The sequence below is a fragment of the Heterocephalus glaber genome, unplaced genomic scaffold (assembly GCF_053883595.1).
Source record: "Heterocephalus glaber isolate CG9 unplaced genomic scaffold, H.glaber_assembly_v1.0 deba00000122, whole genome shotgun sequence".
Classification (NCBI taxonomy): Eukaryota; Metazoa; Chordata; class Mammalia; order Rodentia; family Bathyergidae; genus Heterocephalus; species Heterocephalus glaber.
The window spans coordinates 85,891,643-86,035,821 of record NW_028258138.1 but is presented as its reverse complement, the minus strand read 5'-3'; the positions used below and the strand labels follow the sequence as shown (position 1 = coordinate 86,035,821).

General features: G+C 41.0%; 2 protein-coding genes and 1 non-coding gene across 3 annotated transcripts; 2 read left to right on the top strand and 1 right to left on the bottom strand.

Annotated features, from left to right (window-relative positions):
- The first annotated feature begins 85,075 nt into the window (after positions 1–85,075).
- Slc24a5 (solute carrier family 24 member 5) lies at positions 85,076–105,702 on the top strand. The gene is made up of 9 exons (XM_004835449.4): positions 85,076–85,297; positions 85,993–86,172; positions 97,314–97,397; positions 97,490–97,593; positions 97,921–98,021; positions 100,275–100,555; positions 102,501–102,707; positions 104,661–104,762; positions 105,223–105,702. The coding sequence occupies exons 1-9, from the start codon at positions 85,177–85,179 to the stop codon at positions 105,543–105,545; spliced, it is 1,503 nt and encodes a 500-aa protein (XP_004835506.2). The 5' UTR covers positions 85,076–85,176; the 3' UTR covers positions 105,546–105,702.
- Myef2 (myelin expression factor 2) lies at positions 103,749–141,069 on the bottom strand. The gene is made up of 16 exons (XM_013074493.3): positions 140,851–141,069; positions 130,874–131,082; positions 129,601–129,653; positions 128,398–128,405; positions 128,204–128,297; positions 125,178–125,369; positions 123,946–124,099; positions 123,363–123,412; positions 123,196–123,259; positions 118,772–118,873; positions 117,265–117,315; positions 116,901–116,969; positions 116,504–116,602; positions 114,194–114,402; positions 114,061–114,112; positions 103,749–106,280 (listed from the first exon to the last, which is right to left on the bottom strand). Exons 1-16 carry the CDS (start codon positions 140,970–140,972, stop codon positions 106,117–106,119), a joined length of 1,692 nt encoding a protein of 563 aa, XP_012929947.1. The 5' UTR covers positions 140,973–141,069; the 3' UTR covers positions 103,749–106,116.
- On the top strand, positions 135,138–135,287 carry LOC147830558 (U12 minor spliceosomal RNA). The gene has a single exon (XR_015439424.1). It is a non-coding gene; the product is annotated as a U12 minor spliceosomal RNA (small nuclear RNA).
- Positions 141,070–144,179: the final 3,110 nt, after the last annotated feature.

The following is a 144,179-nucleotide window of genomic DNA, read 5'->3' as shown; positions in this document are numbered from 1 at the left end:
GTTCCAATGTGCTTAGTTCAACATTAGAGGAATATTCAGAGAAGGGTAATTGTGGGGGGAAAAAAATTGTACAGAAGCAATAAGAAAAGTAAGGCTGCCCAGAGGAAAGGGCACCTATGAAAAACCTAGAAGGAACTGTAGACACTTTGGGGGGGTTTTGGTGGTGGTGGTACTGGAGATTGAACCTGGAGCCTTTGCACTGAGCTAGATCCCCAGCCTTTTTTTTTTTTTTTTTTAACTTTGGGACAGGGTCTTGCTAAGTTGCTAAATTGCCCAGGCTGGACTTAAATTGATGATCCTCCTGCTTCAGGCTCCCGAGTGCTAGGATTACAGGCATGAGCCACTATGCCCATGTCTTTACTGGCATTTTGAAAAGATGAACTAACTTATTCTTAGTCATATCTTGTATTGCAAAAGTAAATGTGCTCATGTAAACCCACCAACTGCTACAAGATATTGTTCATAGCAACTCATTCTTCTATTCCAAATTAGCTTGCTTTGGGTTAAGTTCATGCTTCAGTGTCTTTTCTTGCTAAGGTGCCTAATCTCAGGCCTAGTCTCCACCCTACCCTCTCCTATGCAGCGCCATGGCGATACTGCCAGCAGTGTTGCTCTTGTTATAAATTGGTGGCGACTACTGAGCACTGGTACAGTTCTATATATTATCTCACTAATCCTCTTAACATCATCGAAGCAATCATAACCATCCCATTGCAAAGCTGAAGAAACAACATCTCCAGGATATTAATTAATGGGCCCAAGATGCTGTGCTAAGTAAAAGGAGCAGTCGGGGTCACGCCCAGGTTCTCACTCTTGGTCACTGGGCTGCACTGCAGTCAGGTGGAAATGCCTGCCTTGGGCCCTGTCCTAGATGGAGGAGAACCTCACCAGCTAAAACCTCAAAGCACCAGGTAGTTCTGCTTTTCCCTGGGGTTTCCAAAGCTCACCTGCTTAGAAATGCACAGAACATTCAAGCAAAGAGGCAAAATGTTCCAGAGTCTTCTGCCTTTCATTACAGAGCAATTTTTACTTTTAAAAAAATAGCAAGGATGCTTCATCTAAAACTTCTTGCCATAGATCTCTCTCTCTCTCTCTCTCTCTCTCTCTCTCTCTCTCTCTCTCTCGTGTGTGTGTGTGTGTGCATGCATGCTTGCAGTAAAGTCCTACCCCAACATTTTATCTGCAAAGAGCTGTCTTCAGGGCAAGCTGACAGGAGAGGAGGAAAGGAGACACAATCCGTGACAATCTATGCATTTTTTTAACCAGCCGAATGAGAACATCAGCCGGGTTGAGATTAATCCTGACATCCAGAACATACACAGGGACGTTGCTTTCCTCCAGTGACACCTTAATTAAGGCCCTTTGGGGTGTTAGATGGAAACCTCCCTGGAACATCATGAAACCATCGCAGTGTAGAGCCTCGACTTGATCAAACGTAGCCCCCCCCCAACTCCCTGTCCCCACTGGGAGAGCTGCCATTTGTCTTCTGATGTTCTTTCCCTTTCAATTTGTTCTGCTGTCCCAAGGATGGCTCCCCCGCACTACTACCCTCCAGCACCATCTGACTGAACTCCACCCGGGGACTCCTGGTGGACCTGTTCTCCAAGCCCTCTTTTGCTGTTCCACGCCATCCATCTCTCTGGGCAACTGAAATTGTGCTGTGAGATGTAGCACCACTTCCTGGGACCTCATTAACACCAGCTCGGAGGGGAATGGCTGCAACAGAGGTGGCATTAAGCATCTAAATGGCACCGGGAAACAGCACAGACTTCAAGAGTGGGCCAGACCAGTGACAGAAATCTGGTAACTGAAATAAAAGCCCAGGAAGTACACAGAGGGCTGAGGAAAGCTTTTCAATTTATATTTCATGTTGCTATCACGTTTCTTCCCGCACAGCAAGGGTGAGTCCTGAAATAGAGAGATGGCAGAGGGTTTGTGTGCCTTCTGGATTTCCCAGATTCATCTGAACTGAAGCCATAAATAATATCATAAAACTAGTTTAGCCATCACTCCAACAGGGCTCCTCACTCATGAGACAGACTGGATAACTGCATGTTTCCTACAGAGGCTGACATCCGGCTAGTTTTAGCAGCAGCACTTCTAAATATGCATGGCTCGGCCACAGCTACCCATCTACCCAGGTTTTTCTTCAAGTGAAAGACATCACTTCAAGCAAAAGTTAATTACAAAGATGGAAAATCCAAGCCATTTTGTGGGAACAATTTAAATTAGTTGATGGAACCCCCAAATCAAGTGATCCGGGTGCTGAGAGACACAAGCTGACCAAGTGACAGGTGCCTACGTCCGGGTTCTGCCTTGGGCAGTTGCTTACCTTGGACCCCCATTCGTGATGAGAAGGTTGGACTAATGGTCGGTCATGTGTGCTAACCAGTGCTCTGTGACCTACTGCCCTGTCCTGTCATATGGTTTGGTTTCTCTGTGGTCTGTATTAAGGCATCAAGATTTCCCCACTCTCTCACACTGTTTGTCCCTTGGCTCCTTATGGAGAGATATCTAATTTTCTTAACTTCTTACAAACTAAATTTTCATTCACACATCTACTCACACATACCACAAATAATTAACAGCAAAGCCAAAACTCTCATTTAGCAGAACATCTGACGTAGTCAAGGTAAGGGTCAGGCAAAAACTTGGTGATGACAAAACTTTTCCTCCCCAATGAGAGATGCGTGTGGAGAAGAATTTGCCCCACGCTCCACAAAAAGCAAAAGTGTGTTACACAGGACCGCAGAGAAAAACAGCCAACAGGATAATCAGCACTTTTCCTGTCTAATGACCTAAGTAGAAAGAGATGCATGGTGAAATATGGTTCTAAATTATGGGGAACTGATAAATAAGTTATATTTCCTAACAGCTAATGTGCTAAGCACTGTTCTGAGAACTTGGTCCTTTAATTTATTATAGCACGTTGGTGGAGACGACTTTTATAGATGAGAAAACTGAGCATGAAAAGAGTTAAACTAGTAAACAGCTAGCAAATGGAAGAGATGGGATTTGAACCCAGACATAAAAGTACTTGCCTCTACACTACTTGTGAGGACTTATGATTATCCCCTTATGAAATATTGACAAAAGTCATAACAATGTGAAAAGTTGCTCATGGGTGCATACAGCAGATCTCCATCCAGTGGGTATGCTAATGTTGAAGTTTCTCAATATTAATGACTACAGAAGCTAATTAGGGACTGAATTGCAACACACCTACAATGCCTTATCCATTTTGTGCTCCTATAAAAGAATACCTGACACTTGGTAATTTATAATGAACAAAAATTTATTTTGCACGTGGTTCTGGAGGCAGGGAAATCCCTGATCAAAGAGCCTTCTTGCTGTGTCAAAACATGGCAGAATGAGAGAGGATGAGAAAGAGCAAGAGTGGGATGAATTTATGTCTTAGTTATTTATTCATTGCTGGCACAAAATCCCCAACACCCACAAGTTAGAGGAGAGATTTATTTTGGCTCACAGTTTGTAGAGTTTTTAATGCACAGTCAGCTGGCTCCAAGGCAAGATGGCATGGCAGAGGGGTGTGGTAGAGGAGAAATAGCTTATGGCAGGCAGAAAGTAGAAAGGGATCAGGGAGGAGGAGGGAGATAGACCTTCCCGGGCCACATCCACAGTGACCACCTCTTCTCACCCTGCTTCACCTCTGAACATAGCACCCAGCTATAAACTCATCAGTGGATTAGTCCACACACCTATGATCCTGTCACCTTCCAAAACCCCACCTATGAGCACATGAGGCTTTGGGGGAACATGTAGATATTAACCCTAACAACTTGCTTTTATACCAAACTCATTCTCAAAATAATGAACCCATTCCTACCATAACAGCATTCATTAATCCTTCACAAAGTCAGAGCCTTCATACGCCAGTTACCCCTTAGACATCCCAGTTCTCAACATTGATAGTTGTGGAGTAAGTTTCTTATTTGGGAGCTGTAGGGGCTACATTCATGGCACACAGCAAGGAGAGGTAGAACAGCCTGGTCCCAGATGCAGGAGAGGAGAAGGCCTGTGAGAATAAGCATCTAGGACATTAGAGCCAGCCAAGGATGGTAGAGATCAAATGGGTCTGTGCTCAAAACCCAGACCAGCCACTGACCAGTTGCACAAGTTGATGTTTTCATTATATTGCTCCATGACAAAACTTAGTTCCTGAGTAGTAAGGAACAAGACTAGTTCCTAGTTTCTTAATACAATTGCATTTATTTTGCCCATGGGTTTGCATCTGGGCAGGACTTAGCATTTTCACCTCATCTCTGCTCTGCTAGGCTTGAGACCAGGAGCTGGGATTATCTGAAGACTTGGCAGCTGCTTCCAATTGCCAGCTGGGATCTTACTGGGATCTTCACTGGGGCTGTCACCAAGAACATGTGTATGTGGTCTCATCTATGTATGGCATGAGCTTCCTTTCAACATGGTAGCTGAGTTTCAATGGTCAGAATTCCTAGAGAGAGAAGAAAGAGATAACAGAAAATATCACCTGTCATTGACATAACTCAAGTCAGGCACCATCACTTCCACAACATTCTATTGGTGGGGGGGTGGGGGGGAGGTCCTAAAGATCTATCAAGTGTCAAGGGAGAAAAAATAGACTTCATTTATGGATGGGAGTGTGACACAATTCCAGGTGAACCTATGCAGCTAGAAATACTGTTGTGGCCATATTTTGAAACTTCCACCTGCCATATTTGGCTGAATAACTTGAAGTTTTGAGCCTCAATTTCTCTACCTGAAGAAGTGGGATAATGGAGTTAATATAAAGCAAGTTAAAGTCCAGCCTGGGAAATTCAATGAGACCCTGTCTCAAAATAAAATAAAATAACAAAATAAAATAAAGCTTATGTGGTTGCACATAGTAGGTGTCAGTAGAAACTGTCAACTCAGATTTGGGATCAGATTTAGGGAAACAAATGATCAATTGTTGTTGAATTTCTCAAGGACATACCTGAACCTGGATAAGCAATAAAACTTGTTAAAACTAGAATCAGACTAAAGTCTGCAGTTCCATCCTTCAGGCACCTCCTAATTACCCTAGGATGTTCTCACAAGGACACTATTTTAGGAAGGCATCAGCTCAGTTCTGGAGTTAAGACAGCTAATTTCTCCCACATTATTGTATCTGTGTTAGGCCTTTTAGGCTGATGTAAACAAGTAACTAAAAATGATGAATTAACACGAGGAGTTAGAAGGAATTTCAATCTCATTCTCACATGTTTACTTATGCGAGGAGGGAAAGCTCTTTACAAATCCCTGACAGAAGGAGAGGCTGCTGGTTACTCCCAGAATTCAACACGCTCTCTAAGTTACATCAGAGCTTGAGATTTCCATAGTGATTTCCAGCTAATCAAATTAAAACACTTGAAACACCAAGATTGGACACAAAAACCGTAAACTCTGATTCACTCATTTCAGATGAGAAAACCCAGGCATGGGTCCATGATCGTTTGGGGTAACCTAATGAGTTATTGGTAAGACACAAAAGAAAATGAGCAGAGGAGGCCTCTTGAGCAATGTAGTGGGTGTGGTAAACCCTGAAAGTCACCTTTTTCTGTGCCCAAGATAGCAATGGGAATTCCTGGGAGGCTCTTCTAACAAGCAGGAGTTTGCTCATAGATCTCAACTCTCCATTTCCTCCGTAAGTGGGAAATGCAAATGAAAAGCAAAAAAAATGGGTAAAAATGCAGTCTGTCTCAAGACTGAGTTCATGAGGAGCCCCTACAAAGAATGTCTTCAAAAGGGAGAGATGAAAGGAGGTCCGGCCCGTGGCTGGCATTTGAGCTGGCATTTGGAGCATTACCGTATGACTTCGAGCAGGGCATAAGAAGCTCTTTGATCGCCAGAGAACAGTTGTACCTCTGTCACAGAGGCCCCCACGACTCATGTGGCATAGCAGCAAAGCAAGGGACAAGAGCAGATGTGAAGGGAAAGATCACAGCCGCACAAGAAGGGAGCTTGAATACCAACAAGAAACTAAAAAGGAGCACAGAGAATGGGGAGTTTGAGGAGGACTGAAGAAAAGAAAAGGAAGACTTATTTGGTAGTCGGCTCTCTGACAGGACACCTGTTGGCTTTGGGGACAACAGCGCATCCAAGAGGAAATGAATTGTTCCTTCTTGATCATGAAACTGAAAGGTACACGTGTGAAAGAATGTCTCAAAGGCAGCAAACACCTTTCTTCTCTGTTGTATTCATCCAACAAAGGTGTAGGAAACTTATTTACATATTATAATTTTAAAAATTAACACTTCAAAAGCACTTCCTAGGTGGCAGGTACTCTGCTAAACTCTTTACAGAAATGGATTCGTGGAATCCCCTTGGCAATCAAAGAGGAGATAGAGAAGCAGGTCCTCCTCTCCGTCCATCGCCACCAGATTGGTAACTAATGTTTTTTAGCCCTTACAATATATCAGGTGCTTTTGACATCATTTTTTTTTTTTTTTTGGTACCAGGGATTGAACTCAGGACCCTGCGCTTGTGCGGCAGGTGGCAGAACCACTGAGCTAAATCCTCAGCCCCTGACATATCTTACATACCTCCTTCTTTTAGTCCTTTCAACAACCCTGTGTTGTGGGAACACTTTTTAGTTCCATTTTTTCCAATGAAATGTAAATAGGGCCATTTTACAATAAGGCTGGGAAATGTTATCCTTTGGTGAAAATCATGAGTGGAAAGTTAGAGAAAAGAATGCTGCTCAGTTTGTCCTCCGAGCTGGTGCCTGGCTCTGTCATGAACCCGAAAAGCAATAAGCAACTCCCCGGCCCTTCTCTGCACTTGGCAGTGTGAGAAACACTGGTCCTGAGGAACCTCCACCAAAGCACACAGGTCTTTGGTCTTTCTACTCCCTGGTGGGCATCACTGTAGATCCAGGCTGGCCTCACTGATGAATGGAGCTTCCCCTCTCCACAAGAAGGCAGAGGTCCACAGCCCTTCACATAGTCAGAGTGAGGATTTGGACCTGTGGCTTCAGTATACCATGTTTTTTCAAGAAATACCTGGCCCAGAGAAGGTGGTCAATATTCATCAAGTCAATTCTTGCTGGATGTTGCCATCTTCAGTAAAAGACAAAACCCTAGACACGGGACTGAAACATGAATTTTAGCCCCACTTGCATTGCAAAAGGAGCAGGGCCATTCTCGGTGCTGCCTACTAGGCAGCCTGGAAAAATAATGACAGTCTATCCTCTGCAGATGAACTTCACCAGATGAAATGACTTCTGTAAACTCCAGGATGTCCTTCATTTCATTAAAATTAGCTCAATTATCAGAAAAGTCTACATGAAAATGTTAATCAATTATTTTGTTTCCAGATAACAGATAATCACAAGGCAAATCCAAGATGTATGCTGAGATTTTTTTTTCACCAGTACTCCTAAATTTGGCCGTGATCCATTGACGAATCCCTTTGAAAATATATTCATTTGTTGTAAATAACCAACAACATTCATTTGTACTTTTTACCTCCTAGACAGGGAGGAACACAGAGAACAAGATAGGTGCCACTCACTGGCCCTTCTCTGCACTTGGCAGTGTGAGAAACACAGGTTCTAAGAACCTCCATCCAATCACACAGGTCCCCAAATCAGAGAGGACACACAGTCTACAAAGGAAATTCAACAGTGCACCTGTATAGCAAGTTAATCAAAGACTTTTAGACACAGAAACCCTAAGAAGAAGGATATGAACAAAGACAGAGTTCAAAGACCTCTTTCTAATTCCATCAGCTGGGTAATAATCAAATGACCATCTACCAAAATGCTTTCAAATTGCAGAATCCCCTGATCTGCCTTCAGAATTAATGATCAAGATAATAAATGCCCAGTGGCCTCAGACATTTAATTACGGGAAAGACTTTCTTTCCAGAAGAGGCTAGACAAACTCAGGAAGAGACATGGAATCTTAATGAGCTGGATCTTGAGAGATCATGTAATTCAGACTCCATCTTCAGGGGAGACTCTCCTTTTCAAAGACCGTGGGGAGAGAAGCTTGACAACTCTCTTTGTTGACAGTTTTGATGACCTTCAGTTGGGACTGTAGTGGCAGCTCTTAACGTATGTCTGCCATGGCCACCAGGGTCCCTTGAATCCTGGCAAAAGAATAGTGTCACCCTGCAATTGGGGCTGAAGTCTTGGTCCCCTTGGGTCTGACTGCAACTGAGGGAATGAAGATTATGAGGTGCAAAGCTAGACCTAAGGGCCATCATATTTGGGGAGGTGGTGGCATGGAGCTTGGTCCTGAGAGCATATGGCAGTAGCTGAATCTTACATTCCATAACGACTAACCTCTGGATAACACTTAGCCATTTACCATGTTCACTGACACATATCATCATGTGGCTTCCAAAGCAAGGTTGGGAAGCTAACCCTGTAATACAGATTACTGTCCCTCTTTATCACATCAAAACTGAGACTCAGAGGTTTATTTTAGTAAGTGGTAGCCTCAGTATTACTATTATTGCTGTCTCTTCCTTCTAAAACCAAGACTCATGATAATAATAAACATGTAAATGTTCTGGTCACTTTTCATGGAATATTTCCCCTCATCTCTTTTTTTCTTTGAGACAGGGTCTCTGTATGTATTCCAGGTGGACCTTGAACTCCTTATGTCACCAAGGTTGGCCTTAAACTCATGATGATCCCCCTGCCTCTGCCTCCCGAATGCTGGGATAACACATATGCACCACCACACCCACCTCCCTAATTTTTTAACAGCCCAGCAAGGTAGGACCTTTCTAAGCCCCCACTTTCCAGAAGGTAAAACTGGAAGTTAAGAAAGGTTAAGTGACTGCTATGGTGCCATGGCTAACTTAGTGAAGCTGAATTCCAGCCTAGGCGATTTAACACCTAAACCCATGTTCTTGTTATACTTATTAGCTTTTTAGAAAATAACCACAACTTCTACCAGAAGAGAGATTCAAAATCCAAACAAAACTCTGCACAAGTATTTCTGACATTGCTCCAATCCTCTCGGACAGTGGCAGAGGAGGTGAACCTTTTGGGCCGCCATTCCACTGCCCCCAGCACCCAGGAGGCATACATACCCACCCTCCCCCACCCCATTGAAATGAGAAGACAGGTAAACAAGTCTCACAACGAGACTTCCTGATCACGTACAGCAACCCCAAAGGGAAACGAGATGGAATAATCTGATATTCAACCAATCCTCTTGGACAGTGATGAAAAGCCATGGATCCAAGAGTCTGAGACTTTGTCAACCCCACCTCCTGTGTCCCTTGGAGAGTTCCAGCATGGCCACACATCCCTGGTATTAACAACTAACAGTGTCCCTCTCCACCAGCAGGCCAAAGAAATGACAGAGGAGCGACCTGAAGTGCTCTCACCTTGAGCAGCAGGGACGCCCTCCAAGAATTTTCTTTCCAAAACACTTTCCTATCAGTCATTCCTTAAACACTGAGTTCATAAAGTATGAGATGAGACATGGAAAAACTAAATACATGCCTAAGTCACAAGGAAGTTAAAGGTAGGGCAGAGTTAAAACTCACTCTGCTCTCACTAGGCAGAAAGCCCACTGGAGCTGGGCACAGTGGGCCACACCTGCAATTCCAACACTCAGGATCCCACCAAGGCAGGAGGGTTGCTGTTGAGATCAAGGGCAGCCCTGGCTACATGGTGAGACCTTGTCTCAAAAGAAAAAAGTAATGGAAGTCAAGGCCTTCATGGAAAGGCTCTGTGATGTGGGCATTGTATTCCATTCCCTAAGCCTCACGAGGAGATTTGTTTACTTATTCAAGAATTCCCTCCTACGTGCCCCACCTTGAGTGCCAGCACTGCTACCAACATAAAGTAAAGCTGCTTTCATGAAGCCTATGGCCCCGGTCAGGACTTTGGCTTTACACCCGGCAGCCTGAATTGCAAAGGGAGGGTTTGGACCAGGGGAGAGACATGGCCCGGGTTTCATTCTAAGCCACAGCTATATGGAATGACAGCTGCCAGCAGACTCCTCCAGGGTCCCCACTTCCCGGAGCATGGGCTGACCCAATGCTTAATCAAGTCCAGGCCAAAGGACACAGCCCAAAAGGAGGAGTTTCCACTTCTGGCACCAACAGCCCTGACTTTCAGCTACACAAACCAAATCTGCAACAATATTCTAACCATGGTGTTGCTGCACTTTATCATTCTAGAAACATCCAACAACCCGCTTTCCTTTGATACACAGGCTAGTGACACTCTCAAGCCTTGTTTGTCCCTTATCTATCATTAGCTCTTTTTGTGTAGTCATGACGGACTGACCCACCTCCTATTTACCACCCATTGCTGTTAAATTTTATTGTTCTTTTATAGCCACCGAGATAACTAGCCAAGGTCCAGGTCTAAGCCGACAGATTTCTAGAACCAGCTCTGATCCCCCAGGCCAGAAGAACTCTGAGAGGTCAGCAAGTATGGGGACCTTATAAATCAGCACAAAAGCTTGCATGGATTTTGTTTTTAATTCTGTGGGTTAATGTGAAAACACAAATGTTTTCCTGTTCTCCACTAGAGGTGGGTCTATTTCTCCTCCGCGTGGATCTGGGTTGGTCCCACGCCTGGCTTTCATGTACTAGAAAGTGTAGAAGGCTCAGAAGGGAGGTTCTGAGCCCAAGCCATGAGAGAGTTCCTGCACCACATAGCTGAACACAGCCACCTGAGTGACCTCAAGCACACCGCATGGAGCAGAAGGACCACTTGCCAATCAGAATGGTGAAAAACAACAAATCCCCATTGCAGTAAATCATTAAGTTTCGAGCAACTGGCTACATGCACAGCAACAGAAAAGTAAGACTCCATCCATTACATGGGGCTCACAGGAGAAAGGGGAGGGAAAGGAAAGAAGTGGCCTACATGGCACCTCAGATGGGTTCTTGAGCATCATTATTTCCTTTCATGCCCCTCAAAGCATCACCAATGGTGAATTATATGGAATATGTGATTTAAATACAGATTTCTGAGCCCTCCTTCCTTTGGCAATTTGGACATAATAGGTCTGAGATGGGGCCCAGAAATCTGTACTCTGACAAATCTCCAAGTAATTCTGATGAGCATCCACAGTTGAGGATATTAGTTTTTAACTATGAGTTTCTTGAGGGGTGAAGTAGGTTTATCCATCTATCCTTTTGGGCTGGTCCAGTGTGTGGCACACATGGGAATGATATTCATGCTTGAGGATTGGATAAATAAGTGAATGAAAGAACATGTGAACTGGAAAAACACAAGGACATTTGCAGGTATCTCAGCATCTCGGAGCCCATTTCTGCACCCCATGTCCGTGGCAACTCTACCACCTGCACCTCAGTCTTCCCTCCTCCAGGCAGCCCAGGTAGGACTCCCTCGGAGGCAGGAAGGGTGCGGGGCAGTATAAGGGAGGGCAACCGGTATGCAAAAACAAAGGAAACAGCAGCGTGCAACAAACTGAAACTTGGCATAGCCATGGAGGTGTCTGCCTCACTAAATTAGCCCCTGGAAAATAGAAAATAAACTCACATTTTCTCTCCTTTCTTCCCTAGCTGACTCTGCTTTCTTTGAGAAGGTGTTCAAATCCAAGGGCACTGGCAGTGTAGAGTGTGGAGGAAGAAAGGAGCAGAAGATGCCAGGGGGCAGAGGAGGAGGGCAGAGAGGGACCCTTGGAGAGGGAAGAGACCGAAGGGACAATAGCCCAGCCAGGGTTGCCTGCTTGCTGTTTGCACCAAATTCTGCTCCAGTCCTGCAGAGGAAACAGTCTAGGGCCTTCGAGACTTGCATTTTAAAAGCCTGGAAACCTGGAAGTTTTCCTCTCCCACTTGAGCTCTCAATCTTCCCTGAATACAAAAAGCTGGGGGGAAAAGGAAAGATCTTAAAAAACAGTCCCAAACCATTTCCTGAAGCCTAATTCATTCTGATCCACACCTACTCCAGTTACATTAGTGGCTTTGTTCTCTGGCTGCTTTACTTATCAAATGACACAGCCGCAAGTTTGCTAGGTGCAGGGAGCAAACACACACAGAGGAGTAGTGCAGAAAAAGAACTGGGTTGAAACGGAGAAAATGAGCCAAGTTGAAACACATTTCACAGAAATGTGAAGTGCTGAGCTCGGGATGGGGCAATGGATGCCTGTTTCCAAAAAGGCCCCAGAATTAAGAAAATCTACTCAAAGCTGCATCAAAAGTATCAAAATAGGCATTTCATTATTTGACGTACATATTCATGGTAGAAAGGTCAGAATATAAGAGTTAGTAAAAAAGAGAAAAATCTTCCATAAACCCACCATCTAAAAGGTAACTATCACTAACATTTTAGCATATATCCGTCCAGGTTATTATATCTATAACTGTATCTGCAAAAACCTCACGCTGTACATCTCTTTCTTCACTCAGTAAAAATCTGACAACTTTCTAGGTTAATTTAGACTTATGTTATCATCCATAATGAAAGTATAGTAATTGAAATATATTCCTTTTTAAGTAAAATTTTGTTAAAGTTCCAGAAGAAACCATACACACACATTTTCTTTAAATTTTTATCAGTAGCATTACTGGGTCAAAGCTTTTCATGAATATTGCTAAATAATTCTGGAAAATTCGTACTCATCCACACTCTCCCTAACTGTGTGTGAGGGGCCGTTCCCCACATTCTTGCCATCCCAGTACACACTTTCCTTTTTTAATCTTTCCTTAAGGGTCAAAGAAAAAATGTTTTCTCATTATTTGAACTCTTTTTTCCCCTCCCTGCTGAGATTATGAAGTTGAAGCATGTCTCACATTTTTCTTGGTCATTGTTCCCCTTCATTACCTGACTTTTCTATTGGGGTATTCATATATTCAAAACTGATGTATAATAAACCTTTAAAATGCAGGGCTAGTAACCTTTTGCCATTGATAGTGTTATAAAATGGGGCAGTGGCTCCATCAAAGGTCTAAAACTGGCCTATCTGAATTCCTTCTCCTGACTGCTACAAAGAGTACAAAGAAGGCTTATAAAAATGGAAAAATCATTTTATTCATAATTTGGCCAAATTGGGAGGACAGTTATTCTACCCCCCTCCTCAAGTATTCTACCCTGTTGTAGGAGGGGTAGAATAAAAGCCAGGCAATATGCATGTGTAGATACAGCCAGGCTTTGGGCCATCAAAGGGCCCAGGAAATGTTAAATCTTCCTTGGGACCAGGGCTGAATTGGTGGTGTCTGCTTTTAGCCTGAGGAAGCTGGAGAAATTGCTCATCTTATTAAAATCTTAATTTAAAGATATATTTAAACCTCAACTACAGTTAAAGCCCCCTCCTGATGCCCCACTCCTTATAACAACACTACCCCTATCCCCATAACAATAGTACCCCTGCCTCCTGTAACAGTAGTATGGGTACTTTTCCTGGGTTGGCACTGTCTTCTACTTTGGTGATAGCACAGCAGATCTGAAAAGGCTGGGTTTAAATTTTGGCTTTTCTGTGTTGTTGCTTCGTGAATTTAGATAAATTATTTGCCGTTTCTAGTTCTTAGTTTCTTCATGTACATAGTGATCCTAGTAGTACGTTGATCTTGGAGTTAGATATTGTCTTATTTACTTTTCCTTCACTGGAAACAATACCTGATGCCCACAATGTAAAAGAGGAGAGGTATATGTTTGCTCATAGTTTTTGAAGGATTCAGTCCATGGCCAGCTGGCTCCAAGGCATTAAGAAAATGGTGGAAGGGTCTGGTGGAAGGGTCTGGTGGAAGAAAGCTGCTCGTGTCATGGTGGCCAGGAAGTAGGCAGGGAAAGGAGGATACAGGGAGGAAGATGCACCCTTCTAGGTCTCACTCCCAGAAACCTGCCTCTTCTGACCTCTTAACACCACATTTCACTTTGAACTCTTCAGTGGATTAATCCACTAATGAACATAGCACCTTGTGATCCAGTCACTTTCCAAAGGCTCCACCACCCTACACGGGAGACCTTTGGGAGATATTCTAAATCTAAATGAAAGCAGATAACAAGTCATATCAAACCAAGAGCAGCAGTGTCTGGGACCTACTAAGCTCTCATTCAACACTAGTTTTAGAAATTTATGATGAGTTTGTCACTATTCTGAAATGCTAGCCTCATTTGGAGTTACTTTATAAAAATATTCCATCTCTGAAATCATACTTCATCCATCTCCATTCCTGTCATTAGATTTTTTTTCTAGTACTATAAGTTTTCTTTTTTACATTTAAATTTTCAATCCATCTGAAATTAATTTTAGCAAGAGTTATGAGTTAGGGAGTCTAACTTCACTTTTGCCCAATACTATTTATTGAACAATCATTCATTTTCTACTTGATTGGGTCATAATATGCATTATGAATTAAACCCTTCTTGTGGAAGGATCTAGTTCTAGTCTTGTGTTTCTGTCTAATTGATCAGTCTGTGTATCCTTATGCCAAGAAATTACTCTTTTAGTGGTTACACGTAACTTTATAACTTATTACAATATCTTATGAGGAGAATGTCTCATATCGCTCTTCTTTGTTAATGTTGTATGAAGTATTCTACCATATTTATTATTCCAGATGATCTCTACAGATAGAAATATTGTCCAGATCCCTTCTCCCTCTGCTCAGTCCTGCTTCTTCCCCCAGCTTTTCCCAGTCTACAAGGACTACCAAATAAATGCCCCGCAAGCTGGCTCCAGACTCAATCAGCTTCCTGGAAAGCTCAACTTCCAGCATTCGCCTCTAAAATGCAAAAGTATCAGCATTTGGATGAGAATTACATTATACCTAACAATTGATTTGGCAAGACTCAACATTTTTACAATAGGGTCTGCCATTATATACTTCTCTACTTGTTTCTATTTTTCTTTCTTGTTCTTTTTATTAATAACAAATTATTTATTGGTACATTTTAGGCATACATAATGATAACACTCATAGGGAATTTGCACCTGTACATGGTACATCCTGCCCCTTTTTCCCCATTCCCTCTCTCCCCTGAGGCTCTCACCCCTCCCTATGTACAAAAGCATTGTTTCCATATTTTCTATTTTTCTTATATTCTCAAAAATAGTTTAAAGTTTTCTTCCCTTAGGTCCTGAAATGTGTTTAAGTTTATTAAGTATTTTGTATTTGCCATTGATATTATTAGTGATATTTGGTATTTTTCTCTCCTATAGTGCAAAATGCATTTACAATCCCAGACTATCTCATAAAAGAAATTAGATTTACTGTATTTTTGTGTGGCTTCAAAGGCTAGCACCAGACGATGGAAACAAATCACACAGACATATTTAAGTTCAATAGAGTCACATCCACAAGAAAGGGGGGATACAGGGAGGGAGATACTTATACTTAGGGAGTCAGTCTACTTATTCCATCTCCAAGGACATGGAAAGACCATCTTCAAGGATTGAGAGTCCCATGACCCAGGAAAAACATGAGAGGACTAAGTAAACTTTCAGGGATGGAATAGACAGGAAGCACATGCCAACATGTACTAGATAAGCTTCCAGGTCCCAGGATGCCGCAACCAGGCTGCCTAATAGAAGTTGACTCTGTTCTACATTTTTCTTTCACTATTCCACTGGACAGATTCTTGCAAACTGCACTTTCTGTTCTTCTGCCTTTGCATCATGCTTTTATCAGAAGTACTTCTAAGATAAGAAAAATATGCTGAAAAGTTCTTATCAGAGAAATATGTCTTAAGCAAGGGTGTGGGGATAATTTAAAAATCTGTAACGAATGGAAAGATGAATTTATTTTCATCATTAACTATGGTGACCTAGAATAAACCCCTAAAACAAAAATGAGATAAATACAGCACTCAAGAAACAGAAGTTGAAGAATTTACCTACAATTTAGAGTAGAAATTGGCAAATGGCATCCCAAAGTTTCAATCCAACACATCATCTTCATTTTTTTTATTTTTATTTTTTGCACTTTATTAAATTCTTTTATTGGTACATTGTAGGTATACAACATAATTACATTTCTCATTGGGAATTGTACCTTTACATAATGCATCTTGGTTCTTATTTTTTTCCCCATTCCTAGCCCTCCCTTCACCCCCTCCACCCTTCCCTATTTACAAAGACTTTATTTCCATTTTTTCCATTTCTCATCATTTTTCCTTTCCCTTCTTTCCTTTCCCCTGCCCCTCCCACTACCCCTACCCCTTTGGACCTTTTCTTCCTATTTTGCATTATCGATTATTCATTCTAATCTTTGGTACATTTTAGGTATACAATATAATGACATTCATCATTGGAAATTTGCACCTTTACATAGTCTCTCTTGGTTCTTATTTTTCACCCTTGCCCAGCCCTCCATTCAACCCCTCCATTTCTCCCTATTTACAAAGATTTTGTTCCTAGTTTTCCATTTTCTCATATTAATCCCACCCCCTTCTATCCTTTCCCCTAACCCTCCCACTTCCTTCCCCTTTGCCCCTTTTCTTCCTATTTCACATTACCTATTATACATTTAGTCCTTATTTACACTTTCAGTTTCTCACACCAGAGAAACTACTCGGTATTTATACATGTGTGTCCTATTTATTTCATTTAAGAGTATCACCTCAGTGTGCATCCACTTAGCTATAAATGTCTCTAATTTCTCATTTTTTATGGCTGAGTAGTACTTCTTTTTATTAAAAAATCCCACATTTTCTTTATCCAGTCTCCAGCTGATGGGCATTTGGGCTGTTTCCAAGTTTTAGCTATCAGAAAATGTGCTGCTATGAACATGGGTGCACATATATCACTGTGGTGTGATTCTTTTAATTCTTTGGGGAAGATCCCCAGCAGGGGACTAGCTGGGTCAAATGGGACTTCCAGTCCTAGTTCTCTGAGGTATCTCCATACTGATTTCCACAGTGGTTGCACCAGTCTACACTCCCACCAGCAGTGGAGCAGTGTTCCTCTTTCCCCACAGCCCCGCCAGCATTTGTTATTGGTTGATTTCATGATAACAGCCATTCTTTCTGGAGTGAAATGGAATTTCAGCATTGTTTTCATTTGCATCTCTCGAATGACCAGTGATGTTGAACATTTTTTCATGTATTTATCTGCTATTTCTACTTCTTTGTCTGAGAAATGTCTGTTCATTTCAGATGCTCATTTTTGGATTGGGTCTTTAAATTTGGGAGGTCTGATCTTTTTAAGTTCTTTATAGATTCGAGATAGTAGACCTTTGTCTGAGGAAGAGCAGGTGAAGATTTTTTTCCCACATTGTGGGTTGTCTCTTCACACTGCTGGTGGTTTCTCTTGCTGTGCAGAAGCCTTTTAATAAGAAAAGATCCCACTTGTTGATTGTTCGTACTAGTTCATGGGCAACTGAAGTTTTGTTCATGAAATCTTTTCCTACACCAATGTCTTCAAGGGCTCTACCTAACCTCTGTTCCAACTGGTTCAGAATTTCTATTTTAATATTTAGATCTTTAATCCATTTTGATTTTAGTTTAGTGCATGGTGAGAGATATATGTCTAGTTTTAATCTTTGGCAAGTTGAAACCCAATTTTTCCATCACCATTTATTAAAGAGGCTATCTTTCCTCCAGTGAGGGTGTTTGGCTCCTTTGTCGAAGATGAGGTGGCTGAGTGTGTCTGGCATTGTTTCTGCATCTTCTAATCTGTTCCACTGGTCCTCAGGTCTGTTTCTTTGCCAGTACCATGCTGTTTTTATCACAGTAGCTTTGTAGTATAGTTGCAGGTTGGGGATTGTGATACCCCCTGCCATGTCTCTGTTACCTAGAATTGCTTTTGCTATTCTGGGTCTCTTCTTGTTCCACATGAATTTTTGGATTGTTTTCTCAAGGTCCATGAAGTATGCTGCTGGGATCTCAATTGAAATTGCATTAAATCTATATAGCAGTTTTGGAAGTATGGCCATTTTCACTATATTAATCCATCCTACCCAGGAGCAGGGGATGTCTGTCCATTTTCTGATATCATCTTCAATCTCTCTTTTCAGAGTGCCATAGTTTTCAGAGAAGAGGTCTTTGATTTCATTCATTAGGTTGATTCCTAGGTATTTCAGTTTTTTGGATGGTATTGTGAAAGGAATTATTTGCCCTATTTCTCTCTCAGTGAGTCTGTCATTTGTGTAGAGGAAAGCTATTGATTTTTGTGTGTTGACCTTGTAACCAGCTACTTGACTGAATTTGGTTATTAAGTCTAGAAGACTTTTGGTGGAGTTCTTGGGGTCTTCTATATAGAGTATTATGTCATCTGCAAATAATGACAGTTTGACTTCTTCATTTCCTATCTTTATTCCTTTTATTTCTTTCTCTTGTCTAATTGCCATGGCTAATGTTTCCAGAACTATATTGAACAAGAGTGGTGATAGTGGACATCCTTGTCTTGTTCCTGATTTGAGTGTGAAGGATTTCAGTTTTTGACCATTTAGTATGATATTGGCTGTTGGTTTTTCATAGATGGCTTCCATCAGTTTGAGGTACAGACCATCTATTCCAATTTTTTGTAGGGTTTTTATCATAAATGCATGTTGGATTTTGTCAAATACTTTTTCTGCATCTATGGAGATAATCATATGGTTTGTGTCCTTGGCTCTATTGATATAGTGTATTACATTGATTGATTTGCATATATTGAACCATCCCTCCATCCCTGGGATGAATCCCACTTGATCAGGGTGTACGATCTTCTTGATGATCTTCTGCATTCTGTTTGCCATTATCTTATTAAGGACTTTTGCATCTATGTTCATTAGTGAGATTGGCCTATAGTTCTCCTTTTTGGTTGGGTCTTTCTCTGCTTTGGGGATCAAGGTGATGCTTGCTTCCAGGAATGAATTTGGGAGTATTGCTTCCCTTTCAATTTCATTGAAGAGTTTAAACAGTAGTGGCAGCAGTTCCTCTCTAAATGTCTTATAGAATTCAGCAGTGAAGCCATCAGGGCCTGGGCTTTTCTTAGTTGATAAGTTTTTAATTACATTTTCAATTTCATTGGTTGATATTGGGTTGTTCAGAATTTTTAGGTCTTCTTCGTTCAACTTTGGTAATTCATATGTATCTAAGAATCTGTCCATTTCTTCTGTGTTGTCCATTTTATTGGCATATAGGTTCTGGACGTAGGTATTGTTGATCCTCTGGATTTCTGCTGGGTCTGTTGTAATTTCACCCTTTTCATTCCTAATTGCATGGATTGGGGCCTTTTCTTTCCTTTTTCTGACAAGGTTGGCTAAGGGTTTGTCAATTTTGTTGATTCTTTTGAAGAACCAGCTCTTGGCTTCATTGATTTTTTGTATCGTTCTCTTAGTCTCCATTGCATTGATTTCTCCTCTGATCTTTATAATTTCTTCCCTTTCATGAGCTCTGAGGTTGTCCTGTTCTTCTTTTTCTAGAAGCTTGAGGTGCAGCATCAGGTTGTTTAATTGGGCTTGTTGTGTTTTCCTAATATGCGTATTCACTGCTATGAATTTCCCTCGTAAGACTGCTTTCATTGTGTCCCATAGATTCCGATATGTTGTATTGTCATTGTCATTTAATTGAAGGAACTGTCTGATTTCTTCTTTAATTTCCTCTGTGACCCATTGGTTATTCAGAAGTGTGTTGTTCAATTTCCACGTGTTTATGAAATTTTTCGAGTTTCTTTTGCTATGGATCTCCAATTTCATCCCACTATGGTCTGATAATATACAGGGGATAACTTCAATTCCTTTGCACTTACTTAAACATGTTCTATGTGTGAGTATTTGGTCTGTTTTGGAGAATGACCCATGTGCAGCTGAGAAGAATGTGTATTCTGATTTTGTGGGGTGGAAGACTCTGTAAACATCTGTTAAGTTCATTTGTTCAAGAGTTCAATTGAGTTCTAGTATTTCATTACTTAGTTTTTGTCTAGTTGATCTATCTATTTGTGACAGTGGGGTGTTGAGGTCCCCCACTACAATTGTATTAGTGCATATATGACTTTTCATGTCTGTTAGTATTTGTTTTATATAGTTGGGTGCACTGGTGTTTGGTGCATAGATATTTATGATTGTCATCTCTTCCTCTTGGATTGTTCCCTTTACAAGGATGTAGTGTCCTTCTTTGTCTCTCTTGATCAGTGTTGGTTTGAAATCTACTTGATCTGCAAAGAGGATAGCTACTCCTGCTTTTTTTCGGGTTCCTGTGGCATGGAGTATTGTTTTCCACCCTTTAACTTTCAGTCTATGAGTTTCCTTTTGAATGAAGTGTGTTTCTTGTATGCAGCATATTGTTGGATTTTGCTTCTTGCCCCATTCTGCCAGTCTATTTCTTTTGATTGGTGAATTGAGACCATTAATGTTGATGGTTATAACTGAAACGTGTTGACTTGTCATTGCCATGACTTTTTCTTTTTGTTGGGTTCTCCCCCTTTACATTTAATTTCTTGTCATGCCAGATGGGTTCATTCTGCTTTGCTTCCTGGGGCTGTGATCCTCAATGTCTGTTCCTAGGATATTGTGTAAAATTCTTTGGAGTGCTGGTTTGGTATTCACAAAGTTCCTAAGGTGCTGTTTGTCATGAAAGTATCTTATTTCTCCATCCATTTTGAAAGATAGTTTTTCAGGGTACATCAATCTGGGTTGGAGGGTGTTTTCTTCTAGGGCTTGGAATATGTCACTCCAAACTCTTCTTGCCTTGATAGTTTGTGTTGAGAAGTCTGCTGTGATTCTGATGGGCTTTCCTTTGTATGTGATTTGTTTCTTTTCTCTAACTGCTTGTAGAACTTTGTTCTTCTGTTGAGTTTCTGGAATCTTAACAATTATATGCCTATGTGTAGATTTCTTTTGATCAAGGCTATTTGGAGTCCTATATGCCTCACTTATCTGTATGTCAAGCTCTTTCCCCTTGCTTGGGAAGTTTTCTGCTGTTATTTCTGTGAAGAGTTTTTTTATGTCATCTGCACTCTCTCCTGTTTCTTCATTGAGTCCAATCAGTCTTATGTTATTCTTCTTTGCATCATCTAGCAGCTGCTGGATTGATTTCTCATGTTCCCTTATAATTTTGAAGCAATTTTTCTTTTCCTGGTCACTAATTGCAATCTTATCTTCTATATCTGAAATTCTGTCCTCACATTGGCTCATTCTGCTGTGTAGACTTTCAGTGGAGTTTTTCATGTCCTGGAAATCTATTTGCATCTGTTTTATGGATTCCATTTGTTTCCTATATTGGGATTCCATCATGCTCCTGAGCTCCTCTCTAGATTTATTAATCATGTCTTGCACTAGGGGCACAATTTCTCCTGTTATCTGAGAAATTATTTCTGATTTCATTTTTTCCAGATCCCCTTTTGTTGCCCATTCAGTGGGTCCAGGTGGTTGAGTATCAGAGGGTTCCATCTCATTTCCCTTTGGAGTTGCTCTAGGTGATCTGGAAGTCTGGTTTTGAGACTTATTTATGTGTTTTCTCATTTCAACTGGGGGGGGGGGGCTACTGGCACCTGCATGGATTACCTCCTCTGAGCTGTGAGAGGTGGGACAGGGGCTGGGAGCAGCGGTAGGGATGGTGGCCCAAAAGCCCTTTCCTGTGGGCTGGGAGCAGTGGGAGGGATGGTGGCCAGGTAGCCCCTTCCTCTAGGCCTGAGCAGTGGGATGGTGGCTCAGATGCCCCTACCTCTGAGCCAGGAGCGGTGGGAGGGATGGTGGCCCGGAAGCTCCTTCCTCTGGGCCAGGAGCGGCAGGACAGAAGGTGGCCCAAAAGCCCTTTCCTCTGGGCTGGGAGCAGCAGGAGGGATGGTGGCTGGGAAGCCCCTTCCTCTGGACCAGGAGCAGTGGGACGGTGGCTCAGAAGCCCCTACCTCTGGGCCGGGAGCAGCAGGACTCAATACTGTGGTCTGGTGGTCCAGTGTCCTCTGTGTCTTTGTAGTGTGGAACCAGGTGGCTGTACAGAGAAGAAGGGGGGGGGGGGTCCAGTGGATTGTTGCCAGGGTGCGGGCTGATTCGATGTGTTCTGCGTGACTCAGGACCTCGGTAGGGCATGTGGCCAAAGTTCTAAATTTTGATGGAATCTCATTTATCAATTTTTTTCTTTTATACATCATGTTTTTTGTATCCTAGGTAGTTCTTCCCTACCCTAAATTCATAAAAATTTCCCTAATAATTTCTTCTTAAAGTTTTCTACTTTTAGGCTTTCATATTTAGGTTCATAGATCCCTTCAAGTTATTTTCATGTATGGAAATAAAGGGGTAAGGTTAGTTTTTTTATATACAGATACCAGGTGTTCTAGTGCTGTTCGCTGAAAATACTGTCTTTTCCTCGGCTCTTGAATTGACTTTATATTCTATAAAATGCTAATTTTAAATAATCTTTCAAAACTCAGTGGACCATATATGTGTGATTCTATTTCTAGATTCTCTGTTTTATTCCAATGATCTATATGTCTTTCCTTACACCAACACTGCCTTGATTACTGTAGCTTTAGAAGAAGTCTTAAAATTAGGTACTAAATGTCTTCCAACACTGTTTTTTGGTTTTTTTTTTTTAACTTTTCTAGGTCCTTTGTACTCCTACATAACTTTTAAATTTCAAATATCCAATTCTTGGCCAGGGATTTAGCTTAGTGGTTCCTCCACCTGCATTGCAAGCACAAGGTCCTGAGTTCAATCCCCAGTACCACCAAAAAAAAAAAAAAATCCTGTTTGAGGACAAGCTTGTAAGAAGAATAAAGGACCTTATTAGGCAGAAAAAAAATCCAATTCTTCATTTATAGCAAGTATACACAGACCTGAATTTTTATATATACCTTGTGTTTTCTAATCCTGAAAATTCAAATACAAGTTCTAGGGGCTCCTAGAGATTTCTTAGTATTTTCTCTGTAGATGATCATTTCATCTACATATAAAGATTTTGCTTCTGCCATGCCAATCCTATCCTAATTGTGTCATTTTATTGCCAGACTATTTTGGTTGGGCCTAGGTTTCAAAGTTTAATGGACAAATGAAGAGTAAGCATATCTGCCCTTGTTCCCCACCTTAAGGAGAAAGCATTGTATCTTCTCCTTTCATATAAGTTGTTCTCACTGAAAGTATGGAGTACATGTCTTTAATCTGTTGAGAAGTTTCTGTTCTACTTCTGTTCTCCTGATAGATTTTACCATGAACAGCTGTGGAATTTGGTCCAATACTTTTTCTCCAACTACTGACAGGATCATATGGCTTTTGCCTTTCCTCTGTTAAAATGATGACTTTTGGGGGTGGATCTTCCAAAGCTGAACCAACACTGCCATCCCTATAACAAAACCACTTTCTACATCCTGCCAGATCTGACTTCTAATTGTTTTGTTAGACAAATTTCTATCTATGTTCATACCTTTTTCTTCTATTATCTTTATCCAGTTTTAGGATTAGCACAATTTTGATTTCCTTAAATGAAGGAGAAGTGTTCCTTCTTTTTTCTGCTTTAAATGTTTGATATAATTTATCAGTTAAAATGTATATGAGCCTGTTGTTGTCATATAGGTAGGTTTTCAAGCTAGGAATATACTTTCTTTAATAGGTGCTATTCAAATTTTATATTTCTTCCAGAGTTAGTTTCATTAATTTGTCTTCCAAGGTACTTCTTAGAAGTTGTCAAATTTATTTCAAAACAGATTTTTGAAATACGCTTTCTATATCCTTTTAAATTCTGTAAAATCTGTGGTAATGTCTCCTAGGTCTTGATATTTTAATTTTAAAAATGTGTAATTGATATTGTGTAATAGGAAGAAAAGGTCTAAAGGAGCAGGGGAAGTGGGAGGGGTAGTGGAAAGGAAAAAAGGGAAAAGAAAAAAATGTGAGAAGAGGAAAAAAATGGAAACGGGATCTTTGCAAGTGGGGAGGGGTGGAGGGGGTGAGGGGAGGGCAGGGGAAGGGGAAAAAAAAAGAAAACTCAAGCTGACTCAGTTGGACATTTGAAGCTTTAAAAATTCTGAAATTGTGGTGCTGTGGAATTCACAGGAAACAGCATTGTAAAGTAAGTTCCTAGGATCAATGGGAAAGAACCCAATAAATAATACACATCTATCCATTTAGAGTCACCCAGTGAAGGTCAAAGTTCTTTTTGGTTTTTTTTTTAAATGGGAATATTGAGTGGTAGAGTAGCCAGAGTCATTAAACGTAAAGTCAGCTCCCTAAACAGCTGCAAAGGGCCCCTATTCTCTTTCACTAGTTGAGGACCAGACACCCATGTGTTCTTGTCACGCTCCTCTGGTGCTTGTGGTGGCGGTGGTGGTGGAGAAATAGAGAGGGCAGCAGTGACTCACTGGAAATGTTCTCCTTTCTAGAGTAAACATCAGGAATGGAATCATGTCAGCACCATTTACCAATTTTATTTTTAATTGGCTAATTTGCCTTTGATCACTGAAGGGAAAACAAGCCAAAGAGGGCCAGCCCCGGCTTGAGGATCTTCGTTATTGCCTTGTACATTCATTTAGATCATTTCCCGCCATCCACCTGAGATGCAGTTATTTATTAGCATAATATGTTACAGATCTATCTGCAGGGCTTACAGATGGAAATTAGAACTCTGTGATGATTTAGCTGAAAGTTACTGGCGCATTCATAAAGCTGTCAGGATTACAAGAGAAACCACATTCAGGAAATGCCAGCACTAGTTGCTATTAAATGGGTATTCAGACCTCGTCAGCACTGTTACCCACAGAAAGCCGGTCTAATTTATAAGCTCCGGTACACGGGGATAATGGCAGCTGCAGGTTCAAAGGAAAGCAGATCATAAGAATGACATCGGGCAGAGTGATCTCATGTTTTGAAACATAAATGAGGAAATAGGACAAAGGGTTTCCTCTTGATTGGTTAATTTACTTACATCTTTAAAAAGCATCATCACCTAATAAATCACATTATTGAAAACAGTCAAAGCGGCTGAAGAAACACTAACTCAGCTTTCATTCATTCACAAATGCACACACGCCGTTCTTATGCCAGGCATGGTGTTAGCAGTGGATGTAAAGCAGACTAAACAGACAGACTACCTGCCCATGGACAGTATTCAATTACTTTGTCAATACATGTTTATCAAATGGCCACTGCACACTGGGCATGAGGCACCATCAATATTTGATCAGTTCATAATCATATACATTTGTGACCATGTGTTCTTGGAAATGAGGTGCTCCTGAATATTCCTGGGCACACCAGCCATCTCCCAGACCCCTTCTCCTACTCTGGACCCTTTTCTGTTGCAGTGCTGGGCAACCCACAGCTCTGTGGACTTGGGCCCCAGTGTGCAGAGCAGCTGCTCTGAGCTGAAATTTTGCTCCCATTCCATGGCTGTCTCTGTGGTCTGCAGCCTCAATGCTGATGGGGCTGGAAGTCTCCCTGGATGCGATACTGGCACCTCTGCCGTGGTGCCCTGTGCCCTGGGCTGGTGATTGATGTCATTAATGTGAATGTGTCCCTTGTCTGTAAGCTTAGCGCAGGCTGATGGAGCCTTGTGTCACAGTGCATGCCAGTGTGTTTTTTCAGTTCTCCTTCTCAAGCATTACTACATTGCCTCTCCTTGAAATCATGTCCTTGTCTGGTGTCCTCTTCTCTATAAAAATATAAGGATGTTATGGCAGAGATCTAAAATGTCCCTCCGAAGTCTCATGTTTAGAAGGAGGGCCTTTGGAAGGTGATTGGGTCATGTGGTGCCATACTCATCAGTGGATTCATCCATTGATGAGGTCATAGCTGAATGTGAGAAAGTGGGGGCTGGTTGGATCATGGGGGGTTTCTTGTACTCAGCTCCTCCCTTCTCTCTGCTTCTTGGATGCTGTGGGTTGAACAACTTTCCTTGGTCATTCCCTTCTACCATGCCATCTCTGCTTTGGAGCCAGCTGACCCTGGACTGGACCCCCAAACCTGTGAGCCAAGATAAACCTCTCCTCCTTTAAGTTGTGGTGTCAGGTATTTTGTCACAGTAAACAGGAAAGCTTACTAATACAGATGACATCAGTTCAGGTAAGGGGAGAGGAGACTCTCCCTTGTACTCATCATGGGGCCCTGTTTCCACCAGGATAAAATGTCCTGTAACACACACATGCATCTTTGAAAACAAAATTGCCTGTGGAAATCTGGGGATAGTGGCCTTAGTAAAGACACAGTTCATGGCAGAACAGCTGGTATTCTATGGAAATAAGCAGGAAGATGAACTGGGAACCAATTACAAGTAAATTTTGGTTTGTCTCCTGTACCTGGAAATGAGGTTGAAATTAGGGTGCAATAGTTAGAAAGATGGGAGTTTGTTTCCAAGATAAAATTAAATTGACAACTAAATGATCCATGCCAGATCTTCATAAAATGGAATTATAATTTTCATGCATTCCATCATTCAGGATATGAATATTGAACTCTTGTTCTGACACAGATACTGCATTTGGCAGTGTACATACAGGGATGAGAAGATCCTTTCCCTGCCTGTAAGTGGTTTAGAGTCTAAGACAAGGATCAGCAAGGTATGGCCCAAGGGACAAGTCCAACACACTTCTTTTTTTGTGTGTGTGACCTGTGAGCTAGGAATGGCTTTTATATTTTTAAATATTGTAGCAAAAAACTCAAGAGAACAATATTTCCTGCCATAAAAATTGCATGAAATTCAAATTTCAATGTTTATAAATAAAGTAGTATGAGAACACAGCCAAACTCATTCCGTTATGTATGTACCATTGTCTCTGGGTGCTTTTGAGTTACAGCAGTAAGGCTGAGTTTGGAACAGATTGTAGCAGCCACAAAGCCCAAAACATTTACTCACCCCTGATGAGGGGGAATGACACAACCCCTTGGGGAAACCAAGGAGGTAAAGATGTCATCTGGCAGAGAGGAGGGGATAAAAAGAGGCACAATTTTCAGTTTCCTAAGGTCACAAGAACTGTGGTATAACTAATATATGAGAAGTTTTCATTTTACTTATTTATTTTTTACTAGCACCTAAACAAGAAGCTAAAAGGAACAAGAAAAAGAAATATGTTATCATATTTCCAGCTTAACTCTTCTGCATTATACTTATTTTATTAGCCGTAGACACAATATTTCAGCTTTCTCTTAATACTGCTTTATGCATACAGTCATAAATTTTGCTTTATTACCAATCTTCTACTATGTATTATTAAAGATTGTTTGTTCAAGATATGCTACATAGGATGGAATTTAAAAAGTAAAGGTTCTTTAATTTTTGAAGTTGTCTAAGCTTTATGGTACAGAGCAGCTTGGCAAGCCTAGGGTTTGGGGTGCACATGGCAGAGTCCCAGGGAGCCCTGAGAAAAAGGTGTGCTCCGAGAGGATCTACCCCCTTGGGTGGGAGGGACAAGCCCCTGGGGCCACTGGGACACAGCTGTCCCATGGAGTCCTCCATGCATGGCTTGATCCACCTCAGATGCATTTTAAAGTAGAGCTTCACCTTTATCTGGCTCAGAATTGCTGAGCTGAACAAGCATTTTGATTCTTGCTCTCACATTGGTCTTTCTCTGGGGAAAGGGTACACTCCTGATCCAATGGGCAACAGGTCAAGGACACAGCCAGTGGTCCACATGGAGCCCAAGGGAGACAGGATCATGGAGGCTGTGCTTAGAATACCTGGATCTGAATCCTGGCTCTTCCATTTAGCAACTCTGTGACTTGGGGAAATTTACTTGGCTTCTATGCATCAGTGATTTTTAAATGAGGAATGTAATAACAGCTATCTCATAGGGTTATTGGAAGGATTAAACAAGTTAATCCATGATCACCATTTAGCATGCTTAGCACATAGGTGAATACTTCACATCTCTGATGTTGTTGTTGATGATGATGATGGTGATGATAGTGATAACAACTATTACTTTCCTCTTTTGGAAATACCAGAGTCAATTCTATACACTATTTTAGGGATCTTGACAGTTTTCCTGGCACTACATCATTATGAAGGGAATCTTTCTGTTGCTGTCTCTTTCTTTTTTTCTTTTTCTTGAGGTCCTCCTCTGAGTTCTGGCTTCCACCATTGTCTATTTCTTTTTTTTGTTTTCATACCTACATCTTTTTATTCCTGACCATAAGGACCTAGCATATATGACCCACCACTAACTTTTATTATCAGTGTGATGGGCAGCCCAGTAGGGTGATTAATGCTCTACAGCAATACTTCTTGTGACCGAGTTTCTGTCATTCAGTCAGACACAGTGGCATCTTTCAGTTCCTTTGCAGCAGAAATGGTGACGATGGAATATTTGTTGGATTGAACTGGATTTTATTCTTGCTCTGACAGTGATGAAGAGCTCATTCTTAAAAATTTATTGCTGCCTTAAATTAGTCACCTGCTTGGGAACTGGACAGGTATCCATTTATTCATGTTTAACTCTTTGGTACCTTCCTTCTGACTGCCTTGCTCTGGAAAGGAGTTTTGAATCTCTGCTCCTGATTTATATAGGATATGTGTGATTATTCTTCAGGCAGATTGATTCTTTTCCATGATTTTGGGCTTTAAGTGTATCCTTAGTTTTTCAAAACTCATTTGTTATTGAGTCAGCTTCCCCTCTCCCTCACACTTAGCTGGTCACCTTAGTGTCAGAGATGCTTGCCAAGAGCTGACTTTGGATTGTGAGAGAGGGAGAGTGTTTTGGTGTGATAAATGACCCTAAACGTAGGCCCTAGGAAAACAAACATGTATAATCTCACAGTTTCAGTGGGCCAGGAAACAGGAAGTGGGTTAGTTGAGTTGTTAGACCTCAGGATCTCTCAAAATGCTGCCATAAAGATGATGTCTAGGGACAGCTTTGGAGATGGTAAAGGCCCTGTTCCAACATCACAAGCACAGCTGTTGGCTGGAGGTTTCAGTTTCTTGCCATGTTGACCTCTCCATGGACTGTTCACACTTTGCTTCCTCCAAGTGAGTAAGAGAATGCCCAAGGAAAAAGTGACAGCCTTTATAGCCTGGTGTTGGAGAGGGCAGTCATTTCTATGTAGTATTGGCCATGTAGGTCAACATTATGTTCATATGAGGAAGACTGCCCAAGAGGCTGAGCAGTAGAATGTGGTTCCTTGGCTGCCATTTTGGAAGCTGACCATGAGTCTGCCCTCTGATCCCTAACGGTTCACGTCACTGCCACACATAGAACACATTCACTCCTGCTCAGCCTCTCACCACCCCAGAGTTTTATCTCATTAAAGCATAAGTTTAAAATTCAGAATCTTGTTATCTAAGTCAGATCCAGGAGAAGGTTAGATTCCTTGTGTATCATTGCTCCTCATCCATAGATTCTGTGAAATGAAAGAAACAAGTCCCCACCTAGGAACAATCCTCAACAAGTTCCTGACCCCACCTTCACCCAACAGTGGTGAGACAGACACACAATCACTGCTACAGACATTCCTGTTCACTAGGGCAGAAATGGGAGGTATAAGTTACTGGTGTTTCAAAAATAGCAATTCTGAAATCCAGCTGAATGTAAAATCCTTGACTATACATTAAGGCCTGGCAATAATTCTCCATTGTTGAAGCTTTTTTCTGTAATGGTTAATCTTGATTGTCAACTCGATTGGATCAAGCAGGTGTCTCAGAAATTGGTCAAACCACCTTGTGGGTGTTTCTATGAGGACCAGACACACTCAGAGGGACTGGAATGTGGAATGGCACACTGAGGGGGTAGACCCACCCTAAATAGGGGGGTACCATCTAATAGGCTGGGGCTCGGAACAAAAGCAGGAAGAGGAAGCCCACAGTGCATTCTCCCCCTACCACCACCTTCCTGACTGCCATGAGGTGAGAGCTTTGCCCCGTGATGGCCTCTCCACCTTGATCTTTAACCTCACCTCAGGTCCAAGGTGACCAGGCCCTTCAATCATGGACTGGAACCATGAGCTAAGAAATGGTTGTTTTTTCCTACTTAGTTGTCTTTCTCAAGAATGTTACCATTACTTTTAGATAATAAGTGCTGGAAAGCTCTTTAGTGCAGCACCTGTCTCTGAATCACGTCTCTTGTGTTTTTGAATAAACTTTTTATTTCAGAATAATGTCAGGTTTATAGGAGCTTGTGTCATCTGTTCAGCTTCTTCAGGTCTCAGTTTCCTCTCTTGACTTCCTTTTTTTCAGAATCCTCTAATCTGCTACACCCACTTAGTTCTGTCACCTTCTCCAGGGTGTGTTCCCTACACCTCTGCTCCCTGTGGAGTTAGGGTCCAGTCCTGTGGCATCTTGCCTTACACATGAGGATCTGTTTCCTCATCTCTTGCCTGTCATTTTTCAGTGCTTTGAGGGCTGGGATTGAAGACAGAGTGTGCAGCAAAGAAAGTGTGTGGTGGTTGCATATGGTCTGAGTGTGCCCCCCTAGGGTCCCTATGTGGAAATATAATCCCCACTGTGAGACATTAAGAGGTAGCAACAACCTGGATATGGTATTTAGGGGTGGGGCCGTTGGGAGGTGATTAGGGTTAGAGAAAGTCATTAGATAAGGTCGTTAGGGTGGAGCTTCCATGGTTGAATGCTGGTGGCTTCATGAGAAGATGGTGAAATGTCAGATGATGCATGTGCACACATACACAGAGACATGACCCCACCTTTTGCCATGTGGCTCCCTGCACCTCCTCAGGATCCCCTCACCAGATGGAGCTCCTCAACCTCAGACCTCCAGCACTTTGAGCCAAAGTAAATCCCCTTTCTTTACAAAGTAGCCTGCCTTGGGTGCCATGCTATAAGCAAAGACTAAGAGTGTAGCTGTGCATTTCCTGAGGAAATTAAACACATGAAAAACTAATTTTATTTTTAAATGAATATACAGTAAATGTGTAAACTCATGTAACTACTCACACAATCAGGCTACACAACAATTTCTTTATCCGACAGAACTGTCTTGCTATTCCTTTCTTCACCTCTAAACCCTGGCAATTGCCAATCTCTTCTCTACCCCCCACACTGCTGGCTCTTCCTGAATGTCATGTAAATGGGGCAGTCCAGTTTTCTCCCCCCACACCCAGCTTTCTTCTGACTAGTGTTTTCAAGGTCTAGGAACACTAGCTACAAAATAGACATTGTCATATTTAAAAACAACAGCAGCAACAGCATCCATGTGCTCTCTACCAGATACTCATTTTAAATATGGTATTGATGATTATTATGGCCCAAATGCTATCTTATTTAAGCAATCAAAATCACTGTGGTTATCACCAGTATCACCACTTAAGAGAGGAAACTACTGGGGTTTGAAAATGTTGTAATTAGTTTTTGAGGTTCCAAAATAACTAATAATGGAATGTGAATGCAAAGGTAGTTACATTCCAAAGTTCATGTCTCAGACACTATGTTATTCTGGTTACTTTGCCTCTGAATCAGGAATTGGCAAACTTCTTTTGGTAAAATGCCAGACAGTAAATATGTTAGACCTTGCAGGACATATAGTTTCTTTCACTACCATTCTACTATGGCTGTAACACAAAACCACCTGCAGATACTATATCAATGAATGAATAAAATCATGTTCCAATAAAACTTTATTTTAAAGAAGATGATGGAGAGAGGAACTGCTGCCACTACTGTTTAAACTCTTCAATGAAATTGAAAGGGAAGCAATACTCCCAAATTCATTCCTGGAAGCAAGCATCACCTTGATCCCCAAAGCAGAGAAAGACCCAACCAAAAAGGAGAACTATAGGCCAATCTCACTAATGAACATAGATGCAAAAGTCCTTAATAAGATAATAGCAAACAGAATGCAGAAGATCATCAAGATGATCATACACCCTGATCAAGTGGGATTCATCCCAGGGATGGAGGGATGGTTCAATATATGCAAATCAATCAATGTAATACACTATATCAATAGAGCCAAGGACACAAACCATATGATTATCTCCATAGACGCAGAAAAAGTATTTGACAAAATCCAACATGCATTTATGATAAAAACCCTACAAAAAATTGGAATAGATGGTCTGTACCTCAAACTGATGGAAGCCATCTATGAAAAACCAACAGCCAATATCATACTAAATGGTCAAAAACTGAAATCCTTCACACTCAAATCAGGAACAAGACAAGGATGTCCACTATCACCACTCTTGTTCAATATAGTTCTGGAAACATTAGCCATGGCAATTAGACAAGAGAAAGAAATAAAAGGAATAAAGATAGGAAATGAAGAAGTCAAACTGTCATTATTTGCAGATGACATAATACTCTATATAGAAGACCCCAAGAACTCCACCAAAAGTCTTCTAAACTTAATAACCAAATTCAGTCAAGTAGCTGGTTACAAGGTCAACACACAAAAATCAATAGCTTTCCTCTACACAAATGACAGACTCACTGAGAGAGAAATAGGGCAAATAATTCCTTTCACAATACCATCCAAAAAACTGAAATACCTAGGAATCAACCTAATGAAAGAAGTCAAAGACCTCTTCTCTGAAAACTATGGCACTCTGAAAAGAGAGATTGAAGATGATATCAGAAAATGGACAGACATCCCCTGCTCCTGGGTAGGATGGATTAATATAGTGAAAATGGCCATACTTCCAAAACTGCTATATAGATTTAATGCAATTTCAATTGAGATCCCAGCAGCATACTTCATGGACCTTGAGAAAACAATCCAAAAATTCATGTGGAACAAGAAGAGACCCAGAATAGCAAAAGCAATTCTAGGTAACAGAGACATGGCAGGGGTTATCACAATCCCCAACCTGCAACTATACTACAAAGCTACTGTGATAAAAACAGCATGGTACTGGCAAAGAAACAGACCTGAGGACCAGTGGAACAGATTAGAAGATGCAGAAACAATGCCAGACACACTCAGCCACCTCATCTTCGACAAAGGAGCCAAACACCCTCACTGGAGGAAAGATAGCCTCTTTAATAAATGGTGATGGAAAAATTGGGTTTCAACTTGCCAAAGATTAAAACTAGACATATATCTCTCACCATGCACTAAACTAAAATCAAAATGGATTAAAGATCTAAATATTAAAATAGAAATTCTGAACCAGTTGGAACAGAGGTTAGGTAGAGCCCTTGAAGACATTGGTGTAGGAAAAGATTTCATGAACAAAACTTCAGTTGCCCGTGAACTAGTACAAACAATCAACAAGTGGGATCTTTTCTTATTAAAAGGCTTCTGCACAGCAAGAGAAACCACCAGCAGTGTGAAGAGACAACCCACAATGTGGGAAAAAAATCTTCACCTGCTCTTCCTCAGACAAAGGTCTACTATCTCGAATCTATAAAGAACTTAAAAAGATCAGACCTCCCAAATTTAAAGACCCAATCCAAAAATGAGCATCTGAAATGAACAGACATTTCTCAGACAAAGAAGTAGAAATAGCAGATAAATACATGAAAAAATGTTCAACATCACTGGTCATTCGAGAGATGCAAATGAAAACAATGCTGAAATTCCATTTCACTCCAGAAAGAATGGCTGTTATCATGAAATCAACCAATAACAAATGCTGGCGGGGCTGTGGGGAAAGAGGAACACTGCTCCACTGCTGGTGGGAGTGTAGACTGGTGCAACCACTGTGGAAATCAGTATGGAGATACCTCAGAGAACTAGGACTGGAAGTCCCATTTGACCCAGCTAGTCCCCTGCTGGGGATCTTCCCCAAAGAATTAAAAGAATCACACCACAGTGATATATGTGCACCCATGTTCATAGCAGCACATTTTCTGATAGCTAAAACTTGGAAACAGCCCAAATGCCCATCAACTGGAGACTGGATAAAGAAAATGTGGGATTTTTTAATAAAAAGAAGTACTACTCAGCCATAAAAAATGAGAAATTAGAGACATTTATAGCTGAGTGGATGCACACTGAGGTGATACTCTTAAATGAAATAAATAGGACACACATGTATAAATACCGAGTAGTTTCTCTGGTGTGAGAAACTGAAAGTGTAAATAAGGACTAAATGTATAATAGGTAATGTGAAATAGGAAGAAAAGGGGCAAAGGGGAAGGAAGTGGGAGGGTTAGGGGAAAGGATAGAAGGGGGTGGGATTAAATGAGAAAATGGAAAAATAGGAACAAAATCTTTGTAAATAGGGAGAAATGGAGGGGTTGAAGGGAGGGCTGGGAAAGGGTGAAAAATAAGAACCAAGAGAGACTATGTAAAGGTGCAAATTTCCAATGATGAATGTCATTATATTGTATACCTAAAATGTACCAATGATTAGAATGAATAATCGATAATGCAAAAGAGGAAGAAAAGGTCCAAAGGGGTAGGGGTAGTGGGAGTGGCAGGGGAAAGGAAAGAAGGGAAAGGAAAAATGATGAGAAATGGAAAAAATGGAAATAAAGTCTTTGTAAATAGGGAAGGGTGGAGGGGGTGAAAAAAAAAGGAAATTGACATTTGAATATTTGCTTTGTATTTAGCAACATTACTTAATGTTCTTTTGTTATTTTTTTTGCATTACCAGGGATTGAACTCAGGACCTTGTGCTTCCGAGGCAGGTGCAGTGCCACTGAGCTAAATCCCTAGCCCCTATTTAATGTTCTTATTGACTTATCTGTAGATGATTTTTTATTTATTTGTGACTAATGAAAGTTTTATTTAATGACAATAATCCAAATGCCTTTTTGTCTTGCCTTATGTCACTGGTTAAGATCTCAGCCCAGTGTTGAATAGAAGTAATGATGATGGCACCCTTTTATGGTTCCAGTATCAAAGAAAAGCTTTCAATGTTTCACCACAGGATATGATCTTTATCATAGATTTTATTCACATTTTTAGCAGAATGAGGAAATTCTCACCTATTCCTAGTTTAGTAAATATTTTCTTATTAGATTTTTTGATGATAGCCATTCTTTCTGGGGTGAGATGGTATCTCATTGTAGTTTTAATTTGCATTTCTCTAATGACCAGCAATGTTGAACATTTTTTCATGTATTTATTGGCCATTTGTACTTCTTCTTCTGAGAAGTGTCTATTCATTTCACTTGTCCATTTTTTGATTGGGTGTGTTCTAATTTTTTGAGTTCTTTATATATTCTTGATTCTTTTTTCGGTACTGGAGATCGAACTCAGGACCTTGTGTTTGCAAGGCAGACGTGGTGCCACTGAGCTAAATCCCTGGCCCTCATATTCTTGACTCTTGATGTTAGTCCTCAGTCCATGGAATAGCTAGCAAAAATTGTTTTGCCATTCTGAATATTGTCTCTTTACTCTGTTGTTTGTTTCCTTTGTTGTGCAGAAGCTTTTTATTTGATATGAATCCATTTGTTCATTCTTGAATTATTCTTATACTACTGGTGTCCTATAAGAAAGTCCTTTTGCATAAGCCTATCTCTTCAAGAGTCATTTATTTTAACTTCCAGTAGATTAAGTGTTTTTATTTTGGCACTTAGATCTTTGATCCATTTTTATTTTAGTTCAGTACATGGTGAGATATATAGGTTTAGACTCAGTCTTCTGCATGTGGCTATCCAATTTTCCCAGCACCATTTATTTAAGAGGCTTTCTTTCTTACAGTGTGGGGTTTGGGGCTCTTTGTCAAAGATCAAATACTTGAATGTGTCTAGGGTTGTTTCGGCTATCTCTAATCTAATAATAACAAGTGCTGGTTAATATGGGGAAAAAGGAAATCTCCTACATTGTTGGTGGGAATGTAAACTAGTACAACCACTAAGGAAATCAGGGTAGAGATTCCTGAAAAAACTAAAAATAGAAATTCCATTTGACCCAGCTATTCCTCTTCTACATACATTGCTAAAAGAGTTAAAGTCATCCTATTACAGGAATACAGGCATACTTATGTTTATAGCAGTACAATTTGTAATAGCTAATAGCTAGATCTTGAAAACTGCATATATGTTTATCAACAGAATGGAGTACTACTGTAACATAAATATAAACTTGAGGCATCTGTAGGCAAATGGATGCAGCTTGATTATTTTTCTTTTTTGAGACAGGGTCTCACTATGTAGTTCAGGCTGGCCTTGAACTCGCTATGTAACCCAGGCTGTCCTCAAACTCACAGCAATCCTCCTGCCTCAACCTCCCAAGCTCTGGGATTACAGGCATGCACCACCATGCCTGGTTTGGATGCAATTTGAAAAATAATGTTAAGTGAAATAAGTCAGACACACCAGCTTAAATTTAGCATGCTTTCTCTTATATAAGAAACTCCAAACATATACATGTATAAATAAAGAGCAAAATAGAAGATAAAGAGATAGGAAGTTCAAGTAATTCCTCAAATTTGCTATTCCATTGTTTCAAAAATATTTCAACATGTATGCTAATTTGTTTCATTTATGCTAGTTTCTCTTAGTTCATTGAAAATAAAGTTTTGTGTTATTATCTGTTAAAAAAATTTAGAACTTTAAATGACATCATTAAAATGAAAAGTAGTCCTTAGACCATATTTACAATGCATATAACCTCTGACCAGAATATATAATGAACTCTTACAGCTCATTAATAGACAACCCAATTAAAAAGTAGACATAAGATGATAAATAGCCAGTACAGCACAAGGAAAGGTGTGCAACTCTAGAATCAGAAAAATACTAATCAGTACAATAATAAGATTGAATTATACACTCATTAGGGAGATGAAGTTAAAAGTTTTAAAAGCCTTGTCATGACTATTTCTTGTTGTTGGATTCTCCCCCTTAGCATTTAATGTGTCACACCCAATGGATTCATTTTGCTGGGCTTCCTGGGGTTGCGATCCTCACTGTCTTTTCCTAGGATATTGTCTAAAATCTTTTGGAGTGCCGGTTTGGTATTCATGAAGTTCCTAAGGTGCTCTTTCTCATGAAAGTATCTTATTTCTCCAACAATTTTGAAAGATAGTTTTGCAGAGTACATCAATCTGGGTTGGAGGCTGTTTTCCTTTAGGGTTTGAAATACATCACTCCAAGCTCTTCTTGCCTTGAGGGTTTGCATTGAGAAGTCTGCTGTGATTCTGATGGGCTTTCCTTTGTATGTGATTTGTTTCTTTTCTCTCACTGCTTGTAGAATTTTATTCTTCTGTTGGATTTCTGGAATCCTAACTATTATATGCCTATGTGTACAGTTTTTTTGATCAAGGCTAGTTGGAGTCCTATATGCCTCACTTATCTGTATGTCAAGTTCTTTTCCCCTGCTTGGGAAGTTTGGAAGTTTTCTGCCATCACTTCTGTGAATAGTTTTTTTTTATGTCATCTGCACTCTCTCCTCTTTCTTCATTGACTCCAGTCAGTCTTATTGTATTCTTCTTTGCATCATCTAGCAGCTGCTGGATTGATTTCTCGTGTTCCTTACAATTTTAAAGCAATTTTTCTTTTCCTCCTTACTAATTGCAATCTTATCTTCTATATGTGAAATTCTATCCTCACATTGGTTCATTCTGCTGCACAGACTTTCGATGGAGTTTTTAATCTCCTGGAAATCTGTTTGCATCTGTTTTATGGATTCCATTTGTTTCTTATGTTGGGATTCCATCATGTTCCTCAGAGCCTCTATTTTTTTTCTCTTTCCTCTCTAGATTTATTAATCATGTCTTGCACTATGAGCAAAATCTTTGCTGTTATCTGAGTAATTATTTCTGATTTCATTTTTCCCAGATCCTCTTTTCTTGCCAGTTCAGAGTCCAGGTGGTTGAGTATCAGATTGTTCCATCTCATTTCCCTTTGGGGTTGCTGTAGGTGATCAAGAAGTCTGTTTTTGAGGCTCGTTTACATGTCTTCTCATTTCCACGGTGGGGGGGGGGTGCTTCTGGCACCCATGCAGCTCACCTTCTCTGCCCTAGGAGTGTGGAATAGTGGTGGGGGAGCTTCCTTCCAGGTGCTGGGACTGGCTCACCTTCTCTGCCCTAGGAGCATGGAATGGTGGCAGGGGAGCTTCCTTCTGGGTGCTGGGACTCAGCTCGAGTTTTCTTATTTTTAAGAGGAGAAAAACAAGAAAGAACAAAGTGTATCATGAGGGACAAAATGTGTCATATGGATGAGTTTCTTTGGGTATGTCTTCTTTCCCTGCCGCAGAGACTATGAGCAAAGATGTTGACAAAAAATCAGAATGCACTGTGTTTTGGAAAATGAATTTATAATCACTGTCCAGTGTATCCCATAACTCCTTTTGTACCAAGAGCAGCTCCATTAGACTCACTGTAAGCAATGTTTGTCTTCCTGCACTGAATCCAATCCAGCCCTGCTCTGCTTCCCGAGGATGTTAAGTCCATGGACAAAGACTTATTGAACATCCAGGGACATGTCCTGCACCACCCAGAATGCGTCTTCCATGTTGCAGTTCAAAAGATGCGTGTATGTTCTAATCCTAGGAACTTGAAATTGTCATCTCACTTCAGAAGAGGTTCTTTGAGATGGAACGAAACTAAGGGTCTCAGTGATTCTCCTGGTTTTAGGGCAGGTCTTACATCCAATGACAAACATCTTTCTAAGAGAAAGGCAGAGGAAGATTTCAGACACAGAGACACACAGAGGCCAATGCAGAGGCCGAGAGTAGAGTTACAACCTTGAACTATGAACTGCTAGAGCCAGCAGGCCTCAGAGGAGGCAAGGAAGGAGTCTTCCCTAGAGACTACAGGGGGAACATAGCCCTGGAAAACCTTGATTCTGATGTTTGTCTCCAAAACACTGAGAAAATAAATTTTTGTTGTTTTTAAACCAATACTTTGTGGTAGGTTGTTACATCAGCCCTAGGAACTAATGTAATCACTTCTTGCTCGCTCGGGGACATGTACAGGATTTGATTCTCATGGATCTATATCAGAATTCTTTTTGTTTTTAGAAGTAACTTCCCAACTCCAACAACCCTTACGCTACCATGCTCTGCCAAAAAGGAAAAAAGAAAAAGATCTATTCATGTGTTTACTTTAATCAGACTAGCACACAATGTTACTAAAAGAACATAGTGAAGAACCATTGGTGATTTACTGCAGTAATTAGGCTGGTTAATTGCTCCTCTTACTCTTGGGTGGTCCTTAAGCTCTTAGATGCTCTTCTCGTAATATTTCTCGTTGCTGTTTGATGAATCAACAACTCTAAAAGAGGAGGAAGATCTGATGGAGTACAAGAATCTGAAGATCAACTTGGGCCTGGCCCTGGCCTTGAGCATTTGAGATCTCATAAATACATTTGTAAAATTTGGTATTTCCTAATTTTTCCCCATATAGCATATCATCCACACATTTCAGTGTTCCTAAAAAGACTGCACTGGAGAGGCAATGTGATTTCCATGTTGATGGTGAGTAGTTAAAGTCACCTTCCCAAAGAAACAGCATTAGCCAAAGTCAGAGCCCTGCAGACATATTTCCAGTTTGGGATGGAGAAATTTCCTAATCAAAGGCCTCCTTACAATAGGGTAACAAGCCAGCATATCCTCCAGGCCCAAGATGAGACTTGGAACATTGCATAACTGAAAACAACTAAGACACAATTTGAAACCACTTAATCAGGTTTCCAACTTTATTACCAAAACAAAACAGAACATTAGCTATAAACAAGGCTGTGCTCAGCCTCTGGTCCTTTCAAACAAGACACTGTATCCCTCCCAAGCACGGCCCACATCCCTTCTGCTCCAGAGTCCCTCTTTCTGCTCTGCTCAGTGCAAACGCTCCCCTGCATCGTAACATTTGAAATCCAGCCCAGTCCAAAGTCATCCTTCAGAGCCACCTCTTCCGTAAAGCCTAGAAGATCCTGGGAGAGGGGACAGTGAGGGAGGCAGGGTGCAGCAGGGACAGCCCCCCTCTTTGATTGTGACATTTTGATACATACCCAGTGTTAGGGTCAAAAGAAACAGATGAGGCACGAAACAAAGCCAGACAAAATCATGGAAGTAAAGACAGGGAGGATACTCAATAAAGCTTTCCGTCCTCTCTCAATTCCCTTCTGAAGATAATAGTGTGGACCAGCCTGAGCTCTCCTCTAAATTCAATTTTTCTTTTTAAAAATGTATTTATTTTAAAGAAATTTTTATGAGTATATGTTTGCCATACATAAAGTTTACATTCATCCTAGGGAGTAGGTCCATGTACTTAACACATCTTAATTATTTGTATTTGCCCTTTCCTCTCTTCTTCCCCCTCCCTCCATCCCTAGACCCTCTCCTGGGCTCTATTTTTATTTTGTTTTTTTAAAATTATTTATGCTTTGGGTTTCTCATATAGAAGTTACACAATATGGCAGCTTGTGTGTCTGATTTATTTCACTCTGTCATTCAGAGCAGGGAAGATGTTTTGTTCATTTTGCTGTTCCCACATTGTTTATTCTCACATGGATGCACAGTGAGAACAATGCGTGTTGGTGAATACTGAACTGAAGTGCTTCCTAATCTGTGAGAATCCATATATAGACACACAAAAATGCTTCCCCTAGGTGCTCTCCGCTCCCTCCAGAAGTGTCCCCACCAGGTTTCTGAGCCCCCCAATGTCCCTCAGGACTGCTCTTGACATCTCCTGCTTTCTTTCTGTTCCCCCTGCCAAAAGCCTTTCCCTCTCCAGCTGTCCTGTCCAAGGTCTCCAGGTCTAGACAGCTAGGCCAGCTCCTAAAGCCTGGGTTGTTGTTACACTCACTCATCGGTCCATGGAAGAGCAGTCACCAGGGGCTTCACCTCTGACCAAAGCGAACCCAAGCCTTCACCTATGTCCCCTGTGTCCCACAGACTTGTCCCGGCCGAGCTTCTCACTCACGATCCCCTCCAGAAACCTGTTTCTGGTGTCTGTGGGGAGGTCTACTGTCTGGGGCTGGGCTGTAGCCCCAAGCCTAAGCTCTACCCGCCTTGGTTCTGCAGATTCTCGTCCCAGACTCAGAGTTCCCTCCCACCAGCAAGGGACCCACATCCCATGTGGCAGCCAGGAGGAGAGGGCAAAGTGGCACCAAAGCAGTCCCCAGGAGCTGGGCCAGGGACAAGGACAGGGCAGGGACAGCATGGAGGGGAGGGGTTTGCCAGGGATGCGGCTCTGGTATGGGTGAGAGGGGCAGAAGGTGGGGGCAGCACCTGACTGCTGGAGGAAGATCGGCCACTCCCCACAACCATCTGCCCGGAAGAGGAAACCCAGAGGCGACAGAAGGGCTGGGGCTTCCCAGATCCTCACCCCTGGAGTCCAGTGTGAATGGCCTGGCAGGCGAGCTGGAAGAGCCATCTGAGAAGATAGCCATTGCCAGCTGTGCTGTGTGGAAAATCCTGCTGGACAGGGAGGAAGAGGGAGAGGGGGCTTCAAAGAGAACACATCCAACACTGGTCCCTGGCCAGATAGGGCAGGGCCTGGCCATGGCAGGGGAAGGAAGTGCTTGAGGCAGCAGAGATGATAGGACAGGGCCAGGACCCGGGGCAGTCCCGTGAGCTTGCAGGAGATGGCAGTCCCCCACCCAAAGGTGAGAGCACACAGAGAAAAACGCGGCCACAGGACAGAGACCGAGGAGGGCAAGGGGAACCTGTGGATGGAACCTTCACCCTGACCTGATTCCAGTGCGCCCCAGTGGCAGACCCCTGCCGTCCCTGCAACTCTAGGAGGCTGAGGCAGGAGGACTGTGAGTTTGAACCCTGCCTGGGGAGCTTAGTAACTTAGGGAGACTATATCTCAAAAACAAAAATAAAATTAAAACTAGGGATGTAGTTCAGTCTGAAGGCTCTGGGTTCAATTTCTAGTAACCAAAGAACACAAACAAACAAGTGGCTCAGTAGACTTGTTTCCAGATTGGCTAAAGGCATTTATCCAAATACCAGTTTCCAGGCTTCTATCTCCCACACCAAGGATTCGGATCCAGCATATCTGGTGCTACTGAGGTAGAAGAGTCTGGATAAACTCGGCAGTAGTCAGGACCTGGCTAGCTCCACCCTGCAGGGCAGGCGGCAGGAGGAAGCCCAGCTCCCGGGGCCTCTAGTGGGACATCCAGGTGCCCAGGTAAGAAAGGCAGCGTGTCCAGTGTGCTCCCCTTTGCTCTCCCTTCCCTGCCTCTTCGCTGAGAAAACTAGCACTTCTAGCAGAGCTGAGCTATTCTTGTCCTTCTGATGTTAACTTGAATGGGCCCTCATCTCCTTAGGCCAGTGGATGCCCCAGATCTCACAGAGCCACCTGGGAATTCAGCAGCCCCGCATAGAGAGTGAACCCAGCTCTACCATCTGGATCCAGACCTCCAGGGTTCTCGGCTATGGTTCTTATGGGCTTCCCATCCCCACTATTTCCCTAGCATTTCTCCCATTCAATTGCTCTGCAGAAGTCCTTGATTTTTACCTTGGTTTTCTTCCCTTCTCTCTCATCTCTCTTCTCCTGCCCCACTCACGGAATCACACATAGAAATTCATGCTTCTCCATTTATCTTTTCAGAAGCAGTGGTATGAGCAGCAACCCTGAGCTCAGGGGCAAAAGCTCAATGTTGGGTCCCCATCACATGCAAAAGTCACCTCTCAGTACCTCAGGCATGTGATGGGAATGCCGCTGTGGACCTTGCATAAAACCGTGAGTTCTATATACACTCTATAAGCAGCCTGACAGCAGGCAAATGCAAGCTATCACTTCCTGTCATCCAGTGATGAATCCTTCACGAAGCCAGGCCAGTTTGCCAGAAAGCGCAACACTTCTGGTTCCAGAGAGAAGGCTCACACTGTCAAACCACCTTGCACCTGGCAGAGAAGGGCCTGGAACATGCTTGAAGATCTCAGGAGTGGTGGGGCTGTGAGTCACAGACCAGATCAGACAGGGAGTAGAGCAGGGTGGCCCTTGGGCACCTTTCTGCAGAGTTAACCCACCGTCAGCAGCCGGGACCCTGGGACCAGTGACCTGACCACGAATACAGCCAACCAGAAGACAGGTGGGATGCTAGTGGCATCTCAACCCTGTTCCTCCAACACAGTGACGGGACACATTGCTCTATTTCAGTCCAGTGTCATGGGGACACAAAGCTGGCACAGGAATTAGATCCCTCTCGGAGCTCCAGCCCTCAACATCAGCCTAGGCAGCTATCGGAAACACCTGGGCCCAGCATGGGTGATGTTTTCAAGGCTTGTTAGGCGGGTCTAGGGCTGTTGTCTGTTTTCCACAGCAAAATTGTCTCATGGAGTTCTCTGCAATTGCACATTTGAGCACAGCATATGAATATTAATGAAATAAAATGATACACCTTCTACTAAAAGTTTATTTGTAGATTTTATTTTCTGCTTACAGGAACATTGATGTTAATGCTCAGGTCTCTGCTGCATTTAAAGTGCCTCTTTAAAAATCTCATTTGGAGTGAATATTCCATTAATGTCGTGTAGTACTTGGCATTGTTCCTTGGTGTCTCGGTTGTGTGCAGAGTTCTCGCAGCGGGGAAGGCAGTGCCTACATAATTGGGCAACAGGGTGGAAGGAAACGGACAAAATCCTGCAAGACAGAGTCTCTGAGTGGCCCAGACAAATCCCACAGGAATTTTCACCCTCCCCACGGTCCCCAGCTTCCCAGCCATCGACAACCAAGTCTTCATTTTGATTATTTTCTAATAAGAAAAATCTGTGATGCCCGTGCCTCTAGGAGCTGAAGTGAACAAGCTGAGGCAGCCCAGCTGGGCCCAGAGGACAGCAGCGGTGGGCAAGGGAAGGGGTAGGCCAGACGGTGTCCAAGGAGCCTCCTGTGTGCCCTGGTGGTCAGTGTCATCTTCTCCCAATGACTCTCAGGGTAAGGGCTCCTTGCCTGTTGTCTCGATGGATCAGGATGCAAGAGAATTCCCAGGGCTGCGTTGTTTTGTTTTGCTTTGTTTTGTTCTGTTTGCAGTAGTGGGGATCAGACCCAGGACCTTTGAGAGACATCTCCAGCCCTTTTTAAATTTTTTTTAAATTTTGAAACAAGGTGTCACTAAGTCAAAAAGTTGCACAACCTGAGCTCATACTTGTAAGCCTTCTGCCTCAGCCTCCCAGAATGCTGAGATTACAGGCCTGTACTATGCTGTGCAGCCCCCATGGCTGTTTCTGGTTGCAGAACTGATAAATGTCTGCTTCTCCCCCACACCAAATCCTTTCCTTTGGGAGCAGTACCAGAAGCGTGATACTTGTACATTTGACAACAAATACTTGCTGAGTCCAGACACTCTGAGACACAAACATCAGCAAGACCTAAATTGTAGCTGTAGGACCAACGCAACACTTGATTTGGCAAAGCCCTGCACACGTCACACAGTGCTTTTATCTTATCACAGGGTCACATTAGGAATTGCTAGCAAAACTGCTACTGTCTGTAGAACAAACTTCTTAGGGTGGGGCAGGGAGAGCATGGCCTCCTGAAACTGAACCACCCACTGTGCCCAAGGTTCCCCCATTAACGGGCAGGAAGCCCTAGTCCTGTTCTATCCCCAAGTGCCTTCTCTGCCCTAATCCTTCAGGTCAATAATATAATTACTGCTCTAGTCTGAAGGTCTCAAATTTTCTATTTTTCCTGTTGATTACCGGTCGATTTTTAAAATTTATTTTTAACATGATGATTTTTGTATAGCGATTATCTGGTTCATTAGAGATTTTTGGATTTATGACAGATTTAAAGAAACCAGAGAATGTAATTTTACTTGATTTTCTTTCCTGGTTTTACCAATCTTAATTTGAGACTGTTTGTCAAAGGTTTCTGGAACCACATCTATTCCAGTGACTGCTACTCCCATGAAGGTAAGAGAACTGGCTGTGAGGAAAGGACTTCTGTCTTGTGAAATAACAACTGGAGGTCTGGAGGAAGTAAAAGCAACTTTAAGAAGAAATATGGAGTCAGAATTAATTAAGGAGGTTAAGAAGTAGAAGGAAAGACCCGTTGCGGTTGGACTGCTAGCTGGTGTGTCCAGGGGTAGGCTGCCTACCTGTGCAGAGCTCTGGCTTTCTCGATTGCTGTCTGGTGTGACCAAAATACATGGTGAATGTTTAAGTATGAAACAAATCATTACCTTCCTATGACTCCTCCTCACTTCAAACACACGTATCCCACTGTTTTTGCCACTTTGTGCAGCAGCTCTGGAGTCCTCTTTCCTGAAGCTCTTTAGTTGCACTGTCATGACTGCTTCCATGTCCTGAATGGATTTACAACATTTATTTTTCATGGTCCTTTTGACTTTAGGGATGAGCCAGAAGTCACACAGGGCCAGATCAGCTGAATGAGATGGATGGGGACACACCGTAGTGATCTTAACAAGCCCGCCTTTCTGTTGGATGACAATTGGTAACCTCACTCACCATATTTTTGATCACACCTTGAAAAGATACTCAGGAAAGAGAACTTCCAGAACTGCTGCAGAAAGTGATGAGAATAGTGGGATAAGTGTGTGTGGAGCAAGGAAGAGTGCTTTGAGGGGGATTCGTGGTGATGTGTCTTTTATTGGAATGAATTTTTTAATTTACTTGTTCGCCACGTATTTTGATCACCTCTTGTACATCACCTCCCACAAAAGCCTCTTAGCACATTTTGGGGAAGCCCAGGACACCATAGCGGTGTGACCGCTGGATCAGGGAGTCACACATCACACTGGCACGGCATGGCTTGCGGTCACCCAGGAGTACGACCACACCTCTGCTGCCGCTGCCTCATGGCTCGCGTCTGACTGAGCCCGGCCCTTCTGGCTCAGCTCCAAGGTCAGCCTGAGGCTCTCCTACTCCAGCTCCAGCTCCAAACACCCTCTCCATGCTCAGTGCCTTCCCTGAGTCCTGCCTCTGGAGCCTCCCGGTCCCCAGATCTGGAAGCTTGGAACATTTTGTGGGTAGAGGGTTCTTTTTCTTTTCTTGTTTTTATTTTTCCCTCATCCTTCTCTTAGGATGCCAAGGAGACTTCTTTCAAACCTTCTGGAAACTCCTGGTCCGTCTAGCGTTTGACCACCCCTTCCCAGCCTCTTGCTCTAGGTTCAGTTTGTGAGAAACGTTCCATGTCTTGTCCTCATTCCCTCACCTTGGGACACCTTGAGCCCAAAGGGACACCAGACACAGTGGACTCCATGCAAAGACTTCAGTGCAGGGAGGAGACGTGAGAAGGGACAGACTCTGCTCTAAACCGTGTGAAAATAGATAAAGGCAGCTCTTTGTTACCTAGCAGCACAGACGTTGAGTCTGTTTTGTTCTCTTGTTCTACTGCTACTTCCACCTTCTCCTAGCCAGGCCCTGCGCTGCCCCATAACCAACCCCACTCCAACCCCAGCCAGGACATGGGCGTCGCTGGGGATGCCTGGCCTCCCTGTCTGCCTTTTCCGTGTCTTATCTTTGAGTTGAGTCTGGGCTGCCCCAAGTCACCTTGACTTTCAGAGAAGCAAGACTCCCCTTGTGTCCCGCAGATTTCTGCCTGGATTCCTCTGCCCTAAGATGCTCTGTGGAACTGCTCCATATAGGCTCCTGAAGACTGCCGGTCTTTCAGTCCCTCTTGATCATCCCGAAACCATGGTCGATCATTTGACTTTCAGCAACCAGATCTTCAAATATGCTCCCCCTTTTCTTCCCCCTCTGCCCTACTGTAATGAGGACTTCTGCCCCAGCCCGTCAGGCCACAGCTGGCACAGAAGGTACTCTGCCTGTATCAAAAAGTCGCCCCGCCAGGGCAAGCAGAGGCTTGGTGAAGGGAACAAAGATTTGCCCCAGAGTGGTCATCTAACCTACAAAACCATGCCCAAGACTCTGACGCTTGTACAGGAGGAGACCATACACAGTGCTGTGTCCACCATACCAAGTTCTTTTCCCAAAGTCCTCATTAGTGAGGCCCAGCTCGGAAGAGAAACCCACATCTCAGGAATCCCAGTCTAGGGCTCTTCACAGTATTTGCAAGGCCGATTCTCTCCACTTCCTCCTGCTTCCTCCTTCGGAGATCAGGAAGCCAAACCGACACAGGAAGTGGCTGAGACCTCCGGCTCGGGCAGTTCAGGTCCTCTCAGCAGCAGGGCGCAGGGTGAGTGTGAAGGCTCCCAGTTTGAGGCTGTGTCCACTGCATCCCTGGGCCAACCACCCTGAGGCCCACAGAATAATCACAAGGGCAGATCTTGGGTTTGGAATCGAAGAGGGGAAAATAAAGGGAGAAAAGTAGAAATAGAGGGAGAGAGAGGATGAAATTTTTATTTCCTTTTTGGGTTCATTTTGTTGTAAATATAAGATGCCTTACAAATTATTTTAACCCAACTAAGTACTTATTTGCTGTTAGGAAAATGAATTTCTAAACTGATATCTGTTCACTCTTTTCCTGAGTTAAAACATCTGTCATTGCTTTGGGAGGTGGGATTTCTTTTTTCTGGTTACTTTCTCTACCCCTTTATGGTCCTCCAGACAGCCACCCCACACCGCAGCATCATTAACCCAGCTGCAGCTTTGATTCTGCTGGCTGCAGGCTGCTCCTCCACAGCTGTTGTCTGCCCCACGTCCCGCCCTGTGGAGGGGCCAGCGGAAGCCATAACTCACAGGCTGCGGCATTTGAAGGGCTGCCAGGGAGCCATCACCTGACCTTAGCTCTACACGCCGAGAACTTTGCCATGGCCAGGAGTCAGCAGAAAGCGCGCCTCTGCTGCCTCTGATGCTGGAGCTTTCTCCCCTTCTGTGGGCCAAAAGAAAGAGGATGCTGGAAGCTCTTGACAGCTGAAAATTGTGTTCTCTGAATACAAATCACAGGAGCACCCTTCATAGCTGGTACTGGGCTGGATGCTTTACCCACAGTGTCTGTAGTTCTTTTCAGATGAGGAAACTGAGGCATAAAGAGCAAAAGTGTCTTATGTGTGGTCACCTTGCCAGCAAGAGCCAGGCTCACCTAAGTGAACTTGGTACAGGGGAAATAAAGTTGAGCAGAACCCAGGAAGCAGGGTGGGTCATTAGGAGATGGGAATTGGACACCATCACTGCGAGGCTGGAGTTTGGTGCCAGGACATCAGGCCCCTAAGAACTTGCACCTGCTCCCCAGTGCTCAGGGGAGACCCAAATTCCCCATGGCTTCTCTTGCAGTCCAGCCGCAGGTGCATGAGGGGAGCTGCAGCTTCAGTTTGGAAAACAGACTCTGTTCACTGCTGCACCTGAAGCTTCCTAGAGAAGAGATGAGCTTCCCACGTGGGGGTGATGGTTTCTAGCCTGAGCTTTCCATCAAACGACCTGGATATGTCTGAACAGAAAGGTGGGATCCGTCCTTTCAGCTCACCCTGACCATCTTCTCACTCAGCATTGTCCTCGGGATCTGTGGCTCAGTGCTAAGCCCTTTGGTGAGAATTCAGGATGGGTCCTTTCTGTGATTAACTGGAGCCGATAGCACATGAAATGGTGGTAGGTACCTAGCAGTCTGAAGTCTCTGTAAATTGAAAACAAGGAGGAATTAGACAAGGAGGTGGCCTTTTTTCCCACCTAGATCCCACCCAACTAAGTCATTGAAGAAGTCAACTCTCCCAATAGGACTGCCACCCAATTCATTGATTTCCACAGTGCCACTGACCCGCTGCCAGGCCCCAGGTTTTCTGATGAAAACATCAAGGGTTATAGCATGATAGATTTGAATCCTCAAAGGAAGTTCGGAGAAAAGTATGTGGTCTTTATTAAGCCTTCTTGGAAGAGCATCTGTATTCTGCTGAGTGGGATTTTCACTCTCGCTGGGGAGAAAGTGGGCAGAAATCCGCCCTGCGTAGAAATGTGATTGCCTGGCCGTGTGATTTATGATGGGCCCTTGCTTCCAATAACTACATCATAAAACTTTGGGAATATCTGCATTTTCATCAATGTGTCAAGAGTTTGTGTTCTCTCCGTGAGAATAACGCACTGAAATGTGGCGTTGGCAAGGCGGTTAAGGAGGACCCGGACAGTGCACAACCCACAGCATGAAATGGATGTGGCCCGTGCCTTCAGGGATCTTCTCGTCTGGTAGCACTGAGGCAGGGAAGACTTTGGTCAGTGCCCAAGTTAGGTGAAAGTCACAGCAGTTAGCATACCCCGAGAGGTTCTGGCCTGGCTATTTTTACACTGCTGATTTTCTATCAGAAGCGCTGTCTCAGCAGTGAGTTTATTGCCCCATCTGGTAAAGTTGGGAGTGGAGAGAATGAAGAATAGAGTAAAGATGCCTATTTTGCATCTCCTTCAACACGACCTGAAAATGTATGGTTGTAAAAGTAATATAGGTAACTCACTATAACCTTGAGATGGGAAGACTGTTCAGCATCATATCAGAGCTAGAAATGATAAAGGAAAAGGTTGATTTGATTATGATATCACAAAGAAATACACACACAAGAGGCAGACAGGGGAAAGTATTTGCAATATATATCACAGCTTGTCAGTTGTTTGGTTGTTTTTTTTAAACTGATTTAAGTTTGGCTTGATTTTGCACTTGGATTCTAACTAAGCTCAGTCCTGCATCAATATACCAGCAGTTTACTAGAATATTTAATCAAATGATATACCCCTGTGAAACTGTCATCAATCAATGAAAGAGCAAAGATGTGATAATGAAATGCAGTGCAGGACCCTTGACTATATTCTGAAAGGGAAAAAAATGATACATACCTCAAGAAGAAAACTGGGCAAAGGACAGGTTCAGAAGATTCAAAAGAAGAAATGAATAAAAATGAAAATGGTCAATGAAATATAAAAAAGTGTCCAACCTCAATAATTACCAAAGAATTTCTAGATAATAAATTTTATATTCACTGTGTACTGTGTATAAATATTTATTATACACATACTTTCCCTGCTTGGCCAGGGCAAGACGATCGAGGCCATCCGCTTCCCATGGTGGTATGAACACATATGATCACAAAGTCGCCTGCTGTCCTCCCCTCCTGCCTCGACCATCCTGAGCCAAGCTTTAAATCAGACCAGTGCTGCTGTTTTCATTTGTCACTTGCACTCCTGCATCGCCTCCTTACTTGTGAACCTGTCTTCCCTCTCACCTCTGTTCATCCGTGCTCTCCACTCGGCCAGTTATCTCTTCAAAACACGTATATCATCCCCAAGCCCCGCCATAGCCCCTCCTGCTGTTAGGAAAGGGGAGGTCTCATAAGGCCTCCCGGCCCATGTGCAGTGCACTTCTCACCATCCCTCCTCAGCATTGCCTCTCCTGGCTTCTGCTCCAGCCAGACAAGTTTTCTTCAACTCCCCGTCCAGCCACGTTTATGCCCCTTGTAGCTGAAGTGCTGTTGCCTCCCCCAAGTACCTGCTGTAGCCTACTGTTCCTCTTGGGGAACAGAATCAGTGGAAAATATGTGAATAATTATACCAGGAGATTTATTAGGCAGCGTACAGGAACAGAGGTAGAAGGCTACACACGGCTGACTGCAGGATCGGGGGGAAGGATTCACAGTGGCAGTGTGTGCACTGCAAAGTCAGATAATACAGTAACTTCTCAACCCAACCAGATGGGGCCACAAAGGCCGAGAGGCTCCCTGAAAAGTCACTGGTGAGAGTCTGCATTAAAAGGCAGAAGAATCTGGAAACTGGTGTCCAAAGGTGACAGCGTAGACTAGAGCTCTTCCACACAAAAATGGAAAGGCTTCCTTCTTTCCCTTTTCATTCCCTCCAGGCTACAAGGCGATTGGCTGGTGCCACCCATGTCTTGGTGGCTCCTCCCCCAGCCTTAGTTTGCTGGCCTCCATGTCAGTCATCCACAGACACACCCAGAACTGTGCTTTCCTAATCTACTAGGCACTTTTTAATCCACCCAAATTGACACACCACGATTACCAGTCACACCTGGTTGCCTCACACTTAACCTTCAGGCCTTATCTGAAGTGCCACTCCTCCTGGAAGTGAGCTCCCAGAGGGTCGAATCCTCTCTGTCATCCTGTCTACCGAACCATGCATCTTCCCTGAGCTCCACACTCAACACCATCAAGACAGCTGCATCTGTTGTTGCTCTCCGTTGTACCCTGAGTGCCTAGCACAGAGCTCTTGGGACATACTCCGCTTTCAATAAATGTAGTTGATTGAATTATATTAATCTTCACAGAGACCAGTTTAACAATACAGATTGGCATTTTAAATATGCCTATTCTTCAAATGCGAAATCTACTTGGGGAAGTTTGTTTTCTTTTATTTTATTAGACACACACACACACCATACACACCATGCACACGTCATATCCTTGTACATATATGGAACAAGCTCCAAGGTTCCCCATGGTATAAGGTATCTGCACATTACTTATATAATCAGGAAAAAGGAATGAAGATGTTTTCATTCTGGGTGGGAAACGTCAGTTAACAGTGTCAGTCATTGCTTCACAGAGTCACTGTGGGCAAGATCACTGCCCATCCAAGGAAAGTTTGTGTCGACGAGGGGAGAAGCTGGAGGGGCTCAGTTGCAGATGGGGTGGCAGAGAGTTCAAGGGCATCTGCAGAAGAGGTCAGGAGTCCCAGGGAGGGGCCAGGGCGGGTTGTGTTCGGCAACAAGATCAGTCTGAAAGGTGTGGATGCGGAGAGGGGAGCAGATGAGGTGACCACATGGGCATTCGGCCAGAGAGCAGGGGGACGGCAGAAGTCAGACACAGAGAGCCCCGGGAGGCCGTGGGCAGCTTCCAGAAACCCCCACAGCCAAATGAAACCACGAATTAAACAGAAGGTAAATATGACAGGCTCCCTGCTTCATTTTTTTCTTTCCTTTAAAATTTTCTTCCCTTGTGAGACAATGAAACACACTGTTATAATCAGTGATGCAGTGAACATCCTGATATATTTCTTGGGACACAAGTTTAAATATAATTGTGAGCTGGGCGTGGTGGTTCAGCCTGTAATCCCAGCACTAGGGAGGCTGAGGCAGAGAGAGTTTGAGGCCAGCCTGGCTGCACAGTGAGTTCAAGGCCAGCCTGAAATATATGTCAGACCCTGTCTCAACTCCCCCCCAAAGATATGTATAATTGTAAGAAAATGTCCCAAATACACAATAGACATATGAAAGGGGCACATATTTTACATGTTACATATATTCTGAAATTGCCCTCTGTAGACGTTGTACCAATTTACATAACTAAAAATATAAAACTGTTTATTTTTCCATACTCTCATCCAAAACAGATGGTCAAAAATATACTTGAAAATCTTTGGCTCTAGCCAGGCATCATGGCCACTCCTATAATCTGAGCACTTGGAAGGCTGAGGCAGGAGGACCTCCACAAGTCTGAGTTCAGCATAGGCTACATAGTGAGTTCAAGGCCAGCCTGAACTACAAAGTGAGACCCTTTATATATATCCAAATACCATCTGTATTTCCTTCTGTAAGTCATGGTTCATGTCTTTTGCCACTTTTTCTGTGTTGATCTTTTTCCTATTTGTTTCTAGGAGTTCTCTATATTTTAACAAATTTACACCATCATCTGATGTGTTTATTATAAATATTTTCTTCTGATTGTGATTTCTCTTTTGTCTTTTTATAAAGGTAGGCATTTCCTACCACACAGAAATATTGGTTTAAGGCCAAACTTACTAATCTTTTCTTTTATAGCTCTGGCTTTGAATCATGCTTAGAAAGGCCTTCTCTACTCCAAGACTGTTCCAATTTTTTTTTTCAATTTTTCTCTAGAACCTTGATGGTTTAACTTTCATCTTAATGGTCCATCTGGCAGTGATTTTGGTAGAAAGCATTAGGAGAAATACAACTTCATTATTTTCCAGATGGCTACCCAATGTCCCAACTTTACTTACTGAATTATAAGGTTATTCACCAATAAAGTTACTCAACCTTTATCAAATACTAAGACCTTATAAGTGTTTCAGTCACTTTTGATTCTATTCTGTTCATTGTTTTTCTTATGCTATGTTAATGGCCATGACTTTATAAAAATGTCAATATCTGGTATAGTTCATTCTCGCTTTCCATTCCTTCCTTTCTGAATTTTCATGAATATTTTAGTACACTTGTATACTAAATGGGGTCCCATTAGAAGTCTCATATCTGTTTACCTGATTATGAAAACTACTGCAAGCCTTGCAGGTATATTTACTGGGACCCCCATTAGTTCATACGTTAATTTAAGAAGAATTGGCAGCTTTATACTAATTTGTGCTGTTGCTCTTGCCATTTGTGACCATTAATCCTGATTTGGCAACATTATTGGATGAAGAAACGCCTGCTAGATTAGTAAATCATGCTTGTGAGTGCATCTTGGTGGTCACGGAGGTGGCCCTGGGTGCTATCTGTGGTCCTTCAACCTTTCCTCTCCAGCACTGCTTCCAGGCTCTGTGTCACAGCCACCATGCACTGAACAGCTTTGCGCCTCCATGTCCTTCCCCCATGATATTTCTGTCTTGGAGCCAGCCAAGCATGGACTGAAAACATGAGCCAACTGCACCTTTCCTCCTTGAAGTCTTGGGTGTCGGGTATTATGTCTCAGCAACAGAAAGCTGACTAATGCACCATTTATGAAGTCGAGTTTTGTGTCCCCCTTAGCACCGAAAGATTTCCTCCATTGATCTTGTGGGTGCTGTCCTCTTTGGGGATTATTTGGTAGCCAGGAAAGGAACAGGACCGGGGTGCCTTGGTCAGTAAGGACAGCACTCCTCGGGCAAGATGCAATGAGCAGCAGAACTATGTGACAGCAGTAGAGGTCAAGACAGCAGAACTATGTACTTAATAAAAATTAGAAGCAAAGGACAAACAACCAACCACAACTCCCTTTAAGGTTTTGAGCTTTAGGTACGGGAAGTTTGGGGCTGGTGGCTTTATCAGAATAGGGATGCAAGGAGATGAACCAGATTGTGAGCAGAGCAATGGTGGGTTTGGCCAGGGACATGTTGACTGTCAGGTCTCAGCCAGATGTCCTGCTGGAGATGTTCACCAGCCAGGTGGAAACAAATGTCTAAATATGGAGGCCTCAGTATTAAACAAGGGTCAAAACTCCTCCACGAATCCGGGGAGTGGCTGGAGAAAGGCGGCCAAGGACAAGATTTTGGTGGCATCCTTGACTAAGAAGAAAGAAGAGACAGTAGAAGGGTGAGGACCTGAGCAGAGAGAGTGTGGAAGAACAGGCAGCACAGAGTCTGGAGGAAGAGAAGACCAATGTGGTGGGCGAAGCATGGCTGAGCTTCTCATTCACAAAATGCTCTGATGAACTTGCTGCTCACATCTTAACGCCATTACCAGGACCTACAAGACTCCGGGCAAGTTAGTTAAGCCTTACCAGCCTCGGCTTCTTCATCTGGAAGGTGGAGATAATAATAGTTGCTCTCTCACAGGGTAGTTGTAATGATTAAGAGAGATACAAAGACAGCAGACACTGGGGGACCCTGGCTCCCCTGGGCAAGTGGCTTCTGCGCGGCAGAAGGTGTGGCTGTGCTAGGCAGCTATTGCCATGTCCTGGAGGCGTGCATGGTCCACAGGGGCTGAAGACGTCAAGGAAGCTGAGGCTCAGCATTTAGAACACTGGAGCTCAACCAGGGGAGAATATTTCTTTAGAACAGTGAAATACAAAAGCCAGATTGCAAAAAGCTAAGAGGTCAGTGGTTTATTCCTTTCCCTGTTACTGCTGTTCCTCAGCCTACTCTCTCCTGTGTTCTCCCCAACTTTCTGTATGTGAATATAAACAATACTGCATGGCTAAAAGGTAACCCACAAAACCCTCTGTCCTGCACCTGACTTTCGCTAACAGATGTCTTATAACTCTTTCCATCTCTGCAGGAAGAGGCCATCTTTGTTCTTTTACACAGCTGCATTCCAGCATATAGAGAATTTCATCCTCTACTGATGAATTTTGGGTTGTTTCCAGTCTCCTGCTTGTAAAAACAATGCTGGAATGGTTAACCAGGTACACCCATCATTTCCCACACAAGTTCTATCTGTAGAATAAATTCCCTGAAGTGAAGTTGCTATAGGACAAAATCTTAATCAGGCCTAAAAAGAGAATCAACTCCTACAAATACAAAAACTACAGCTATAATTCTTTTGTGAGGTGTCCAGATTAGCACAGATAACTGAAGATCCCTACAGAAAAACATCTTTCTTACTTCCTCTCTTTAGAAAAACAGAAAACAAACCCAAACGCCCATGACAAATGTGCATTTTATCCCCTATTTAATGTGCTTTGTTCCAGATGTTATAGACATCATTGAGTTTGATATCCTCTTTTATAATTTTTATTCACAGTGCTGTTCAAAGTCTTTTGAATAATATTAGAGAGGTAGCTGAATTTTGCAGGAATTAATATATAGAAACCTGAGCTGGAGTAGGTTAAAATGACAACTGTAGAACCAGTTTATGACCATACAACCTCAGCATCATATATTCCAGAACTGAACTGTACAGTTAGTGGTTGGCAGACATGCAAGTTTAAATGCATGTGGCTCCCTCTCCTTTCCTGGCTGTTCTCAGCACTCTGATCCCCAAAACAACTGTGTGACCCTCACTTTGGGACAAGGAGCCCCTTCATCCCTGAGGTCTCAGCGCTCAGCCCACTTGTATGCCCACGACACACAGAATGGAGACTTGGCACTTCTACCTGGAGGGACAAAGGAGCCAGAGGGAATAAAGAGCCAGAATGTGGCCTGCTCTCCTCTATTCCTGCCCCAGATCATTTCCTTCTGGATGATTCTGACAGCAAGAGCTTGAAGTTTTTCCAGGACATCTTTCTCCCAGGTCAGGTCCTCCTAAATCAGGAAGAGCTGCCCTCCTTGGGCCACTCCAAGACCAAGCCCCGTAGGGTGAGCATGAGGCCAGCCAGGGCACCCCAAAGAGAGGGCCTGAGCCCTGTGTCCATGAGGGGCTTGGGAACTGAAGAGAAACTGTGAAACGGGCAGGGGGGAAAAAAAGCCTTGTAGTTTGGATAATTTCTTATCAAATTGAGAAGTCATAACAATAACAAAAATATTAGGAAATTAGACCTGCAAGGAAGACGCAGGAGGGTGGTGGGCCTGGGAAGCTGAGGGAGACCACAGGGTAGCACCGGAGAGCCGGGGTAGCCACAGGTGCAGGCTCAGGGAGACAGCTCGGGGCTGGGGAAAGTAGCTCAAGGAGCTCCAGCCCACTCAGAAACCAAAGTGCAGCTGCTCTTCTCCTACTGCTTAAATCATTACATATCAGCTGCAAGTTCAGTGTGTTGGCCAACACTCAGAAGGGACATATGGCCAATAAAAGGTTCAGAGGAGTTTTCCATCTGCCGTGCATTTAACCAGGGCTTCCACGCACATGGCCACGTCGGTGGGGGCCGCGCCCCAGAAGCCTCTCGTGTGAGCAGCGCCGGCCACAGGATGGGTCCCACTCTCACCCAGCACATGCCACCCACCCAGGGTTTATCGGGATGCTCAGCAAACAGCTGGTGAGGCACAGCGACACTCTGAGCACTCGTTAAAACCCACGCCAAATGCAAAAGAACTGGCAAGTGGCAGCAGCTCGGTTGGGGAAACTGAATCTGCTGGCGTTAAAATGCAAAGAGCTGAGGCTCATTTTCCTGGCTGTGGATCATTCGTTTCACCCACCTTGAAACTGGAATTGCCTGCGATTGAGCAAATCCAGCTCCAGAGGCCACTTTGCATCCAGTTTCCACGCATCCTTCGGCCTGGGTGCAGTTGTCACACTGCCCCTCTGCAGCCCCCATTCTGGGACACGTCGTGGTCCTGCTGCGGTCTCACTATTGTAGCTCCACTGCAACAGGCACAGGTGTTAACCACAAAACTCAGAAGGAAAAGTGGCTCTGTACTTAAAATCATTCTGCTCCACTTCTAATTGTTGTTCTCCAGAACAGGACTGGAGGATGAAAGCGATTTCTTTGTTCAAGTGAAAGAACAAAAATGTCCCCTAAGGTGACTTCACTGCAGCCCAAAGGAAGCAAGCAGGAGGCAGGAGGACTTGGGCTGTCTCTGTTTTAGTTACACAGGAGGCTGCAGCCTCTTCTGCCTGCCCGCACCTGTCAGAAATATATTGCCAGAGGCAGAGAGACACCGGAGGCCAGACTCAAAGAAAACCAGACTCGGGGCCTGAATCTGTCGGCAGAGATCCGGGAAGGGCAGGAGGGAGCAGACTTGTAGAAATACTACATAGGAATTGATGTAAAACATAAAAAGTGTCTGAGACCAGGAGGAGGTGTCATGAATGATAACTGTGAATCATTTGCACAGAAATGGGGCCTCAGTTCTGACAGACAAGGGTTTAGGAAGACGGATTTCTCCTGGATTCGTCCCATTGCTGGGCGTGGAGGCTGGCAGTGCTGGAGCTTGGCAGGGACTCTCGGAGCTTTCTCCAGCCCGCTGACTTGCAGAAACTCCTTTACAGAGACTGTAATTTTTTAACCCGTGTGTATTTGAGGGGAAATTTAATCTCAGTGCCTCTGACTCGTTTACACTTAATTCACCAAAAAGTTGTTTTCTCTGTGCTATTCCCTGGCCAGTAAGTTTGAGTTTAATTTAGAAACAGCCTCTGGCCCTGGAAGAAAAACCTCAAACCAAGGCCCAAAGTTCAGGCTCCGCTTATGTTCTGATTGCAGAGGTGGGAGGTAGCTCCTTTGGAAAACACTGCGGAGGAGGTGGTCTGCACACCACTCACACGCTCGGCTGACGAGCTCAATACAGACTGGGGTTATTGGAACCACACAGCTGCCCAGCCCTGGCCACGCTAACCTGCAAATACACAGCAATGAACTTGCGAGGGCCATCTCTGGGGACATGCTGCCTTAGGTTCAAATCCACCCCTGCGCTTTTCCTGATGCAGCTACTCGATCTTTCTGGGCTTTAGTTTTCTCTTTTTGCAAAATGTGGATAATGATAACGGTACCCATTTCACAAACAGAGTCAGCTAGATACAGCTACTCAGAATGAATGAACCAGGACGCTTTGTCCAGGTATATCGGGTGCATGTTGACCCCTGCATGCTCCACGCTGGTCCTCTCAGCCTTGCCTACCTCCCAGCCGTGCTCTGCAGCTCTGCTGCCCTGAGAGGCTTGGCCCAGCTGCAGAGTGGAGCCCTCCCTGTAGGCTGGGCCAGCACCTCCCACCCGTGCAAAGGCCTCGCTGTGCCTCGGGTTGGGGTCTCCCAGAAGTGGAACTAAGACTATAGAGGTGACTCTGGGAATATTGCTAAGGGCGTCGGAGGTGGACAGCGGTGAGAAGAAAGCCAGTTCTGGTGCTAGTGAGCAGTGGATAACTGGAGCTGGATCCCACCGAAGCCTTCAAAGACCACACAGCTTCCTAGGTAGCTCAGCCAAGGGACAAAGCAGTGTTTGTCCTCCAACTGTCAACTTCCAGGTCATTAACTCCCTGGCAAGGGGGTCCAGAGAGCCACTGTGTGCAGGGCATCGGGGCACAGGCAGGGCAAAAGGAGCTGCCCCCAGGCATTGTAGCCCCAGGACTTTGAAAGACGCTGCTCGGGGCTGTGCGTAGACCTTTCGGGAGCTGCAGGGGCAGCAGGAGACAGTAAGTAACCACTTCTCATCCTACGGTGAACGGTCCTGAGACTTGGCTTACACAAGTTCTTGGAAAGCAGTCTCGAGCTGAAGCAATCCACCCCACTTGCAGGCGGCCACTTATCTGTGACCACCCCTTCCTACCTTGCACCCCTCAGCCCTCACCCTGCTCCCCAGAATTAATTTGGACCAATGTTAGCCCTGGTCTCAAGCTCCGCCTTCTAGGAAACCCAGGCTGAGACACAGGGTCAAATGCTTCTTAACTCCAAACCTCCACACTGAGCTGACTTCAGAGCAGCCATGCAAGCTATCGAGTCCTATTGGGACCCATGGAGAAGACCAGACCCAAGTTCTACAGGAGAAAATATGAAACCCCAGAACCCGAGTACTAGGAAGGGAAAGGCAGGTCCAGGAGGAAGTTCTGCAGGGTCGGGCTCTAGCCTCCCTCAGTCAGAGGAAGGAGGACTCACAGAGGACATGAAGACCTGCATTTAGGGCTCCTGGATGGAGCGAGAGACAGCGTCTGACTCTGCCTTCCACTCTGCCTTTGGCCCTACCCAGTGGAGAATGAGGATCCTATGATGGACAGAGGGCCTGAACAGAAGTATAATAAAGCAGACACAGCAGTTAATCAACTGTTTTAAGATGCATTTCAGTTTGGGAGTTTGAACAGATTTTGAAGGCAACCTTAAGTGCCTTCTCTGTCACGAGATAATGAAGGGACAGTGCTCAGGTCCCTACTGTCCTGTTCCTCCCCTCCTGCCCACTCACCTCCCCAGCCCAGGACCACACTCCAGCCCCAGGCAGGCTCCCATGCTCCTTTGATACCAGGAAACTCTCTATGCACAATGAATAATGCATCACTTTGTGTCTGGGAGGATGCTTCTCACTCTTCCACTCACCAACGCGCCAATGAATATTCAATGAAGATTGTTGCTTCATTGCTAGCCATGAGCCGGCAGGGTCAGCAATGACCCATGTGATGTGATTTCGCAGGGATCTTCCTGCAGGAAGGACCTGAGAGGTGGAGAGGAGGAAACTGGTACTCACGGGATGTCTGTGCACCCAGTTCTGCGTTTGAGGCTCTCCCTGGGTTACCTCGGGGTGGGCAGCGCCTTCTGAGAGGACAGGTAGCAAAGGTGTGAGGCTTTGTGGCCCCCATGGCCACTATCATCGTCAATCTTCCAGGCCCCGCTAGCGTGAAAGCACCCGTGGGTAACAGATACACACACAGGTGTGACTATGTTGCCCAACACTTTACCCAAACAGGTTTTGGCCATCGGGCCATGGTTTGCTGACCCTTGAATTAGAGTCTGCTGCATTCATGAGTACTGCTGGGTGGTGAGCATTGTCCACCCTGTGGACTTTCTCTCCAAGACAGTCACTCTTGGGAGAATTCGCACAGCAAATCTCCAACATCTTAATGTGATTTAACTTACCATCCACTCTTCTAAAGATGAAACCTGGAGAAGAAAGAGAGCCAGCACCTCAGAGTAAATGTGAATGCAGAAGAAGGGCACAAGGTGACAAATTGTGAGGGTTAAGGAGATGTGGATACCTGAGACTGGTAAGGAAGAGAGGGAAGGGCTATGAGGACCAGTTGTTACCAGGTGACATTGTCCTGTAGTTGACCAGTGTCCCAACACAGTAAGAACCTCATCTGGGGACTCAACACTTGAGACCTTCATGAGTTATTAATCTTGGACATCAGTTTTCTCCTCTGTTGAGTGGGGATTCACAAGATTGATCTGAAGACTAAGTGAGATCATTCATGAAAAGTGCCTGACATGATGAGACCTCTCGGTAAAAGTCAGGTGGTGTTATTGTTGTTCTGGTATTGCTATAACCAAGAATGAACCCAGAGAACTAAAGTATGTTACAATAAAAGTGCCAACTATAAATTCATTCATTCTCTCAATGGATATTCTATACCTCCCCTCTCCCTGATAAATAAGAAACTGTACTGCCTGAACTAATGAGTCACACACACAGCCACACACTCACAATAGAATATGGTCCTTCCACAAGCCTAGAATCCATTCATCTTTGCCCCTAAGAAGATCTGTATGCCAGTTAATCTTGATTGTCAGTTGGACCAGATCGAGACATTCCCAGAGAGATGCTTAGATTGTGACTCATATGCTTAAATGCTTAGACTCATAGCTGGAGTGACCTTGGGGATTATATTTGGTTCCAGGCCTCTTCTTCTCAGGTTCTTCCCCTCCTCTCTGCTTCCTAGATGCCATAAGTTGAGCAGCTTTCCTCCTCCAGGCCCTTCCACCATGTTTCTGCCTTGAAGCTGGCTGACCATGGACTGAAATCTCTGAAGCCATGAGCCAAGATAAACTCTTATCCTCTAAGTTTGGGTGTCAGGTATTTTGTCCCTGCAGTGGAAAAGCTGATGCATCTCTTTGTCAACTTTACATACCTCAGTGCATCATGTGTTTGAAGTCAATTGCTAAGGACAAAGAGGGTATCTATGGTCAACTTACAGGCTGGGACTTGTTTTTCTAGTCATTTATTTTACCCATGCTTTCTCAAAAGCATTGTGCAGAAACACAAGAAAGAGTACAAATTAGATAAATTATAATGCTTAGGATACAGGAGACTAATTGCTTTTTAATTCTCTCTATTTGCAAGAATCCTGGTGAGACCCTGTTCACAGTTCTTGACCCTAAGGGCTCAACATATGACAAGATCATTTAAGGATGGAAATTGAGTACCCAAACAAAACTCTAGCCACTACCAGAAAAAGGAAAAATGCAAAATGGAAATGGAATGTTTTCTGGCTGGAGATGCTTGTTGTTTGTGGCCCTCTGCTGGCCTTCATCCATGCCATGGTTTATACCTAGATGCCTGAGAACCTTATGCTCTCACAGGCCAGGCTTTGGGGAGTTGATTGGATTATGCAACCCTAGCACTGACTTGCTATTGAGGAGGCAGATGTGGTCCAAAGAGGTGGGTCACCGGGCATGTACCCTGGAAGTGTTTATCTCCCTCTCTGGCTCCTCTCTTGAACTTCCTGTCTACCACACCATTAGCAGCTCCCCTTTGTCACCGCCCTCTGCCACGCTGTCCTGACTTGGAGCAAGCCAACTACAGCCTGAAGCAAGAGCCAAAATATCTCTCTTCTTTAAGTTGCAGCTGTCAGGTATTCTGTCTCAGTGATGAGAAAAGAGACTAAGACACTGGAGAAGAGAATGGCTTTCAACATTTTATTGAAATAAACTATATGCATAGAAAATGGCACTTCAGGGTTCCACCCAGTAAGTGTTCACAGCAGGACATGCAGTCTGAGACGCACACTGTCACCCAGCCCCTCCTCCCTTCCAGCCCTTCCAGGGTGACTGTCCTGACTCCTAACAGCAGAGGCACATTTTGTCCCTTTGCAGTTGACATAAATGAAAGCATATAGTATGGCTTTTTAATATTTATGTACATTTTAAAATTCAAGCCCTTACTGTTCTGTTTATACTTATTGAACACTTGTTTTACTCTATCCTGTCTGTCCTACACTTCTTTGGTTTCATGTCCATTTCCCTTAAGATGGAAAGTTGCTTGAGGGCAGAGCACACATTTTCCTCTCCTCCTCTCTGTCCTGTCTACCAGTCTGGAGTGAGACGTCAGCAAGTGTTCATGGTCGGTTAAATGGACCACGCAAGCTCTGACTGCTGCCTGCCAGCTTGGTGTCTGCTCTCACAGCATTGGACTCGCCTTGTCTTGTTTGTATTGCATGCCTGAGTCTTAGAATTCAAGTATTAAGAAAGGAACATGTCTTCTCCTCACCCTTGATCACCTGCCTGTACCATCAAGGACCCGAACGCCTGCTGTTGGCACGGTCCCCGTATGCCCCACTGGGTAGACTGAATCCAGCAGCTCCACCCTGAAGGCTGAGTCAGCTACCCCAGGGACTCCAGCACTGAGACTCTGCTCTAGCTCTTGACATAGCTGTGGTGTCCACACATTTCCGACTGATTTAGGGTGTGGGGATCCACCTGTAAGTGGCAGTCCTGGCTGCCTAATCGGAGAGCAATGAAATTCTTGCCTCAAAGATCTAAAATTAAAAGAGCCAAGACTTGAAGAAAGTCCTAAAGTGCCTGAGGTCCAACCTTCCAACTGATGGACCAAGTAACATCATCTAAATATATTTAAATCCAATATGGAAGGCAACTGAACCTAAAATGCTTTGTGTCTCCAGAGAGGGAAATCAGTGGTTTGCTTTCATTATATTCCTACACTCTTGGTACAGTGACATCCAGGGCTCCCCTCTGGAAGCCGCCTTCCACCACTGTGACCAAAGATGTCACTCTGACCTCTGACCAGATCCCCATAGTGACAAAGGTGCTGAGTCTCCCCATTCCATCCAAGGCCGGAGTTTCCTCTAGAGAAGTGGGTGCCTCATGTTTCCCTTCCCCACTCCTTAATCATCCTGTCCCCAAATCCCCAGGGGTCTCTCCTTCCCTGCAGTCCCTCAGCTCATGCTTTCCCCAGCCTGTGCCATCTTCTGTCACCCCTTACGGGCCCATTCCCTGAATTGACCCCATCACTGGTGCAGTGAACCAGAGCTACAAGCTATGGCAGACGCTAGGGAGAAGGGAAGACCCACCTGAGGAAAGTGTTCCGGGCATCTTCACGGCCACGGGCACAGGAGTCTGCAGCTCCTCCTACAATGGCCTCCTCCTTCCCCTGGGGCAAGCTGCCTCACTCGGGTGGCAGCTCAGTCCCACTGGCAGCAGGGGCTGAGACACACAGGGCACCTCCATGCTGCCTCGCTGCTGGGCTTAGTCCTGAACTCCTACTCTCTCACTTTAGGCAACCAGATGTTCTCAGCAGACCCCAAGCTCACCTGAGTGCTGCCACTCGCACTTTGCGTATATAAAGCAGGACTTCACGAGGCAGCCAATTTGAGCTTTTAAAATTGGATTTTAAAAATTAATTGGTGCAACACACAGTCCCGCTTCTTACCCCATCTCCCATCCTTGGCTCTTTGACACCCTTCCCCCTTGCTGAGCCTCACAAAACCCTCGACTCCCACAGCCTCATCCCTTGTCTCATTCTTAGGGGCCAGAGATCAGAGTTGGGGTAAAGAGAGCTCATTATGAGTGGGTAGCAAGGCACACTACACACAGACATGAGCACATAACTTCTCAAAAATGAATGTTTAGTAGTTTGACTTTTGGTCAAGTCAAAAATATTCGATATCCCTGGGCACTCCTGGCCTGCACTTGTAACCCCAGCTATCAGGACACTGAGGCAAGTTCCACTTGGAAGCCAGCCAGGACCATTCAGTGAGACCCTATCTCTGAAAGTAAAATGCTGGGGATGCATCACAGCTTCCTGGATTTGATTCCCAGTACTGAAAAAAAACAAAATCGGATGTCAACTCACCTTCCTCAAGATCCCATGTGACACAAGGAGAAGGAGGACAGGAACTGCTGCAGCTTAGGGATGGAAAGGGAAACCCTTCCTCTTCTGAGCATACGATCCAGATCGTTTGCATTTTGTAAGGTGTGCACCTGCTACCTTTTCGCCGAAATATAAACAAGTTTGCTTTCAGGTTACATGTGTCCTTAGCAGATGCACCTATATGTCCTTGACAGAGTAATGCAGAAGCCCAGGAGGACTCGGGCATATTTGGGCCATCACATCTTTTACCTTAATGTATGCAGGGTCTCTCACAAGTATTCTCTTTTTGTAGTACTGGAGATGCAATGTAGAATTGACTGTGAACTTGTAAATAACAATTGAACACACCATATAAATTCAACATTACTCTTCCTACGGGGACCTGAAGAATTATTAAAATATGGGTCTGAGCAGCAAATGCACACTTAGGAATGCAAGCTCATGCTTCCTGATTGCTGAATACATATTACGGTCCTGCAAACCACCCCCCTCAGCCAACAGTCTCGCCACAGAAGTTTATTGGCTGATTTATTTTTCAGAAACTACACCAGCAAAGACAGCAGGCTACAAATTTGTTTCATTTGCTCTCTTCAGTCAACTCCAGGCAAGTTAGAAGAATGTTATTCTTTTATAAGCTATCAATAGTTTTTCCATCAGAAAGCTATTTTAATGCATTATTAATGTTTTCTTAAAATGCCACTGGCTAGCCACCACCCTCTTAATGGCAGAGGATAAAAGAGAAAATATCTGGGGAAACATGAAACATGTATCCCGTGGGTACAGCCATTGCTCTGTCTCAAAGTGGGTCATTTGATTATCTTCTGAGGTAAGCCAACTGATCCACGTCTCCATCACCACCAGGACTCCAGGAACATTAGCATCACAGAAATTCTCTTTACATGACCCTGACCCTTTCCCTTGCCATTCTGGTGTAAGAATTGAGCTTAGCAGCTCTGGAATCAGACTTTAATAATAACCTTAGCCAATTTTCTTTTAACTTTTCTGCCTCCATTTCTTATCTGCAAACTGGTGATAATAGTTGTACCTCCGTTCTGGGGTGGCTATGTGGAGTAAATAAGATAATACATCATAAGGAGTTTATCAGAGAATGGGCATTCAGTGAATATTAGCCACTGCATTTATAGTGTAATACAGCTGCCTGAGTTATAGGCAGTATGCCTGGGACCTTCTCAGCCTTGTCTGTCTTTCCATGGCTTCATCAATGTCCATGCATAGAGACCAAGTTTTTATTGATTCTACATTTTCCTCCGTCATGCTGCCTCATAGCTTTTTCATATTTGGCATTGCCTTACCCCATGCATGCTGCTGTAACAGAATACCTGAGACTCGGTAATTTTTAAGAACTAAAGTTGATTCCTTTTAGCTAAGAAGACGGAATTCCAGGCTCAAGGTCATGATTCAGCATCTGGTAAGAGCTGCTCCCCACCTTCTTGCTACACCCACAGGGGACAGGAGGGATGGACACTGTCCCTCACGTAGCGGAAAAGCGAAGGGTGAGGTTCCACCCACACCTCTTTGGAAGCGCGCTAATCCATTCTCGAGGGCAGAGCTTCCGTGACTGAATCTTCCCAAGGCTCCGCTTCTTGCACCATCACATTGGGTTTTAGGTTCCACGCATGTTGGAGGGACACAGGCACTCAGTCCCTGTCAGCGTCCAGCAGACATCATTCTGTCCCATCCTCTGCTCCTGAGCCCAGGCAGGACAGATGGACCTGTGTGGCTTCATGTGGGAAGACAAGGTGGAAACCCTCCCTTGCCGTCCACCTCCCCGATCTCTAGGGCACATCTGGATTCACATCACCTCACCGCCTCAGTTCAATCTTCAGTTGCAAGGAATGAAAAGGAGAGAGGAAATGGAACTAAAACTTTCCTTAACGGAACTAGGGCTCAGTTTTACCTTGCTCCAGAACACCTCATGTTCACACTTGAGCTGTGATGGGAAGGAAGGGGCCAGCGTCTGTGGGACACCTGAACACTCAACTCCACGGGCTTGAGCACCAAAACCCCATCCAAAAGTACATGCAGGCTGCTTTCTAGCCTTCTCCCTGCCCAGATCCTACCCACCATTCAAGACTGCTTTCTAAATATTCCATCCCAAAATGAGGGGAGAAGTGTTCCTTCTTTTTTCTGCTTTAAATGTTTGATATAATTTATCAGTTAAAATGTATATGAACCTGCTGTTGTCATATAGGTAGGTTTTCAAGCTAGGAATATACTTTCTTTTTTTTTTTTTTTTTTGGTACTGGGGATCGAACTTGGGTCCTTGCGCTTGCAAGGCAGGAGGCGGAACCACTGAGCTAAATCCCCAGCCCGGAATATACTTTCTTTAATAGGTGCTATTCAAATTTTATATTTCCTCCAGAGTTAGTTTCATTAATTTGTCTCCCAAGGTACTTCTTAGAAGTTGTCAAATTTATCTCAAAAAAGACTTCTGAAATATGCTTTCTATATCCTGTTAAATTCTGTAAAATCTGTGGTAATGTCTCCTAGATCTTGATATTGTAATTTTAAAAATGTATAATTGATATTGTGTAACAGGAAGAAAAGGTCTAAAGGTGCAGGGGAAGTGGGAGGCTAGGGGAAGGGAAAAAAGGGAAAAGAAAAAATATGAGAAAAGGAAAAAAATGGAAACAAAGTCTCTGCAAATAGGGGAGGGTGGAGGGGGTGAAGGGAGGGCAGGGGAAGGGGAAAAAAAATAAGAACCAAGAGACTCATATAATGGTACAAGATCCCAATGATGAATGTAACTGCATTTTATACCTAAGATGTACCAATAAACTTAATGGGAATGAATAAATAAATAAATAAATAAATATTCCATCCCTCCTTTGAGTGCTCACACACCATGCCTGGTGCTGGACTTGTTGACCCCCACCTTATTATGTTACAGTTACTCCTATGTTGCCATTGTGTTGGCCATGTTTTAACTTCTCCCCTGCGCAGTCAGAAACCTATGGCCAGGGCTCCTGCTTTCCTTCCTCATCACACGTATGACCCATGTTGTTTCCATGGTGCAGCATTCTATGACTCCAGCCTGCATCAATACCCAACTTGCTGCATGAGCAACAACTCTTAGAGACCCAGACTTACACCGACTTAAACACAGTGAGATTATATTAGCACAACCTCAGAAACCAAGAAATAATCGATGGCATAGTTTTTAATACTGCAGCTAAAAATAGATTACCTGCTCCTCAGCACAGAGAAACAACTATAGCTGGAGCTGCTATTTAAAATGATGTGGTACAGGCAATCTCATGATGCTACAGAAATGCATTATCTACTCCTACCTCCAACCTCGAGTGACTTTTCCCACACAGAGGGGTTACAAACTGCATCAATATCTCAACTCCTAACATTTCAGCTTCTGGCCCCCAAGTTGCTAATCCTCACTGAGGGAAGGCAGCTGTCTGATCAATTTGTTCTCAGAGCCACAGAAGTCGGAAATCCATGTGACTGTAGGCAGCGTGTTAGAGGGAATATTGATGAGGAACAAAGCCTAAAAAATGTATTTGATGGACTCAGAGCTGGTCACACCAGAGCCAGAAATATGGTTTCTTTGTTTTCTTTTCATAATTTAAATCAGCCTCAAAGCCCATGTCATTGAGGGCTGAGGCTGTGTGGCTGCCCAGACTCTATTCAAACTTCTTTCCCTTTCAGTCCCTAGAAGATTTATAAGAAACCATGAAAACAGGGACAGCTCCTTATTTCTTTGATGCTTCTTCTGATATCTTTAAGGTTTAACATTTCAAGGTGAAACATGATTCCCTGAAGTCTGACTCTCCTGAAGCAAAGTACCTCAGCCCATCTTGTCCTGGTGTCCAGCAGCCTCTGCACTTGGAGGTGCCCTCTGGGGTTCTGTGGGGAGCAGGTTGTGGAGCTCATGCTGCTTCCTGGACAGGCGAGCCCTCAGCCCCTTCATGATGCCAGGACACCCCTGCTGCCACCTTGCTCCTCAACACACTTCTCCATCCCACACCAATTTTGATGAGCTCGGTGCTTTATAAAACTCTGGGAGACACTGATCCTCCATCAGCTCCTCTCTGCCCTGCAAAAATCCCTGGGGATGCGAGTAAGCATGTCTTCCATGCAGCACAAACGAAGGAGAAAACAGGGAGAGGCACACACCAATGAACACCTCAGTCTTTATTCTGCCACAAAGACTCTGTAATGAAGCCAAACAGGATGCCAGAATCTCAGGGCAGATCAGAGCTTTTAGACCAGAGCAACAAGAGACACACAGGAAAGAAACCACTTTGGCTCACATCTTGTCTAGTAAAAGAAGACCTCAATGTTTCTTAGCGAGGAAGAAAGAGGAGAGGGCAGAACTACTAATCTCTCTTTCTTTCCAGCTTGAAGTCTACATGTAAGAACCAGGAATATTCTCCACTGGTTTTTGTGTATAGACAACAGTGACAGGTTCGATTCCTTTGCCACAACACATTTACTATCTTCACAAAACTCAGTTCATGGAGCTCTTCCTAACAGTGCTAGACCCAGGCCCACTTGAACACACAGTCAAAATAGTGAGCAAAACCAGGTAAGCAATGCCCTTGAGAGAACTGGCTTACCCCTGGTTTTTTCCATCTGTATGCACAGAACATGAAAATCACTCAGTTTTGAAAGGGAATCCAGTGCCCAGGTGAAACTTTTGCACAGCACAGACAATTTGAAAAGTAGCAGGTGGTTTTATGCGACTTTTCGTACCACTCTCATTCAAGAAATGGAAATTGTGGATGCTGGCCAGCCATGTTTAATCTAAAGATTAGTGCTTTCCAAAAAGTAGTGGAGATAAGGCCACCTTATCTTTCCCATCACAGATCCAGCCTACACAAGGCAGATTTCCAACCGTAATGTATGGTCCCAGACGTTATCTTTTATTTTACCCCTAGTTGTTGGCCAAATGATGTTGAATGAAACAACAGAAGATTCTGAAACAGGGTTGGTGAGCAGGCAGCCAGGCAGCCTGTATACACATGGGGAACTAATGTAGTATAACTTTATATTGCACAAGCAATTCAGGAATACATGTTTATTATTATGCAAAAAAATCCTAGAAATTATGTAGATGAGCCAATAGTAGAAGTGAAGAATTGCCTATTATTCTATCACCAGGTAATAACTACTGTTAATAACTTGATATATATTTGTCTAGACTTCTTTCATGCATAGATATAAATAGAATATATATCTAATCTTTATAAGAATAAGAATAATGTATATATTATTTTAAACTTATTTTTAATTTAGGAATATATTTTCATATAAACAAATAAACTTCTATTTAATCATTTTAACATCCACAGAGCATTCTATTTACCATAATTAGAAAATATAGGCCACCTCCAGTGTTTTAACATTATGAACAACACATCAATGAATGGATATACTTTAGATGTATTTCCAGCCATTCCTTTGGGAACAATTTTTTTTTTCAAAAGGGATTTAAGGTCAAAATTGTTCAGCTTTCATGGGTTGTTTTGGTGTACATTCTGACACTTCCCTTCAACAGAGCTGTTCCAGTTTACATTCCCACCAATGTTACGTGGTTGAGTGTCCAAGTCTTTAAGCTTAATACTGAGCCATCAACTTACTAACGACCCAGGTTTGTATGATTATAAGAATATGTACCCCTTATCACCTGATGTCTAACCTTCTGCATGCACCAGGAGCAAAATGTTTACACTGACAAAAAATATATCTACGTGTTCAACCAAACAAAAATCTTCAGGAATTCTCGTTTGGAAATAACTCCTAAATCATATTTTCATTTTTTTAATCTTGATGAATCAAATTGCCATCTTGTATGGTTTGTATCCCAAATGGCCCCAAAGATGTTTTGCAGGATTAGTTGCCAGCCCGTGGAGTTACTGGGAAACAGTTGTCTAAGGAGTGGAATGAATTTAGGTCAGTGGGGGGAAGGGGGCTCAAATGAGACCTTGGGGACCTGGCCACTTCCTCCCTCTCTCTCTCTTTCCTTCTTTGCTACCATGAGGTGGGCACCTCTGCTCTACCATGTGCTCCCCACCAAATGTTCTGTGTCACTACAGGTCCAAAGTGACTGCACCAAGTGACCATGGACTGAAATCCCTGGAACCATGAGCCAAAATAAACCTTCCCTCCTATAAGTTGGTTTTCTTGGTTATTTTGTCACAGCAAGAGAAAGCTGATGAACACATAAGCTGAGTCTCAGGATGTTTATCAACTAAAGCTGTTCTCTAAAGTCTCTTCTGTTCCAAAAACCTGTCCCATTGTGAGGGGCGAGAAGTCGTCTAGCCTCCTCTACATCCAGCCTCATCTACATCCAGCCAGCTTCTGTTGCCCTTCAGCGCATCTTCAAGCCATTGTGATGTTTCCTGAGGGATATTTCTGAATTCTGAGTGTCCTGATGCACTGTTGCTACGTCTCAGAACATCAGACTTTTTCCTCCTCCCCTGGTGTACTGGGCTCCTCATCAAAGGCCCCTAGCACTGTCTCCAAAGCTTTTTCTAATTCCTATCTGCCATTCTCTGTTTTGCACATCATCCTGTTTATGCCTCTTTTATAACATTTAATGACACAAAATACAATGATCTGAGTCTGTCTCTCCCAGAAGAGCTCTCAATATCTCCAGGGTTAACAATTGGGCTGTGCCCATAAAAAGTGCTTAACACGAACTTGGTAAATGTGCACGAGCAGATGAATGAGTAGGTTATAGTTTTCCTGAGTTCCTCTGTAACATCTCCAAAAACCTCACAGATTTACCCAAGTCCACTTACAGTCTGACAATTTGCACATCTAAAAGCCAAGACTCAGGGTCCTCTCAATAACATGCTCTTCACATCTTGTGAACAAGGCCCTACTACCAGTTCTCATCCCAGGACTAGGGCAGAAGGGGATTAAACCAGCCCACGTGCAGAGGGTCTCAGGGCAGCCAGATCCCATGCACCATCCGCACTGAGAGAATGGAGGGAGAGGAGGTTACAGGAATTCCCACTGACCCAAAGTGGGCTGGTGCCTGTAAAGGGGATGGGGCTCTTCATTGCCTCCCAGCAGTGACTGCAGCACGATAGGGAAAATAAATTAGAAGAGATTAAAGGGAGAAATGTGCTCCCACTGCTTTCAACCTTATCACGTATAACTCAGGCTGAGGACATGATGTGAATTATTCTCAAGCAATGTGACCACGCCATAGATTCACCAAGAAATGTTTTCAAATTGCTGAACACTGTGCAGCCTCATTCCCAAAGATGCTCCACTCCCACTACTTCTGCACAGCAAATATATTCCAAGCTGTTTTCCAGATATGTCCTAATCAAAGACACGTTTGTCTAGTGCCTTTGCAGTGGCCACAGCAAGATCACCACTCTGATTTTCTGCTACATTGCAGGGATTGGAATCCTGTATTCAAAGTGTCCCTAAGGCCAGCCATGGAATTAGTCCAGAGCATTGAGACAGTGAAGGTCCCACTTTGTTCCCTCTGAGCTTGAATTCCAATTCTGATATTTTCCATTTGTGTAACCCTCGGCAAGTTACTTAGCCTTTTTAAAGTTTTTGTGACTTCTTTTATAGAAAGACTTACTCTGTCTTCCTGTACTCTTCCTCTGGGAGACACTCCTAGATGGCTCTGTCCAAAGTGGCACTTCCTGTCTGTCTCTATCACCATTTCTCCTGCATTTATGACACCCTATCATCTGTAAGAAGCACGAGGAGAGTGAGGTCTTTGTCTCATTCACTCAAGAAAACTATAAGGGACCCCACAAGCTGCTGGACAATGAATGGGGACCGTGATTGCATCTACCATCAGATTGCCATAGGGAAAATAAAAAATACACACAAAATGCTTGGCACATTGCTTAGCATATTAGAATCACAAAATGTGTGATAAATAAGAGCTCTAATAGCACTAATAATAAACATTCCATAACTGCTTGTTTTTTAATAATCCAAAAGTGAAAATATGACTTGGTGAAGTCATATTTTATGCTCTTTAATAAATAATAAATAAGCCAGCTTCTCCCAAGAAAAGATTGGAAGTGACTTACAAAAATATGTAAAACTACCTGTACCAACATAACTTACACCATTGCAGAGGCTTCTACGGTAGTTAATAAAATTTTAATGCATTTTATTTGCTCATTCATATATTTCATGGGAAACACAATTAACAATCTCATTCTTTCCATATGCAACACTTAATGGAGATGGCCATCATCTTTTGGAGAGAGAAGCACATGCCACCCCTCAGCGGGGCACAGGCAGAGCTTGGGTTCCCATGGTGCTGGTGACACTGTGGAGCTGTCTGGGCTGGTGCCTGTGCCCAGCTCTGTCCTTGCAGCCTTTGCCCTTGGGTCTCCAGGAAACAGCTCTTGTAAATGTGATTAGGTGTCTCAACTCGAGTTCTGAATAAACCTTGCCCTCTCAATGGTATTCAATGTGCTTATTATTTGTGTTTAATGACTCTCCAACATCTTGTGTTGCAGCGCTCACAGCAATAGAGCATTTCTTCTGTTTTTGCCTCTCATTTCCTTTACACCGTGTCTATTTCATGGTTAGGTCAATAGTGTCGCTTGTCTTCTCATTTCCATTCATTGTTCTCTGTCTGCAGTGGCCTCTGTCCGTATTTGTCATCTTGATTTCTACTTTGTTATTCCACTTGCATTTCTTGCAGGGTTCCCCAGAGCCCTTACTCCTTTCATACTTCTTAAATTATTTGACTAAGCAAATGCATGCTCAAAAAGTTATAAAATTCCTCGATTAAATGAATAAAAGTTCAGATGGGGCTATTGATTTAATTGATGAATGTTCAGAAATGCTTTCAATGTACCAGACCAAGACAGGTGACATGTTTAACATTGTGTGTAGAACTCCTAAGTGAAACTATTTGCACCGTAAGGACTGGATCTACTGAGTAAGGCAAAGAGGAAAACATATTTACTTATGAGACTCACAAAAAAGGACCATTTATGTAGGGAAGTCACTGGTCTTCCTAGCAACAAAACCCTAGAAAAATGTCCCTGGTGGGAATTAAGGAAGGGAGTAGTGTGTGAAAGAACTAGTGATTTCCTGAGCAACATCCTCCATTAGATACCAAGAAGCACTGGAGAGGAGTGATCTTTCAGCATGGCAGAGCCTCAGTTGTCTTACCCACAGGATGGGATGCCAACATGGTCCTCAAGGAATCCCACAAGGGGGCTCCAGGTGCACCGCTCACTTCAAGAATAACTTGCAGAATTTTTAAAACAATGGACTCTTTTGTCCATTTGGCAAATATTCACTGGGTGTTTTTCAGGGTCAGGGATTCACTGGGCATTAGAAAGAAAGCAGTGACAAGACAAATGGAGTCCTTTTCTGCACAGAATAACAGATTTGTTGAAAGCTAGACCAGCAAGTAGAAAACATCAAGGACAGTTAGCTAAAATCTGGATTCTCAGACCCTTCTCCTCTCATTCACACAGCTTTTCCTTTGCTTCATGGTAGCTTATCTTATTTTACTATCACTCACTACCTTGCTATTACTGAAAGCAGCACCATCTCCAAAAAGCTATGTCAGAGATTTCCATCTGACCCACACCTCCTCTCCAAGCTCCAGCTCGCTGACACAATTTGATATCCCCAAACCACCTGCCACTTTCTCATTATTCACCAGCCTTTTAAATGTTCCTTCTTATCATTTAAGTCCCATGGCTTATTGTTAGGGTTCTGTCCTCAAAGATTTCTTTTTCTTCTTTACCCCTCCCTCTTCCATCACACCTACCTGGGACAGAACCACTCCTGGCTGAACCCAGTTTGTAAGCACCTGCCGTGTCCATGTCTACAGCGCCCGTCCATTTGAGGAAGATGTAGAGACCCAGGGAGAGAAACCAGAAGGGAAGCCTGTGTGCTCTCAAGTTCTGGGGAAAAGTCCTGCAGCACTAGTGCTTTGGGAATCTAAACAAAAACAGCTGACAGAGTGTCCTCGCAGTTGGGAGTGTAAGGGCTCTTTCTTCAAGGCCTTCTGCAGGCCCCGTGCTCAGGAGCCTGATTGACCATGAGTGACCACAGTCTCACTCCCAAGAGCAGCCTTGAACTGCAAGGTGTGGTCCACTGAGCTACTCAGATGACAGTGGCCAAGTGACCTCCCTACCTGTCCAGGACCATACCCATGCCACAACAGGGACATGACCGCCTAGCTTCATCTCTGATCGCTAAGGAAGGACTTCACAGTGCATTACACCATGTGTTTAGCCTCCCCCAGCATGGAGAGAACTACACAGAATGCACGGGGCTTCTCTCTTCTATTCAGTCCTAATGAGCTCCAGGACTCTCCACTTCCAATCCTAAGGGAGAACTTCTAAGCCCAGCAAATTTTGAACAATCTTTGATGAATTCCTACATCCTGATGACTTGGAGTAAAGGAAACATCAATCTCCACACATAGAGATGACAGAATTCACACAGCAGGCCGAGGAAAAATGATGATGCCAGCTCAGACCCTGAGGGGTTTATTGTATTAAAGTGAAGAACATAAATCTCTGTTTGTGCCTGCCACACCCTCTAGGCAGTGAAACAGAGCTGGAGGAGACAATGAGAAAGCTAGGCTGGAGACAGGCCTTGGCCAGATCACTTGTTAAACCACCAAGTCCTGAAAAGCTTGGGGAAGGCTTTGATTTCAACTCCTAGAAGGAAGATCAAGTAAGGCTAAGGAAAATGAGGGGGGAGTAGCAAGTATCAAAAGTGTCTAATCCCCTTTTGTATAAATATAGCTAAAGAAAATCCCTTCCCTGTTGATTTTTGCCCCAGCAGGCTGTCTGCACAATGCCTTCAATTCCATTGAGAGCTAAGCACTCTGCCAAGTTTTAATAACATAAAATGTGCCTGTAAGAAGTTACAGGGCAGAAGGAAAGGGACTGATATTTACGTTCTAGGTCTTTAAACACACAGCCTGAAAAGTATATAGTATTACCCCATTTCCTGTTTCAGATAGAAAGAATGAGGGAGAATTTTACCCAGATTTGGCCAATTATTTCCACTCTAAAATATTATTTCTTTGAAATAATGCATGATCTGCAAAACTTGAATACTACTCAGTAATTTGAATTCTCTTTTAGTATTTAGAGGACCCCAGGAAAAGAAAAATATGTACAGACTTAAGACTCTCAAGGGCTGCTAGGAATTGGAAATGTTTTAAATGCTTGTCATTCGCTGGATCCATGTAACATAAGAAAGCAGTGAGACCAGCAGAAACTTGGTTGAGCACTGGGAGCTGTCACTTACGTGCCACACTGGTGTTAGTGTTCAGCCTTAGTAATGAAGGCAGCTCACTGAGCAGGAGGGCCTGGGAAACATAGCAGGTATCTTGTGCATACATTGATAAAGTGCTACTCAAATCTCAGCCATGGTTGGGACTTAAGGTAGCAACCCATGTGATGGTTAGAAACAAAAAATGGAGGAGAACAGAAGATGAACTGGAGCTAGGCACAGTAGTGCATGCCTGTAATCCTAACACTCTGGGAGGCTGAGGCAGGAGGATCTCAAGTTTGAGCCCCACCTGGGCAACCTAGTGAATCAGTAAGACCCTGTCTCAAAAGTTAAAAGGGGGATAGGGCTGGGGAAATAGCTCAGGGTAAAGGCTAAATCTCTAATACTGAAAAAAGAAAAAGAGAAAGAGGAAGAAAAGTAGGTGGGGGGGAGGGAGAAGAAGAAGAGGAGGAGGAGGCAGGAGGAGGAGGGGAGGGGCAGAGGGAGGAGAAGGAAGAGCAAAAGAAGAAAGAGGAAGAAGGAGAAGAGAGAGGGAGAAAGGAGAGACAGAAAAGGAGAAGAAAAAAGAGGGAGAAGAGAAGGAAGAGGAGAAAGAGTAGAAGGAAAAGAAGAAGGAGGAAGAGGAGGTGGAAAAAGAAAAAGAGAGGAAGAAGAAGGAGGAGTGGGGAGGGTAGTAGTTGGTAGTAGTAGTAGTTGGTAGTAGTAGTAGTTGGCTGAATGGAAGCTCCTAGGCCTACACTGCTGTTGCCCTCAGGAATCTGAGAGAAACCATTAAGGTAAAGCTACAGTGGAGACCCTGAAGGCTCCGTATAACAACATGTCTACATTTGCAGCTCACTCTGCTCCCCTCTCCTTCTCTTAGGTTATGCTTGACATGGTGGCAATCCCTCACTCTCTTTAGTAAAGGTTCCTCATGTGACTTGAATCTGTATGCTTCCATTGGAAAATGTGGACTTTTATGTGTGTATATTATATATTCCAATAAGAAATTGAAAAATCAAAAAGGGATACTGACAAGCTGAGTCAGAGTGCAGAAAGAACTATAGCCCTCTGCTTCCTTTCCCATCCTTAGGCCTCTCCAGGGCAACCTTTGCAAACTTTTGTTTTAGATATAGGAGTGCAGACAAGAAAGGCCAGGCTTGGCCAGCATTCCCAGGTCTCCTCTATATAAAAGTCAAAATATTTTTTCAAATGGCAGATTCTCAGGGCTCCTACTAGTCTATTTCCTGCATTTTCTGAGCTGGAAAAGTGCAGTCCCCCTGGATGCAGGAGCAGGTGGAACTGAAGAGCCACAGGGTGAGGTGACAGCTCAGCTAGTGAGAAGTGGATGAGACAAAAAGGAAGACTGAGAGAAGACCTTGTGTGTTTCCCTGTGGGTGTTTCCAAGAAACATCAGTGTGAAATACACTATCTATTTTATTCAATTGTTCATCCAATAATACTTATTAGATCCTTGCATTTGCCTAGGTTGAACACTGATACTGTACTAGGAAATTAGACAGATCAGGTTTTGCTCTCCTGAAATTCACACTCTAAATAGCTGGTACAACAGCAGTTAAAAAGTTTTATGCACTTTGGCATTAGCCAGGCCTTTGACAAGCCACATCTTGACTCTGTCAGGTAGAAACTATGTAACTTCAGATCTTAGGCAGTTGATTCTATCATGTATAAGACAGGGATCACAAAATCTACCCCAGTAATTCCCCACCTGGGAATTTTTTGAAATATTCAGTGTCTGGGCCACCTCCATACATTTTTTATCCAATTTTTTTGGGTAAGTACCAAAGCATTGGTAATTTTAAAAGCTACCAGGTACTTCTATTGAGTAAGAACTACTCTAAATCCATTGGATTTGATGAGAGAATTGCACTAAGTAATGTACATGAACATCTTGTGCTTAGCAAACATGTAACTGTTAGCTTTGATTCCCAAACATAACAGGTGCCATTTAAATCAAGTATCTGGGAAAAGACTGTTAACCTGAAATTGCTCTACAAGCAAGAACAGCAGGAGATATTTCTGATGGTTTTATTTCCTAAAAGAAAAATGTTTTCCAGTATAGAATTTGAACATAGTTCAATAAGCCCCATGTGCTGATTTTAATGGGTGAGCTCTTAGCTATTTTGAGAGACATCTTGTTCTGGGTCCTGGCTTGTTTTCTTTCTCTTTCTTTCTTTCTTTCTTTCTTTCCTTCCTTCTGTCTGTCTTTCTATTTTTCCATTTCAGTGCAAACCTCTCAGAGCTTAATAATGTCTACATTAGCAAGTGCTAATAAGGAGAAGAATTAAGAATTTATCTAGCTTAGGCCTTTAATTTTACAAAGGAGAACTAGGAAATCCAAGAAGTAAAGTGCTTTTCCCAAGATCAAACATCCAATAAGTTCACAGTTTTATCCTGTTTGGTCCCAGTGTGAACCTATATAACAACTGAGCTGTGTGCGACGTTACATAATAGATGGGTTTCCCACTGGCTGTATGTAAATAGAGTCTTTGTAAAGTAAACCATATGTTCTCCATACTAAAATAACTTACTGGATACGGAAAAAAACTGAGAATCCCTTTGGTTAAAAACAAAACCTTTTTGAAGATGGAAATGGAAGTGGCAAGGAGGCTTTTTCAGTCTCTGGAACAAATATTCGTAAGAACAAACAAATCAACAAGTTCCACTAATAATATTTAAACCACAAGTGTGTCTGCTTCCCCACAAGCCCTAAATACCAGTGAGAGGGGACAAAACATCCTCCTGCCACCAAACGTGCACAGTGTCACTTCCTGTGTGGGAGAAAATGCAGAAAAGACACAGAGACTCTGTGCCATGAGAACTGGAGGTCCCAGAATAGACAACAGGCATCTGCAGGAGTGCAGTAGAGCAAGAGCAGTAGCTAAAACTAAAAAGATGTGGCTCATTCCAACAGTGGGGAAAGACAGAGCTCACATGAAGGTCAGAGCTGTACAAACTCTCAACATCATTAACCAGGGCCCTTCCAGCACAGAGGCTAGTAAACAGAATTTTAAACTATGTAGCAAAACTGCTAGTGATGCAATAAAAGCTAAGTAGGATAGAGAAAAAGGAAAAGGAAGAAAAGAAAAGAGAGTCCCAGATGTGCACACAGGTGAAGGGCAGACACTAAGTCTTGGAAAATAAGTCAGGTTACTTTTTCAAATGTCACAAAAAGGAAGATGGGGCTTTGAGAATTGAGAAAAAGCTGTACTGAAAAAGACTGTCTTCTAAAAGCTTAGAAAAATTTAATTTTATGTAAAAACAACAAGAAAAGAAAGGCGTGGAGATCCAATCCCACACAAAGTTATTGTAAATAAATGAGAATAAGAATAACATCCTTTCAGACATGGCTGCAGAACAGATGAAAACTGTAACCTTCTAAAATCTATATGAAAGAAATCATAGAAGATAGGAAGAACAACATAAATCAGAAGGAGGGGAAAAACTCAGAAGTGAGGGGCCAACACTCAGGAAAGAATTAGTGTGGAAGTTCTCAAAAATGAGTATTAAACTAGAAGGAACACAAACACAACAGATGATGTCTGAAGACAAAAAGGAAGAAAAAAATGAAGACTTTTTTAATCAAAAATGAAGAAAGAGTTTTAAAATTGTGATCAAGTAATAATTTTGAAGATGATCAAAGAATATCTAAAATAGAAGTGTGGGTGTCTCTGAAATAAGAAAACCAAAGAAAGGGAACAGAACAAATATGAAAAACAATAATTCAAGAAAACATTCCTGAATTAAGAGACTTGAAACAAGGCAGAGAAGGAGCACTCTACATATCTAAGAATCTTGACCAGAAAGGCCATGATAGGATATCTCTAATAAATTACTGATCCTTAAGAAAAAAGAAACAATCCTTTGGGATCTAGAATAAAAAGAGAAATTAACAGGTAAAAGGAAAAAAAATCAGATAATAATCAACTTTTCAACAACACTACTTTATGATAGAAGAAAATGGAGTAACATATTTAAGATATTGAAGGGAAAACATGAGCTAATGACTTTTATACCCAGCAAAGCTGACTCTCCATTGTAAAGAATGTTGACATTTCACGTTGTCAACATGACAGAATCCAAAAATTACTGTTCCATGTGTCCTTCCAAGGAATCTATCCAAAAATAAGTTTCAGGCATCAAAAATATCTAAAGAATTTATATCTACCCAAGAACTGGTAGTGGGCATTAAACATGTAAATTTGTACAACCTGGATTAAAATGAAGGTTAAAGGGATAAAATACATTTCATTAGTACATATTAGTAATACAAAATAATGTTTCATTTTGGCATATTGTGTCAGGTATATAACATACTTTGGTTATTTTTACTCTTCCTATCACCTATTCCCCTTTTCTGCCCTCTCTCCCTTATCCCTTTCCCCATATCTTATAGTCTGCCTTTGACTATTCTGTCATCTCTCTTTTTTTATATTCCTCCTATAAGAGGAAGCATGAAATATTTAACTTTCTGAATCTGGCTTATTTTACTTAACATGATAATCTCCAGTTCTATCGACTTTCTTGCAAATTACATGACTTTCATTCTTCTTTATGGCTCAATAATATCCCCTTGTATATATACACCTCATTTTCTCATCCGTTCATTTGCTTATGGGTATCTAGGCTATTTCCATAGGTCAGCTATTGTGAATTGTGCTATGATAAATATCTATATGTATCATTACAGAATGTCTTTTGAGGGGACTATAAGGAGGAGTGCTATAGCTGGATCAAATGGTACCTCTATTTTTAGTTTTTTGAGGAATCTCAATACTTATTTCCACAGTGATTATACTAATTTACCTTTCCACTGATGTTGTAGAAGTGTTCTTTTTCTCAATATGCTCACCGACATTTGTTGTTTTTCATGTTCTTGATGACAGCCATTCTGACTGGAGTGAGATGGAATCTTAACTTTTTCTTGTGATCAACATTTCCCTTATGGCTAAAGATGTTGTAAATTTTTTCAGAAACTTACTGGTCATTTGTTCTTCTTTTGAGAAGTGTCTAGTCAGTTCTTTTGCCCATTTATGAATTGGGTTATTTTGGGGGTGTTTGTATTTTTTGAGTTATTTATATATTCTGGATACTAATCTTGTTATTGGAAGAAGAGCTAGCCAAGATTTTCTCCCACTCTGCAAGTTGCTTCTTCACTCTTTTGATGATTTTCTTTGCTGTGCAGAAGCTTTTCCTGTGCTATTGGAGTCCTATTCAGGAAGTCTTTGCCCGTGCCTATGGCTTCAAGTGTCTCCCCTATGTTTTCTTCTAGAAATTTCAAACTTCCTGGTCTTATACCTAAGACTTCAATCCCTTTTAAATTGCTTTTATTGCAGGGTGAGAGATATGGATCTCATTTCTATCTTCTGTCTGAATATCCAGTTTTCCCAGCACCATTTTTAAAGAAGTCATCTTTTCTCCAGCATTTGATTTTGGCCTCTTTGTCAAGAATCAGATGGCTGTAGTTAGGTGGCTTTCTGTCCATTCTATTATTTTGTATTCTATCCCACTCTATTCTTTTGGTCTACATGTCTGTTTTTACTACAATGGCTTTTAGTATATCTTAAAATCAGGTCTTTTGATGCCTGCAGTATTGTTCTTTTTGCTCAGGATTGCTTTGGCTGTGTCTTTTGGGCTTCCATATGAATTTTAGGAATTTTTCCAGTTCTGTGGAAAATGTTCTTGGTAATTTGATGGGGATTGCATTGAATCTGTAACTTGCTTTTGGTAATATGGGTATTTTAACAATATTGTTTCTGTCAAATGATGAACAAGACAGCTCTTTCCATTTTCTACCTTCTTCTTCAATTTCTTTCATCTGTGTACTGTAACTTTCATTGTGGATGTCCTTCCATCTCCTTAGTAAGGCTTATTCTTAGATGTTTTTCTTAAGCTATTGTATATGTAACTGTTTGCCTGATTTCTTTCTCAGTGGGTTCACATTGGCCAATAAGAAAGCTATGGATTTTTGTGTGTTGATTTTGTATCCTGACACTTTCTTGAACTTGTTTAAATGTTTATCACATCTAAAATTCTTCTAGGTAAAAGATCGCATTTTTTGCAAATAAGGATAATTTTACTTCTTCCTCTCCTATGTGTTTCTTTTCTTTCTTTTTCCTAATTGCTCTGACTAAAATTTGGTCATGGTGTATGGTCTTTTTCATGTGTTGTTAAATTCTAAGAATCTTGTTGAGGTTTTTGCATCTCAGTTCATCAAAGATATTTGTAGTTTTCTTAACTCCTTATCCAGTTTTGGTATCAGTGTGACACTGGGCTTGTAGGATGAGTTTGGAAGTATTCTTTCCCTTTTTATTTCACAGAAGTTTAAGGTCCATTGATGTTAGTGACTCTCTAAAGTTCTGGTAAAATTGAACTGTAAATTCATCTCATCCTGGCTTTTCTTTGTTGGGAGACTCTTTCTTACTTCTTCAATCTCATTGTTTGTTATTGATTTGTTTAGATTTTTATATCTTCTTGGTTCAATTTTGGTAGGTCTTATGTGTCTAGAAATTTATCCATTTCTTCTAGATCTCCAATTTATTTGAATATGTTTTCAAAATAGTTTGTAATATCCCTCTAGATTCCAGTGGTATCTGTTGTACTCTTTTTGTCTCTAATTTTATCAGCCTGGGTCATCTCTCTCTTTTCCTTAGTTTGGCTAAAGGTTTATCAATCTTGTTTATCTTTTCAAAGAAACAGCTCTTTGATTCACTGGTCTTTTTATTGTTCTTTCAGTCCCCATTATTTCAGTTCTTATCTTTACTATCTTTCCTTCTACTTGTTTGGGGTTTGGTTTGTTCTTGTTTTTCTAGGACCTTGACATGCAACATTAGGTTATTTACTTGAGATCATTCTGTTTTTCTAATGTGGGCATGCATAGCTATAAACATCTCCTTAGAACTGCTTTTGTTATGTCCCATAGATGCTGATACATTGTGAGAAACAGTACATTTAATGACTGTATAATCAGGAAATGTAGATCAACCATAACTCTTAGAATAGAGGGAAAATAGAAGAAGAGCTTATGGAAAAATGTTCAACTCTTCTCAGTAAACTATGTCGGTAGTGGTAGAATCCATATTGTTATGTTGAAACTATTGAACCAGTCATATCAGACCAGTACATGAGGAATTATGAGATATTAGATTTTCTCACTTTATTATCTCCTGTGCTCTTGAGAACTATGACATGAAAGAAAGGGGAAATTTGACATGAAAGAAAGGGGAACTAGAGTTAGTACAGAAAAAGTTCAATTTACAATAAGAAAGGATAGCTCTGAACTTGAATGAGAATTATCACATAAACTTTATTAAGATGCAGGTGTGTGTGTGTATGTGTGTGTGTAAGGGGAGTGCAAGCAATGACTGACCAACTCAGTACCAATGAGCATCTCTAGCAATCCAAATTCTTAGATTGTGGTTTTAAGTACTTTCCAATTGAAAAAACAAAAGAAAAAACAAAGTATTTTGGAGGAACGGCTGATTTCATATATAGGATAATCCTAGTACATCTTTTTATAGCAGGTGATGAGGAAACTATCCCAGACAATTAAGACCATGTCAAGGCACTCAGAAATCACTTTGAATAGGTTCCCACTGGCTAAAGAGGATAATAATTACACCTGATTGGAATTCATCAAATATAATTAAATACATTAATTCATAATAATTTTTAAATCTAATTGGTTACTTTTAGAGGACAATAGGGAACCAATCGTCTGGAGAACTGGTAAATAACAGAAAAGAATTAAGTATGTCTTATCTGTCTTATATAAACTGGGAACCCCTGGGTATCCAAAGAGTGGATGATAGAAAGCACTTCTTTGTAAAATATCCTGACTGATAAGTGAAGATGAAATTATAGCATTAGCATGCCACCCTTTTGCAACTCCCAAAGAATTCACTCGTCTAGGTAATGAGTGTGAATGGCCGCTCCTGTTATAGAGACAAGCAGGCCCCATCTGCTTCCTGTGCAAGAATGCGCCACCTACAGTCTTCCAAAGGCATAGAACTGAATCCAAAGAAGCTTTTGCATGCAGATGCCACTGTACAAAAATCCAGAAAACACAGTGACATATTGAGCTATACCACAAGGTCATAATCAGCCAAATCAGGACTTGGGCAACTGTCCTGGGGTTCCTTAGAGGTAAGTTATAGGAATGAGGAGAGCCCTGTAGCCTAAAAGAAATTTGCAAAATCCTTAAGACAAGATTAAGCTATAGCATCCTAAAGATACACCTAAAGAGGGATGTATGCTAGTTCATTGCATGCGCGCGTGCACACACACACACACACACACACACACACACACATATGAAGTGGCTGTTGTGCAGGTCAGGAAAGAGATTACTTTTGCAAAGGAAGGAATTGGGGTTGAAGCACATGAAGACATAGAGTGGCTGCCAGAGGTCTATTTCTGAACATGGAGTGTTTACGGGGTACTTATTTTATAAAAAGAATAATATGATAACAACTCCATGTGTGTTCTGTATAGCTTTTTTACTTGTTTTTTATTTTATAAATTTTAATATCCTTTTGCAAAATCAAGGATAAATGTGTATGGCTTATCTATTTGGCCTCCTTTCTGGGTAAAGCCATATATAATTGGATGGCTTCTTTAGATCAAGCACATGTGCGTTCTGGGATTGTGTTTACAAGAACCACTGCAGTGTAATCGGTCAACAAATGTTGGTTGAGCACCTACTGTGTGCAAGATGCTTCTGTTGTCATTGAGTTGCACCTTCTGACATGTGCTCCCTTTCTTAGTCAGCAGCAGTCATTAAAGTTTGCTCTGTGGCTCTGAGTTTTTGCTACTGTAGACATTTTAGTTCTATATGTTTCCTTGTATGCATTGAATGAAGTGCTATTTTGCAGAGGACAGGCTCAGAAGACACATCCACTCAGCATAAGACCCAGTGGCCTCTTTCCCTCCTCTTAGCCACGGCTGGCCAGAAGCCACAGCCCAGGGGTCCAGGGTGCAGGCTTTGGGAGCGTGGGCGGGGGGACTCTGCCTGCTGAGAATCTGCTGCCTCCCAGGGCCCCACTCTGATGACTCACCATCCCACCTCACCACATGTCTGGGTCTCTAGTTCCTAGAAATGACAGCTTCTGAGAGGTTTATAACGGGAAACAAAACAAGAGTGTTTGAGAATTTTTACCAAGCCAAGATCACAAAGCTCAGGAGGCGACCTACTCCTTTCCTCCAGATAAGCCCAGTTTCTAAATCTAAAACGTAGCAGGGACCTCAATTTTTATGCTTTATCTGCAAAGCAAGGGATCCATGAAAGTTGCAAAAGTACAAAATTCCTTCATGAGCAAAAAGGCTTTTATCTCAATCATGAGTTATAAATAATAATAATGGATAGATAAATAGTGGCCAGGCGGCAGCAGCTGTTCTAAATAGATTCCATGCGCTCATTTATGCAGTACTGAACACACCCCAAAGAGAAATGAGGCTTGTTCAACAGAGAATGGAATGGAAGAGCAGAGGGGTGAAATAACTTACCCATGGTCACACAGCTAGTAAATAGCTGTGCTAGGGCTTAATCTGTGAGGCCTGATCCAGAACCCGTGCTATTAGCCACAGCTGACCATACTGCCACAAGTTCTTAACATCTTGGCAAGCCTCAAAAATGCTAGAATAGGGAGCTGGGGATTTAGCTCAGTGGCACTGCACCTGCCCTGCAAGTGCAAGGTCCTGAGTTTGATCCCCGGCACCAAAAAAAAAATGCTAGAATAAGGAAGACAGTAGTCCATATCTGAGCACTATCTGGCTTGCCTGATTTGCATTTGAGATAGCGCCTTTTAGCAGAAAGCAGGGCCAATTAATGACCACATGGCATCCACTCTATCTCCTAAATAGTTCTTGAATTTATGGGCCTCTCTCTCTCCCCACTGCCACTGCGTTCATTCAAGCCACCACTGCTTCTCTGCTAGGTGACTGCAGTCTCCGTCTACCTGAGCTTCCTACCTGGCAATGAAGCTGAGAGGCCAAAACAGAACCACAAAAGCGTGCCAAGCTAGCCAAGGAGGGCCTAGACACAAGCCCCGACACCTCCCAAGAGCAATGACTGGGGAGAGGTGGAAATCATTGCAGTGGGTCTGTCTAGAGAAAGTCCAAAGCTGCAGGGGAGTGAAGACCCTGAACAAAACCTATGTGTGTATCAAGTGCAGGCTGCCCGGCTCTGCCCTGGGGACTGAGCGCCGTGGGGACAGATGTGGACAATGATCATCAGCTCTGCTCCCTGGTTCCCCCGGCCTCCTGGGCTTGGGGTTCCTGATTAGAGGAGCTTGGCTGGCTCCAGTCACCCTCTCCCCTGTGCTGGCCTTGCTGAGATGAGCCCCAGGCAGGCCTTGGGCAGGAAGGAGATTCCTCACATGATTCGGTGTAATCCTCCTTCTCCCCCTTCCTGAGCTGCCTGCGGCAGACAGAGTGCAGCAGAAATGCAGAGGAATCGGGGCCCAGTGTGGGCCAGAAGGGTCCTGCTGCTCAGCATTCTCGGGGCCATGGGACACCTGCCTTCCCCGGGCACCTCCCTGCCCCAGCGTCTCCCGAGGGGCACAGGTAGGTACTCCCTGCGGCCAGCTACACCTGCTGCTGAAACCCCACTGTGTTTACAGATGGAGGGCAAGGGAAACGAGCCCAAGACTCCCTTTTGCTTCTGCTTCCTGCTGAGCTTGCTCTGATTTTTAGCATTTGGAAGGAGGGCTAACACTTTTCCTCCCTCCTGGAAGCTTTAAAGATAGCTCTGGAATAATTCACAGAGATCAAGAATTAGGCAAGCCTCCAGTTTTATTGTTTGAAACTTCATCCTGAAAACAAAAATTCTTTCATCTTAAAACTCTGCCACGGCAGATGATTCTTTGCAGGCAGGCTGGAGAACAACTTGGGCTCTGAGATGAGAAAATGAAATTGTACAGTGATTAGAAGTATTTATTTACCAGAGACACAGTTTCTACTGGGGGTGGCAGAGGGGCTTGGAATTCCCCTTTAGATATAGATATGAAAAGCAATTTAATAATTTCTTCTTTTTGATTCTTCCATCATCAGTTTATTTCATTAAAACATCCCCTTCCAATCCAAAAGGTTGATTGTTTTAAGGCTCTACAACTACATTGCATTCAGAAGTGTCTTAGACGCTTTCACTGGCTTCTTAAAATTCCACCCAGATACACCACGGGTTTAAGCAACAGCTCTTTGTGAGCTTGAAACGTGTGACTCTAACATTCTTCAAACTTTCACCTCTTTTTCCTCACTAGGAAATAGCACCCAATGTGTTATTTCTCCATCATCCGAGTTTCCCGAAGGGTTTTTCACGAAACAGGAGCGAGCAGACGGCGGCATCATAATCTACTTCCTGATCGTCCTTTACATGTTCATGGCTGTGTCAGTTGTCTGTGAGGAATACTTTCTGCCCTCCCTGGAAATCATCAGTGAATGTAAGTGGCGGAGAACTCTCCTATAGCTTTCCAAGAATAGTTGCGTTGCACTGACATCAGTCTCAACTGGTACTGTAGGGTCCTGCGTCTTAAGGAGCTAGATGGATGTGGTTTCTCTTGGTAGTTAGTTGGAGTTAGTACTCAGCAGATATTAGTTCATACACTGCCGATCTCCAGGAACTACCTGTTTGCCTGCTGCACTCACTGTCTGGCCTGTTCCAAGATTTCACACTTATGTATTTGATTCGTACTTCTAATATAATGCAACTTCTGATACTTGCCATTTGATGCTTCAAGAAATTTTACACTTTTTAAAAAAGAGAAATGATAAACAAACATGATTGAGGATCACTCCTCCCATTCTTCCTTTCTCAGCATCCTGCCATTAAGCAAATGAATTGATACTTAGGAGCCAATAAATAAATAAATCCTTGGGCCAGGGATTTAGCTCAGTGGTTTTGCCGCCTGCTGCGCAAGCACAAGGACCCGAGTTCTATCCCTGGTACCAAAAATAAATAAATAAATACATAAATACATAAATAATTAATCCTGCATCCTATGAGAAGTGACTCAAGCACAGGATAATTGTAAATTCAGTTATTCAACATTAAGCTTTGTTTCTGGTTTCTGAAAATAGGATCAGCCAGTCCAACGCCCTGAGTACTAGTCCTTCAGCAGTGCACACTGCCCAGAGTTTGGAGTATAGACCATCACTGGTGCACTGGTCCCTAAAATCAGGATATCAGTGATGTTATATGCCACGGAAGCAAAAGAACTAGTATCTCCAGCCTCTGTCTCCTGCTTGGTGAATTGGTTCCCTGTGCTCATTTCAAAGACAAATTTAAGGACTGGGTTTTCTATTGCACATTCTTGGGGCTGCAGAGAAACACCAGCATCCTCAACCACACACACGCACACACACACGCACACGCATTTTTCTAGGACAGAATGTCAACTCTCCCTTTTCCCACTGCCCCAGCCCCTATCCCGGGTAAACCCCAAAGTGTCTTATTTTCTCCCTCGCTCACAGCAGTATGGCAGCATCTGTAGGATCCAGCAACAGAGATTCTAAAGATAATAATAATTTACTACAGGTATTATTTAGCTTGACTAGATGCAAATGCACATTTTTATATTGATGTACTTCCCGTTGACATTTTTAGGGTTTCTTTGATATATGTTAAGTTACTTTAACATGTTTTCTTCACTTAATGACATTTTTTTAAAGGGAAGAAAATAGTAATCCTACCTGTATTTCTATCACCCCAAGATCCTCACAGTTAACATTTGGTATATGGTATTTCCTTTCAGTCTTTTGAACCTAGATGGATGGATGGATGGATGGATGGATAGATAGATAGAGAGATAGAGAGAGAAAGACAGAAACAGAGAGAGACAGGGAGAGACATAAGGAGGAGGAGGGAGAGAGGGAGGAACCAAGACAAGGGAGGGAAAGAGAGAGACTGAGATATTTACTTTTCCTCATATAATACTTGATTATTCACATTTCCTCACATCATTACTCTTCAAAAACATGATTTTCAAAGTCAGAATGATAGTCCATGATTCTATAAATGATTTGAGTACCTGGAGGCATCACATATTGTAGGCATCAGTAGAAATGTATTATTTTAAACTATAGTCATGTTGGATACGTGATTTGTTTTGAAATTTTTATTTTAAATACTGTTATGCCCATACTTGTATAAATTATGCACACACTTCTCTGGTCACTTTCTGATTAGGAGGTAGAGTCAACATATTTTAAGTCTTATAATTGCCAAAAACATTCCACAAAGGATGTGCCAATTTAAACCTCCTTGATACAGCAGTCTGCAACCAAGAAAATATCACTTTACTATCTTTGTCAATTACTATAAACTAGAATTTCATTCTATAAACCTTGTATTTATGGAGTTGAATATTTTATGTTTATTGAAATTTGGAGTTGAATATTTTATGTTTATTGAAATTTGTTTTGACTTTTGTGCTTTCTTGCCCATATTCTTTTGGAAAGGAATGAAAAATCAATATTGTTCATTGATTTTTCGAGGCTTAAAATATAAAAAGATATTAACATTTTCTAATATAATTTCTATATTGTATGATTTTCACAGTTTGTTGTTCCCTTTTGATTTTGTGTTTGTCACATTGAAGTTTAAATATTTTAACTAAATTTATAACTCTTCTCTTTTATCATTCCCCTTGTGGCTTTATACTTAGATCAAATTATCACTAAGTTCCAAAAGTTGTCATATTTTCTTTCACTTATACTTTTTTCCCTGTTTTTATTTCTTCCACTAAAATCTTGTCCTGTTATAAAATATAATACCATTGTTCAATCTAGCCAATTTTAATATACTTGATTTATATATTTTTATATCTGCTTCTATAATTCCAACTCTGTTCTAACAAATTTATTCATGTGTCTGTACCACACATTTTACACAAAGTGTAAAAAACTAAAAATTTAAAATTTTTACCATTTACCATTAATAAATTTAAATTCCAAAATATTATACACATTCTAAAGAATGACTGCATTGAACAACGGCAGAACTGAAGGAACAACTCCATCAAACATTTTGTTTACAGAACGTCATCTTGGGAATGGTTAAATAAATAGGAAACTTTTCTAGCCCTGCAGAAGAAACTGCTTCATAAAATCTAGACTGTGACTTCAAAATAATGTTCATTAAGTGACTTCATATGTCTATTATAATGACTTCCATCTTGCCACTTGTGGGATTGCCCTGAAGCCTCATCAGCAAACACGTGTTTCTCCAGAGAATCCTCTGCCATAAAATATAATGCCACAGCTATTATGCATGTGTGATTGATGGATGCCATGCCACTGCCAAGTCTTCAATTGTTATGAATTGACCCTGCTCTTGAAAATCAAAAATACTGGCAACAAATGAGATCGAAACAGTGCTAGCTCAATTTATTTGTAAAGGTCTATGCATTAATTCTGTCATTTCCCTCTTCAAGGTCTAGCATGGTTTCATCCATACCATAACATCAGCAGTAAAAACACAGTTCCCCATGATGTGTTTATGCCCATTGAAACTGATTTTGGAAGAGTTCGCCCATGTGCTCCTTTCCCCACAGTCTTCTAATGGACACTGAGTTTTCATCACTTTGCTCATTTATCAGCTAATAATTATTAATATAATCCTCAAAGCAGTTTAGTGAAACATTCCAGAGTGGACTGGAGTTAATTTGTCAATGGCGTGCCCAAATGTATGTGCGTATATAGATTTCATTTAGTCATCCCAAAAATCCTAGAGTAGAGACTACATAATATATTGGTTCTACTGATGAGATTTTGGCTGGGAGGACAGGTAATTTCTCAAGACTAGAGCCCATACACAGCAGAGTCTTGATTTGTCTAATGTCAAAATTCAAACGCAGTCCTAACTGCTGTATAATTTTACACTTCCTTGTTTTAGATGAGCTGCTCTAACATGGTTACTTCAGAAGATCTGTACTATTTGAGCAATTTTAGAAGAAGTTTTCCTCCCAAAGGCATTGAAAATTTTGACAGAAACATATATCAATCCCCCGCTGTGGCTATGGAGGAAGTATACAACAAAATAGAATACAGAGAACACACTGAATTATCTACAAGTCAGTTTGGGCTTTTGGCAACCTTAGAAAGCATTTTTAACTAATGTTACAAACACTTTCCCATAATAATTAGGTCATTTTGTCTAAAATGCACACAAGATCATAGAAAAGTGCCGCGGAACTAGGCATCACAGATGATGCAGTTATGTCCCATGAGGTGCGTGCTCTGAGTACCAGCCAAGAATGGGGTGAAGGAATTGCAGGTCCCTGTCTCGCCCCAGCCCCATCACTCTGTCACTCCACCTTCAAGTCACCACGAGGGCTCAGTGCATCCTCAGGTGACTCTTCAGCAAGGCGAAGGCAAGAAGAAGCTGAGGAGTAGTGCCTATGCAGGAGGAGAGCAGAGGCCGTGGAGGGCAGAGGCTCTTGCTGATGACTTGGCTGGACCCCAGCCCAGTCAGCCAAGGGCTTCTGTACTTTCTGAACCTATATATGGTGGTCCGGCAATTTCTCCTCAAAGATGTTGCCACCAGGGACTTCCAGCAAGGATTTTTTTTCCTTCTCTTTGCTCTACTCAAGATCATAAGTCACATGGTCTCTTCTCTGCTCTTCAACCCTGGCAAAGCACTGCACATACCTCTACTGGGCAGACTGAGGCATTTTTCTGTCATCTTAATTTGTGACTACAAGAAAACTGTTGCTATATGCCCTTCCTCCAATCCTATCATCTGCTTTTTCTTTTTCTCCCATTAGGCTCAGTATCAAAAAAGAAAAAGCTAATGGTAAGTTTTGAACACAGAGGGCTAAAGTGCAAATAATTATATTATGCAGAGAAAAATGTATCGCACTATAATGGTACAGTACAGTTTATGTTTGAAGAAAAAACTGGCTTCTGTGGTAGGAAAAAGGATGACTGGGATTTGAGAAGTGATTAGAGAGGGCCATTATGTGAGACGGAGTTCGATCCCAAGGACCTAGAGGTAATAGGGTAAGGAATAAACCGCGGGGGATGTCCCTTCCTCTCCTCAACTGTGCTGCTCTACTCGGGAGATGCTCTGGGGCCAGAGACAGGGGATTCCAAATGGCAAGGAATAAAGCAGCCTCTGGTTGTTCCTGTAAAGTCTGACTTATGGACCTCCGCCTTAGATCCTCATAGTTGGCTCACAAAGTTTACCACATTATGTTGTAAACAGAGCTGGTACTGTTTGCTTGGGAACTTTTCCAACTCTTCCTGTATCTCTGAGTTAATTTGCTTGCTGAAGTTCTATGACAAGGCTGAGGGTCTTCATAGGACCGGAAGGGAGGAATATGGTCATCATATTCCAGCCACACACAATATGACGTAGTCAGCAGTGTCCACCCTGGGGCCGGGTTCCAGGGCCTGCTCTGCCATCACTAGCTCTATAATGTGGGGAAGGGCTCCACTTCTCTCTGCCACAGGTGTCAGCAGGGAGATAGTCTACCCATAGGTCTCTGTTCGGGAGCTCTGTGCAGAGCGCAGGAGGAAGTGCAAGGAAAATGTTCACACAAGGGCCTAGCACCCAGGAAACAGTCACCCAATGTTCCAATTACTCACTCAGACTGCAAGGGTGAGACTCCTTCACCCGGGGAAGGTGGAAGTGGACATAGTGAATGGCCAAGGTCAGTGTAGATATCTTCCAAGCAAACACCAAACCTATGGCATGCCTGCTAGAGCTTGAAAACCTAGTTTACAGTAAATAAAACCAAGTACTGTTTCACCAGGTAGGAAGTAAGCTGATAAAACCCTTCATTGTATTCTGTCTAATGATCCGTGTGGCATTTCACCGCCTGCTGCACAAGCCCAAGGACCCGAGTTCTATCCCTGGTACCAAAAATCATCATCATCATCATCATCATCATCATCCATGTGGCAGCTGTTCATTATACCTTAAATCTCTGTCAAGTAGTTTAAAGTTCCTTTTATCTTATGTTACCATCCATACCACGTTATTCCACTTCTAGGAATCCTTAATTATTTAAAAATGATGCCTTGAAATTATATTTAAGTATAATCTAATATATAATAACTACATTAAAACCCAAATAAGACTATCATCTCTTATCGCTAAATTCAGTGTAAAAGAAAACAGTATCCTTTTGATTTGTAAAGAGCATCTCAGAGGTACTGAACTGCTAGTTGGGGGAGTTTTCTTTAAATTTTTCCAAGATATCTACATTAAAAAAAAAAAGACTTGAGAGCCTCTAAAGATTCATCACTTGACATAAGCCAAATTCGACAATAAGCTTGCTATAAAACTTTTCTTTTTAAATGTCACACTAATAGGCTATTTGATTAGAAATTCTAATTCCTGTACCATGCTGATATCTTTGAATTATATCTTAAGCAAAAATGATTTTAATAAGAATTGGAGGAAACATACTTTAATAAGATGTTTACATTTTGTTTTTAATTATTTTCACTTTTTCTGCTATTTTGTGTTTCAGAAATAGACAAAAGTTTTAATTCCGGGTAGAATTGGTTCTAAATTGAGAGTGGAATAATTCTGAGTTTGGCATTTGGATAGCCTATAGTTTCAGGGGATCGTTTGGTTCTTAATTCTGATGAAATTTAGAGGCAAAAGCTTCCCAGAGAACAAAGACTAAGAATCAGCTTCCTCCCTTTACATGGGCACTCAGGCTCCTACAAGTGTTGTGTCTTCTTTGTTGCTCTTCTCTGCTCTAAAGCGTGGTCCCCTTGGACCACATTTGAATCCACACCTGGCACTCGGATCTCAATGAGTGCTGAGTGGTCTGCACGTGACCAAGCTGCCATTACAAGGACAAGCAATCACCATGATAGTGATGCAGCTGCGCACTTACCACTTTACCCATGTGGGTGGCCAGAAGAGCACTTTCTGGTGTCAAGAAGATGTAGGCTCCCACCCATCTCTGACCTCAGGCATTGACCTCTGTGGAGCCCAGACTCAGGTCACTGCGAGGACTGGAACTAAAGTGTCTTGTGTATTCTAAGGCCATGGGCAGGTAGAAATCCACTGTAACGCTAGAGGCATTAGACTGAGGACAGAAGCCCTTTTTTTAGTAGAATCAGTTCCAGAATTCATTCTTCATAGCTCAGGAAAAATACAAGGTGGTAAATATAAGGTAATCAGATTATTTTTATTTATTCTTAAAATACTACAGAAAATATAAAAAAAATATATATATACAATTACTATTCCAATGTTGCTGATTTTACTCAAAACATTTATAGAAATACACTTGAAATCTATTTCAGGACCAGTTTTGTCAAACAAAAAAAAATAGGTGCTGTCACATTTCATTTTGAAACCTAAATAGAATTACTCAGCACGACCACACACCCCAGCCACTAGAGTTGAGCGGCTTTTGACTGTTTCTGGTAACTCTTAATATTCTCACAAAGCAAAAAAGTTTGGCAGCTTTTTAAGATTGTGCCAAAGGCCAGTCACCAAATTTCGTGTGGCCTATGGCTATAACTGTACCAAATGTGCACTGTGGAGAGGACTAGAAATACATTAAAACTTACAGCAGTGAGTAAAATACAATGGTAAAAGTATGCAACTCTTCTTCCCTCCATTTTCCCCCTCTATGTGCCAATTTTCAGTAAGGTAGGATTGTTTTTTATTGTTAATGGCATTTAATGAACAATAAAAAGAGGCACAGAGTCTTAAAGCATAGAATTCGTAGTCTACATTTTGAGTAAAGAATGAAAAAATTAGGGATAACCTAAAGATTGTGTAGTACAACCCCCATTTTTATTTAAGTCTCATATCAAATTATTGTCAGGCCAGAATTCAGGCCTGAGTTTTAGTTTAATACCCTTCAAAAGCCGTCATAAGCTCTCTAGCAGGTATCATAAGAAAGAACACACCTAAGAGAAAAGTCTGATGAATCTTAATGACAGCCCATTACCTGCTCATGAAGTTGTACTTCACATAAACAATGTGCTGGTACCCAAGCTTGTAAAACAAACTCACCTGGATTATTTCTACTACATCCTGAAGGAGTGTGATTGCTCTTTTAGAGTAATAGAAGGGGGGGGGGGGTAACTGCTATGGAGGAAAAAGCCTCAATACAATTCATCTTTAATAATCAACTACAGCAGAGAGAAATGCTACCCAAAGGTCGAAGGAGACAAAGCCAATCTATTCTAAAGTTCAAAAGTATAAACCATTTTACACAATGTTCTTAGAGCCTTAAGATATAACTTGTTAAAATATCCTGAAGTTTTATTCACCCATCTCTACAGAATATCTCCTTTCATAATTCAATTAGGGCCCCGTGAGTGGAAACAAGCTTTATTCTCACTGCCTTTCGAGACTGATGTGTTCTGAGGGGCCACCTATTTCCCTGCCTCACACCAGCCCAGATCACCTTTCTCCTCAAAACTGAATTTTTCTAATGAAGCAGTCCTCAGCTGCACTAAGTTTGGACCGTTATTGTAAGATAAAGCATTGCTCTCAAAATCAATTTTTACCACATATTATCTAAGCCTGATTGGATTTAGGAAGACAATTCATGATAATAACCAGTAGCACTAAATTTATAATTCCTCTGAAAACGCATGCTAGAAAACTCCCAAAGAATTCCTGACTCCCAGAAACTAGTTTTCCCCTGGGGAAAGAATGGAATAGGAGCAGCTATGGTGCGGGCACTATGAAGCAGGGGGTTGATAATTCAATCACCCACCAAGTTATACTCGGCCTGCTTAAGTGTCATTAGATTTCAGTCTCGGAATAGAGCATCGGACTTGGAATCAATAGACTCAGGTTTATGTCCACTATAACTGCCCACTTTAAGAGCCTTACTATCCACATGACTGAATTACTTTTACTTCCAAGACCTGTTTGGTTTTTGTTTTCCAGTGCTGAGCATTAAACCCAGGTCCTCACACATTCTACACAGCGCTCTACCCCTGAGCTCCACTCCCAGACTCTGGGCCTGTTTCCTCATCTGTAAAATGTAAATTCTGCCAATCATATCTGAGGATGGCTGATATTATATCTATGAATATGAATTGTGTATTTCATTCCGAAGATGAAAAAGGGAATCTGCTTTTCTTTCATTCTATTATTAATTTGATGGCCAGTTGTAATATGAAAGTGTAATTTGTATATAAATGTATATATATATTCTGTATATGTATACACACACATATGTACTGTTTAGAGACTGTATGAACATAGGACAGTAGTCATCCTTCAGTACCCCTCTGAGAATACCAAATTCTGGGGGTGCTCAAGTCCCTTCCATAACATGGCATACTGTTTGTACAGAGCCTACACTCCCCGTCTGTATAATCTACTTCTACCTTACTTACACTGCCTCGTACTTACTTATAATGCCCCATCCTACAGAAATGTTATGTAGCTATTTCACCATATTGTTTAGGAAATGACAAGAGAAAAGTCTGTCCCTGTCAGGACAGATGCAGTTTTCTCTCTGTGAATACTTTCAACATGCAGTGGTTGAATCTGAGGACCTGGGACCTGTGGGGACAGGGACAGAGGGCTGGCTGACTGCACGTGCAATACACACACCTTAGAATCCCTTTAACCAGAGAAAGAAGTGCAACGAAATGTAAGCTACACAAAGCTTTCCTCATTGCTCACAGCTGTCAGGCCTTCCAGTGACACCACCCATGGCAAACAGTGAGGAGGAGGTCAGAGGCCCTGGGTTCGATAATTCCATTTTAAAAGAACATTTCCCAACAGTTTATTTGGTGGCAAAACAGCCCAGACATCTTCTTCCCTCCCTGTTTCTACGCGTTGTTACTTGTTTCTTTCACTAGAATTAAAGCTCCGTGAGAGCAGGGACATTTGTTCACTGCCCTATCCCTAGAATATAAAGAAGCACCCTGCATAGTAGATACAGAAAGTGTAACATAAATTAACAATAGCCAGGCAATTATCTACAGGGTTTTAACAAATCAACCCAAAACTAGTGGCTTAAAACTGCAATTATTTTTATTATCTCTGAATAATGTCCCAGCCTCAGAAATGTTACAGCTTCTATTAGTCAAAGCAGTGAAAAGGTTCACTCAGGTTCAGCAGGAGACTCTACTTTTCCCTTTTTTGTTTTCTCCTGGCGTGGAGGGGCTCAGACCTAAGGCCTCGTGCTAAACAAGTGCTCTATCAACTGAGCGATGTGCTCAGTCCTCTTTTCTTTCTAAACATGGAATAGAAAGGTCCTGGAAAAATACATGGGGTGAAAATATTGTAGGTACTGTATTTTATAAAGTTCAATCTGCCCTACCAAGAAATAAAACAGGAATCTGTAAAGTCAAAGGCCAGCGTCCCTCCCTGCGGAGAGGTGAAACACGAGGGGAAGCTGAGAGCAGGCAACAGGTGTTGGTCCTCAAGATGAAGGCAAGGACACACCACTGTGACAGGGACAGAACAAAGTGCACTTGTCAAGGCATAGAAACAGGGAGGGAAGAAGATGTCGGGGCTGTTTTGCCACCAAATAAACTTCTGTTGCGAAATGTCCTTTTAAGATGGAATTATTGAACCCAGGGCCTCTGACCTCCTCCTCACTGTTTGCCATGGGTGGTGTCACTGGAAGGCCTGACAGCTGTGAGTGATGAGGAAAGCTTTGTGAAGCTTCAAGTTGGAGGTCCAGGAGAGGTGAGATGCTAAGAACCAAGACATAAAGTAAGTAACAGTAGCCACAGATTGTTGCCAAGAGGCTCTGGGAGCTGAACCCATTTTGCCTGTAACCTAGGACAGAAAATTTCACACCTAGCACATTACTTCTGGTTGGTTTCCAGTTTGCCAGGAAGCCTGGTTGGAGATTTTCAGTGCAACCCTCTCCTAGCCGTCCTAAAGCAAAGGTGGAGTTACTTCTTCAACACAGCTTTCTCTTCTCCTTCACATAGTGGGTCTCTCAGCTCTAACATTGAAAGGGCCCAAAATGTGCTGAGACTCTCATATGACATCAGTGAAGTTGATGCATGTGTGTGCTCATTAAGTCTGGAGGACATACACAAAATTACTTGAATGGCAGTACAGTATTTTCTCATATTTCTTAAAGTTTTAATAGATCAATGTTTTAAATACATATTTACACAATATTTAAAATTAAATCTTGTTAGGCTTTAACTTGTTTGTAATTAATGTTGGTATTACAAATTTGTGAACAAGCTCTGAGTTTCATTTACAGACCAGAACTAATAGTACCCACTTTTTTTTTCTTTCCAATTCAGGCAAGATTCTCAAAGTACCTTAAAGAAGTCGTGGTGTTGCTCTTTCTGCCTGTCTACACCTGGGGATCTTTGCGGGCTTGGAAACAAGCCCCAATCTTGGCACTCAGGATGGCACAACAGCACCACGACTCTCTCCCCCTTCCTGTAGAAGCGTTCAGTGATGAGTCCATAAAGAAAGCAGAGCACTGGATTACTCCCGTTTTCTAACTGGCCCTTTTATTTTCCAGCTTAGTCTTTGTAAAGCTAAGTCTTATGCATTAGTCTTTCATGAAGCTACAGCCTTGCATGTCTATAATATTTAGCTGTGAAAACATATTCTTTCCTTGGTCACTTTCTCAGCCACAATAATCATGTCATTTGTCCTCAGCCCTTGGATTATCTCAGGATGTTGCAGGCGCAACTTTCATGGCAGCGGGCAGCTCAGCGCCTGAATTAGTTACCGCTTTCCTAGGTAAGTATTGCTCTTTATGCTTTCTGCTTACTCAATGTAATTTTATTTTCTTCAAGTTAACCCTAACTGAGCAGCCACTATCTTGCTAATAGGTGTATTTATCACAAAAGGAGACATTGGCATTAGCACCATTCTCGGATCCGCAATTTATAATCTCCTTGGCATCTGTGCAGCCTGTGGCTTGCTCTCCAGCATGGTATGTAAGAAAACTTTAATAAACTGTATCGTAAAGTTATAAAATAATCGTTTATTGGGCGGGATGAACAACAAGGCACTAGTAATGCATTTAAATTTAATCCAAAGAAAAACATTTATTCAATTTAGTTAACCCACAGTAGCTCCTATTCCAACTGACGAAAGTCAAGGTACGTTTAGAAACAATCACTCCTTCAAAATTCTTTTCCTGTAAGCAACATGCAAAAAGTAACAGCATTTAACTACAAACATATAAACGGCCTTGGCGGTGTACCGCGCATCGCCCTGGACGCCTCACAGCTGCAATGACAGCCGCTGTCCCCCACAGGCCTCGCCACTCTCCTGCTGGCCCCTCTTCAGAGACTGCGCAGCGTACGCCGTCAGTGCAGCAGCAGTTTTTGTCGTGGTATTTGACAACCAAGTTTACTGGTAAGCTCGAAATCACGTAAAACCTAATTGGAGGAGTTCATGAAATCTGCTGGCTCAGTTGTCTCGATGCAGGGATGCCACGGCAGTCACTTAACGATACGCCCTTCCACACCATACTCCAATAGTTGCTGAGCTAATTTTCTCACCACTGCCAGCGGGTTTCCCTCGAGACCTTATATTTCTTTCTCCTCACCTCACGGTCTCCTATTTTCTCTCGCTGTTCATGGGAGATCTTCCTTCTCCCACTGGTTATCAGTTCGTCAATTTTCCAAATTTTTATTGCTTTTTCTTCTGCTAGGTTATTGCTCGTCTCACCTTGGAGAGACCTGGTCAGGGTCACAAAAAACTGGAAAAAGATAGTAAAGGAAGTGAAGTGCATTCCTTCCAATTTCTCTCAGATGTTCATTTAGCAAGAGGAACTATTTGATCCCCCCGCCTTTTTTCCATTTAGTTTATTGGTACATTTTAGGCATACAATAGTTAGTTACATTCATCATTGGGATCTTGTCCCTGTACATGATATATCTTGGTTATTTTTTCCCTGTTCCCCTGCCCTCCCTTCACCCCCTCCACCTTCCCGTAGTTGATGGGCACTTGGGCTGTTTCCAAGCTTTAGCTATTACAAACTGTGCTGCTATAAACATGGGTGCGCATATATCACTGTGGTATGATTCTTTTAATTCTTTTGGGAAGATACCCAGCAGAGGAATAGCTGGGTCAAATAGGACTTCCAATACTAGTTCTTTGAGGTATCTCCATACTGGTTTCCAGTGGTTGCACCAGTCTGCACTCTGAACAATGGAGCAGGTTTCCTTTCTCCCCGCACCCCCGGCAGCATTTGTTATTGGTTGATTTCATGATAGCAGCCATTCTTTCTGGGGTGAGGTGGAATCTCAGCGTTGTTTTCATTTGCATCTCTCTAATGACCAGTGATGTTGAACATTTTTTCATATATTTGCTGTTTTTACTTCTTTGTCTGAGAAATGTTGTTCATTTCAGATGCCCATTTTTGAATTGGGTCTTAATGTTTGGGGGGTCTGATTTGAGTTCTTTATATATTCTGGATAGTAGACCTCTGTCAATTTTCCCCTTAAGAACCAATATTTAGGTGTCAATATTAAAAACTGTTTACTCTCCTATAATCTCTCTGCCTAGCTGGTACAAGAAAATGAAAATGACAGTGACTTGAACAGATACAATTTTTTTCAAATAAGCACCAAGTATCTATTAGGTGTCTACCATTATGCTGGGAATCTGAAAGATAGTAAAACGTGGCCACATATGCCATGCCTTACATAACTCAGAGGACACGAGATAAACAGAAAACAAGGGAAATCGTGCAGCACCGGATATCTGCTATCAAGAAACTTAAGATCTAGCAGGGAAGATAATTGCTAAATTAGTCATCCTGATCTCTAGTCTTCCCCCAACAGACCATGTTAGTATAGAAAGGATCTTTCTGGAATCAGCAGTCTGCAAGGGACAGTGACTGTGGAAGTATCCAAGCTAATGAATGCCCCTACATTAGGAAAATTGGGAACTATTCATTCAGTGGTAGCAGAGGCATTCACTGGCTCTGAAACAAAAAGTAAATATAAGTTCAAACAGGATATCATTAGCTAATTATAGTTAAGTACAAAGGCAGAATATGGGGAAACAATTTTCAGGGCCTTCCCATCCAACATTTAACATATTCTTGAACATTTTCACAAAGTTCTTAAACCAAAAAGCTTGAATAGACACAGGTGAAAAAATTTATGTATATTCTTTTATAATTATTACATGTATGGGGGAAAACTATATCAAAGAACTGAAGTAGAAAATGCCCATTACAACTCACTAGTTTTACTTTGAAAATCTCCAGTTACAACTTTCAAGGCATTTTTTATGCCTAACATTTGGAAGGAATCTATAAATGTGGATAATGGATTGATAATCCTGTTTTTAATACAAAGTGTCAGACTTCTATCAAAGAATTTTACAATGATGCTATAACCAAGTATGGACAAATCTATAAAAGTATCTACAAATGTTTCTTTGATTGTTTTAATGCTACTTTTGTTAGAAAATTATCAGAAGGATATTATCTAGAATTGGGGACGTAGCTCAATAATGCAGTACTTCCTTGGCATGCACAAGGCACGGCAAAAAAAAAAAAAAAAAAGATATGAAAAGAACACTGTCCAAAAGTTATCAACTCTAAAATTACTTCTGCTTTAAATTCAAAAATCAAAATATCTCTTTAATTTCTAGGTATGAAGGAGGTTTACTGCTTTTGATATACGGACTCTATGTCTTGGTGTTGTGTTTTGACGTTAAGATTCAGCAATGCATTATAAGGAAATGCAGTCCTTGCTCCACCTGTCTTGCCAAAGCGATGGAGGGGAGAGGCGAGCAGGTACTGATGGAATGGGAAAATGAGAGTCAGCCATTCATTCGCCGGCAGTCAAGAACCGACAGTGGGATATTTCATGAAGACTCTGGTTACTCCCAGCTCTCTCTAAGTTTACATGGCCTCAGTGGAGTTTCTGAAGGTAACTACGGCCTGCCCACCAGTAAGACTATCCACCAGGAAAGTCCTAAGAGTCAGTCTCACTTCAGTTTAGCAACTGTTGCGTACCTACTATGTAATACCGCAGAGGTTCAGACAGGATGAAGTTCCAGCCCTTACAGAGTTCCTGGTGTTATTTCAACAATAAAATAAACTGTAGTTCAGAAATGGAACAGACTGTATAAATTCTGGCAATGACAGATTAACACAGAGAAAGGAGGATGTAACTGAACTTTGTAGGACGTTATAACCAGTAAGAGGAACTAAAATCTTTATTACCTAAATACACAGAAACCAGTAAAGCATATTTGGTGTACTGAGGCCAAGGGAACATCAGCAAAGGCCTGCTGAAGTACTTGCACAAATGGAGCCCAGGCAGTTACTTGCTTGGTAAGGAAGCAGAGGAAAGATGGACGGGAAGAAGTGCAACAGGGGCCCTAAATGCTGGTGCATGAGTATTGGAAGGTGTGTGAGCAGGAACATTACTAGACCTGTGCTTTAGGAACATCACCTGAAGCAGTGACCACACAACCCCACACGGGTCAGAGACAGGGGTCTGCAAGAGGCTGTGGCACAGCGATGTGTGCGCGCGGGACGCGGTGCCCATGCCTGAGACAATGCAGAGCAAGCGGCACCAAGACTTGGTGACACAGGACTGCGAGGCCAGGAAAGGGGAGAGAACTCCATGGCGTCAGTCGTGACTGAGAACAGGGACACCCCTTACGAAACTGGCTGTTAAAAGGGACCGGGTCGGAGGAAGAGAAAAAAAACAGCTGAGGTTTAAACATCAGGTGAAGCAGCAGCAAAACATTTTGATAAATATGTTCAGTGGAAGTCAAACTCAGCTATGGCTAGAAGTTTAAATTTATGAGCACTTTTTAAAAAACTGGCTGCATATGATTTTATTTTAATTAAGAAATTATTTTAATTAGAAAGGAAACTTATTCTAATTTACCACTTAAAAAAATTAAAACATGACCTTTTTCCTTTTCTTATAAAAATTAGCTTCTAGTCTTTAAAGTTCAAGAGGTATGTGTCTCTAAGTTTTATAACAAGGAACTCAAAAGAGCCCATCCAAATTCTTTTATTACATTCACATTATATCTAATATTAACTAATGGCACATCGGTTGAGGCTTGGTAAACTTATGGGTTATTTTACTAGCATTACTTGTAATGTGATTTGCTTCAATAAAACTACATTATTTTATAAATGCCATGCAAATTTTAAACAATTCCAAAATGAGTACTCATTTTTATCTAATGTATTGTTACTATCCCTGTCCTGCACGATCTTTAAAGAAACTGGATAAAAGGATACCCTCAAATTGTATAAACTGTATTGTAGATTATTCTAGTTCCTATTTTCTTAAGGTTCTTTTCAGGAACTGTCAAGAAACCTGAATTTAGTAAATAAAGTAATGATACAGACAAAAAACTCACTATAAGTTAGTGTAGAATATGCAACTTAATGAGTCTGCTGTCACTATGCTACATCCCCGAAGTGTGCATTATGGTAGGCCGGGTCAGAGGTCTCATCAGTGCTGGAAAGACAGGGAGATGAACAGCCCGCCAGGCCGATGGCCAAACCAAAAAGTCCAGAGGACAATCTAGAGAGAGAGCCCAGAGATAACAACTCCCACCTCTTAAACAATGTGTCTAGCACATTTAGAAAATGCCCCGTGACATTCTGATGGACTTAAGGTCCTAAATCAAAAAATGCTGAGTGTGACATCTTGCATTGTTTGCCCTAAAGTTTCAATTGGTTTCTTTTTGCCAGCAATATCAGTAATGAGGTATTCAAATGCTCTAAAAAGCCTTTTAAAAACTGACACAGCTAATTTATTTCAATATAGCTCTCTAAATGGGCATTTCTAACTTAACTGGCCATTTGAGAAAACTCCAAACTGTCTAATTTTTCCACAACAGATCCACCAAGTGTTTTCCACATGCCTGAAGCAGACTTTAAAAGAATTTTTTGGGTATTATCCCTGCCTATCACTACATTGCTTTTTCTAACGACACCAGATTGTCGAAGAAAGTTTTGGAAACACTACTACATGCTAACCCTCTTCATGTCTGCACTATGGATATGTGCATTTACTTATGTCCTGGTTTGGATGGTCACTATAACTGGTATGTATTCTAATATAACAGGACAACAAGAAACCATTCCATGTAAGAATAAACTGCATGTTTTCACTCAAAGAAGTCTAGGGAGCACTTCTCTTTCACTAGGACAAAAAGTGCTATTTACAAAAAGATTAAATGTAAATATAATAACAAGAGCACTCAGATTTTGTAAGTTGTACCTTACATATCAGCTACATTCTCCCTATTACACAGCATGAAGTATAATTTCAGGAATCATCTTATAAATAAAATCAAAGTATACCTTTCATATCCCTTTCTATAATGCTATAAGTTACATTATTTGGACTTCACAATAAATGAATCTCTTATACCTAATTCTATTCCATAATGAAAAAACAGATCAAGGAGCCAGTGTTTTGGGGAAATAATGGGTGCTCACTGCTTTAAGTAGATTACATTTTATTTTGCTTTTCAATATGGCAACATAAATATACTATAAAATTACTGAAAAGGATACAAAATAAAAGTTTCCACTTAGGTTTCTACTATTTTCATGATTAAGACTTACCTATTTTTGCTTGGTCATAATCTGCTCTTATTCCCAAATGAAAATTGAATATAGATATAGACCGGGGGTGGGGGGAGGGGGGTGTCTCTCAAAAAGGCTAAACTGAACTGGCACACCCCAGAGGTCCGTGTCTGACATAACTATTGACGAGTGTGCCCCATCGCCCTGCCTACTTTTATTAATGAAGCTGTACCGATCACAGTCCACTCATTTACATGTCATCTGTGACTGCTTTCACACTACACTGGTGGGGCTTAGTAACTGCAGAGGGCCTGCAAAGTCTACATAATTACTATCTGGCCTTTCGTCCCTGAATCTGCTTACTCTGACTTTCCTAAGTTAATGTATGTATTAGAATAGCATGCTAGCAAAAAGCAGAATATTTTTCTTTTTAATGAAGATGAAAATGTCCAATTAGTTTGCATATTAAACCTATCCAAATTTTCTCAGAGCACATTTGCTATTAAGAAAATAGGAAGAGAGCAAAATCAAGTAAAAGATCACAGAACAGCGCCTTAAGATGCTAAAGAATGGTGCTATTTATGTACATATGAACTCTACCAAAGCTAGTGACAAAAATTAACAACAATTCCAATACCAGCATGTAAGTATGCAGTAAGTAAGCTACTTTCTAATTAAGTTCTTTTCCTTAGTATGTTCAAAGAGACTTTAAATAAAGATTCTAGCCACATTTCCAATCACATTAAAAGAGCAGTTACATGTGCCCTTCCCTGTTTCTGTTTCCAGGACAAATGTTGAAGTGACATCAAATTTAACAGAAGTATTAATAAATTGGGACTATATATTATAAAGACTCAAATAGAAAACCAACAAGGTTCATTTTCATCAGAGATACATAGATTTTTACCAAGAAAACACTAAATATATTACGGTTATGTCACCAAAGCAGGAATTTAAAAAATGTATACATCTTAACACATCTAGAGCTTAAAAATAGCTATACTTTAACTCTAATACTTTAAAAATTGTTTTTAAATAGAAGAAAATGATTAATCTCCTTAGCATATACTACGTAATAGTCCAAATGATGTAACTGCAGACATGTACAATTTCTGTAAGGGTAACAAATAAGGTCATTCCTCACTGGCAGAAGTTTGGCTGCTAAGTATTTTAAAAATCTGTACTACCTGAGTTATGCACATTACCAACCTGATTCCAAATATTTTGCTAGTTAAAAACTAAGCACATTACTGGTTCAGAAATCTAAACATGGGGGGGGGTAGTGGATATGATCAAAAATACATGCACTGAAACCTACTATTTTGTAAAAATTAATAGGCACTAATAATAAAAGGACAAAAAGTTCATCTAAACATGGCCATGGTTCTTTCTGAACAAGAAGGAGCCATCTGAAGTGCCTGCAGAGAAGGTAAGATGTGTAACATGCAGCGTCCGTGTTGCCACAGGGGAAACACTGCAGATCCCAGACACCGTGATGGGTCTCACGCTGCTAGCAGCGGGAACCAGCATTCCTGACACCATTGCAAGTGTGCTGGTGGCGAGAAAAGGTAAGAAGCGTGGCCTCAAATTCGAGCTGCAGTGCCCATTCTAGAGGGCTGGTTAAAATACTCCGAGTCAAAGTAGCTTTAAAAATACTGATTTCCTCACTTAAAAGAGTAAGAGTTTACTATATAATAGCATATTGACTTCACTTAATCTAATCCCCCAAATAACACTGGAATGTGCAGTGAGTAGTAATTAACTATGTTAAATTAGAATGAAAAGCAATGAGTAAGCTACATACCTTGTTGGAAAATGGTTTAATAAATAATTATTATTAAATAAATGTTAAGACTTTAAATACTAACCGAAGAAAAAGTTTAAAATACAAATTCAACAAGACGCAATCTAATAACAATTTTCCAAAACTAATCACCAAAAAAAAGTATCCAGTGTTTTTCTTACAAAGATGATTAATAAAATACAGTACTGGTATGCACATTTTAACAACATGCTTCTCGTCTGCAGGGAAAGGAGACATGGCTATGTCTAACATCGTAGGATCCAACGTCTTTGATATGCTATGCTTGGGCGCTCCCTGGCTCCTTCACACTGCATTTGCAAACACATCAGCTCCTGTAGGTGTGAGCAGCAGAGGACTCACCTACATAACCATCTCCCTTAGCATTTCAATTCTTTTTCTTTTTCTAGCAGTTCACTTTAATGGCTGGAAACTAGACAGAAAGTTAGGAGTAGTCTGCCTATTACTGTACGTGGGGCTCACTACACTATCAGTTCTATATGAACTTGGAATTATTGGAAATAATAAAATAAGGGGCTGTGGAGGTTGATTTTATTAATAGTGTTATGTGGAAAATTTGAATGGGAGTACAGTGAAGGAAAAATCCCTTTCTTTGTTTAAATCAAATAAAAACATCCTTAACTTTATAATCTAACACTTATAGTAATTCTTTATGCCAAAGAAAAGTACTTTAAAACCAACCAAAATTATATTCTGATTAGTCTGAGCCCTTCTTTTCATGGACAACTTTGGATTACAAAACAGAAGTTTTGAAAAAACCATCTATCTTTTACTTACAATAAGTTGATAAAAGCTGGGGCACCTAGAACAAACAAACCCTACCATGTCATAGTGAAAACAAGAAAATGGCTTATTTCTTTAAAAACAGTATAACCATTCATTTAAACTGAATGACCAGACTTGCTGTTTTTAGAAACCCAACACAAGATTAACAAAAATCACAGTATATTTTTAACATTATACTGTTGAAAGCTGGTGGGAATTTTAAAAGTTCATTTTTACAGCCTTTGTCAGCATACAGTATTACTAAAACAAAAAAATGATTTTAACTAGAAGACTCAGCAAAAACAAATGAAGGAATGTTCCAACCATAGTTGAAATTACGCATTACGATCTAAGCGGACATCAATTTCTCTGCCACTGATTTTGATGCCGTTCATTATTCTGCAGGCCTTTTCAGCTGACTCTGGGGAGTCAAACCGGACTGTTCCACAGCCTTTTGACTTTCCATTCTCCATTTTTATTTCAGCAAACATTACATGACCTGTGAAATAAAACATTACACAATTATTAGTCATTTCACTACACAGGCTTGAAATTCCTCATAGCCAATGAAATGATAATTTGGTTAGAAATATTAGCATTAATGATACAAAATAATGCATTATATGAGCATTGTTATTTTATATTCTGAATGCAATACAATCCACATAAAGTAATAAATGTTTATTAGCATATATAAAATTTGAATTGGGACAAATCTGCCTAGGACTTGCCATGTTTTATTTTTGTTAAATTACTAATTTCTGCAGTGAATTTTTTTGCAGTAAGGCTACGGTAACTAGCACAAAACACCACCCACTCACCATGATCCATAGCAAACTTGCACATATGATGAAAACTATTTTTAGAATAAATGGTTGCTCACTGCTTGGTCTTCCTAATCTCTCCTGTTCCCTTTTATCCTCACTTTACTACTTTGGCCCCTACAAATAAGGGTAACTGCCCCAAAATCTAAGTTCTTTGGGGCCGCAAAAGGCCCCACCAATTCTGTTTTTCAACCTGAGTACCAAAGCCACTCGGTTGGTATCACCATTTGGACTCAAAGCCTTAAAGATGGAATCAAGTGTTACAGAAACAATAAATCAATAAAGGCAAAAACAGTGATGTTCACAGCACAATTCCAGGGTGGTTTCCATAGTGCAGTGGTTATCACGTTCACGTTCGCCTAACAGCACAAAGAAGAACCTTAGAAACGGTTCAGGAAGAAAGAAGAAAACCAGACAACTGTTCCTTACACGGATAATAAATAGTATTACTAACTCTAGATACTGGTATTTGAAGTAAATCACTATCATTTATCAAAATACAATATGGCCATAAAAATCCATCATCTAACCCAGAACACTTTGGAGAGTAAAGGGGCAGCTACCAACAATTACACATCGGTGAGAGGCAGGAAGTGAGGCTAGACTTAGGTAACTGGGATGCAGGATTGGGTCCATCCAAACAGTTTGCCAGGGTGGGCTGTGACCACTTCCATCTTTCCCTCTAGATGGACAGCAAGCTAAAGGTCTTGAGACATTACACATCAAGCAAGAAGATTCAAATATCACAGCCACCACATCACTATAGGCTAATTTTAGTCTGGCAACCAAACCAGACAGACAGACAAATTTAGTTCAATGAAGAAACACAAAGGAAAAGGGGGAGGGGTGTAAAAGGGGCGGTCCTGTCAGAAGGTCACATAAGCCCTTTCCAGATGAGGGGTTCAATTTTTAATTTTAATGCATGAGCAAAACTGTTCTCCTGCTGCAATCTTGATCTGAACCACCTCTTATCGACAACATCCTGGACTACTTTTCTACTTTTGTCCTCTCATCTACCCCTTATTATTGCATTAAAGAAAAAAAAGCCAACTGGTTGCCAACTTCTCTCCTTCTGGACACTTATTAAATGGTCTAAAATAATAAATGTCATTTTAAGGCAAAACCATGATCTTGTAAGGCAGGGTAGCCAGTTCTTAAATGTGTTCTGAAAGTTACAAAACAGACTAAATCTCAGAGAAATGCATTATAGAGGTGAACTGGTAAAATGAAAAAAGAATTTTTTAAATTAAAAAAAAATACACTGATCCCATTTCCTCAGTAAAGATCATAAAATTAAACTAGGATATATACATGTTTTTTGCAACCTCCAGGATTCTCCTAATATCCTGAATACTGGCACCCTAAAGAAAAGAAAGCTTAATTAAAGAAGCATACTTTCATAAACGGCAGTATTGGTACTTTATGAGGGGGCTGTGAAGAACTTTGAAGGGCTTTAAGGTTTTAGGTTTTCCTTTATTCTAGTTTTACCTAAAAACTTGGAGTTTTTCTAAACCTGATTACCCCACTACAGGTTTGTAAGTAACAGCAGGGTTCCTTCAAGCAAGAAATCTTCAAAACTTCAAAGGAAAACACATCACTGTTTCACTGTCTGACTCTCATGACAAGAATCTCTTCCTCTTTTCACTCCTCTTCAATGGTTCAATGGTCTCCCTGGGCCCAGAATCCACATGCAGACCTCACAGCAGTCCAGTCCCTTCCGGGCGACAGCATCCCCGGGTGCAGGCTGGGGAACCTCTCCCAGCTCAGTCCAGGGAAACCTGTCTCAGCGGAGACTACCAGGAAACCCCACAGTAGGAGCTGGAGGTTTTCTAAGTTTCTTTCTAACCCGACAAAAATGCCAATGGAGATATTTTCTTTTCTAATGAGAAGTTATTCAGGAGACAAAGTTAGTTTCATATAAGTAATTAAAATCAGCCTGAGTTCGATCCCCGGTACCAAAAAAAAATCAGTCATGCCTGATTTTTTTACACGCTTTCAGGATTTCTTCAACTGATGCAAATATCTACTGATCTTATGTGATTCCAAGAAAAAAAACAGGACTAATACTTTAGCAATAGTACAGGACAAACCAGTATGCTCTTACACACAATAGTTAACACAAATTACTTACCCTACGTTAAAAAAAAGCTTTCTGTTTTAACACAGTCTACTAACATTTATAGGGTATATTTTGGGAGATACCGCTGTAAGAACTTATCTAAAAATATACCAAATTGAAGCATTTATAAATAAGTAAATAGTTCAATAAAATCTACTGAAGAAGGCTGTGACATAACCATGAGAAAATACCAGTATCAGACATTCTACCATAAGAAAGCATAATTATTATGAAAGGACAAAAATTCCGTTTTTTGGTTCTTTAACAACAAAACAAACTGCTTCCCTCAATGAATTTTCCTCACATAATATTTTTACTCCTACAATTATCTTTGTTATATTTTAAAGTCTATTTACCACCTTTGCAGTCATTACGTGCTTTAGAAAATCTACCTCAAGCCTCCCTTCTACACAATTAACAAGCCCAGTGACAGTGACAATTACTCATCACGGAAATCTGTGAGGCAAATCTCTGTGTTTACGTGGTCTGACTGGGAACAGGGTCCCTGCGCTGCTGTTCTAAATGTTAGGCTCCTCATCACCAGGCCAGAGATCAGCACACAGCTCATGCACAGAGGACAGAGGCTCGAGTCTGAAGACGCCTGTCTGACCCCATCAGCACCAGCTGAACCAGTATGGGCTCCAACCCTGAGGAAGGCAGTGGCTTTGTATTACACCTTCTTAAAGATGCATGTCACTGAGGAGTCAGATATGGCAGGATGAAAAGATTTATTTTAGTGCGATGTCTTATCAGCCTGGGCTCAAAAACATCACCTTTGGGGGACTGATTAGAATAGGAGGAGGAGTTGGAAAAGAGCAATTATACTCACTTCTCATTTTGTTCTATTTGGGGAGACCTGGAACATTTTTCCTGAATTATAAAGGCTGCAGAAATGGTGTGTTGAGGGTAATATAACCCATAAAATAGTATTTTCTCAGCTTTCGTAACTGCTCCATCAAAGGCAGCTAACCACTGGAGACATTTTATTAGCAGGAGCTTGGCTCCTTTCCTGGCAGATGTACAGGAGAGATACGCAGACTACCACTAGACTCTTCGTGAGAAGCAAGTTAGAGTATATACTTACTCACCTTGGGGTCAGGAGAACAAAAAAAACAGGCTTTTTATTCCCAAGGAACCTATTACTGGCTTGCATCAGGTTAACAAAATCGTCCCATACTGAGAAAGAAAAACCTCAAAGGTGTGTAAATACATAAATAAACTGATGTGGAAGATAAATGGATGCTTCAGTTCACACAAGTCAGACAGTACATCTGTACTTGTAAACAGCTGGACACTTCGTTAGGTGTGATTATAACTTCTTTGCCATCAAGGCAATTCAAGGTTAAAAATGCGGGAGATGATAGGGAATTGTGTAAGTTTGGGATTACCTTAATTGAAAAATCTAAAAGTCAGAAGCTTATACAATAGAATTGAAAATAAGTCTTTTGGTGGAGTTTTTGGGGTCTTCTATGTAGAGTATCATGTCATCCTCAAATAATCATAATTTAACTTCCTTTCCTATCCTTATTCCTTTTATTTCTCTTGTAATTACTCTGGCTAATGTATCCAAAACTATATTGAATAAGAGTGATGACAGTGGACATCCTTGTCTTGTTCCTGATTTGAAGAGTGAAAGTTTCCAGTGTTTGTCCATTTAGTATGATGTTGGTTGTTGGTTTGTCATAGATGGCTTTTATCAGATTGAGAGGAAGACCAGCTATTCCAGTTTTCTGTACGGTTTTATCGTGAATGGGTGTTGGACCTTGTCAAATACTTTCTCTGCATCTATTGAGAGGATCATATGGTTTTTGTCCTTGGCTCTGTTAATATGGTGTATTTGATTTCCCTATGTTGAACCATCCCTGCATCCCTGGGATGAATCCTACTTGGTCATGGTGTATAATCTTCTTGATGACTTGCTGCATTCTATTTGCCAGTATCTTATTGAGGATTTTTGCATCTATGTTCATTAGAGATTTTTTTGGTTGGATTCTTCCCTAGTTTGGGTATCAGGGTATTGCTTGCTTCCAGGAATGAATTTGGGAATATTGTTTCCCCTCGTGGCATTAGATTTTCTGTAAATTTCTGGAAGAATTCAGCAGTGAATCCATCAGGGCCTAGGCTTTTCTTTGTTGGTAAGATTTTAATTACATCTTCAATTTCACTGATATTGGTTTATTTAGAATTTTTATATCTTCTTGATTCAGCTTTGGTAATTCACACATATCTAGGAATCTGTTCATTTCTTCTGTTTTCCACCTTATTATAATATAGGTTCTCGAAGTAGGTATTGATGATCTTCTGGATTTCTGCATGATCTGCTGTGATTTCACCCTTTTCATTTCCAATTGCATGGGTTTGACTCCTTTTCTTTCCTGGATTAGGTTGGCTAAGGGTTTCTCAATTTTATTTAATCTTTCAAAGAATCAACTCTTTATTGATTCTTTGTATTGTTTTCTTACTCTCCATTGCATTGATTTCTGCTCTGATCTTTATAATTTGCTCCCTCATACGAACTATGGCTTGACTTGCTGTTCTTTTTCTAGAAGCTTAAGGTTCAACATTAGGTTGTTTATTTGATCTCATTCTATTTTTCTGATATGGGAATTCACTGCTATAAATTTCTCTCGTAGGACTATTTTCATTGCGCCCCATAAGTTTTGGTATGTTGTACTGGCATTACTGTTTAATTATAGAAACTGTCTAATTTCTTCTTTAATTTCATCTGTGACCCATTGGTTGTTCAGGAAGGTGTTAATTTCCATGTGTCTATGGAGTTCTTATTATTTCTTCTGCCACTGATTTCCAATTCCAATGGTCTGAAAATATGCATGGGATAATTTTGATTCCTTGGCATCTACTTATAAGAATGTTCTATAAACTACTATGTGGTCTCTTTTGGAGAACATCCCATGTGTAGCTGAGAAGAATGTGTATTCTTTTTTTTTTTTTTTTTGGTACCAGGGATCAAACTTGGGACCTTGCACTTGCGAGGCAGGTGGCAGAACCACTGAGCTAAATCCCCAGCCAAGAATGTGTATTCTAACATCTAGAATATATAAAGAACTCAAAAGAATCCCCAATTTTAAAGACCCAATCCAAATATGGGCAACTGAAATGAACAGACATTTCTCAGATGAAGAAATAGAAACAGCAAATAAATATATGAAAAAATGTTCAACATTACTGGTCATTCGAGAGATGCAAATTAAAACAATGCTGAGATTCTATCTCACCCCAGGAAAGAATGGCTGCTATCAAGACCAATAACTAATGCTGGTGGGGCTGTGGGGAAAGAGGAACCCTTCTCCACTGCTGGTGAGAGTATAGACTGGTACAACCACTGTGGAAATCAGTGTGGAGATTCCTCAAAAAATTACAACTAGAAGTTCCATTCAACCCAGCTATTCCCCTTCTTGGTATCTTCCCAAATGAATAAAAAGCATCATACCACAGCGATATATGTGTACCCATGTTTACATCAGCACAGTCTGTAACAACTAAAACTTGAAAACAGCCCATATGCCCATCAACTGATGAATGGATAAAAATGTGGGGTTTTTTTAATACAGTGGAGTAGTACTCTGACATAAAGAAGGATGAGCCTGGGACATTTCTAGGTAAATGGATGTACCTTGAGACCATACTCTTAAGCAAAATAAATCAAACATACATGTTTACATTGTTTCTCTCATATGAAAAAATGAAAATAAGGACCAAAATGTATAACTGACATTAGGAAATGGGAAGAAAATGAGAAGGGGAACAAGGGAGTGGAGTGGGCAAAAGGAAAGGAGGAACAAGAAATAAAGAATGGAAAGAAAAAAATGGAAACACGGCTTTTGTAGATAGAGAAGAGGGGAATTGCAGGGAGGGGAGAATGGGAAAAAAAGAAGGGGAAAGATGTATCATATACAGGTACAAATTCCCTATGATGAATGTTATCATTATGTGTATCTAAACTGGACCAGTAAAATAAAAAGTAAAAAATAAATAAAAATATCAAAAAAAAGAACTGAAAATAAAAAGCAAGATCAATCCTATAATAGACTGATCAAAACAAGATATAAGAAAAGAGCTAAAATGATGAAGTAAAAAAAAAAAAAATAACCATTATTTTAGATGGCTACAATTACTGTAGAAATTTTTTAATGCAGTCTTGGAGACATTTTCTTTTCAGAAAATTGCCACTTCCCTTCAGTTACAACAAAACCACCGCCAGCAGAAGCCCACCCAAGCCTTCACATTCGCTGGCTGGCTACCCCAGACGGCTGCCTCTGCGTAAAGCAATCACCTCAGTACTGCCCAGGCCGTCAGCTCCCAGGCCCACTCTGCTCTTCGCCTTGGAAAGCTGCCTGACAGTGCCTTCACTCAGGGAAATCGCTCAACAGATCACCTCCACTGCCTGACCGCCCATCTCACCAAGGCCCTGCTGTGCCCTGCTGGGCCCATGCTGTGCTTGGCGGTTCTGGGATCTGCAGCCAGGTGCTGCTGACTCATTCTGGTAAACTTATGAACTCCTACAAAGACTACCGGCACCTTGAAACATCTCCACTATCGTGCTTTCTCTCACTAGCTGATTAATGTTTTCAACAACTTTTTTAAAAAATATCAAATATCAAATTTCCTTCCCTGAATTTTACATTAGTGTAAAATAAAAAGACAATCAGCAAAGGGAGCAAGAGAACAACCTAGGCAGATGCCCACTTATGTTCTGTGAGGACTGGGTATCTTATTATCCGACAGCAAGAGAGGCTCTCTTTTAAAACACCATCTGATGTTCCGAGACCAGGAACACATTAGAGCTCCATAGGCAGTACCATTACAGCCAGGGTCATTACAGATGATAAGTAATCCGAAGAGCCACCAGGGTGCACACCCTCCTGGCAGCGAGGCTTCCTGTGCTCTGCAGAATGGGGCTCGCCAGTAACCCGTACCACCTGACGTCAGCACCCCAGTGGGCCACGCTGACAACCCACTGCACCACCTTGTCAACAGGGGAGTACATCTGCCATTTATTAAGATTTCTCCTGAGGGAAAACCTTTTTAATGCAAACAACAATCTTAACAGATCAGGTAACACAACAAGGCTTAAGCTGACAGGAGACAATAACAGGCTATACTCTAAACATGCGATCTACTAGCAATCTGCAATGTTCTAAGACCAAAGAAAGCAAAAGAATTCATGACCTGAAGTGGAATCAGACCTAGCACACCACACAGACTACCCAGAAATAGGCATGGGGACAGGTGAAGCCCTAAGCAGTGCTTAAGTTTAAAACCCATTCTTCCTCTACAATAAATATCAATATATCTGCAGTCACTGGCATACTTACCACACTGACTGAATTTCTCTTTTAATTTCTGCCAAGTCAAGTCAAAAGGCAGCTAGAATGAAAAGAGATATTGATGACATACGTACAAGGGGGAAAACAGATTTTTAAGTATCCTCTCCATTTATTTCCTTACATTTCTGACAAATATCTGGTTGCCTTTGGAGCCTATTCTCTCTCTCATCCCGCTCCCCATGGGCCCGGACAGAAATCCTCGGTCCATATCGATGCTCCTCTCCAGGATGGCGCCGATGCCCGGGCCCATTCTGTCAAAGCTGGAGCTCACGCGGTCCAGACCCATGCCCATGCCTCCAGTCACACTGCTCATGCCACCCATGCCACCGCCTGAATTCTCACCAAGGAGGCAGGGCAAAAGGAGAGAAGAGGAAGGAAAGAAAAAGGAGAATCATTTTTGAGAAAAAGGGGAAAATTTTATTTATATAATCAGATAACATATAAACAAAATAATTTTCATTCAGACAAAATAATTATTCTCCAAGGAATAGAATTTTTTTTTTGGTGTCGGGGATCGAACTCAGGACCTTGCTCTTGCAAGGCAGGCAGGGAACCACTGAGCTAAATCCCCGGCCCGGAAGAGAATTATAGTATACATTTGGTCAGGTGAAAAATCTTAATTCTAGCTACTATATACATTATACATATATACCTTTATAAAATTATATTCTGACCATAAAGCATATATATATAAATCCTCCAGCAATCACTTTATTTTTATAGTAGTTTTTAATCCTTATTTAGATCTTCCAACAGCAAGCATAATGACTTTTAAGAACGGTATGTGGAGATAAACTCAAATTATTACAACTGCAGTACACATGTTGCTCTCATTATACTCCTACATAATATTCCTTTCCTAATCTTTTACCTCAGAATCTTCACCTCTGTTTCCCATACAATTTCTCTTTTAACATCAATTTTTAATAATCCTAAAAAATAATTTTAACCACAATATTACACACAACTTACGGAGGGAACAACAAAATACGCTATTATTCCCCTTTAGCCAAAGACGGGGATCTAGTTCCTACCTCATATCTACTCATTCTTGTGCATTAACTTATATCCTACCTTCTTTAATTTTTCCCGTCATATTTATGCTCAAAACTTATCCTTTATTCTTGTACCAAATATTCTGTCAAAGCTGTCAAATATTCCCATACATAAGAATTCTAAAAATTAACATCTCCTTCAAAGTTGCTTTCTGTTAATAACAAGTATAAAGTAAGGGAAACAGAAATATAAACAATGAGATAAAAGAGGCAAGTGGGGGAACTTGTGATTAATAGAAAAATAAGGCTACAGAATGCTGAAATAAGGACTAAAATGAGAAAGGTACAACGGAAGTACATGACTTCAGCTGACAGGATTTTAGAATTCACTTTTGGACGAGTTCGGGTAGGTTGTATTACCTGTTTGTGAACTTTTATCAACAAAAGGAAGTCAATAAAGTATGGACAGAGTTCACACAGACATGGCCTAGTAGGCACCAGAGGTTAAGACTTCATAAAAGGCTTAAAATATGGTGGGAAGGAGGGGACAGATTCCACATTTTCCAGCACTGCAACAACTCTCCATTCTATCATGGTTGGGAAAGGGTTAAGAAGAGAGGAAATCAACACCTCTTTCAACTGCAGCCCTCAAACTCAGGAGGTCTCCAAAAGTGTTATGTCTATCTCTACCAAAAGACACACGAGGTTTACAGAAGAAATGAGCTACTCACTAATAGCTGGTACAGAAAAGGGAAGCAAGGTTGGTGCTAAAGCAAAAACTGTTCCTGACACATAATCAGAGAAATGTCAGGTTTCTCAGGTGAAGAGATGGTTCTTGGATAGGCTGATAGTTAACATATACTCTGATATTAATTTAGAAGTATCAAAGAAGTAACATTGAAAATTGAAATTTTAAACAGTGATCAAACAGAAAGCTTAGTTCAGAAACTCAAAATTTCTCAAATAACAAGACGTATTAACATTTAAGAGCAAAGTATTACTATGCTACAATAACTACTCTTGCAAAATCTTTGCAAGTGCTCAAATATCACTGAATAAATTCTAGTAAAATTTAAACCCATTTATTCCAGATCCTACTGGTCCCATGTTAGAAGCTATTCTTTCTGCAAACCCTCCAATCATTGCACTGCCTAAACAAGGATGAAAAGATAATATACTAATTAATTTAAATAATCAAACTTCAAAATTCCTAAGGTACTATCCTCTCAGAAGATGTATAGTAACTGAAAATTATAAAGTATTCTGGAAATAGTTCAAATATCTTACTGAGAAAAAGAGTACATTAAAATTACTAAAGCATTTTCATCAGGTAATAAGTTAAATGAAACATTATAAATTTGTGATTTTTCACAAAACAAGGACAATTTTTAAAAATATAATCTGAAAAAAGGAAAGAAGTGTGCAGCCAGCCCTACCAAGTCTACCAAATGAATCTCCAAAGCCTCGATTTATTCCAATATCACCACGTCCAAAATCTCGCTCCATGCTACTAGTCATCGCACTGCGGTACAGCTCTGAAAAGGTTGTGCAACAAATTAACTTTTTCAAGTACATCAATACGTGGTAAACCATTCAGGACAAAAACCTAAAACTAAACTGAAAAGACAACAGAAGTCAAACATGTAAAACCGCCTGATCTCCCCAACTTGGCTCACACCCCACGCCCATCCCCAGCGTGCTGGTCCTCATCCCCTAGTGCCCATACACCCTCTGAAGACACCCAGAGCGCCCCTTCCTCAGTGAGGGGAAGGTATTTCAATACCAGGAACAGTCCACACAGTGAACATATCCCCGCCGCATACAGGTACCTACCTCCCATTCGGCCCACTCCACCAAATCCTCCCATGCTATTCATTGCTTCCAGACCACCAAACCCAATTCCTATGAAATAAAGATAAATGTTGAGATTTTACCGTCAGTTGTGCAGCTGAAAGGTACATTTTGTAAATGTTAGGTCTCACCAGTAAGCTTGTCATCCACCCTACCTTGTGCAGTTACTTGTTAACACATCACCTTCCCTTAAGTATAGACCGGGCTTAATTTCTGCTAGCAGCCTTTAGAACATGAGCCAGCAATGAACCATAACTTTTCTTCCTTAGAATTCTTTCTAGTTCACTAAAAACAGTAATGGGTACATGCAAAATAAATAAATAAACAAATAAGTGCTTATACATACCTCCTCCAATCCTATTCATTCCTCCAAAACCTGGACCATCCATTCCCATACCTTGAATAAAATCCAGTATGTACTTTTAGTAACCTTGCCTTAATAACTAAAGAGTAACATTGTGCACTTTAGCAAAACAAATTCCACTGGTCTGGCCACAGTAGAACAACAGAGAAGCAACAGAACACTAGGAATGGTTTAAAGTGCTGCCCCACAGCAGTGGTCTAGGATTGAAAAAGGCCTCTTGGAACACTTATTTAAAATAAAATTTATCGGTCACACCCACAACATTCAGTTAGAGAATATGTAGGCATGGGTAATCATTCACTTTCAGAACAGAGACAGAAATGTCACTGCAGAGCAGGTTTAGAGATCCATTCAGAAAGTACAGACTACTGAGTTAAAGAATACGGTGTGTGTTTAGGAGGATGTGGGTGTGACAAAGCAAAGGTAAGGGAAGAAATACTTGGCTCATAATGATTACCACGATGACCAGCATAATTAAAGCAAGGCTATAGCATCTCAACAAAAAACAGGAATTTGATAGCATTTATTAGTCCATCAACTCAGAAGGTGATTCTCCAAGTAGGGTCTGGGGACTCTGAGGGCTGACCAGTCAGAACTCCTTCAGCTATCAAACGTGCCAGACATCACCTGTGCTGCCCTCACTCCCTTGTGAGCATGGGTGCAATTCTCCATGGAGTGCACACCGTGCCTGACATCACCACAGACTGAATGCAGGGGCAGCGAGGGCAGCCCGGCCAACTTGTGCTTAGCCAAATGTTAGAGATGCCAGACAAACGCCACTCTTCTCCCTCTTTTCTTGTATTAAAATTATATTTTCTTTAAAATTGTATGTATGTTAAAAAAACTATACATTATATAGATGTTAAATATAATTTTTAGGGTCAGAAAAGTTGACCCAAAGTTAGAGTTAATTATTGGCAATTTTAAATACATCTGTATATTTTCATATTTTAAACTTTTCTATAATGCAGAAAACACTGAGAAACACAGTCACATAAAATTATTTGGGGGTTCTCAACAAATTTTAAGAGTATAAAAAGGCCCTAACATCAAAAGGTTTGAAGGCAATTTCTCAACATAAACTAAGTGTCAGTCAGTCCAAGTAGGCTGCCAAATAACTAAAAGCTACCATCCTAATAACTGAGTTTACACTGCTTATGATAATGGTAGCGTTTCACCCATCCCACAAACACTATATGCCCATGACACACGGGCACTATGTTGAGAATTCTCCTTCTGCCTTAAAGACATTCCCATACCCACAGTATGGAAGACCACTGTACCCCACTGGGCCTCAGAATGCTCTGACCCTGCCCATCACTTCTCACCATACCTGCTCTCAAGGTTTTAATCCTTTATCAGACCAAAGTGACATCCTAAATATCTCTAAAATGAAGTTCTTTAAATATCATGACAGGCTAATAACCCCTGTGTTTATTATACAGCAAATGTATCATTTAAAAAGAAATCAGAGAGTTAGAATACTCACCACTTGGGCCTAAATTTCCCATTACACCACCAATGTTCAACTGGCTGGCACTAATAGGCTGTCCACCTGGACCAAGTCCCATTCCAATGCCACCAAGGCCACCTCAAACACAAAGAACAGTATTACCAGACCTCTATACAATTAACTGGCACTAAAATACAAAAACAACCATGTGCCTGTACTAGGATCTCAAAAATGTTGCAAATTTGCAAATAAGAGCATTGGTTCTTGTGTTCGTTTAGAAAGCAGCACACAGTGCTCACTTTGGCAGCACATATACTAAAATTAGAAAGCAGCATACAGAAGCCTGGCTGTAATACTGTGTATTAATAAGTTGTGTTATAAAGCAGGTTCCACTTATGACCTAAAGGTAGAGTGAATGAACAAAACGCCAAAAGGATTCTGAATGATGTATCACCTTATAAAAGGTATACAAAACTAAAGAGGAAAATTTGCAAACATGTATAATCACTTAAACCTTAGCATTACGGTCAACTCAAACTAAAAAAGTCAACAACCATGAAAACATAATACTGAATGAAGCAAATATTACATAATCTGGTTTTATTAGTGACATAAATATATACTTACATTTGTAGAGCACCTTGTTTCATATCTATCACCCACAGATGAAACTGCTGAGACCTTGTACTACCTACAGTATTACCTGACATTTAGCTATGTGATTAAGCTAAGACTAGAAGTCTTCTGTCCTTAAATCTAGGAGTTTTATATGATCTCTTTGAAAATAAATAAATTAGTTAAAATCAACTCTTAAGAGGTATAATTTGATGACCTCATATATAGTAAAACTAAGGAACATTTGGACGGTGACTGATTCTTCTAAACCTGAGTACAGTTTTAAAGTTCTTTCTAGTCATAGTAGCAGTAAATAAGTCTTAGGGCTGGGAAAATCATACCCTGTATGTAATTTTTAGAAATTAGAACACAGAAGCATGTTGTCTGGAATTGTAAAGATCAATACTTTAGAAATATCTTTTTCCCACTCGGTCTCTAGAAAAGTCCCAGGCAGAAGGCACAGCACGGGCGGCCTCCAGGCTCCTGCGAGCACTCAACCTCACCCTCCCACCCAACGCCACTCTGCACTTTGTGGAGGCAGCTGGTCCAGCGTCTCAGAACAAGAAAATCAGAATGGACCTATGGACCTGCAACTCTGTTTTTACCAAAAGTCAGACAGGCAGGTTTGGGAAACAGGATGTTCCTACTTGCCAATTACAATTGTTTCAGCAAAGGAAAGGAAAGAGGAGAGGAGCGAACATGGAGGGTGTGTCCTGTGACAACTAGCTTAATGGAAAGAAATCAATTCCGTCAAAGTCCATGAATGCATAACGCATCTGAGCACAGGAAAGCTTATAAAAACATCCATCTCTAAAAGAGTGTGTGTACCATGGAGATGTGAACATAGTATGACGTTTTATCTAAATAAACAGAAGAAGATTAATAGTGAAAAAGTACACTGGAAGCCCAGACACAAAGCCAGGACCCTGAAGAGGATAGCTGCCTGGGTGGGTAAACGTGGAAAGAGAAGGACTGCCTCACCTGGGGTTTCCACTCTCACACTGTGAAAGCCTCATGACACACGCACACATGCATACACACATGCACAGTCTAGTCAAGCTGCCCACCAAAGAAAGACCAAGACGTTAAAATCAGCTCTATGAAGAACACAGATTACCTACAGACAGGGTAATTCATCAACAGCTGACTTAATGGCAATAACAGAAAGCAGAGGACTTTGGAGGTATTTTAAAGTGCCGAGAGAAAATAACTATCAATGCTGAACTCCGTAAAGCTTGAAGACACTTGCAGACAAACCAGCTTGAGAGAATTTACCAACAACAGATCCTTGCTAAAACAGCTTCTAAAATACATGTTTCAAAGAGAAAAAAATTAGTGTCAGGGTCTGTGAAAGCAGAGGAATGATAAGACAAGAAAACTAGAAAATAATAATAATAAAGTCTAATTTGTGGTAGGGAAAAAGTAATATACTGCTAGACCACTAGGGAATAATACCATTTAATTCAGTAGGAAAGTGAGTAGAATTGAAGCACTGTAAGGTCATTCTAAATTGAACAGAGGAATAATTAACTTTAGGCTTTATACAGACATACTAAAATATCCAAGATAACTACTTAAAAAAGACAGAAGAATAAATATTTACAAAACAAAAAAGGAACATGAAATAAGATAATGGAAATTAATCCAAACAAACCAATCAACATACGTGAAACTCTTCAATTTAACAGTAAAGACTGGCAAACTGATTTTGAAAAAATCTAATCCCAACCAAAGAACTAGTTTGTAAAGGACACATCCAAGAGAGTAAAATATTAAAGGGCAGGTAAAATGTAACAAAGAAATTCTAAGCACACAAAACTGTTGTACTTATACAAGCAGCATTAGACAAAGGATTTAAAGGTAATTACTAAAGATTAAATCACCCTATAATGATGTTGTTTGATTCACTAGGAAAATATATCAATTCTTTTTTTTTAAAGTGTATCAATTCTAATCTTGGATACACCTACTAAGTTAGCTTGAAAATATTTAAGGAAAAACAAGAAAAAATACAGAAATCTCTCCCTGATGAGAGATGTTTACAGCTCTAAGTAATCAGCAGCAGAAACAAGACAAACTCTTAGTAAGGGTGTAAGGCCGCCATGAGGGGCCAGCCCCACTCACTGGGTGGAGCACTACTCGCCAGGCACCTGGATACTCAGAAGCATGTGCCACGTGGCAGGCCCGTAAGTCAGTCCAGACTCATTTCAAGTAATCACAGTCATACAGACCATGTTTTCTGACCATACTGAAGTCAGAAATAAAACACAAACTCATGCATTTAAAAATTCAAATATCACAACATTGTAAATACATGACTCAAGAATAAATCACAGTGGTAACTTTTAAACAGTTTAAAAACTGAGTTATAATAAAAATACTCCATAGCAGAACCTGCATACAGTAGCTGAATTTATAATCTTAATTGTTTATCTTACAAAAGAAAGGCTGCAAACTAGTCAAGTAAGCCTTCAACTTAGCCAAAAAAGAAAAAATCAAGAGGCTAAGACAATATTGGGGGAAAAATTCTCTTCTTTGAAAACATTTACAAAACTGACGAATTTCTAGGAAAATCGAACCAGAAAATAAAGAAATTGTGAACTTTAGAATTCAAAAGGAGACAGAAATATGGACATAAATTTAAGAAACAATTTTATGCCAATAAATTTTAAAATGAGCAAACATGAAAAAATCCTCTGAAAAACAGAAATTACCAAACATCACTCTAGAAGTGATAGAAAATATGATCAATAGTTCAAAAACCTTCCCCCAAATAATATATAAAGACTAGAAAGTTTTACATATAACATTTCACAAACATTAAAGGATATGTAATTCTAACAGAAAAAGAACCAACACTCCCCAACTCAATGTTTTTTTCGACGGGGAGGGGGCGGGGGGGGTGGTACTGGAGATCGAACTCAGGACCATGCACTTGCAAGACAGGCGGCAGAACCCAGAACCACTGAGCTAAAGCCCCAGCCCTCAATGTTTCTAATAATTAAAAATTATGGGGCCGGGGCTTTAGCTCAGTGGTTCTTGGGGGCTGGGGCTTTAGCTCATACTACTTCTGCCATGAGAGGTACTAGGATACTGTAGGGTAATTATTGTCACTTCTGAGACAGGACACTGAGACACAGGTGTTCAGTACATTACAGTACTGTTCTATAACCCTCTGGAAAACAATCTGGTAATACTAATCAATGGGTACACCTTCATACCTTAAAAATCTACCTAAGGATATCTGCCTTTAGGAAACATCCAAAAAACTACTAAAGTTTTAGATATAAAAAAGCACACATTACTCTGTTGGAAAATAAAAGAAATAAAAATTAAAAGACCTAAAATAAATATTTAACAGTGAAACAGCTATAGAGCAAATATATGGCACCCAATAAAAACATTTGGAAAGAATCTTCAATATAGAAAAATGGTTATGCTTTATTGTTAAAATACATAAACAACTAAAAACACTCAATATTATTTACATAGTTCTCAACTATGTAAAAAAATATATGTACACAAGACTGGAAGAAAATATACAAAAATGTTAAGGTGGTAGGGAAATAACAGAACACTTTTTACCCTTCATAAGTATGAACTTATCACATACTTTAGCATGACTGCTTATACAGTCAGAAAAAACTACCAAAAGAAAAAATATGGCATATAATGTTTATCTTCTCAGTGTTCCTAATTAATAGCACCAAACTATGCTTAAAACTCCAAAACTAATCCCAAACTGTGAGGAACTTGGATGCTGGCACAAAAACTTTTGCTTATTAGCACCTAACAAAACCAAAAAGACAAAGACTATGTTATTTCAAAAAATAGATTTTACTTACGTGGTAATTGTGGTGTTTTACTATCATGTGAACGGTAGTCTTCATGAGGTACAGATTTGTCATCCTAATTGCAAAAGAGTATCATATGGTTAATGCATTACCTAAAAGAAGCGTAATGCTGACAAAGATTGAGTGGTTGGAGGGGTAAGTGACAGAGAGGCACTTACCATTTTCACATGCATAGGTCTGTCAAATAAAAACTGCCCATTGAACATAGCTGTTGTTTCAGTCAAGGAAAGTCAGTTAGGATGACTGTAAAATTATACCTGAACACAAACTAATCTTATTGAAGGAGTACTGAACTATCACTAATATTTTAACACCTTTAGTATTTATTGGCACAAATCTTCCATATAAAGAAAACATTTTATGCTCTATAGTTTTATTTTACGAATAAAATATATTAATTCAACCACTGAAAAAGAAAATTTACAAGCCTTCATTCATCTAAACAACTGCATTAATGTACAAAGGAGTACACGTACTAACAATCCAAAGCATGCATGCATACAATTATTTGTGGTAGGAAGGGAGTAGAAAACAATTCATACCAGCCCTGTACATACCATATGGCTAACTCAAGCTCTAAGAGTGACTTTAGTACTTGGACACAGTGAAGGTTTTATGTGCTGGAGACTGAAGTGCAACATACACATCTAACCTAGGCAAGCTTGAATTCCATGGCCCCCACAAGATGGTACCAAGCTTCTCCAGCCTCATTAAACAATACTAAAATGTCAATCAGGATACAAATTGCTTGAACTGCTTCAATTGCTTGCTCAAAAGTGACCGTGCCCATTCCTCTGCTCTTGCCATCTTTGTCTTCTTTAATATCTGCCCGCTTTACAGTTCCAGCTATGCTGAACACTTCCTTTAGTTTCTTCCAACCAACTTTGAAGTCCAGCTTAACATAAAAATGTATAAAGTTAGATAACTAATAAATTTCCCATTTTATAAATACAAAAGAATCTTTTCTAAACTACGGCTCTTGTTCAATAGTATACCAATAATGTTTAAATACAAAAATCTTAAGTTGTTTAAAATCAGTTCAGCTATATCTACACTGTTGCTTGTCCTTATTTTTTTAATTCCCCAAATCAATCCCCTTCTACATACAGATCTTCCTTGTTTAACAACCTACCTGTTTCATGACTGCTCAAACTTACAACCTGCCACTTGGACTTACAGCTTATCTTTTTTTTTTTTTTTTGTATAGTTCTGTTTTGTATAGTTTTTCTAGAGTTCTGTTGATATAGCCTCGATGTCTTTTTTTTCTTTTTGTACAGTATACCCTGTTGATATAGTGCTGTAATTTCTGATTGTACTATACGGAATAGCACTGTAGCTTTATGTTGTTATACATTCCAGTACTGCATGCAAGAGTTATGCAAATAAAGGCAAAGTCATCAAGCTGAAGTTTCCTTTGCCCATTTCTTTGTTCCCAATGTTTTAATGTACAAACTACGCAATTCCTCATTTAGCGACCAATTCATTTAATGACGTACTTAGCAGACCAGAGCTCAGTTGTTAAATGAGGAATGTCTGTACTTGAAATTTACACATCTATTTTTAATAAAAGAAATTCAGATTTTGAAAAGTACTGTCCATTTTACTCACTGTCAAGAACTCAGAATAATAAACCAACTACAACATGCACATTCACAAATCAAGACTACAAAAATGAAATCCATTTACCAGTATGAATAAAAACACATATAATTAAAGCAGATAATATTATGAACTGCTCAAATGTTTATAAATTCTAGTCCTGCTTAAAAAGATAGTTGTGTTCAAATTCTAATCTCATCTCATACATACAGACTTAAATTGGGTTTGGGTTAACAATAATTATGATTGCACTAATTAAAACCAAGCAAAATGTTCTATAAAACTGAAAATCATTCATCTAATTAAACAATCTCATGCTTAAAACTAAGTAGGTAGCTGAAGAATAACATTTTAAGACTTAAGCTTAAACTTACATTAGCAACAAAAATTGTGGAACCAAGTCTCCCAGCCTGCAAGTTGCTGATGACCTCAGGAGGAATGTTTGGGTTATTGAGAATGGATGGTGGTAAATTCATCAACCCGGTCCCCATCTCAGGGGCATGGCCTCCTGGAAATGACCCTCCTGTTCGTTGTAATGCTCTACGAGCATTTTCTCCATCAGGATCCTGTAACACGCAAGAATGTTAGAAGCTGGGCCAGGGGTTTAGCTCAGTGCTGCACAAGTGCAAGGACCTGAGGATCTGATCCCCGGTAACAAAAAAAGAATGTTAGGTTCTACCAAGTCAGAAAAGTCATACTTAAAAATAACAACTTTAACTTCTACTGTAGCTAACCCAACTGCCTCCAATTATTGACTCTTTTGAGGAATGAGGTTTTTATTTTTTCTCAGCCACAGAATTGAGAAAATTCTAAAAACCTGTGGGTAGACGAGATTTTAGTCTTCAGGGATATCAAATACCACTTTCCATTCAATAAAGTTAAATACCACTTTTCATTCACTAAAGTCATTAAGAACTTGAAATTAGTTTGATTTTGCCCTTACAGTAATGTACAAGTGTAGTACATACACATATATAACACATCCAACTCAAAAAGAAGCAAGACACTCACTGTGACTTGTAACTCTTTTCTTTCCAAAATACAGGAATGGTGAATTCTCACCATCGGGTGCCCAGTGGAATGTTAAATTCAGACTAATGTTAAATGCAAAACTTTTCAACAAACAGGCTGTTATAAAGCTCAGGAATACTGAAAAAAGGGGTGTTTTATTGTAATTTGTAAATCTCATTCCTGAAGAAAATACAATTATCTACCTACCAACTTATCTTCCTCAACAATGACTATTATTTGAGATAGGAGCAGAAGAGGAGAAATTTTTTAAAATGCTGTGTCCAAAGGCAGACTGACAGTAAACTTTTTTTAAAAATTCACGAGCTACATCCTATCTTTAGATAAAACCAAAAGAAAGGTTTAAATGTACTTCTCACTCATTCCACTAGGTGGAATACAAAACACACACACACACACACACACACACACACACACACACACACACACACACAAAATCTCCAGTGCCAGATGACTATGCTAAAGGTAACCATCGACTCTACTGTGCTGGCCTCAATGGAAATACTAACTAAATAAAGTTGGATGACTTTAATAAATTCTCTGGGATGGCCAGAAGAATAGCAGATGAAAAGATGAATACAAGAATAAAAATATATTGGTTTCTAATGCATTTCTCCACTCATTATAAAGAAACACAAAGGATTACAAAAGTAAAGAAATAAATGTCATCAAAGAATGGCATAAAACTTTTAGGTTAATAAATTAATGTTTCAGGTTGGAGGATTTAAAAATATGTATAAACACAAAATTGAGAATCATGGCTGCCCATGTGGGAAAGAGGACAAAACAGAAAGGAAGATACTTCTTGCAATGTTAAGATGGGTCATTTAACATTACTAACATTTTAAACATTTAACATTAGTAAAACATATGCAATGTTTTCATGTTCTTTTACATATGTATGACAAGTATATGTACATCTGTGTGTGCGTGTGTGTGTGTGTGTGTAGAACAAATCACCTAGAACTAACGGTTTTCATTCCTCTTTTCTCCTTGCTGTCAGCCTGCTGGTCACTGACTGTTCTCACCAACAGAGGGGCTATAAATACATTTACAAGTGCTACTGATCTCCACTTAATTAAATGGAAAAGACGTAATTTTAAGATCTGTTAAAGACACTGGAAATACACTTTCCTTAGACTTCCATCCCAATAATAGTTCTAAGCATTTACCCAGCCACCCACTTGTAAATCAGTTCTTCCCAGAAAGGGAGTGCCTTTAGTAATCTTAATCCAAAAATGTTTAGTCACTTAGGAGGCCAAATTTGCCCATTTTTTTCCTCTTAAAAAGTTAAACAGGGAGATGTCACCTATCAACCTGAATCACATAATGCCTTCTAGGCTCTCTGAGATATACTGAGGATCAACAATGTGCTAAAATTTAAAAGAACACAATAATATGCCTTAGCTTTTAAAATCCAATATATTTTTATTCAAATAAAAGTAGAAAGACCCTACAGTCATATGTCTTTATGGTGTCTGTATGATACTCTATAAAGGAAATATACTTAACCTCCAAAGAGAAATAAGATACATAGGACAGGAAAATTATCTTCAATGCTAACATATTTCTGAAGCACTGGTCCTGGCTTATGCATAAAAACCAACAAATAAATATAGTAGCTGCCACAGTGCACCAAGACTAAATTTCCTCTACCAATTCTTTTTTTTTGGGGGGGGGTGGTACTGGGGATTGAACTCGTCCTCTACCAATTCATGTTTCTGTTAAAAATTTTTTTTAAAGGCCAGGGATTGAGCTCAGTGATGCCGCCACCTGGCTGGCAAGCACAAGGTCCTGAGTTTGATCCCCGGTACCAAAAAAAAAAAAAAAATATATATATATATATATATATATTTTTTTTAAAAACAAAATAACCTTCAGGCAGAAAGAAGATTCGAGAAATGTGGACACTAATGCTACTAAAGGGGCTTGGGATATAAGTGTATGCTGGAAGCATGTGGCCTTTAATAAACTATTATCACACTCCAGAACAAGGGACCAACAATCCCTGGACAGGAATAACAGCAATCATCATTATTTTTACTAACATTTATTATGCAGCTAAAATATTCTAGGCACAGTGCTAAGGGCTTTATATAATACTATAATACCACAAATATAATAGCTGTTGAATGCCAGCCAATGATGAGCAGTAATGATAACAACTTGGAATAAGTCAAATATAAAGAAAAACTGCTTAAAGGAAAATAGGAAATCATGTGCAAGTGAAGCTATCATTAATAATCAATGCTGTAGTAAGTCTCCAGCTTAAAAAGCAGAAGCTGTAGTCAGACAAATATATTCTCAAAAATGAAAATCTAAAGGAAGCATGTCCTTATAATCAAATGTTTATATTTCAGAGAGATCTTACCTCTTTTATATTCAAGGGTCTTCCACTAAGATCATACTTGTTCATAGTTTCTAGTGCTTTCTTTACAAATTCTTCATCTTTGAATTCAACCACACTTAATGGAGAAAAATTTATAAGAAATGTTTATGTACTAAGACTTTCTTTCACAATCAGAAGTTTAATTTGACTTAAGGTATTGAAAAAAAAATTCTTACCCACAACCCTACATCCAGGTAGATTTTTTGAATATATGCAAAAGAAAAAACAAGTTTTAGATCAGTAGATGAAGTTAGTAGTAGATTCTAACACTTACGTCATTAAAAGTAATCAATTATATAATCATTTTAAAGCCTTTTACACCTCCAGAACATAGCAGGCAAGTGATCATAAATTTTCTATAAAATTTTAAATCCATCTATTCATAACAGAAGCTAGCATATAACAAGCTTGGAGCACATTTTTACATTCAAATAACTTTTCTTAAAGTTAAAACTAGTATCATTGTACAAATTCAATCAACAGTAATTCTAGGAAGTATGTGAAGACTCCAATATACTTGTCCTTACATAATCACAAATATTTTTAAAAGATATATTGTGTACAACATATTTTTCAACTCTAAGAAAATAAAAATTGCAAATAATATTAATTCTATTTTTAATAAAGTTCTGTATTAGATTCAAACTCACTGCAATAGCATCCAATTGTAAATATGTAAAAATCACCTATGCGAAAGAAATGTAGAATCACTTTTTAAAATAATTTCTTGTGATTACTGTTCAAAGTGTCATTTGAATACAATATTTGTATTTCTCATTTACTAACTTGTTTTTGCTAATAAAATTAAACACTGTAAAGAGCTTTCCAATGTATTCTTCAGTATACTGTACAGTTGTTGTTAAGAATCAAAATCTACGATCAACCAATTCCTTCTGTGCTAATTTATTCATCAATGTCCTTCATAGCATTTGATCAGAGCACTGCCTCGTATGTGGTCCTGCACATTACCAAATTGAGCTTTTCAATAAAAGTTTCAAAGATACATTCTGAATTAACACCTTTAAGCTACAAGCCTCTCATAAAACTCTTAGGGAATATTATCACTTCAGTAACTTTAAAATATCCTTGAAGACATCAAAATACAACAAAAAAAATGTTATTGACTAAGAAACATTGCCTTAGAGTATTAGAAAAGTGAATGCCCTTTACAAAAACGTTTATTACCAAACCCATCCCTTCCAGGCAGCTAGTTTGGTTGGTATAAGTGTCACTCTTACTAGTATAAAGCCTCAAATCTTGAATGATAAAGTAAAGCAAAATGAAACTTAAGTTTCCCAAAACTGGTACAAGTATTATACAAACAGTAAACTGCTGAGGAACTTTTAAACCTCAAGCAGATTATTGCCCACAGCACTTACCCTTGATTTTCCTTCCGCATCCTTAAAGAGCTCCACGTATGTAACCTCACCGACTACATAAGACATACAAAAGGAAGATACCAAGAAACAATGCATTTAAACACCAGTATCTTGCTTTACTGCACACCTGTGCACAACTCTACAGAAACGCACCTATTATTCACCAACAATCAAAACCAGACCAACATACCTCCTGTCAATGGCTATGTAAATTTAACTAATTTTCAGAAATGTACATCATCCACATTCTCTAAAAAAAGCTAACAACCATATTAACCTAATTCATACTACAGATCATATTTTGGCCAGCATGATATAGTTGGTGAACAAATGCACATATACATACAAATGGTCCCTTAGCCTATCATATTAAAAGACATCAACATTAGCACTTTTCAAATAACTTTGGTCAGCCTACACACAACAGCTGTTTTAAGGTGACCTTCTACCTGAATGTCCTCAATCATGGTTGCCATCAGTAAACTAAATTTACAAGTCATGCTTCACAGCAAGCCACACACTTTCTAAATAAAGTCAATGAATAGAACCAATCAAATAGTTGTCACCTTACAACAGATACACCAATGCAATTATTTTGTATTTATTAGAAGAGATCAGCCTCAAAGCCAAGTACATAGTTTGCGGGACTGATGAAACTCAATTTTTCAAGAGGTAACAGAACTAACTTTTACAAAATCAAGTATTAAAATTATTTTTCCCCAAAACCAACCATGTATATAAGATGAAGGTTTTCAGGTTATTCTGAAATCAAACTACAACAGCAGTAACGCAATTTTAATATAGAACTGCAAAGACAGCATCATGGCAGTCAGGACAATGCAAACAAAAGGAATTCCACAGCCAGATTCCAGACTCCACCAAGGTAATAACAAAACAGCTTTAGGGAAAAAAAATCAGGCCTTGTTATTCATACATTAACACACTACATGTATTGCTTACCTAATGCAATAATGCTTTAAAAATCTATAAAAACTTCAACTAGACAAAGCGATCACTTTAACAAAATTCTTGGTGGCATGCAAATGCTGGTTTGCTATCCTACTGAAAAGTGGCAAAAAGAAAGTACTTCATTTATCCATACTACCTTAGAATGAAATTGTGTCAAATGAAAGAGGAAAAGATTAATTCACATGTCAAGAAATATAAATTAATATTTTGAATCTGTGTGGCTAAGAAGAATAAAAGTGTGCTTAGTTCCCTCCCCTCCTGACATGAAGATTAACCAACACTGGGTGAATTCAGCGACACTTACCTTTTTCTCTCATTAGGTCTTTAATAGCTTGCCATTTCATGTCATAGGGGATGTTGCTAATGAAAACTCTGTTACGATTTGGACCCTTCTTTTCCCCAGTGCCTGAATTCTTGTCTTTTGAATAAGGATGAAATCGATTGGCCTTTTTATTTCCTGTGGATTTCTCTTTTAGGTCAGATTTCTCTTCTTTTACTGATTCATCATTCTCCCTATGAATTTTAAAAACAAAAAATAACCTCAGTAGTGCTGGTAAGAATGTAAATCTACATTAAACAATTCATATGTTTCACTTCATAAAATCCTCCACTACACTAGGCCTCAGCAAAGCAGTTGAAGAGACAGCCTGATAGGTTTGAAACGACTCAATGTCGTTTCAAAGAAGGGTTTGAGCATCTAGTCTTACCAAACTTCTCAGTCTCCCACTTAACAATCCTCATATTTTTCCATATTAAACAGCTGTAGGCATCCAATCGCCCAGTTTTTCCCATCATACCACTTCATAAATGTTATTAGAACCTATGGTAGGATATTTTTACAGTATATAAAATTTCCACCTTTAATGGGGTATTAACTTTCTGAGTGTGTTTCAAAACTCTTAAAAATCTCATTTATTAAATGGTATCGTTTCTTAAAGGTTAACAGTTTCTTCCCAGAACTTTCTCTTTTTTGCTAAAAATGTAATAAAAATTCATAGCTCTGCCTATATACCTACATCCATATATGTATATGATCACATGTATATGGTCCATACATGTGTATGACTCAAACTTTTTCTATTCCCAAACTGGATAAACAAAGAAAATTGATAAGGTATCCTAACATATTCACGTTGAACATTTTCTCTGTCTCTCACAATAAGATAGTACAGGGTATTTCATAGAATTGTATCGCTTTAATGTTATCTATAATGAAGGGATAGGATAGAGGGAGGCAGTAATTAAACACAATATGAGCCAGAAATTTATAAGTCTATTTAACAAAGCCTAATTGGAAAAACATTTAATTTATAAGACTGTAATCATAATGTCATTATTATGACGCTATGAAATGTAGGTATACATAAGATCCAAGCATGTTCTGTACTGCAGGTAAAACCTATAGATAAAAATCTGGATTTATATTTAAAAATGCAATTTACCTTTCAAAACAAATAGTTTTTACAAGTTTCTTTAAAATTACTTTAAAATTACTACTCTAGTGAAGTTAAATTTTTTTACAGAAGTTACAACAGATTCCCTCCTAAATCACTAATTACACTACAGAATTTAAAATTATTAATAATATTAGAGCTATTTTCACAAACATATACTAATAAAAAAATCTCAAGAGGGCCGGGGATTTAGCTCAGTGGTTTCGCCACCTGCTGCGCAAGGGCAAGTACCTGAGTTCAATCCCCGGTACAAAAAAGAAAACAAAAACTCAAGAATGACACTTAGAAATCTAATTTTTTTAAAACTTCCTGGATTACTGTGAAAACCAACCAGGTTTTCTACCCCAAGCTCTAAATGCCCTTCTAGGCAAGCACTGTGGATCTACACATTGCCCTACTCCACAGACACTCTGCCATCGGTCACGAGTTTCCTACACTGCTCACCGGAGCAGGTAACACAGCTTTATGCAGTTACATACACTCTCCAAGCACAAGAACTCTCTCTCCTGTGGTGTAGTTCAGCCGCCCTAGCACGTGACTGCATGTAACGGGGATTCTGAAGGAATGGACAGTGAGGAACCCACACTCATCTGAGCAGACGGGGCCAGTGTCTGCCAGTGAAGCTGCTGAAACCAAGGAAGAGACAGCATTACCAGACTTGCTTTGCTACCTCTCCAGATCCTGACAGGGACACCTTCCTACCAAACAGCTCCCTCACCAACAGCGGTGGATCTAGAAGGGGTCTTCTTGGCTGTCCAGTTCTAGAAAGCTCCTCCCTCCGCACAGATGGCAGTGCTGGGAAAGGCAGGGAGGAGCCAAGGCACAGATACCTCTTCTCTGGCTCCTGGGGCAGCAAATACAACAAGGCCCTCTTAGTACCTCCCCAAAGGGCCTATTTACATAACGGCTTCAGCTGAATTCAATGCATGTTTGTAAAGTAAGTCTCTGTTCAAATAATCAAGTATCTATAGCTCTAGATCAAAATCCTTCCCCCTGACTATTTTCTTCCTGAAGGAAACCAACTGTGTGCGTGAACAAAGTTCTAAAGTGCCCAAAATGTTGTTCTGTTCTTGACTTGGGTGGGGATTACATGAATGCGGTGATCATTTGCTTGTAAAGATCTGACAATTCTACTAAAGATCAGCCTTTTATCTAGACTATCTTCTTTAAAATATTTATCAATCATGATCAGAGACAGCAATTTCTTCTTGTCACCCAATTAGTAGCAGCTTATCTATACCACTAAACCACCTCCAATACATAAATTATCTATGGAAGACCTATCAGTTTAATGACTAGAGGAATGATCTGATTATTAAGAAACTAAACCATAATTACACAATTCCTGAATTCTTTCTGTGCCATAAATACACCATGGAGAGGAAATAAAATATATGTGAAAACTCATAAGGAAACAATGCTACCAAATACTGGCACTATATCCAGAATTCAATGTACTAACTCTCAAACTATTCATTTTGATAAACTCATCCTTCTTTAATGCACTTAAAGACTAGAATAATTACAAAAATTTTATCTGCTCTTGAGACCAAATTATTCCTTGCCAATTATAAATTTCTGAAAAAAATCAGTATCTAACAGCAAATGAAACATAATATTATGTGATTTTAAAGCATGAGATCTAAAGTTAACCTTGTTTCAGAAGAAAAATACCAAAGGAAAACTCACAGCTTTACGTGCCTATCTAAGGAAAAAAAAGAAAGTTCTCGACCTAAATTCACACTTCAAGGAACTAAAAAAAAAAGAACTAAACCCAAAGTTAAAAAGAAGGAAGAAAAAAACAAAGATCAGAGCTTAAATGCAATACAGTGGGAAGATGAGGGAAAAGGTCAACAAAACTAGGAGTTCTTTTAAAGAAAAATAAAATTGACAAATATTAAGCTAGATGCTAAAAACTGAAGACTCAAAATCAGAAATTACAACTGATAAACACAGAAATACTAAAGGATAATAAGAGAGTGCTATGAGCAATACTATGCCAACAAACTGGAATAAAGTTGAAGAAATGGATAAATTCCTAGAAGCACACAACTCACCATGACCAACTAAGGAAGAAGCAGAAAATCTAAGCCAACCAATAGTGACAAAGGGGACTGAATCAGTAATCAAAATCTCCCAAAAGTCATGCGTGCTCCTACAAGCCTGAAACTTGGCACTCTGGGAGGCTGAGGCAAGAAGACCACAAGTTCAAGCCCAGTGGGGAAACTTAAAAGACTCAACAAGAGCCTGTCTCAAACCAAAATTTAAAAAGGGATAGAGATGTAGCTCAGTGTGAGGCCCTAGGTTCAATCTCTACTACTGGAAGAAAAAACATCCCCAAATGAAAAGCCCAGGTCCTGTTCTCCCTGGTGAATTCTACCATACATTTAAGTATTAATACCAATTGTCATTCAACTCTTCCTCCAAAAAACTGAACAAGAGAGAACTCTTTCAAGTCATTCTACAAAGCCAACATTACTCTAGTACCAAAGGCAGGCAAAGACACTGTAAGAAAAGAGAACTGCAGGCCAATTCCCCCAATGAACAGATGCAGAGATTTTTAACAGAATACTACCATCAGCACATTAAAAAGACTGTATACCACAAGTGAGTTAGACTTATAACAGGGATAAGGACGGATCAACAAATGCATATCAACAAATGTGATACACGACATTAACAAAATGAAGGCAAAAACATAAAACCATCATCTCAACAAATGCAGGAAAATACTTAACAAAATCCAATACCCTTTCACAATAAAAGCTCTCAACAAATTATAGAAGGAACACACCTCAACACAATTAAGGTCATATGTGCAGGTTCACAGCTAACTTCATCCTCAACAATGAAAAATTGATAACTTTTCCTCTACGATCAGCAGGAAGGCAAGGATACCTGCTTTCAGCACTTCAATTCAACATGGTATTGGAAGTCCTGACCAGAGCAATTAGACAAGAAAAAGAATTAAGAGACATGCAAATTGGAAAGGAGGATTTAAAATCATCTGTTGGCAAATGATGCGATCTTTTTATAGAAAACCTTTAAAAGTCCACCAAAAACTATTAGAACTAATAAATGAATTCAGTAAAGATATACAAAATCAACATACAAATGCCTTAAACTTATGAGAAAGGAAAATAACGATTTGGGGTAACGCCCGAATCCTCACTGCTAATGTGAGACGAATTTTTGAGTGGGTAAAGGTTGCCCCTAAGGTGATCCACCTACTTTGCAGGATGCCTGGGAGTCACAATCTGCCCAACCCCTACACTCTTAAAAATCACACTGTCCTTCAGTGGTTCTGGCGCCTGCCTTGCAAGCGCAAGGTCCCGAGTTCAATCCCCAGTACCAAAAAAAAAAAAAAAAAAAAAAATCAACATACAAAAACCAGTTATAGTTCTATACACTAATAATCAACTATCCAAAAAAGTAAGAGCACAATCCCATTTATAATAACATCAAAAATGAGAAGAAAAAATATCTTGGAATAAATTTAACCAAGGGAGTGAAAGACACTGAAAACTATAAAACAGTCATAAAACAAATTGAAGATGATACAAATAAATCAATATTCTGCATTCATGGACAACGAGATGTTATCTAAATGTCCATATTACCCAAAATGACTTTTCAACTCAAGGCAATCTCTATCCAAATTCCAATGGCATTTTTTACCAAAAAATAAGAACAAAAATCCTAAAATTTGTATGGAACTACAAATGACCCCAAATCGCTAAAGCAATCTTGAACAAGAGCAAAGCTACAGGTATCACATCTCCTGATTTCAAATAATATTGCAAAACCATAGTAATCAAAACATTGTGGTACTGAAATAAAAAGACATGAAAAATCAATGGAACAGAATAAAAACCCTAGAAAAATATCCAAACGGATACAGTCAATATTCTTTAACAAAAGTGTCAATAATATACAATGATGAAAGGACAGTCTCTTTAATAAAATGTTGGGAAAACTGGATATCCATGTGCAAAAAACTGGATCCTTACAATACACACAAAAATCAACTGAAAATGAAAGACTTAAACACAATACCTAAAACATACAACTCCTAGAAGAAAACAGAAGGGTAAAGCTCCATGACAATGATCTTGACAACAACTTTTTAGATATGACACCTAAAGAAAATAAAAGCAAAACCAGACAAGTGGGAAACTACTGTACATCAAACTGAAAAGTTTCTACACAACAAAATGAAAAGGCAAACTACAGAATGGGAGGAAATATTTGCAAACCCTGTATCAGCATAAGAAATGGCTTTCCCATCCCTAAAACAAAGTATCTGACACCCTCACCTTAAAGGAGGGGCTTAATTTGGCTCACACTTTGAGGGGATTCAGTCCATGGTCAGCTGGCTCCAAATAAGCAGTATGGTAGAGGGCATAGCAAAGGAAAGCTGCTCACCTCATGGCAGCCAGAAAGCAAAGAGAGACTGAAGGAGATGGGGAGCCAGACAGACCCTCCAATGGCACACCCTCAGTGACACACCTCTCCCAACCGGGCCCCAACTCCTAACAGCACATTTAGCTATGAACTCACCAATGGATCAATCCATGGATGGGTACAGCACTCACATGATCCAATCACTCCAAAAGCCCCACCTCTGAACATATGGGAACATTCTAGATCAAAACCATAACAAACATATGCACTCAACTGCAAAAACAAAAAAAGCCAAAGGGAAACACCTATAACTGGATTTATAAAACAGGAAAAGGACCTAAATCAATATTTTTCCAAAGACATACAAATGGCCAGAAGGTATGTGAAAAGGTGTTCAATATCACTAAAGATCAGGAGATGCAACTTTAAGCCACACTGTTGTCTCATATCACTGTTAGGGTGGCTATTATCAAAATGTCAGAAGATGAGAAGTGTAGGCAAGAATATGAAGATAAGAGAACTCTTATAAACTACCGCTGGGAATATGTACTATATATCCATTACAGAAAAGCACTATGAGGTTTCTCAAAAAATTAGAAATAGAACTACCACATGACCTAGTGTTAGGGTTTTAAATGTCCCCCAAAAGGCTCATATGTTGAAGGCAAAAGGTTCATATGTTGAAAGTTTGATGCCCACTGCAGCCATGTTCAGAGGTGGGGCTTTGGGAAAGTGATTGGATCAGGAGGGCTCAGATCTCATCACTGAATTCATCAACTGATACAGTCAGCCTTGAAAGGTCTGTTGGGAGACGGTGGTAACTGCAGGAGGGAGAACTACTTGGAGGAAGAAGGTCATCAGGGTGTGCCCTCGAAAGGTCTATCTGGTGCTTGGCCCTTTCCTCTCTCTGTGGTTGCTGGCCACACCAGGAGGTAAGCAGCCTCCTTTGCTACATACTCCCACTGCTGTGACATTCTGCCCTACACCTCGTATCCAAAGCAATAAAACCAATGAGGCACAAACTGTTATCTCTCCAACTGTGAGCCAAAATAAATCTTTAAGATGATTCTCTCAACTAACACACTTAGCAATTCCACTTCTGAGTATTTAGCCAGAAGAACAGAAATCTGCACTCATTTTCACTGCACCACTCACAACACCCAAGACACAGAAACAACTAAGTTGCCAGATGCATCCATCAATGACTAAAGAGAACACTGCATAAACACACGCACACAATGGAGTATTATTCAGTCTTTATAAAGAAAGAACTGTGGCTATCTGCAGCAACCTAGGTGAATCTGGAGGACATTATACTGAGTGAAATAAATCGGACAGAGACAAATACTCTGTGACATTACTTATATGTGGAACATGAAAAACTCAAGCTCAATCAATGAAGCAGAGTAAGATGGTTACCAGAGGTCAGAGAATAGGGAAAAGTGGGAAGATGTTGGTCTAAGGATACAAACTTTCAGTTACAAGTTCTGGAGACATACTGGATAGTACAGTAAGTATAGTTAGTTATAACATACTGTACACTTGAAATCTGCAAAGAAACTAGATGAGTGAAGGCGAACCTCTTAGAGCTTTCAATGATACAAACAGCCCAATGCAGCACACATGCCATAGTTTTGCTACCACTGGACTAGATCATACGGACTCACCACACCCACACATACACACAAAGGCTAACTACCTAAAGTAATGGGTATGTTAATTGGTTTGATTGTGGTAATCACTTCACAATGTATTCACAGTACATCAAAACATGACACTACATCTTAAATATAAATAATTTTTATTAGCCCTCAATAAACCTGGGGAAAAAGTTAATCCTAGTTCCAGTCTTTGCTGGTAATAAAAATTGCTACTCTAGTAGTAAACTGTTCACCTTCCCCTAATGCTCAATATTTTATATAAGTATGTTAACATGTCTCAACCTCCATACACTGAGGTTTCACTTAATGAAATTAAGTGAATATGAATGAAGAGTTATAACAACACCACTCTTTTCTTTCCAATTCACTTTAAGATACATAATGGAAAAGACAGGTTTCTAGGGAAACCTATCTTTAATACTTCAATTTCCTGTCTAAGGAAGTGAATATGGCAAGTAAATGTGAACTTCTGCATTTCAACAAATATTTACTGGCCCTTTTTTAATATGACACCTTGAGGAACAAAGATGAATAAGACATACAGGGTAGTTGTCTCCACCTCAATGACTATGAATTAACCTTAGCAAAAGTCATTTCAATCCTTAAGACAAGTAGCACTATGTTTATTTCTAAGCAGTAAGCATTATAAGGCAACGTTTACTCATTTTGATGGTCAACAAAATTAATCTTTATCATCAAAAGCATATGGCAAGAAAACCAAGGCTTATGTGCTTGGTTTTAAACCCCTCCCACTGTTTACAGGATGAGATCAGGAGCGGGTCTCTAGTTGTTCTCTGTGAGGGACCCATGCTGGACCATAGTATGTGCTCATGGAAGAGACAGTAGGAGAAATCCCTAAGAGTGACTTGGCCTCTACTCAACTTCTGGGAAAAGAGGAAGGGAGAGAAATGAATTATAAGCAATATGGAAAGAACTTATACTAACATTTCTTAATTTATTTACCTTATATATTTTTCTCTTCTTAAATTACAAAAGGTTCCTTTTCCCACTTCTGTCCTCTCTCTTTTCCTGTCCTGTGATGAGACTTTTATATCTGACAGAAGTTCAGGAAGCAGCTTCACCTGTGCCCACAGTATGCTAATCTTACCCAAGTGTAAAGGGGCTTTTCTCTCTGTAATTCAAGGCTGGACTTTTTTTTTCAGAAGGGTGACAAATCCACATTTAATAGGAATTAATAGCACATACCAGTCCTCTCCCATTATCCTCAGGACCCCATCCCACTCCCACAGATCAAAAGGAGACACAGGTCCCTTATATAAAATGGTACACAAAATCATCTCTAGATGACTTGTAATATCTAACCCAATGTAAATGCTATGGAAATAGCTGGCACACTATATTGCTCAGGGAATAATGACAAAACAAATCCTGTACATGCTCAGTACAGACACTATTTTAGGGGCAGAGGGAGAATATTTTCAATTCACAGTTGGTTCAATTCATGGATGCAGAAAGATGTGGAGGGCCAACTATTTGTAGTCTATCATTCCACCGTTTTTAGTTTCTATTTTACTGCCAAATCCCTAAAGGCCCACATTTTGGCAAGCATGGCAGAAAATGCTTCACCTACTGATTTCTCAATTACTGAAGGCCATACACACTTTACATCCAAGAACAAGTTCTGCTGGCTTCCAATCTCTTCACCTATACTCTATCCCCTGTACGGTCCCTAGATTCCTTTTAGAGCTTTCAATGATATAAACAGCCCACTGCAGTATGCATGCCATACTATGTTGGCTGCCACTGGCCTAGAAAATGCTGCCTACTGAAACCCACTTAAAGGCAAGACTGTCAACAAAGCAGGGAGTGTTATTCTAAAATCAACCCTCAAAGACTGGTCCAGGTGGTACCAGACACTTTCAAACATTTCTACACAAAAGAAAAAATCAGACATTTACCTTTCCAGTTCCATTATAAGCATGTATTTCCTGCAATCTACTCTTGAGTCAGAAATGAAGGAAGAAAGAGGGTGTTTCCATTAAATAATTTCACTTTCGCGTTAAAGAAGAGTTAGGCACATGAAAACACATGCTTGCCTTCCTACCATCCCACATGACAAGAGAGGTGAGCATACCATGTCCCTAGAACGTGTCCTTATGAATAAAACTGCTGAAGATTTGAGTCAGCTGACATTTTTATAGGCACTCGTGACAGATGCAACCTTAAAGTAGTAAGTTTTCTTTATTAGGGGTTATTATGAGGGCTGGGGCTGTAGCTCTGTGATCCAACACTTGCCTAGCATGTATGAGGCCCTGGGTTCATCCCGTGCACCACAAAATAAATATTTTTTTGTAAAAACTTATTTTACCATTCAACCAAGATGAAGCCCACCGAGCACTTAATTTTTTAAAGCAGATTGCACAGTTGACCAGCATCACCAGGGGGGTGAGGAAAGCTCATTTCCCCTTTCCAAGTGCGCACCTGTGGCCGACTCCAGGGAAACACAATGGAGCGGCCTAGGGGAAACGATCACACTTCCCCTCGGCAGGAATCGCTCTGGAAATTACAGGGCACCCCTGGGAGAGGCGCCCCGGGAGCCGGGCGGGGGCGGGGCGGCCGATGACGTCATCCCTGGGTACCCCTTAGCGACGCCCGAGCCGCGGCCTGGGGACCGCTCCCCGCCGCCCGGGGGCAGGGGCGCCAATGGGGGGCCCCGGCCCGGCCCGGCCTGCGGGACGCCCGGCGGGGCTGCACCTGCTCCCCGGTCCCCGCCCGGCCCGGCCCCTGAGGAGACACCATACATCGTCACGCCGTTGGAGCTGCTCCGCGGCGGCTGCTTGTCGGGCTCGGGGGCGCGGGGCTCGGCAGGCTGCGGGCGCGGGCTGTCGTCGCCGGCCACCGTGGGCTTGTCGGTGTCCGCCATCGCGCCGCCGCGCTCGCTCAGGGCTCCGCGCGCGACAATGGCGGCGGCGTGGCCGGGAGCGGTAACGGACCCGGGTTTGAAAAGGCCCCGAGCGCTCCCAGCCCGATCTCGCGAGAACTGGCGCGCGCGGGCGATGGGGGGGCGGGGGCGCGAGTCTGGAGGGGGCGTGGCCAGGCCCCTCCCACGGCCCCGAGGGTCGCGCTGAGGACCCGGATCCTCCGCGGCCAGCCGGGTGGGCGTCGTGTGCGTCAGAGATGCGCGCGCAGCCCCCGCGGTACCGGCGGGTGCCTCTGTGGGTGCCTGGGAATCCGGACGACGGGACTGGCTGTCCCAGAGGGGGAAGATTTGTTTGGGACTCGGCTATGTGCTTAGGGGGCAAAATAAAAACAATTTCTTAGGGCAGCAGTCATTGGGGAGATCCATAATTTTCATATGGGTCGGCAAATAATGGACATTTGGGGTTTTGGTTATGTGTTTATGAAGAGCTGGTGGCTACTACAAGAAGCAGGTACAGGCTCTCGAATTTATTCATCATACAACATTTTTAAAGTCAGATTTTTTTCCCAAAGTCTGAAAAAAACGTATTAACATTGGTCAACTCTTGGGCACTGTCATTATACTTAACACTAAAACAGCCCTTTTCAGCTGAAAAGTTCAAAGACCTTTCCAAATACGTCTTTTCCTAAAGGTGGAGATACATGGTTCTCATGCTTTGCAAAATAGGACGCGCACGTTCGTACTAAAGTTGTACTGAGAAACTGAAACTCAACGCATAATTTCTGCAATGTGTAGGTTTCTGCCACCTGCCAAAAATACTATAAAATATCTGACTGAATGCCTAGAGTTGACTGACTTTATAAGAACATTTTCATTTTAATCATGACAAGAATATTTGGTAAAATACTGCCGCTGAGGGACTGCCTACATTATTTTATAAGCACAACGCGTGCTATGGTGCTTGCTACATAAATTGTTGATCCCCAGTCACCTCTGAGCCCACGCGTTTGGAGTAACGCAAGGACCACCGGATGTAGCAGAGAAAAATCAAGTGTTGGAGCCCCTGCTCCCAAGTTTTCTGCCTGTAACTCCTTAGGCGAGTCCTCCTCACTGTGCACGGTAAATAAGGACACCAGTTCCTGCCTTGCAGGATTGACTTGAGGATTAAAAGATAGCTCTTTATAGGTATAGGACGAAGTACAGGGTATTAAATTCCTATGTCTGAAAGCCTTGGGCAGGGCTTTAGTCAAAGAAACCAGGTGATTTTCCTATGGTACTAAGTTACCAGTACTTTCAAAGTATTCTTCATTCCCTGTTATTCCTTTGCCACAGTTGAACTTTTTTTTTATTAATTTTGTTGGTACATTTTAGGTATACAATATAATGGCATTCATCACTGGAAATTTGCACCTTAATATAATCTCTCTTGGTTCTTATTTCTTACCCATTCCCCTGCCGTCCCGTCAACCCCTCCATCCCTCCCTATTTACAAAGACTGTTTCCATCTTTTCATTTTCTCATATTAATTTCATTCCCTTCTTTCCTTTCTCCTACCCTTCCCACTTCCCCCTCCCCTTTGCCCCTTTTCTTCCTATTTCACATTATCTGTTATACCTTTTAACCCTTACTTGCACTTTCAGTTTCTCACACTAGAGAAACTATTCGGTATTTACACGTGTGTCCTGTTTATTTCACTTAAGAGTATCACCTCAGTGTGCATCCATTTAGCTATAAATGTCTAATTTCTCATTTTTTATGGCTAAGTAGTACTTCATTTTATTAAAAAACCACATTTTCTTTATCCACTCTCCAGTCGATGGACATGTGGGCCTGCTTCCAAGTTTTAGCTATTACAAATTGTGCTGCTATGAACATGGGTGCACATATATCACTGTGGTATGATTCTTTTAATTCTTCTGGGAAGATACCCAGCAGGGAAATAGCTGGGTCAAATGGGACTTCCAGTCCTAGTTCTTTGAGGTATCTCCATACTGATTTCCAGAGTGGTGTGCTACAGTTGAACTTAATGAAATTTAATCTCACAGTTGCTGATATAATAGATTTTTGCAAAAATCTTTCATCAGTTCAATTCAATGTTTTTAAAGAGGTTTTCATGCTTAAAATCAGAGTAATGGACAGATGAAGAACACAAAAATGAGTAGCACTCAGGGGAGGACTGTAATAAAAAGAACTATTTGAGTGCTATAATAGATATGAGAGCAGTGTTGTTTAAAATTTATTTACAAACAAAATTTCAGTGCTGTCAGAGAAAGGGGGCAAAATATAATTTAAAATTATTTACAAATGCAAGAGACATGTCTCGCATGCCGTAATGTACCAATAAAAATACGCCATTAAAATATCTTGATTGCCCCTATAAATTGTAGACCTAAGTCAAGTGCTCTAGCATGCTGTCTCTTAGTCCTGGTTTGATAAATGCATAAAGAGTGGAGATTAATTCTTACCAGGGATCAGTGAGGGTTTGCAAAAAGAGCTGGATCTTGAAAGATGAGAAGTATTGGGGCAGTGCTGTCAACATTGATCTTTTCTCCTCTCTCTTTCTGTTAACATTGTTCTTGCCTTAGCTAAATCTGCAAAAGATAAAGAAAACATAGCTATTAGTAATTCATTGCTGGATTCTATGTGTACATTTTCCTCCCCTGTTCACCATCTCCTGTTTTTTGTGGTTGTTTTAGTATAGGTATGCACATTGAAAAATTCTTAAATGATGCTCAAATTTTGTATCTCCTCATGGTTCCCACTGCAAAATTTTTATCTTTTGCAAGTGCACAAAAAGTATTTCTGGTACAGTGTCACATAACCACTTGATTTGCTTACAACAAATCTGTGTGTATGTGTGTGAAAATATTGCACATATCTAGAAATGTGGGCTGAAAATTCCAAAATCATTTAGTAAATAACTGAATATATAGAGATAGATATAAACACAGATATAATTGAAGAAATCTTGTGTGGCAGGGACTAGAAATATGGTGCCTTAAACAAGCTGGACTTCATTTCTGTCTTCAGTGCAAAGAAGTACAGGGAGAACATCCCAGGGAAGGTGTAGCGGCTGTTCCATCACCACAGGATCCAGCACCAGCTCCCCCTCATCTCTCAAGTCCCAGGATCCTCAAGGGTGCCCCGGGGGCCGAGGTGGCCACCTGGTATGCAGGCAGCAAAGATGGGAGCGTCCTATCCTGGAGCCCA

Coding starts and splice junctions, on each gene's coding strand:
- Slc24a5 (XM_004835449.4), top strand. CDS start 85,177: ATGCAGAGGAATCGGGGCCCAGTGTGGGCCAGAAGGGTCCTGCTGCTC. Junction 86,173..97,313: donor CCTGGAAATCATCAGTGAAT/GTAAGTGGCGGA, acceptor ATTTGTCCTCAG/CCCTTGGATTATCTCAGGAT. Junction 98,022..100,274: donor TTTGACAACCAAGTTTACTG/GTAAGCTCGAAA, acceptor TTTAATTTCTAG/GTATGAAGGAGGTTTACTGC.
- Myef2 (XM_013074493.3), bottom strand. CDS start 140,972: ATGGCGGACACCGACAAGCCCACGGTGGCCGGCGACGACAGCCCGCGC. Junction 118,874..123,195: donor TAAAACACCACAATTACCAC/GTAAGTAAAATC, acceptor TTTGTGTTTGAG/GTGGCCTTGGTGGCATTGGA. Junction 116,970..117,264: donor AATGAATAGGATTGGAGGAG/GTATGTATAAGC, acceptor TTTATTTCATAG/GAATTGGGTTTGGTGGTCTG.